The 142,756-nt window shown below is 41.5% G+C and overlaps 8 protein-coding genes and 1 long non-coding RNA gene across 19 annotated transcripts in view; 5 read left to right on the top strand and 4 right to left on the bottom strand.

The window, feature by feature from the left end:
- fcho2 (FCH and mu domain containing endocytic adaptor 2) overlaps positions 1-22,253 on the bottom strand; it is a 47,117-nt gene extending 24,864 nt beyond the window's left edge. For 3 of the 8 annotated variants that reach the window (XM_069168338.1, XM_069168347.1, XM_069168329.1), the window contains exons 1-7: positions 22,075-22,252; positions 12,188-12,279; positions 8,459-8,533; positions 7,776-7,917; positions 5,846-5,998; positions 5,455-5,559; positions 3,708-3,806 (exon numbers count right to left, since the gene is read on the bottom strand). In XM_069168338.1, coding sequence (XP_069024439.1) covers positions 3,708-3,806; positions 5,455-5,559; positions 5,846-5,998; positions 7,776-7,917; positions 8,459-8,533; positions 12,188-12,279; positions 22,075-22,107 — 699 coding nt within the window. In that variant the 5' untranslated portion in view covers positions 22,108-22,252. Of the gene's footprint in view, positions 1-3,707; positions 3,807-5,454; positions 5,560-5,845; positions 5,999-7,775; positions 7,918-8,458; positions 8,534-12,187; positions 12,280-22,074 lie in introns of all 8 variants that reach the window. The other 5 variants (XM_069168320.1, XM_069168355.1, XM_069168365.1 and 2 more) reach the window with 5 other exon arrangements.
- Positions 22,254-23,660: 1,407 nt separating this feature from the next.
- tnpo1 (transportin 1) lies at positions 23,661-46,851 on the bottom strand. Of its 3 annotated transcripts, XM_069168254.1 has the most exons (25): positions 46,701-46,851; positions 46,449-46,560; positions 44,668-44,743; positions 43,695-43,844; positions 42,695-42,801; positions 37,231-37,364; positions 36,623-36,704; positions 35,548-35,670; positions 34,882-35,000; positions 34,451-34,511; positions 33,995-34,163; positions 33,618-33,770; positions 33,286-33,511; positions 32,862-33,033; positions 32,661-32,747; positions 32,447-32,554; positions 31,746-31,904; positions 31,564-31,651; positions 31,384-31,482; positions 31,161-31,256; positions 29,152-29,227; positions 28,010-28,109; positions 27,802-27,876; positions 27,313-27,452; positions 23,661-27,229 (listed from the first exon to the last, which is right to left on the bottom strand). In XM_069168254.1, exons 2-24 carry the CDS (start codon positions 46,551-46,553, stop codon positions 27,345-27,347), a joined length of 2,673 nt encoding a protein of 890 aa, XP_069024355.1. In that variant the 5' UTR covers positions 46,554-46,560; positions 46,701-46,851; the 3' UTR covers positions 23,661-27,229; positions 27,313-27,344. The 3 variants fall into 3 exon arrangements, with proteins under 3 accessions (XP_069024355.1, XP_069024363.1, XP_069024371.1); XM_069168262.1 differs by lacking the exons at positions 23,661-27,229; positions 27,313-27,452; positions 27,802-27,876; positions 29,152-29,227 and having other exon boundaries at positions 28,022-28,109; XM_069168270.1 differs by lacking the exons at positions 23,661-27,229; positions 27,313-27,452; positions 27,802-27,876; ... (8 more) ...; positions 32,862-33,033; positions 33,286-33,511 and having other exon boundaries at positions 33,680-33,770; positions 34,917-35,000.
- LOC138209620 (uncharacterized) lies at positions 27,386-28,486 on the top strand. Its single transcript, XR_011179173.1, has 2 exons — positions 27,386-27,475; positions 27,809-28,486. It is a non-coding gene; the product is annotated as an uncharacterized lncRNA (long non-coding RNA).
- LOC138209601 (MOB kinase activator 1B) lies at positions 44,529-58,524 on the top strand. 2 transcript variants are annotated; one of them, XM_069168300.1, is made up of 6 exons: positions 44,529-44,654; positions 50,221-50,387; positions 52,553-52,646; positions 53,060-53,193; positions 56,059-56,222; positions 56,392-58,524. In XM_069168300.1, the coding sequence occupies exons 2-6, from the start codon at positions 50,333-50,335 to the stop codon at positions 56,467-56,469; spliced, it is 525 nt and encodes a 174-aa protein (XP_069024401.1). In that variant the 5' UTR covers positions 44,529-44,654; positions 50,221-50,332; the 3' UTR covers positions 56,470-58,524. The 2 variants fall into 2 exon arrangements, with proteins under 2 accessions (XP_069024401.1, XP_069024394.1); XM_069168293.1 differs by lacking the exon at positions 44,529-44,654 and adding an exon at positions 48,539-48,850.
- Positions 58,525-59,188: 664 nt separating this feature from the next.
- Positions 59,189-65,399, top strand: LOC138209594 (deoxycytidine kinase-like). Its single transcript, XM_069168282.1, is given in 8 exon segments — positions 59,189-60,140; positions 60,461-60,576; positions 62,609-62,635; positions 62,637-62,803; positions 63,086-63,233; positions 63,389-63,504; positions 63,843-63,942; positions 65,102-65,399. Coding segments are annotated over 8 exon segments (816 nt in total). The 5' UTR covers positions 59,189-60,025; the 3' UTR covers positions 65,129-65,399.
- Positions 65,400-66,175: 776 nt separating this feature from the next.
- Positions 66,176-99,712, top strand: LOC138209566 (electrogenic sodium bicarbonate cotransporter 1-like). Its single transcript, XM_069168242.1, has 27 exons — positions 66,176-66,479; positions 70,960-71,033; positions 71,824-72,000; positions 78,199-78,331; positions 80,491-80,651; positions 80,822-81,016; positions 81,256-81,354; positions 81,923-81,999; positions 82,825-82,982; positions 83,253-83,340; positions 84,411-84,565; positions 85,329-85,445; positions 85,780-85,954; positions 87,489-87,622; positions 89,323-89,585; positions 89,982-90,034; positions 90,183-90,368; positions 91,820-91,933; positions 92,681-92,842; positions 93,296-93,474; positions 94,440-94,512; positions 95,361-95,429; positions 95,646-95,819; positions 95,935-96,099; positions 96,241-96,334; positions 96,668-96,745; positions 97,426-99,712. The coding sequence occupies exons 1-26, from the start codon at positions 66,460-66,462 to the stop codon at positions 96,709-96,711; spliced, it is 3,339 nt and encodes a 1,112-aa protein (XP_069024343.1). The 5' UTR covers positions 66,176-66,459; the 3' UTR covers positions 96,712-96,745; positions 97,426-99,712.
- Positions 99,713-107,308: 7,596 nt separating this feature from the next.
- On the top strand, positions 107,309-108,899 carry LOC138204563 (neuropeptide FF receptor 2-like). The gene is made up of 3 exons (XM_069159870.1): positions 107,309-107,636; positions 107,769-107,868; positions 107,966-108,899. Exons 1-3 carry the CDS (start codon positions 107,309-107,311, stop codon positions 108,861-108,863), a joined length of 1,326 nt encoding a protein of 441 aa, XP_069015971.1. The 3' UTR covers positions 108,864-108,899.
- A 9,826-nt stretch (positions 108,900-118,725) lies between these two features.
- Positions 118,726-126,166, bottom strand: LOC138209562 (probable global transcription activator SNF2L2). The gene is made up of 6 exons (XM_069168229.1): positions 125,872-126,166; positions 123,580-123,809; positions 122,531-122,636; positions 122,082-122,183; positions 121,782-121,920; positions 118,726-121,593 (listed from the first exon to the last, which is right to left on the bottom strand). The coding sequence occupies exons 1-6, from the start codon at positions 125,965-125,967 to the stop codon at positions 121,460-121,462; spliced, it is 807 nt and encodes a 268-aa protein (XP_069024330.1). The 5' UTR covers positions 125,968-126,166; the 3' UTR covers positions 118,726-121,459.
- A 6,335-nt stretch (positions 126,167-132,501) lies between these two features.
- On the bottom strand, positions 132,502-141,413 carry LOC138204913 (KN motif and ankyrin repeat domain-containing protein 1-like). Its single transcript, XM_069160459.1, has 11 exons — positions 141,377-141,413; positions 137,949-140,495; positions 137,382-137,519; positions 136,701-136,809; positions 136,461-136,616; positions 136,262-136,349; positions 135,424-135,643; positions 133,727-133,869; positions 133,117-133,317; positions 132,733-132,831; positions 132,502-132,631 (listed from the first exon to the last, which is right to left on the bottom strand). The coding sequence occupies exons 1-11, from the start codon at positions 141,411-141,413 to the stop codon at positions 132,569-132,571; spliced, it is 3,801 nt and encodes a 1,266-aa protein (XP_069016560.1). The 3' UTR covers positions 132,502-132,568.
- Between the last annotated feature and the right edge of the window lie 1,343 nt (positions 141,414-142,756).

The following is a 142,756-nucleotide window of genomic DNA, read 5'->3' as shown; positions in this document are numbered from 1 at the left end:
GGAGACTCCCCCTACAACCTCAACCCTCGGGTCCAGTTCTCCTCAAGAAAACATACTGACTGCCAGTACTATCGTTTGACCGAAGTGTTTAACCAGGTGAGATGAACTGCGATCGCTCAGCTGTGGCAGCACACTCACATTCAAACTCACCAACACTTAATAAACGTTGTAGTGCGGTTTTTCATGCTGTGATCCCAACTGGATCCCAACTTTTAAAATTTTGCCACAGACTGGTATTTCTCCCTACTCAGCTGTTGAATGTTATTCCGGTGATCGCAGGTGTGTTATTTCATAAGAAATATATATAAATCAATTACAATTATTACATGCATATATTGTACCCGAGCACAACGGAAAGGTGCACCATGTGAAATCAGCTAGAGTAGACAACGCTGTGTTCAAAATGTTGCTTCTTTTTAATTTTTTAATTTTTTTTATTAAACAGTAGTGTTTTAATCTTTTACTTTATGTGTAATTTTTTTTTCAAACAGGAAAAGGTCCGTAGTGCTCAGATGTTCAAATCCTGTAATGTAAAGTCGATCTTTGAAAAGGAAACACAAAAAGTTTAAAAAAGAAAAAGGCATTCATTCTGGCAAAAAGTAAAACACCATTATTTCACGTAGAAATATTAAAATCAAGGAGCTTTTACATGTTGAAACAAAACTGGGTCTTTAATTTGACTTTTTTTGTTCACTAAAATGGAATTGTCGACATTAAACCCGTCGTTCGATGACTGATCTGACTTTACTGCTTTGAGTTATCAGAACAAGTACACACATTTCACAGAAACAGTAGTGACTGGTTGACGTGCAGGAAGAGACAGCTTGCTGCTGTTCGTTCTCTCTCTAACTTGAGCCGCGTGGGCTTCCATTGGTATTCATATCATTTGTTTGTGTTTATCTGGCATGCCGAGACAAACTGTACTTTACTGTCACTCCGCTGTGTCAGGCCTCATCATTGCTCGCCGGCACAGCTGATACCCCTTTGGGCGGTATATCGGAGGCAGGGATAGTGTTTGTTTGCTTGTTTGTTTTTTTGTGGGATGTGTGTGTGCTTGTGTGTGTGTGTGTGTGTGTGTGTGTGTGTGTGTGTGTGTGTGTGGTGGAGGGTGTAAAAGCGATGGGCATGTGGATGAAGAGAGTGGCTCTGCCATCGCAAACAAACCATTTAGATGTGCGTGATACTGTAAGCGAAAGAGTGTGCCCTGCTATCAAACAAAACACACATATACTCACACACACACACACACACACACACACACGTGCCCTTCCCCTCCCCCCCGGGCCCCTGTGGTGAGGTGGAGTGCATTAGCCTTCTGTGCCCTGGTAGGAGAGGATGTTGTGGGGTGGGGGAGGGGTGGGGGTGGTTGTGTGTGATGTGGATGAGGGGGACAGTGGAGGTTGCCACGGTGAGGAAGTATGCCTGGGTGCAGCACACGCAATCTGTCAGGTGCTGCTGCCATTACGGAGGCCACTCGTGTCATCAACCTGCCTGGCCTCGCCTGTCTGTCTCTCCTTCACACACACGCGCGCACACACACACACACACACACACACACACACACACACACACACACACGCACACACACACACGCACACGCACACACACGCACACGCAACCAAACAAAACCTCATCCCCAACCGAGACGTCCACCAGCATGCATCGCAAAGAACATGCATGTGCCTTCAAGGTATCCCCGCTCACACACACAAACGCTCACTTACAAAAACAAACACAAGCACGCACTCCACCCCTCCACCCCCCTCCACCCCCCTCACACACACCCATGAGAGTTTAAAAAAAAAAAAAAAAAAAGCTCGTCTCCACGCCGAAACAACGTTCTGCACTTTCTCGTCCCCGACTCCAGTACGAACTAAACATTTTACCTTTATACGGTATTCTTTCCCTCCTTTTACACCGCTGAGTTCTCATTCTGATCCGTTTTACGTTTCATGCCCACTGAACTGCTGCTGCCGGCTCCAACTCGCACGGCAGACATGAACACTTCTTTGTCTCTCTTTTCGGCGGAGATGTTGATTGGCCCTAATCACAGATACCCAAGTTATGTCTCTGTCTCTGTTTTTTGTTTTTACAGAACTTAATGTAGAAAAAATTGTTTGGGGTAATTCAGACATTTTTCTGTTAGTGTTTTTATTTTATTTACAGTTATCTATAATTATTCGGGGAAGTTGCCTGTTTCGATGCATTGATGTCATCGTGGGCAATAAAGTTTATCGTTATACAGTAAAATCTCCTGCTTCTATCACGTATCTCTCTCACAAGTGTTTGATAACCACATTTTGGCCGATAATCAATATCATTTTGTTTATTTCTAAATATTGATAATGCACAAATGAACCAGAAACCGTTGGGATTTAATTTAATGACCGCGAACCGCCAGCAGCTCAACACTGGACTTAAGTATCGGAGGATCTAAATATAGAACATCAAACTTGAGTTTTTTGGGGTTTTTTTTGTGTGTTATTCGTTGTTTGTTTCCTTCAGTTTTTCTTGTATAAGTATCAGTCTCCCTCGAACTCCACCGTTGACCTGAAGTTCAAGTGATGCTCCCGTTCCAGCTGTGCATGTCAGACCATGTGTGTGTGTGTGTGTGTGTGTGTGTGTGTGTGTATATGTTAAACTTATCCAGCACTTACAATAGTTTATTTTCAAGACAAGTGTATGTACATGTGCGATTCTGTCTGTGTGTTTTGATCCTCAGTGTGAGCGCCTGTGGCCTCAGTGACTAATCGCAGCGTTGCAGAGTTAAAATTGGTCTCCGCCTCCCTCCCTCCCTGCCTCCCTCCCCTTCTCCCCCCTCCCCTCATTCCTGCCTCACCCTTCAGGAGATAATGGCAGGAACCCAGCACCCTCCACAAATCTGGTCCGAAGACAATTTCTCACAGTTTCTCAAGATTTGCTCGGGACTTTCCGGGTTCGGAGAGACCGACCACCTCGTCCTCGGGCCGTGTTTTAATTTATCTCAGCAACAGGCATGCAGCACTGCCCATCCCCTGCTCAGAAGCAGGAACTGCGGGGCTGAATAACCTGTGGTAGCCTGTCGCTCCGCATTCTTTCCAACTTGCCTCACGAGCTGCAGGCTGGACCATAGACTGTATACAACAAGGGTGCCGGACTGGCGTTTTTCCTCTGGGTGGAGCTGAGTCGCCCTCTAGAGGCGAGGGGCGAACTGCAGCAGCAGATGAATTAAAACAGAGCAGCAGATTGTACTCAGACTGCAGTTATTCTGTGTGGCACTGCCTAAGTATGATTGCTGGGTAAATAAATTAAAAGAAATCTCTGGTTCGCATTAAAAACGGATTAAAAAAGCTCTGAATCATGTTTGAAAGCCTTCACAATTGGACCCGATGCCACGTTCATAAACCTAAACACACTCTTCCAGAAACAAAAGAGTTCCCGTGTGTCACTTTCAAACTCTCGCACTTTTTTTTGGCAACTGTCGGGACTCGCGGAGGTGCCTTCGATAGGCCAAGAGGCGCGTTTTGATCAGTTTTTAATTGCTGGGCATAAAAGGATGAATGGACCATTTCCTGCTTCTCAGTTAAATGATTAGCGAGATCAAAGACGACACTAATTGACATGACACACAGTGAACCCAGTGAGCGCGGCCCCCAAGTCAACGAGACACCTTCTCCACCCACAGGAATGTTTTCGGAGGACGTACGTGCGCATGCGCACGCGCTCACCTCTCCGATCAGAACGTGCGTCTCGTCCACGGACTGCGAGTACGACTGGATGATCTCCTTCATGTGCAGGATGTGGTTTTCTTCGATGTCTTGGAACTTCTGCAACACAGGGTGGGGGGGGATGATAGTTAGTGTGATGCGACAAAAATCGGCATCACGGCGACAAGAAAACAACAAAATGATCATTTAGGAAAGCAACTTTTTTCCAGGAGTTAACCCTGAACTTTTTGGGAGTTAAGACATGAATCCCATGAAGAGTAAAATTCAACTTTCATCTTCAGTTGTTTTAATGTTTTAATATGTATTATTTGATACTTATGGAGTTTGGAGTATTTAACCTCTTACAAGTTCCAGGCTAACTCTACCTTAACTGCGACATGTATGTATGACTTTGCTACTTTGAAATCTTATGGTTTTGAATCAGAGCCTCATTTTATGTACCATTACGTCTTCGTTGAAATCTTCCAAAAACTGCATGTTTTAACAAAAGCAAATATCATTTCTTCCCACTTTGATTTGATTTGGTTGTTTTATTCTTAAGAGTTACAAAAGAAATAACGAAGGCACGCTGGGAAATGCTAATACGGCAACAGCGCTGCACAGTAACCACCAGGAGAAGTGTTGAATCGTGCTCCTGAACTCCCATCAAATGAAGGCAGAAATATTACTCCGATAAAGAGCATCCCTGAACACAAATCTTAAACTCTTTCCCTCTGTTTTATTCAACTGCTTCCTTTTTTCTGCTCCCGCGACTTCCCGCGTGTCCGTTTTGGGTGGTCTACGGCCCTCGAACACACGCGCCCACAAAAGAGGTCGATCCCGCTCGTGAGATGCGCTGACGAGGACTCGTTTCTGGCTCGAAGCATCGGACGGAGCAGATCGCAAACTCAAACGCTGGTATTTACTTGCCGTTTGTGTGTCTGACTCCCAGGGTTTTTCGGGGTGAGCCGAGGAGAATGCACATAAATAATCGCAAAGTGGAAAATCCCAGTGCGGATGGAGGGGAGGATGAAACCACAAAAACGCTCAGATAAAAAGCTACTTTCTTCTGCGTCCACACTTTGTCTGCTTTTACCGCGATAACAGCTAGCATACGCTCCCACGCGCACACGCACACGCGCACACACGCACACACGCACACACACACACACACACACACAGACAGCCAGTCAGACAAAGAGGAACACACATGCAGGAGCCCCGGTGATGTCAGAGTCCACATGTGTTCGGTGTTTATAGTATACGTCCACATGTGCGGCGTTGGAGATGAGCCGTAGACTGTGATCCCGGTGGAAGCGGCGCTGCAACGCTGCTTTCTTTCAGGGCGGGGGGGGGGAGGTGTGTGTGTGTGTGTGTGTGTGTGTGTGTGTGTGTGTGTGTGTGTGTGTGGGAGTGGGGGGCTAACTGGAAGCAGCTCTGGTGGCGGAGCAGCTGCGGTACACGGGAGGATATGGAGGCCAAATTCTGTTGATCTGATTTTAATTTGGAGTTTATCTAATCAGTCCGTCAGATGGATCCAATCGGGGCTTTCCACAACGATTTCGTTACGGAGGAACAAACACAATCTGGAGATGATACGGGGCGCAAAACGTGGTACAAACACACACACGCACACACACACGGGACCGACAGATTACACAATAAAAAGCGTTGCATACCACAGAGATAAACAATAAACAGAGCTTGCGAGGACATATTTATATTATTCGAGCACGCGGGGGAAAAAATAGGGGGAAAGCAACGATACCTGCGCAGTCTCTGCCATCTTCTGTTCGAACTCCGACTTCGCCGTGGCATATTTCTCCACGTAGGATTTGTAGGTCTCTGTGGCTTTTTTGGCTTTCACTCCAGCCTTGAAAAAAGTGCAAACAAATGACCGTCATGGGTTTGTTTTTCCCGGAGACGACCACTTTCCGCTTTTGACAAATCAGCGGGGGGGAAAAAAAACCCAACTAAAAACGAGCCTCTGCTTCACATTTGAGGGCGAGAAGCTTTTTTTGAGGGGGCCGGGGGTTAAAGTTTCTGTTGAGGCACTTCATCATGCTTTATTACCATACAGTGATTATGTGTGTGTGTGTGTGTGTGTGTGTGTGTGTGTGTGTGTGTGTGTGTGTGTGTGTGTGTGTGTGACCTCCCACCTTGTCCACATCTCTCTGGGTGGCCCCCTCTTTGCGCAGGCGCTCCTGCTCCACAGTTTTGGCATTGTAGATCTCCTTGGACTTCTGCAGAGCCTGAGAGATGGTCTGGATGTTCTGGACGGCCTCCAGGGTCGACGCCACCTCTTCTTTTGTCTGACAAAACACACACACACACACACACACACACACACACACACACACACACACACACACACACACACACACTTTTTGTACAGTAACTCAGCTGACAGCAAGTGAAATAATACGTGCAAGCCTCACCCATTGCTCTCATCTCGCACTTGGCAGAATAAACACTCAACGCTTGTCCTTGTCCTTGTGCATTATGTTAAGTTTGAATAAAAAAATAATAAATACAATCTCAGTGCAGACAGACGGCCTTTATGAGTCTCATAAAATACTATTTCAGTTCCTCTGATTCACTCCCCTGCATGTGACACGGACCTTTTTTGCACAGTAACAGCAGGAAGCAATTAAAGCTATCTAGCACCACTTAAAAAAAAAAAATGTATACAACTCTGCATTTGATGTGAACACAGCATTTGTTCTGGTTTTATAGCCCTTCACTTCAACGTCAAGACTTACAAAGAGAAATATAACCAAGCGGTAATGGCTCATAATTACAGTGACCACACAGTAAGCTTTGCGTGATCATTTGTTTTACTCGTTAGCATCATCACTGAAACCCTTTGAGGTAGTTATTAGGACCCAGTTATGGTCGAATGTAAACATCACTGCAGGAGCACCTACATCAACGTGGGTGTCTGGGTTTTATTTTTTTTCTTACACACACACACACACACACACACACCGTTTAAATACAGCGTGCGTCGTATCAGCTGAGAAAGATGCAGCGGCGCGGCGCAGAGAGCTAACAAGAGAGATGCTGTGACAGCCTTTTTTTGTCGTGCTGAAAGCACCAAACACAACTCTGCTAATTCCAAGCTCCCTATTTTACTTTGTGCGCTGTGGCTTCATGCATGAGATATGAGCTCACAGCGGTAAGGAGAGGAGATAGAAGTGTTTAAAAAAAAAAAAAAAACCCGCTTCGTAGGATAATGCTGCACGTTAACTTTTTTTCTCAAAATGGAATCAACAAAACTGTTGTGATTTTTTTTTTTGGCACGCGGTCTACTTTCGACTTCTTTGACTCCAGAGATAATAAGCAGAGTGTGAAATGAGTCATGATGGAGAGAGGTAACAACGGGTCTATATTTAAACGTTTTTCTTTGGTGGTGACAAGCTCGCGGTAAAACTGGAGCAGCAAACCACTCATAATAACGAAGAAAAACAAGAGGGACCCATGTGTGCACTTCAAGCATCAAACCTCTATACTTCTGCTGGAGAATGGCCTGGTTGCACCGATAAAGCGCTGATACAGGTGAAAATATGCTCTGGCTCGTTTATATTTCTTTAAACCTACAACGATCGTCTTTGTAAAACAGTGTCAGCGGTGACTTGTTTTTGGTGGGTTTTTTGCGAGCCCGAGCATGAAAATAGCTAAATCCCTAAAAAAAAACTAAAAAAACGAGCAGGCCGGTCTTATTGTATGATCCAAATCTTTGACAAAACCTTTTTTCAGCCTGTTTGTAAGTTGTTGTTTTTTAAGTTGCAATGGGGATTTTGATAACAGTAACACAGGCATAGTGGAAGGGCAGGAGAATATCGACTGAAAGAGTTGATAACTTTCGTGGTTTATAACAACAGTCAAGTGCAAATGTCAAAAACTGTAAAATACCAAAACTTGGCATGAATGCGTCCTCAGATTTGTTCTCATCTTTTCTTTTCTTTCTTGTCCTTTGATCAGACCGTTTTTTTGTGTCCTTGTGTTTATCACATCAGCAGCAATACTTGAACAGTCAAACCTTTGATGCCACAGTTTCCCCCAGTCCTACACACCCCCCCCCCTCACCTTTTTGTGTGCTTTGGCCTGCTCTTCCACGTACTTCTGAACCTCTTTTATAAGTTCCTGTAATTTCCTCACGAGCTCCATGTGACACCCGGCCAGCTTCTCTGTTGAGCTCTTGAACACATCCCACACTGGAGCGAACGTCCTGCGATAAAAGATGGCATATTCATATAAATATGATTATTTAATTCTCAGGTTTTTTCTTTGGAAAGCTACACTGTGAATAAAAAAGGTATAAAAACGTCTTCCAAAAAAAAAGTCCAGCAGCAAAACAATTACCTTCAAATTACAGCAATAAAAATTTAGTTATTGTAAAGGAATTTCTTTTCTAAAAACAAATATATATATATATATAAATATATATATACTGTGGGCATTCTTTGTATTTTTACACTCCAAATGAAGTATAATTTAAAATTAATGTCAGAACAAATCATTACTAGAATGTTTAACAAATGTAAATAATTTGAAATATTGCAGAAATATTGTAAAATTACATAATTTATAAGTATACTCAATCAATTCACAAATATTCCCCATCAAATTTCAGATTTCTGGATGTAAAACACAAAGAAATAATGTAAATTCACATTTAAATAACCCTCTTTTAAATCTTATAAACAGAATCTCAACCAGCTTTATGAAAAAAACAAAACTTTTTTTTTTAGAGAGATGTTTGGACTCACCCAAGTTGAGAAAAGTTGCCAGCTGACTTGGCGAGTTTGGTCATTGACCGGGCATAGGCCTCTTCTATAGTACTCCTAGAGCAGGGTGGGAACACAAAAACACCAAAAATATAACACAGATTAACTATTGCATCACTATAAATGATTGAAAAGAAAAAGTAATAAGTAATTCTATGATGCCAACAATGTTAGGATAACAATTCTGCCTTAAATTAAAAAAAAAATTAAAAAAAACATACTGTAAACATATAATAACGTTTTTCCAAAGTATTTGCAACTAGGTTAAAGTCTCAAACGGAGCACGTCAGTGAGCGTCTGAAGATCCCGGCCAAAAAAACACCCACTAAGAACTCACAACATAAATGTTTGACCGCGTGCACCGTACGTGGGCAAATAAATGTGGCCTGGCTTGCGATGTGTTCATGAGCCTCACGTTTGGAAGATGACGGGCCGTGAAAGCTGGTGTTTTGAATTTCCTGCTTCTCTCAATTTCCCTTTTATTTTGTTTTGATTCCGTTATTCTGCAACAAAAGTGACAGGAGAAAAAAAAAAAAAAAAAAACCTGCAGCACAGCGAAGGCCTGAATTATGCATGTCTCATTTAGCCAGCCTCTCTCTCTCCCCCCACCACCACCACCACTACTTCCTCTCTCTCTCTCTGTAGTCGTGTCACAGGAGCGAGGTCAGCCAGGGGGAGACGGGACAAATGTACGCAGTCATAGACACACGCAGGTGCACGCAAACATGCCACGAACAAACACACTCACACACAGCGGAGGATGACTCAGATGATGCAACCAGCTACAGATGCATTATAGGCTGTTTTTTTTTTATACTTTATCACGTTGCAGAGCGCCATCAGAAGACAACTGACTTTTAACAAAACCCCTAAAGAACTTAGTGTTCGCACGTCTAAACCGGGACACGAGGAAGTAAAAGTTCACGTGCAAAACTGTGTGTCCCCGACTGTGAACACACACATTTTACAAAAAAGGTTATTTTTTTTCCTGTTCAGCTTAGTGAGATGCAGCATGTGACTTCCTATTCTGAGATTGTTGTATTACTTCTCAATGTGAACTCTGATTTGTTGAAATTTTCCTGGACCCTTGATTGTTATACAAATAATTAAGATGAATGACTTCATTGTCTTTTTCTGTTAATTTTATTCCAATAGTATAGCATAAGCCTAATTTTAATTGAATAATAATTTATTGTCATATTATGTAAATAAATATTTCATTTCATTTTGCCTTTGTAAAAGCCGCTTAAACTTTTGTTTAAACGAAAGAAAAACTGCACAGGGCAGAGATGTCAGCAATAACAACTTAAATGTACAAAACCTAAAATATATACGAAGAAGTTACTGACAATGACAGGTACTAATAATCAAAATAAGCCGTGTACTATGGAGGTGTTAATTATCCAATAATGATGCAATTAAAGGCTAGAAGAAGGGGATGCAACAATAGTCAAACCACTTGGATTGAAAGTAGAATATGTAATGAGTCACCAATGCACAGGTAGTTGTTTACATTTCAGTGCCTAAAAGAGCTTTTATGGATTTGCATGCCCCTTTTGGAGATTGCCGAGTTTGTGTTAACCTTAGTTACTGGAAATATATTACGACCATGCACTGAGCTTTTTTCTCCACCAGAGGAAGCCACAGTGCAGTTTTTGAGAGGAGAGAAACCGCGAAACGTCAGCAATCTGAGTCTCTGGAGGGAAAAGCTCAAATAACTTGGAGGCTGGTACTTCTTATAAGCAATGTGAGCACTTATGGTAAACAATAAGTAAATCACCAACTGACCTTCTGTCTCTTTCATGAATAATGCGTCCACTCTTTTCGTGGTATAGACTGTCAAGAGTGTTGATATTTAAGCAAAGTGAAACGCTCTGAGATGATTTATTACAAGAAAATTAACCTCAACCTTACAAATGGTTGAACGGCTAAACGCAAGCAGCGACAGAAACTCACTTTTGTATTTTTGTGATAAGCTTTAAAAAGTATTTTCCTTTGGAGGCACCTGCCGCCAAAGAAACGACTGCAGATGAGCTAAAGAATGAAAAATACCCTCAATAAATGACAATTTAACAACTACAGTAATGAAAATAAGATGATTTTTTTTTTTTTTTTTGTAGGATTATGCCGTAAAATAAATTTAAAATAACCTTTAAATTCTAAAATCTTTTATTATAAATAATACTTTCCAACCATCCTTCAGTAAACACAGTTCACTGAGCAGATCCCGACGTGTTGAAGTGTGGGAACGACTGAGCTCATTCCTGCCAGGAGGTAGTCCGTGGAATCCACGGCTGGATTCCAGTGGTAGAAACATCCGTCACGTGGCAGGTTATAAAAACACACCTCTCACACAGGGAAGCTAATCTTTTACGGAGGTGGGAGGGATTTTGAAAAGAAGCTATTATTATAGTGTTATCGAGCAACAGACACCGGTGGCGTGTAACATAATGCCAGGTTGCAGGTGGGCTCAGGTTTAAGCTCCCGCAAACAAAGACATTAAGTTTTGCACCGCGACAAGCGGTAGCCACGGTGCTGCGTTCACTGGCTGTTTGACTGGGGACTTTTTTTTCCCATGAATTAATAAAGCAGAACGATTGGAGAGACTTATGTTGATGTTCGAGCTAAAACGGGACAATTAGTTGGTAAATCATTTCAGTAATTTTTTTAAGTAATAATAGTTACAACTATAAGAACATTCAGAGCTCACTGCTTTGTTTTGTCATAAATCTTACTTTCGAGAATATCTTTTGAGTTTTGAAGGTGAGGTGAACATTGTCTTACATTTTTTTTTTTTGTACATTTAGTGGGCTACTATTAATCAATTAATTGTACACGTAACTGAGATTAATAGATTGTTAAATGCAGCCTTAGAACGACGAGCCAAGTATTACCAGATCCAACTTCACCGCGTCAAAATATGGGTCTTGGATTTGGGATCGTTTCCAGTTCTTGCATCCTAATAGGTGTAGATCTCGGGATCATTTTCAAAGTGTTGAAGCAGCCATTAACCAATCAGCAGTGACCACCATATGACATATGTTGTGGCCCGAACCCCACCAAACTGTAACCAACGGAGAGCCTCCCCCAGTGTGAGCAGAGGGCAACACCATGACAGTAAATGACCATTGCAGACCCCCCCCAAAAAAAAAAGTCAGGCATTGTCCGTGCGGCGACTTTAATTCCTCGATATCTCCGAGTTTTTCTACAACAGTTCCCTTCGCCTCGTCGAACTCGACCACCGCCGTCATTGTCGGAACGAGAATCATTAACAAACGCTTGACTTAAACTTCATCGCTTTGGGCCACCGCGACCGGTCGCTGAACGGTCCAACCTTCATAGTCGCTTAGCAAACCTTCCTGCGAACTGGGTTTCGTCACTATAATCCCAGCAAACATTGCAGCAGTGAGTAATAGGCGGGCGGAGCCAGGCTATAGAACAACTTCATATGGTTCGAGATGTACACCGACGGCAAACAGGCCAATTCAAAGTGGATACTGGAAGCCGTGTCAACCAGGAATTTGGGTGTTACTACAAGCACAATACAAAGAAACTGGAACTGCAGGTGCGGGAGTTCGAAATACATTTAAACACCGAGAAAAACCACACGGGCGAGCACGACGCAGCATAACCGGTTAATGTTAATGTTTGAATGTGATAGATTAACCGCGTCGTCCTCTCACTGATGTGCACCGGCCAGCCGCGTCTTACCTTTCCCTGATGAAGTCTGTCAGCTCCTTGGTGGAAATTTGGCCATGCTTCATGTTATGGTAGAGCACATCGAAGCCATTATTTTTTTCCCCCTGCGGTTCGGAGACAAAGCAACACAGTGGGAAATGAATCACAGAGAAAAAACAGCAAGTTCAGCAAGCGGCGACAGGCGCCCAGGTATTGATCGTACGTTACCGTGAAGGCTTTTTCCAACAGCAGCATTCTCACCGTCTGCATTGCTTCTAGCTGCATTTGAAGCAGCCTCCGGTCAACCATACTTATCTCGGCCATATTTAAGAGTAATAAATGAAAAAGAAAATGTGTAGAAGGGCAGAAGACGGGCCTATAACGCAAGAGAGAGACGAACAACTGCCCGTCTGTGTTGCTGTAACCCTGCCACTGGGTAACGGTGTCCAGTTGCAACTGATGCTTTAAAAATGCAAACGTATCTCTGAATAATTGATATGACCAAAAATAAATGTTGGGCTTAAGTTAAAAATAAAATGTTCTTTTAAAGATTCTTTTTTTTTTGGTCATTTTGTCTTTATTCGATAGGATCATGATATCAGGACAGGAAATGTGTTGAAGGACAGCAGAGGTCGATATGTACTGAAGGACACATGGTATGTACTGAAGGTCACATGGTATGTACTGAAGGTCACATGGTATGTACTGAAGGCTATCGGGTCAAAAAATAGGGTTTTACAGTCATAAATGCTGTATAGTTCAAATACAGTGCTGACAACAGCAATAATGATGTTCTGCTAATCTAAACACTCAACAGTGATTTACATGGTAAACAACAGGAGACACAGAAAAATAATCAAGACAAGAAACACAATTTCCATGTTACGGCAAGCATTCAGAGAACAACATCACTACTAAAACGTGCCGAGAGGAACTCCTGTATTAGAGCGAGACCAATGAATGTGCCAGGTCAATACGCTGTATATCCACATCAGCCTATTGCAGGTGTACTTTATTAGGTACACCATGCTAGCACCAGGTTGGACCCCCTTTTGCATTCAGACAACAAGGTGCTGGAAACACAGCCATTAAAGTCACTTAAATTACCTCTCTGATGCCTGTCTTGAACTGTTTCTCGACACGATTGGCTAATTAGATATTAGCTTTCACGAGCAGCTAAACAGGTGCACTAAATTAAGTAACAAGTAAGTGTACATCAGTGTCAGTGTGTACGTCTGCCAATAAATGAGAAACTAAACAACAGAAATGCCAAACTGGGGTTTGACCGTAACGTTGTTTGTCCACCAAAAAGTACAAGTGAAATTTTTTTTTCCGTTGTTAAATTTCCTGCATAAGTATGGGCGCAAATGTCAGACGTCTGCAACGAGATTGTTTCTTTATGTTTGTATTTTTAAAATTGCTCTTGGCTGAAGTTGTGTCGTCTCATTTTTTGAAATTTACAAACACGTGTCAGTCTGTGTCGGCTTGAAATATGCAGACTCATTCAGGCTACATTGAAAGATAATTGTTTTATTTTCCAGTGTGTTAGAAAACAGTAAGTTTCTACACGCGGGACCTCTGCATTTAAACCATGTGTGAGAGGTGAACAGACAGTGCTCAAACTGTGAAGAAAGTTGGCTCAGGCAGACTGTAGGCAGGCTGCAATCAATCAAGTTAACCAATCAGAGAGCTGGAAGAATCAGATTCATGGACTTTACTATCAGATAGACACGAAGTGACCTTTGCTGGAATAACTCCTGACCCGGTGCTGGGTTTGTATTTAAGGGTAACTGGTTTAGAGTCCTGACCCTGATGCAATAGCTGAACTGTCAACCTTAATTATCCTGCAGTCACTTTTGAGAAGAGAAGGAAAAGAAACACGTTAGTTCCTCATCGCCCTCCGTGAGGCTGTTTGTTCAGCGCGGGAAGAAATGTAGAAACTGTGGCCAGAAGCGAGGAAATGCTCCGCTCTTACAACAAACGAGAATTGAGGGAACAAATGGACCACAAACAGCAACATGACCCACACACTTTGCGGGTCAAATGGTAAATAATGTTAAATTCTCATTAATCAGCAGCTGGTGGACAGACACAAGAGCTTTATTTGACAAAGGTGGCAAACTTTGGCCGGAGTCCAGATGAGAACTCTTCAATGCAGTTCACCCTCATTCTTGTACAAATCTGCAGGCCAACTTTGTTTCACCTCAACCCGAGACGAGGGCAGATATTTCCTGGTTCCTGGAGCGATCCACAGTCAGCAGTTTGTTCTGCAGGCTGCAGCATCAGAGCAGCTTTAAACTCGTGCCTTTAGCCTTGTGTTTTTTTTTTTTTTTTCCCACATCGACACGGATAAAAGTTCAGGAAATTCGTGTCAAAAAGCTCAACTCTATAGCTACCAAACAAACTGTACTTACGGAGCAGATAAGACATTAAAAAGTAAAAGCGTCCTTCACTGGGCCGCAGCTCGCTGGCCTTCGTTTTACCCCAGTGAGCTGCAGTCCACAGTGCTTCCTGTTGCGAGACAAAAACATTAAAAGAAGAGCACAAGTTCAGCCCGCCGAAGGCAAGCAGCATGACATGCAAACTACACTGCACGCAATTACATGTCAGGACGGTAAAGCGACCCAGGGACCGTGACGCCTAACCTTGGGCAACGCGGGAGAAACACAAAGCGAGACGCACACTAACAATTGGCCAATTCGGTTCGACAAAACAGGGAAGTGACAAGCCGAGTGAAAACGCACGGCGACAGGAAGAAAGTCCATTCTGTGTGCAGCGACTGCGCTCACGTGGAATGTGATATCAATGAGTGTGAGGGAATAATAAAAAAAACAAACACAGGAAACAGCTGAGGGCGTTTTTGAGGTTTTCACAAGTTACAATACAGGACGTATTTAGAAAAGTAATCTTGGAGAAGAGTCAAGAGTGTTAAAAAAAAATAGGAAATGTGTGGGATTTTTTTTTTTTTTACATTAACTTCACATGTTTGCTTAATTAGGAAGGGGGAAGTGATACCAGAGCGACGCTCAGTTTCTCAATGTCCTCGTATGGAGACTCATTGATGGAGGCCCTCGAACCGAGCGTTTAATATTCCATCCACACATTGTGAAATTCAAAAGTACTCCTTATGCTTGGACGGAGATGAAGTGGGTGTTTTAACCCCGGGCGCCCCACCTCCAAAAGCAAAAAGGGGAGGACGACATGCTGGGAAGTTAGCACACGTCAATCACGGTTTGTTTGAGCAGCGGCACAGACGGCTTCCGACAAACTGGGTTCATTTAAAAGAAGAAAGGAGGAGGGAGTAAAACGGCCGTTAGCGGCGTTCAGTCTGAACATGGAGAGGCAGCGCTCGCCACCGATAGAAACGGATCCCCAAAAAAAAAAAATTAATTTGGTTCCAGGCTGTGACTCGCTGCACAGACTGCAAAACAGTGCGTCTCAAAAAAAATTACAAAAATATAGGTATTAGCCCTGCGACTAGACAGGTTACCTCAGAGCTGAATGTGCACTGTTGCTTCTGCAGGGAAGGCTGGTTTCCCTCATAAGCAGAGAAGGAGAGACCTGACAAAAAGTAACTTAATACCACAATTTAATATACAGACATAAAGTTTGATTCCAGGTTATTTTGACAGAAAGCAGCTATTAAAAAAGAAAAAAAAAGCTGTTACAACACAAATCAGGTCTTTGAACAGTGACGGAAAACTACAGAGGGTTCATGGACCTCTTCACTGAAGTCACAATTATTATGCAAACAAAAGCTTAACATTCCCGTTGACTCTTGATTCTGCGACATCTTTCCCGAACACAGTTTTAACCCTTTGATTTCTTGTGTGTTGCAAGTTACATGTGTGTGTTTTTTTTTTGGTTTTTTTTGTGATTTATGCAGCCGAAAACACTGTAATGTCCATTTGGTGCATCGATAAAGTAATTTATGTATGTATCTATCTAATAACGCCTGTTCACTGTTGTTTTCGTCTGGTTCGGGTCTGCTTTCCGTCCTCAGAGCCTAAACTAAACAAGGAGAAGCAGCTTAAGCTCCGCACGTCTGGAACAAACTTCCAGAGAACTGCACGTCCGTTGCAGCTTTCACTTCTTTTAAATTGAGGATTAAGACTTTTTTTTTTTTTTTTTGCCACTTTCGTTTGAAAAAAAAAAAAATCTAATAATTACGTCTTTCTTGCACTTTGAGGCTTACTGTTGCATTTCTTACATTTTGTCTTGATGTGTTTTATTTTTAATGTAAAAGCACTGTGAACTGCCTTGTTGTGGAAATGTGCAAAACAAATCAACTTTCTTTGCTTTGGGGACAATATTAACATGTCAAAATAGTTATTTAGCTATCAAATTTAATCTAAACTAGAAGTGGACTTTTGGTCGAACGTGATATTTTTGGACTTTTCGCAGATCAAACGACTGATTCTCAAAAATGCTCTGCTTTTAGCTTCTCATTCTTAATATTCGCTGATTTACATAGATTTTTATTATATGAATGATATGTCTTTGGGTTTTTTTGACAACTGGGACTATCGTAACTGCAGTTTGAACGCCCGACCTCAGGCACGTAGAAACTGACATTTTCCACTATTATCAGACACCTTGGAGACAAAACAATTAACCACTTTATTAAAAACATCATCTGCAGATGAATCAGGAATGAAAATGATCACTAATTGTAGCCCTGCAGTACAAACACAACACACTACTTCAAGTCTGGCATTAGAGCTGCATTCACAGGTCCATTCATCTATTAGTGGTTTGATGGAAAATGAATCAGCATCTATTTTAATAAGTGCGCAATCAATCATGAGTTATTCTCAAGGAAAAATACCAAAATCTGTCAAAATTTGCAGGTTTTCTTTGTCTAATGTTTCATTAATCCGGAATATCTTGAGGTTTAAGGTCGTTGGGCGCACAAAAGCAAGCAAGCCGAACACGTTATCTGAGACTACAGGAAACTGTACGTCGATTTTTGAACGATTTTCTGACATTTAAAGGACCAAATGAATAATCAGTTACTGAGGAAAGGGAGGAAATGAGCTGCAAGTCAATCAATGATAAAAATAAATAAAAAAAATACTCCTAATTTGCAGAGGAGGAAACTCTATCTGTTCTCTTACAGAGGTCTGTGTTAGATTACCTACCTTTCTCGTAGCCACAGAGACTCCTGAGTCAAGAAGAGATTTCAATGAGACGGGCACACAAGCGGTCGTATCGGCGAATAGAGCCATGTCTACTGCTTTTAAAACTCTACGCTGTATATTAGCACACGGCAATGTGATCGATGTAAAGAAGAAGAAAACAAAAAATCGACACGAAAACAAACGGACATCCTTAATCTGAAATGGCACCTTAAAGGACAGATAAAGTAAAAAACCACAGAGCTGCAGTTTATCTTGTAACGTCTGCCGGGCAGAAGAGGACAGGAATTCACTCTCTTTCTGTTCGACGTTCAATATCCTGTGTGTGGGGAATCGAGTGTTTATCGCCCGAACAGGCGGTAACGTAAACCATGACATGGAAAGTTATGTTAGGTAATCTCAGCATTATACTGCCAACGACAAAGGAAAACTGAAATGAACCGAAGCTATTCATGCTTCCCTTAATTTCAGACTGCTGGTATGTTGTTTTATTCATTAGATTGTCTGCTTCTTCTTCTTTTTTTTTTTTTAACTGATATTTCAGTACACAACCCTGATTTTTCTTTTGTGTGCCAGGTCAATACGTGCGCTTTTCCAGCTGCACAACAAGTTATGTGCAAAATTTGCCAAAATATGATTCAATAAAGAAGACAAATTTTCTAATTTGTGTTGGAAGCTGAGCAGCTGGGAGTAAACCTGAAAAGACCGATTACGCTTTATGATGATGACACGTTGGTATTCGGGCTGGAAAGTGGAACTGCTTTACCAACAAGGCTTTTTCTCTTTAACTGTAAGGATAACAAATCAAAAAAACGACTTCATCGTGGCTGTTGAAGTTACTGCTGTTGTTTATATAGTGGAGCTGCAACGATTGGTCTTTTGACCGATTCGTGGGCCGACAGAAAACTCACTTTTGACTCATTTTCTTATGAAAAACAATTTGAATTTCTCTGATTTCAGCCTTACAAAAGTGAATATTTTCCGGTTCATTTACTCCTCCATGATAATAAACTGAGTATGTTTTGGTTGTGGACTGTTGTGAACATTTTAGGCTGCGCTTCCTACATTGTCACCATTTTCAGACATCTTCAAAGACCAACCTGCATGTTGAATAAGGGATTGAATAGAGCGGCGATGGCTTATCTGTCCGCCCTGTCGTACTCCTACTATACCGCACGCCGCTTGTTGAAATCATTGGACCAGCAAGTCTCCAGAAAGGCTCTTAGAGCCGACCAGGTAGCTCAAACTTCAGAACAGCCTCATCCTCCAGATCGGGTCGTCAACTTCACAACCAGTGTTCAAATTTCGATTAAAAGCATATCTGTTCTCTCTGGCATTTCCCGATCAGACCCGATTTTTGATTTTAATATTAATTCAGGTGTTGTTTTGGCTTCATACTGTTTATGCTTTCTTTAATTTTTGTCATTCATTTCTGTGAATTTTGTCTATAGTGGCTTAATTTGGTTGAATTCTATCTAACGATTTTATATTCTGGCTGCAGCACTTTGGTCAAAATGTGTTTAAATCAATTACATAAATAAACTGGCCTGACAAACAGCGAAACAATAAATCGATAGAATAATGAACAGATTCGTTGATAATGAAATAATTGTTGTTTGTAGAATTCATCACATAATAGTCCAACATGTATTAAAGGCAGGAGTGGCGTGCTGAAGGATGTTTTGTTCAGATCATTTCCGACTGAGTAGACGAGGAGAAAAAAAAACGACACGAGGATTCAGAGCGTCTCCGCTGACGGGACTCTGGTCCCGGGTGAACGTTCAGGTGAAAGCAGCGGAAAGACGGATTCAGACGCATCTAAACGAGACGGGCCTCTGTCCACGCAGGCTCGACGTAAACGACGGCCCCGGTCGCAGCCTGCAGAGCACTTCAGCACACAGGAGGCAGACAGCACGATGACATCAGAGCGTCTGCCCTCGGTCACATGACCAAGAGAGGTCTGGGAGCGGTGCACCGAGCTATCACAGCTCATCAGAGCAACAGCAACAGCAACGCAGCGCGCGCACACACACACACACACACACACACACACACACACACACACACACACACACACACACACACAGGCCGGGGCTTTGTTAGTGGTAGAAACAGAAATACTGCGACTTCAAGTGCAAGGCTGCCACAACAGGTCGGTCCTATCGAATACCCACTTTACCGCCTCTAGAAACAAACTCATAGGTCTGTGTTCATGAGAGGTGGAGCAAAAAGCAGTAAACAGAAATGTGGCCGAGCACCGTGAGGCGGGATTTTATGTCACAATCAGAACCAAAAAAGTGATGTTGTTGGGATCATAATGTTGTCACTCCACTGTAACAGAGTAAAAGACTTTTCTTTTCTTTTTTTTTACTGACTCTCGTGGCTCTGCCAGAAAGAAGCCAAACCTAAAACAAATACTACCGTCCACCTTTTTTCTTCGCTCAGCCTTTTGCTGCGTCATTGCGACATTTCCTACGTCTGATCCTGAACTTGTGCAGTGACATTGTGACTGTATTACACCACACACACACGCACCCACACCCACACCCACACACACACACACACAGACTACAGACAGCAGAGAGAAGAAGGCCATCCTCAAGCTGTTTGGCACCATCAGCGTTGTTTGCTTATCACACTGCCACCTTATTTTCCCATGACCTGCCGGAGGGCTTCACATTAAACATAAAGCTCGTCATAGTTTCTCCATTACGAATCAGGCCAACTACCTGCAGTTACGCCGAGACCTTTCAGCAAATGTCACGCACACGCACACACACACACGTAAACAGGCAAATTTCACACACTGGGGAAAAAAAAATACAAATTGAAATGGGGAAATGAGACATTGCCTGCAACTAGTATGCAGCGGAAATGTTTTAGCCACTGGCCAGCGGACAAGTGCTGCAACTCTGACAGAGAAACAACACTGCATTACCATGTCTGGCTCCGTAATACCCAAAGAACTTGTTTATTCAGCTGAGGGCACATATTGTCGACATGGGAGATTTGAGCCAAGATTATAGACGCGCAAAAAAAAAAAATAAAAAGCCTGCCAAAATGTCTCGCCACACGGAGTGAGAGATCACGAGATAGTGGAGAAACTGAGAGTGAGTTTTGAGCGAAATTCAAAAATAGATGTGAAAAATGCTCAACCTGTGTGTGTGTGCGTGTGTGCATGCGTGTGTGTGTGTCTGCTTGGGGTGATGATTTGTAGTCAGGTCAAAAAGGGAAATGGATGCATCTCCTAATGCCAAGTACGTGTGCGAGTGCGCCCTGCATGTTAAACCCACAGCCGATCTCAGACCATCACTGGATCCTCTTGTGGGGCACAAAGGGCAGATTGAGGAATCACGAGTGTGTCTCAGCTCTCTTCTTTCTCCCCCTCCATTTAGTTAATGATGAAGTCCCCTTTAGAAAATAAAATAAAACTGAATGTAGTTTTTAAATAAATGCTCTTTTAATCTGTTTTTTTTGTGTGTTTTTTTTTTAGTAAGGAGGAGATCCGCTACAAGCACCTGGAGCTGTGGGGGTTAAGTGAGGTTAAAAAAACGAGGGCTTCGTTGCTTCCCACCTTGGTGAAGACAGGGATTTTATGAATGGAGGTTATTTCTAACTGGTTGACAAACACACAGAAATAACTCCACCAGCCTGGAAAACACAACGTGTGAACTTCTGTTTTCTGGAAAATTTACATTTTGGCAACATAAATAATAAAGATTCACCCAAAAATTGTAGGTCATTGAAACATAACAAACAATAACACATTTATAAGCATGTATCCACCCCCCGCCCTCCCCACTCCCTCCATATTCAGTCTGTCTCATAGTGAAAGAAGTGATCAATTAATATCTTTTCAGCATCTGCAACAGTTCACTTATGACCTTATGCATGACCACAGATTAAAAACCCACACAGTACACGGCCTTGGCTAAAAGCAGCAGTACTAATTAACGTACAGTGTGACTTGTTTTCACTTTCAACTACGCAAGTCTTTGTGGCTTTGTGGTTTTGCAAAGACAAATTAAAAAAAAAAAAAAAAAAAAAAAAAAAGTAGCAGTAAATTCAAGCTTTTGCTTTTCAACCTGCTTTAACACAGCCACGTCAAATTATTATCGGGACAGAAACGACCTTTAAGCAGCACACAGACAGGACAGTACACAGTGTAATACTAATACACGTAAGTACAGTGCTGTTTGTACAAAATATGAGCTAATGTCCAGCTCAGTTTGAGGCTGAATTCGTGTAGTTTTTTTTTTTATTATTATTTTTATTTTTTTTAAAAGCTGTTTTAAGTTACTAAACATCTGGCCTCTCACTGAAACTTTGTTACGGAAGAAAATGACGCGAACGGCGAGAGGGCTGTGACTGATAGCCGCGGCGTCCAATAGCATTCTTGGAACTGACCATAAACATTCCAAGCAATCCCGACGTAGCCAATTAGCGGCAGCAGGGGTGGATTCCACCGAGGTCTCATGTTAGATGGGTTCGCGGAGGCCCAAAACCCCGGGGTGGCAAAAAAAAAAAATAATCGCCGAGGAAAATTATCGATGGCCGCGGGGCCGCTGACCAGTATGTCTGGCGGAGCCGGACACTTTGCCGCTTCAGCGGGAAAGCGAACCCGTAAACCGGACTCTGCAACGAGAATGAATACTTGATTCCTGGCTGACATGAACATGGCAGGGAGGGAACACAGCGAGAGAATAATAAGGAATAGCACCGGTGTAAACACGGCGAATATAAATTAAAAAAAAAAAAAAAAAAAAGAAAGGCACCACCTACCCAGAAATTCTCTAGGAAGTAGGGCGTTATCATCTTGTTTTATTCCTCTTTGCCGCAAACTCTCACGTCTGTTGCTGTGCAACTTTTAAAGCGTAAATCATCCACAGTCCTCCCCCCCCGTTTCTCTTCTATGTGCCTTTCCCCGTTTTCCTCCTCTCCCCTTTCTTCTCCCTCCCCACCTTACAGACTCCACCTCCGCCCGGCTGTACTGCGGCTCTCAACCCCTCTTGTCTTCTCTTACCGTGGAAACTCTGCCGGGCGAAACAGCGCTACCACCGGCGGATAAAATGCACCAGACGCGCCGTCGCTGCGTGAAATGCTGCCTTCAAGTGCGCCGCGTAAATCCCTCTTCGCGGAAACATGCCGCAGCGGTGCTAAAACACAGAGAATTTAATGCTTAAAATGAAAGAAAAACAAACTAAATTGAAACTGGGGCTTTTATTTACGTATTTATTTACTATTTTGTCTTACGTATTTGCTTATTTACCAATTTACTTACTGCTTAAACAGTTTTGTTATTATGGCCCTTCCTCATTGTTTATAGTTTCCAGCCCACTTCCTGAGACTTCGAGTCAGTGGTAGAAGCATCAGTTTGGTTGTGATTTATATATATATAGATATATATATATATAAAACATATTGTGATAGCTCAACAAAACGTGTACTGTAACTTTCATAACCTAAGGTATGATTGTGATGTTGTGAATTTGAAAAATTGCATAAATATAAATTGAATGAATTACATAATTGATGGAAAGATTCTTTTATATGATGGAAAGATTCTTTTGTTTTTTTTCCTTTTTATGCACGTTATGTTATACTTTGTATAAACAGGAGGGATATGATGGAAAGGAAAGATTTGTCTCTTCCTCTTGTTTGCATCGTGGCTCCGGAAAGTCTCAGGCCCCGAAAAGTTTCCTTTGTTTTCTGTCTTATTTGCAAGTGATTCTTTCCACATCTAATTGACTCTTGTGACCTACAACCAACTCTGTATTACCGTACAAAAGCAGGTACAAAGGGAATGGGGGTGATGGTCTACTGTTTGTCCCACTGTATAAAAGCTGACCTACAGAGGAGGGAAGGCCCCTTCTTTGCTGGACACCTCTCTTTGAGGGTGCATGTATGTGTTCCTTCTTTCAAGAATAAATGTCCGATGTGTTTGATTTTGAACCAAGCCTCTTGAGTAATTTTTCTAACAATAATATATTTAATTGTTGGTGCAGTGGTGGGAATAAGTTATTTCCAGTAGGAAGTAGGAGTCCTACTGGTAATTCTTATAGAGATGAAAGAATATTTTTTTTAAAGAATTTTATTGGTCCAAAATATAAATATATTTTTCCAATAAAACTGAAAATTCAAATCAATAATTTCCAAAAGGAATGTGAAAACATTTTCATTTGTGAATATACACAATAATGTTGCATTACTGTATATGCTGCAACAATTGGGAGAAAGCACAGACAAAAACTGCTGCTTGTCATTTAAAAAAATCTTTATGCTTATGTTTCTTTGCATGTTAATTTAGTGCAACTGCAACAGGAAAGAAATGCTCCACAAAGTGGGAGAAAATACAAGACAACGGCCCATAATAATGTAAACAATTTATTGGTACAATGTACAGATTCAAGCAATGGTAACCAGTCACACCCACTATATCATCTTACAAATATTACAAAATTACTACAGTACAATATAGAGTCTTTGCATGATCCAAAATATTTGGTGGCCCCAAAAGTATTACTTTTTTAAAATTCAGCAGCTTATTAAAAAAAAAAAGGAAAAAAAAAAAAAAATCAAACCATGTCTATCAAAATGATGTTTTCGCTTTTATTAGCAAAAAAGATGAAGGCAGATTATCTAATCAAGTTTAAAGGCTAATTGAATTATAGAATACAGGAGCTCTTTGACTAGACATTCCTTAATATTGGTGGGTGCTTTATAAAATACAAATTTTCCATAAAGCTTCATAGAAAGTCAAACGTATATTTGCAAACATTATGTTTATAACATTGCTTTATAAGTTGTCAACCCAACTTCTTCGCTTTTATAGTAGGTGGTACCGGTTTATTTAGATACTGTATATCTATTGCAAAAAAAAAAAAAACTTAAAAGTATTTGCTCTCAAGGCGTTGTGTAGAGGTTACACTATTTACCGTAGTATGATAACAATCACTTTCGACAAAAAGTACATAAAGTATGTGCACGTTACCATTTCTGAATTGTTCTTACCCCTGCTGCTTTGCAACTGTAATCACATTTGACAGCTAGCGGTGTTGCACGCGTTTAAAACTAACGTCAATTGACACCCACGGTTATCCCGTTTTCTAATATGAAGGGCAAGCTCTTTACTAATCTGTAGTTGTTTGAGGAGATGCATAAAGGCGTACACGTTAAGGGGGGAAGGGGGGGAGGGGATGATGATTAAAAAAAAACAACTAAAAAAACAAATAACACTGGACTCAAACGACCTGAGGTTAACACATAGAAAACACATATTCAAGTGGTGAAACACAACTACAATGTATAGCAGCAGTCGAGTCAGAAATACAGCACAGTTACAACGTGTTTTATAGACCTACACTCTTTCAATGAAAGAATAACAGGACTGCGTACGTACACACACACACACACACACACACACACACACACACACACACACACACACACACACACACACGCACACACCATCAAGCTGTGATGACTCCATATTTTTTTTTGCATGCCAAACAGCTGGAATGTGACAAGACAAAAACTAAAAAAAATTAAAAAAAAAAAAAAATCACTTCAAAAACACGACAATGATGTGACGCATACATACGAGTATTCGCCTCTGTATTCCATGATGCGCTAAATCCTGTATTTACCTTATTGAATCCAACAGAGCACTTGCGCATTTCTTATTGTGACAGGATGAAACTACATCTACAATCTTAATAATCCAATTGCATCGAGATGCTTATTGTATTAGGTAAATACATTTTCAGCAGCAATAGTTTATCAATAATCTGTGTTAACCCCGAGGTCATAGTCTCAAGGGTTTCGGCGACATCGTTCATTTTCAAGCACTTGCTATTTAAAGTTGTAAGTGCATGTCGCCTGCATCGCAAAAAGGTTTAAAATACTGCAGTTATTACTCTGGCCAGCAGAGGGAACATGACTGGCTGGGTGTCTTTAAAAAAACAACAAAAAAACAACAATTATAAAAATCTTCCTATCTCTCAAACCCATCATGGAATACATTCAGGCTAGCTGTAACTTAAACACTTAGACACTTAAAAAAAAAATAAAAAAAAAATAAAATATATATATATATATATATATATATATATATATAACAGCACAAAACAAGCAGAGACAATAACATTCTTGTACTTTCACAGTATTTAAGAACTATACATCCAGCTATGGGGTAAAAAGTTTAGGGAGAACACTCCAGCAAGATTCACGTGAAGTCATAAAAAGTCCCAGTGTAGCGATACATAAATGATTACTATGTACTTTTTATTTTTTTTATTTTTTTTTTTAACTTTTAATTGAAGCTCCCCTAATTCCCTCCCTTCCCACCCACAATCCCCTTACCATTATAATGTCAGGGAGGGAGGGGCGGGGGTGAGGGGCCACCAACATGCAAAAGATGAAAGCATCCAAGTACCCCACAGTGACGACCACCCGAAACGTTACACAGTCATCCTGGAGATCATGCTTTTAGCAAAAGAAGCCCAATAACGAAACTTCGGTACATTAAGAAATAAAACATATCCAACATTGATTTGGTGGGTTTGTATGGTTCTGACAGTAAAAAAAAAAAAAAAAAAAAATTTAAAAAAAAAATCACAGAAAGAGGATTTGTGTCATTGTGGTAGAAGTCCAAAAAGGAAAACGATAAAATAATGAGCGACACAGAGGATGCGACCCCCGCATCCTCCTCCGTGTTTCCTCCACGTGGCCCGGACAAAAACATTTTATTTATTTATTTTTTTGTTTTTAAAAGGACTGTAAATCTAAAGCTCTGATATGCTTGCCGATGAACGTCCGCGTCACATTCATGCCACGAGACCGGAAACCCCCCCGCCCTCCCCCGTCCCCCCCTGAAAAAAACCACAGCTCCACTCCGACGTCACATCACAGCCAAGATTTGACACGTTTTTTTTTTTGTTTTGTTTTTTGTTTTGTTTGTTTTTTTTCCTAAAAGTTCGGTGTGTAAACCCTGTCATGCTACATTACAGCTGATGGCCGTAATTCTCTGGCAGAAGAAAAAACAAAAGGGAATACAAATCACAAGAAGAAACCTTATCGAAAGGGCCGATGACAGCTGTCGAACGCAAAACACAAAACGGCACTAAAGTTCAACAGCTTTTCCACGATGATATACGCATGCTACCTATTCCCAGAAAAGCTGCTCTTAAAAAGGTAAATCTTGTGCTTCTCTGGTGACGTAATTAACAGCCCCGCGCCCCGCTGAAGAATAGGAACTCTGAAATAACTCATTCTCGGTGATATGCAGCATTGTTAAAAAAAAAAAAAAAATTAAAAATAATAATAATAATCTAGTTTTCAGGGCCAGATGCAATAAAATGCATCCTTCGGCTACAACTTAGCTTTAAGCTAACCTTCACTCCATTATATTTCTTCTTATTAAAGAACAGTCTTCTTATAAATGCATATCTGCCCCTTCAAAACCACTTTTTTTTTTTTTCCGCATTAAGGTTTCCCCCTCATCTGACTAATAATTGAAGAGCAAATACTTTACAGGGTTTTGCAAAGATCTTCATTTTATGTTTACATTTCTTTCTAGTGGTTAAAAAAAAAAAAAAAAAAAAAGATATTTTGGGGGAAAAGAAATGGAGAGAAAGAAAAAAAAAGATCAGGGGATAATTTCAATTATTTCTGATCGAGGTATGATTAACATGAATTTAACCTCCCATGATAAGGTTGCTCTGCCAGCACCCCCCACCCCCTCCCCTCCCCTATAGCCTGTGCACAGGGGGCACTGAGGAACTGCAGCTACCACCTCCCTCCCACCCCGTCCACCCGGTTCGGGGAGGAGGTCGGCACCCCCTTCCCTTTCCCCGTCAGCAGGCAGACCCTTCCCCCCGAGTAAAGGGTAACATGTTCCCTGGGACGGTTCCCTATATTGTCTCCCGTAGTGAATGACCTGCGCGGAGAAAGAGAGAGAGGCCTCGTTAGACTGCGGGACAACTTCGACATGGTGAAATGATCCGAGAGCGGAGGACTGACCCCAGAGATGAGGCACAGCGCTGTGGAAACGGTTACACCCCGTAAAAGCTTGCCAGCCGTTCCTTCAGCGGCATCGGGAACTGATCGGAGAAGCGCCTCCAGTTCTCCTCGCCCACCTGGTTCTTAAACCCGTGAAGGATCTGAAATCGAACACCGGGAAAAGGTTAGACCGCGTTTACAACGGAGGCGCTGCCTTTTCAAAAATAGATCTTCTGCGCGACGGGATTATTATCAGCGTCAGCTGGAGACGCTGCCGTTCCTGCTTTTGGCCACTAGGGCAGAGGGGGGGGGAATAGGGGTGGGGGATGGGGGGCAGACATGTTAACCAGTGAAACAAGTGAATTAAGAAACCATGATGGCTCCATGTCTCAAATTAAACAATTTGCTGAAATCTTACATAATTAGTTGTCTGTTTTTTTTTTTAATCATTATTATTATTGTAATTTAATCTCCGTAATTTGTGTCTAAACATTCATCTTCAACGTTTACCTTGCAGAACATGTCTCTGAGATCCTCATTTGGATTTACCCAGGAGGCCACTGCATCACAGAAGAATATAAAATCCTGTTCCAGAGAAGAGAGGCGAGGCAACATTTCAACTTCCCGGGACTGTTAACAACAACAACAACAACAACAACAACAACAACAACAACAACAACATAACCACCGCTACCATCGTCTTACCGCTGGATCTCACCTGCACTACACCTCCCGGATTTACACTGATCATAGTGCAGATTCCTCTGAATGCAGAGTCTTTCTCCTCGTTGTCTCTTATGTTTCGTAGAGACGTGCACCTGACAACAGGGAGGGGTCACATTTAACACCACACCGAAAGAATCCTCAAAGTAACAACTTCAGAAACTTGTCTACGAAAAACTGCCTCTAGAAACGACTCGTACAAATATCTATAGCAATAACTAACATACATGTTTATAAGAAATAACATTATTTGAGAGATAAAAAAAATAAATATATATAGCCTCTCTCGATACAAATGTGGTTTCTTATCATCAATACATTTTCTTTCTTAACTGTACAAACACATTAGACTCTATGTACACATCCATGTGAGTAATGTCTATCATGACCTGAGATTACCACAACACATAAAACATGCACACAAAAGAGATTAAAATTAAAAAATTAAAAAATTTGACATTAAACACAGCTACTTTGATCTCTGAGAACTTCACTTATTCTTTTTTTTTTTTTTTTTCCGTCTATGAGCAGTGTGTTCAGCAAAAACCTCAATCTATATAGCACCTTGAATATAAACATTACTTTTGGAAAAGGTTTTGGGGTCATTTTTTTGGGGACGGGCACATGCAGCTGGGGTGAACTACTGAATGAGAAAGGGATTTAGGGAGGAAAGAAAAAAAATGCTCTTTGGCATTAAAAGGTCTGCATCCTTTCTCTGTTGCTGAACCAGCAGGCACGTGACAAAAAAATAAATAATCTGATCCCATGCATCTTCTAAAAGGTTGTTAGCGACAGTTAACAAATGACAAAAAGCTAGAAATTAAACAAATTAAGGTATAGAAATACATGAAGGTGCTACCGAGGCAAAAAACAAAAACAAATCACGGGTAGGACCTAAAAGAGGACAGGGTTAGTCACACGGTTGGCAATGATTACAAACTGAGAAGAAAAAACAACTGAAAAGACGTCTTTTCGAGAAGGAGAAGGAGAGTGAGGAGAAAGGAGGAGGAGGAGGAGGAGAGCAACAAGGTGGGGGCGGGGGGGAGGGGAGGGGAGGGGGGGACAGGCGACAGACGAGGAGAGAGAAGAAGAAAGCAGAGAGGAGATGAATTAAATAAAAGATTGAATAATACACACCAGGGTCTTATAAACTGCTGTAGCATGGGTGCCACCTCTTGAGGACAAACGTAACCAAGACGACCAATTGTTATTGCTAAGGTAACGCAATCACGGTTACACACCACCAAACGCCAACCAAGACATGAGCAATGAGGAGGGGGGAGGAGAAAAAAATAAAGAAAAAACAAACAACTCAGAGACATAAATCAACAGAATCTGTGTATGATAATAAACAGAAGATTTCACTAGCGTTGATTATTACTGCCCCTTTCAAGTCACGGGGGGAGGAATGTAAAAATATGACACTCTAAAAAAAGACATACGACAACGTTTAAGGGAGAACACATTGACAACTTTGACAGGACATTCATAGAAAAAAGGCAAACAATGGCATCTGCTTTCAGAAAATCATATGGATCAAAATAGCTAGTCAAATATAGGATTAAAAAAAAAAATGCATTAACTTGATTTTAAAATGTACGTCACAGGCTAGCGAAAGGTGTAGCATGTGCAAGTGACCGGCCTCAACAGGAGCAGTTCACTTTGGATTGACAGAGATTTCTCCCTTAAACTCACAAAATGTTAATTTCCATAAGAAAACAGAAATGTTTTTTTTTTGTTTTTTTTTGTTTTGTTTTTGAAAAGAAATGACACATTACTCCAAGCCAACTACATGGAGGGAGACTAGTATCCAGCACAGCAGGTTCTTATGAGGCAGAGAGGAGGGAGGACCTAAGTTTAAGAGACACAAAACTATGCAACATTCTCATTAACAAACAGGCATTTATGAACAGTCCAATGACACATGCAGAAAGCAGATGGTATGCTCATTAGAGTAGAGTTCAGTGCAGGATCAGCTGATCGGGGTGGGCGGAAGAGGGGGCGGGGGGGGATACGAAGAAGCCACGCCCACTTTTAACAGGGGTATTACAGCGGCCGTTCGTTTTAAATTTTGCTCCAGCGATGAGCTGGTTCTCTTGGAAAAGATATATCTGAAGATGGCTTAAACATCTGAATTTGTACATTAATTTTGGATGTTTTGGTTCACCGTGGCGTTTTCAAATTTAAATATTGAAAACACTCGACAAACAGTGAAGACGTGGTCAGATGTGTCAGGAAACTCTTACGGCTGTTCGTGACGGAGTTAAAAAAAAAAAATCACGTATCCTGCATCAAACATCGGCCGTTCTTAACAACATTTAACATCTATTGGCAGATATGCATCCACATTTAAAGAACAGTAAAGAAAAGCAACAAATAAACTGACAGCAAACAAACAGGAACACATCTACAGAGTCCCTAGTTTTTCCTCTTTCGTTTTTGAAAGCAGGTCACACTTCACCCTTGCATGTATATTTTTTCATTATGATGGTCTCTTTGACTCATCGAAATTATAAAAGACCGAATTTAAATTGGGGGGAAAAAACAAAAAAAAACAAGAGCAGAGTGCAACCTCTTGGAGAATTTGAAGGCTTTTCCATGCTAAGTGATCTACATTTAGTCAGCTCTCAATCAATCAGTGTTGTTTAGGTGTTCAGTAAATATAAGTGACTATGTGAAAGCTATGAAGTCATCTATCTGTCTCAAACACTGCCTGTGATTTCACACTTTGTTCTATCATAATAGTGTACTTCCCCACACACAGTGCACATGAGTTAGTTCCAAGACTGGGCTCTTACACGGTTTGTGCAATTTGAGAGTTTTAAGAATTTCACACCAGGGCTTTCCCATGGTTTCTTTTTTGTCTTTTTATCTCACTGTGCCAGATGAAAATCAATACCTGAAATATTTTACATACTTTGGTAAAAAACCAGCAAAACCTGTAAGGCTCATTCCTTGGGAAAGGTTGTTTTGATAGAGATTAAAGAGGGGGCAGGATGAGCACCCAAGTCAATGTGGTGAATTCTGAGTGTGCAAGGACCTCCCTGTGTGTGTGTGTGTGTGTGTGTGCGTGTGTGTGTGTGTGTGTGTGTGTGTGTGTGTGTGGCACCCTGGCTGGCTGGCTCAGCACTACCACCAAGTGGTACCTGTGTTCTCCAGGAGAGTCTTTGGGGTGTTGGGCCTGTTAATGATCTCCACCAGCTGGTGCAGCACCATGGCAATGTATGGCTGCATTTCAGGCCCTGAGGGTGGAGTGATAAGAAATGTTATTCAGATTTTAAAAACACAAAATATTATTTAAATGGTGATATTTTGGGAAAATGTGTTAGGAAAAAAAGAAAGAAAAAAAATAAAATAAAACACACTCACCCATTTGTATAGATATCTCCCCGATTGCCCATGTTGCATTGTTGCACACTGATATTAACTCTGGGTTTAAATTAGTACCCAGTATGGGCATAAAATCAGCTGTAAGAAGGAAAGTGAACAACTTAGCGACTGACTGCTTATTGCCAAACGGTGCTTCAGATTCAACTGCACAGAACGTACCGATGCACGGTTTGACATGCTGGAAACAGGCCTTGGTCAGATCCCCTAGTAGAGCAAAAGAACTCTGACGCACTTCTGGCATTTTGTCCTGAGCGGTTAGAGAGAACAGCACACGGTGAACAACGAACAAGCCGGTGTACCGGTTTGCCACGTTAAGACAACTCTGACGGCTCTTAATTCACCTGCATGCACTGGTACATGAGGTTGAGGATGTTGCTACGAGCAACCAGCTGCTCAATGGTGCCACCCAAGCCCTCGGCCAGTCCGCTGAGCAGGTCCAAAGCCACGATCATGAAGTCTTTGTCGGGGGACTCGTACTGGTCCGGCTGTGACTGATGAAGCTGGAGAGTGAAGGACAGGTAGAAAAGAAAGTTTGAATTCATGAAACATGAATAAAAACCTGAGTTATGATGTATATTTTTTTGTTTGTTTATGAAGCTTCCAACCCACTATGCTGGGATTAAATCTGTAATCAAAATTGTATAGTACACATGCACATTAAACCTGCATGAATTCACTGTTTCACCATTTGAGGGCAGTGCAGCAATTTATGAAATTTAAGAAAAAAAGATCTTACAAAAAGCTCTGAGGATTTGATTGGACCCGTAGGGAACTTCTGTGGAGGGATTTATCACGACAAGCGACTCATTTCACATCCATTCATGAAACTGTTGTAAAAGGTATTTTTGCATTGACTCTATGTTACTAAACATGAGCAGCTCTCGGACACTTTCAATTTTAAATTTGTCACTGTAGAGGAAAGAAGGTTGGAGATCCCTCGATATAGAGAGTGTGTGTGTGTGTGTGTGTGTGTGTGTGTGTGTGTGTGTGTGTGTGTGTGTGTGTGTGTGTGTGCGCACATTTCTGGATCCTACACACTCACCATGGCCTGAGCGAGGGTCTTCTGGACCAGGTTGACACAGCGCTGGTACACGGGCTCGCAGTAGGGCAGGAAGCCACTCTGCAGGGCGGTGGCTACAGAAGACAGACACTGAGGGAGGCAGGCGGCGGTTAGATATGGTCTGCGGCATATCCAGACGTTGGATGATGAAATTACACATCATACGCGAGCTGTAATTGTACATTAAGAAACTCACTTCTAATAAAGGGAAGAGATCTTTGTCTTCGTCTTTCAGCTGGTTCCATTTCTGGATCAACGGTGGCATCAACATCTGGATGTACTCCTAAAAAATTACCACAGAAAATAACAATTTTATTGCAGTGATTGATGCATTCAAACGAGGAAGCAGTAAATAGTATGTTGTGACGTTACGTTCACGTGTTTCCGTTCTGCATACCGGTTTATTGAGATGGTGCCCGACTGAATCTGCGAGCGTCCCTATGGCGTCGTACAGAATGAGCAGGTTTTTGTGCTGGTACTTGCTGAACGCGAACACCAGCGTGTCCAGGATGAACGCCAGGTAGGGCACCAGCTCTGTACAAGCCTCCTCCTCCAAAGTGGCAAAGGCACTGGGGGGGGGTGGTGGAGAAAAGGAGAGGAAAAAATGAATAAATAAATATATATCTAAAAATAACTTTCAGCACTACGTGACATGGAAAGCTCTCGACAACATTAAAGAAATCTGGATGCATCTGCAAAAAAACGAAAAACCCCTGGCGGGGAAAAAATAAATAAAATGTGTGGGAGCGGCCGAACCGAATGCGGCGCCAGTGCTCCGACTGTGCTGTTAAAAAAAAACTTCGTCGGGACTTCTCGCCTACCTGCAAGCGGCCTCCTGCACACGCTTGTTGCTGTCCAGAATACGTTTGAGCAGCTCCGTCATTAAAGGCTTCAGGTAGGTGTCTGGGGGCTGGCTGACGACCCAGTGCGCGTAGCGGCTCAGCGTCCAGCAGGTGATGGATCGCACCAGGGCCTTCTTGTCGGACAGACACTGGACGAGGTGGGGGATGAGCTCGGGCAGGTACGGGATCATGCCCTGCATACAGCCTGGAGACAGGGATAAGAGAGTGTAATCTCATCCGAGAGGGACCTCACTCCCATGACAGTTTCTTCCTCATCCCTCATCCCCCCCCCCCCCCCCCTTTCTTCTTACCTTCAGCTATCGCCCCCAGCACGAGGATGCCAGACTCTTTAACCACCCACTCCGGGTGGAAGAGCAGCTCTTTGAGAAGGGGCAGGATTGGCAGCAAGAGGTCATCCCTGAACACGTTGGCCAACACGTCCAACGCTGCCGCTGAACACTTTCCTAAGGTGGAAAAAAAAAAAAAGTATAGACGTACACAGAAACATAGAAGTGTGCAGACAGACGTAACGGGTACGGCACACACAAAGAGCAGAGAAATCATCAATACGCTGTTTGGTTCCTTTTGTAGCTCTCAGTAAAAAGGATGGGGAGGAAACGAAAAAGGATGCTTTATAAATGAGAAAGAGAGAGCCAGACAGCTCCGTTCACACAGGCGCCCAACTCACGCAGGTTCCAATCAGAGATGGTGTCATCGTCGTCCAATTCGTCGTCATCGTCCTCGTCGTCCTCGATCCCGTCGCCCTCGTGCTGCTGGGCGACGGTGCGGGAGCGGTGGAAGCGCGGCCGGATGTCTTGCTCGTTGTCTGGGATGGCCTCGTCCTCCTCGATGTCCCCCTGATGGCAAAAAATACATATACGGCGTGAAAGACACTCGTGGTGACTGGACTGCGCGGGAGAAATAAAACTGCAATCGACATGAAAACTAAACCCGATTTCAAATCTGAATTATCTACAAATGTTTGTGGTTAAAAAAAAACAACAACACACACACACATACACAACACATAATTCAAATATATTTGTCCATCACAGGCATCTTAGCTGGCCCGCCTGACATCCTGAGTCATGGGCCAGTTCATCACGACACCTACAGGTATACATATCAAGCTATATAAACTGACCTTGAGCAGGATGATGTCGATCTCGGAGTACTTCATCCCGTTGACGAGCACCGGAGTGAGCCTGCAGCAGGAGCCGGAGGGGAATGATCAGAACAAAGGGCAAGGATAGGTCGGAGCCCCACAGGCAATCACTCACATCTGACTTCCTGCTGCGGGAGAACACTTTATTGTGACAGTCCTGTGACAGATGTTACAACTGAGGTCAAAAGGCAGCGGGGGGGGAGGGGTTTCTTCATCAGCCATCGTAAGGGTGAGGAAGAAGAATATCCTTTCTGGTACAAGGTCTGCACCAGCTTACTGCCAAGGTTGCTATGAATCAACTGCTTTCAAAATTAGCGCTGGGGTCTGTGTGCTATATGCGTTTTATATATATATATATGTGTGTGTGTGTGTGTGTGTGTGTGTGTATGTGTGTGTAAGTGTGTTCTTACTGTGAGAGGTGACCACACAGCACTTCTTTACACACCGGCTGCTCAGCCAGTGTGAGCCAGAACTCGCAGGCCTCCAAGGCCACATTCTCATCGGGGTCCTGAGTCCTCTGGAGCATGTACTGAGGTGGGAAAAAAAACATCAGGAGACATTTCATTTTACATACTTCACAAACATCTTATAAAAAAAAATTAAAAAAAATAAGAGCGGTAAAACTATATTCTTGTTATTGTCAAACCATCCTGATTTGTGCATTTCTCCACTTTTGAGCTCCATTTAGGGCACTTAGCTTCAAGCCCATATGCTCCTTAATGGACACATAAATCTTGATCATGAGTGTAGACGAAATAATTTCCTGTACTGGGCAAAGTACATTTAGTCGTATTGCTTGTTTTCGCACAACAAATTTATGAGTGCACGATAGCACTTATGTCCACCGGATATTGTGTGTGGGTTTGACTCTAAAATCCCCTACAGTGCCTGTGTTCATTACAGTGAAGGAACGCAACCCCCCCCCCCCCACCCCCAAAAGTGCAACCGTGTGGCTTACTGATATTAATAGAAGTTTATGGCCCAGAGGAATAAAGACTGTAGACTCTGTAAAGCATCACAGCAGTATTTCGTGTGGCTCGGTTTCTCAGCCTGTAACCTCCACCAAACCCGCTCACCTCTATGATGTTATGCATGTGAGGGAGGAGACGGTCCAGGCGGACCTCCAGGAGCATGACGAGAGCCCTGCAGACGTTCTTCCTCACTTCTGGCTCCTCATCTGTCGCCAGTGCAAAGAGGTTCTGCAGAAGACAGAAAGACAGCTTAAAGTTACGACGACTAATAACAGCTCAACATAGGCATTTTCTGTGACTAACATAAATGGGATAAAGTCAATACAATGTAATATATCATATTATGTAAAGGTTTGTGAATATACATGCATTTTGTTTTATGTTTTCTCGTCATTTGCAGATGTTTTTCTGTTGAATATTAATCCAAGTTGCCACGCAGCATCTTATCTATGCAAATCCAATCTATCTATGCTTTCCTTATTTTGCACTTCAACCTCTTGCCATTTTATGACTGCTTTGATATTTTCATGATTTACAGGTAGCCACTGAAAGCGGCGAGAACGTTATGCATCTTCTTCTGATGTTTCAAGGCTGGTTTCTTTTATTTTGACATTTTTAGCAAATCTTGCTGTTACTATTTGTTTAATAAATGTATCTTAATACCAAGTGTATTATTTGCAATGCAAAATAAAAGACTACCATTGTCAGTTATCTCTTCCTCCAAGCTCTAAATATAAACAGCACATTCAGCCATAACAAGAAACTACTAAGTAAAAATTGAACTAAAAACGCGTTAAACTCAAAACTTAAAAGGAAAAAGAGGAAATAAACAAATCATTCCTTGAGCCTTTTTACACAGGTGTTTACAAGCAACATTTTGAGAAGGGATTTAAAAGGATCCACACAAGCTGCCTGCAAGAATTTACATGAGGCTTGATACGGTGATTTATTGGCCTTAAAAAAACCTTAAACTGAGAGTTAAACCACAGACAAACTGTCAGCGCAGCAGCTAGTATTTACTTCAGTGAGACAGGGTGAGCGCACCAGTTAGAATAACCTCCCTCATTCTCACTTGACTTCGAGACAACACGCGCTTCATTTTGGGTCTGTATAAACACGTGCGCACACACGAAAGGATAAAAAAAATAGCAACCAAATACGCATTCGCAGTCCGACTCGCCTCGATGAAAGGGTCGATGTGCAGCATGAGAGCCTGAGTCCTGCTGATGATGAACTGATTGACGCAGGCGATGGCGTGAGACCTGCAAAACAAAACAAAAAAACACCACGTCAGAGTTGCACCAACATGTTTCCCCTCGCATGCAGCACTCTATGAATGCAGCCCCCGTATCATTCTCTGCTCTAATTCGACCACCAAATATGAGGAGCCCTTTTCTCTTGTCGACGGGCATGTCGCAGTGTGACAGACGGAGAGTTTGAAGGTGCAATTTGTCTCCAGAAAAGAGTCGAAAACGCGCAGTATTCGATTTAGGACTTAATGTGTTAAGATTTGCAGCAAATACAAGAAGCTATTGAACCATTCGTACTTCATATCATTGGAAATAATCTGTCTGGAAAGTCCGCATGCGTAAACTGATAACTATGCACCATAAATATGCAGGTTTAATGAACAGGATTCATGAGCAATATCAGATTTACTCACTAAAAAAAACAAAACGATTAAACCTTCATTGAAAGGCGGTAAATTCAATGGGATTCAGAAGTTGACTTTTCAGTTGATAAAAAAAAAATTACAAAAACTGGAAAATACAAGAAGATTTATGTTACCTAATTTTAGGACTGCTGTGCTTAAAGAACTGTAAGAATTTGGGGATCATGATGTTGAGAGGACGATCCAGCATGTCGCTGTCCAGGATCTCCGCAGAGTCTTCACAGATTTTCTGCAGGGCTCCGAACGCTCCCTGAGAACACGGGAAAGGCAAAAGGGAAAAAAAAAAAAAACAGCATGGTGAGTGATGAGAAGTCCTCAAAGAAGACCCTGGGTAAGATTTAATAACTGTGCAATAACACCAGGGTGCTAGGGAGGTTATACCTTTAAAATATCGAGATACTGCAGCAAATAATATTAAATGTTCGGAATTTGTCTTTTTGTTCGCCCCCAACGCCAAAGGCAGTTTTGGCCGGCGCCATCTTGGGTTGTTTGTGGAGTCAGAAGTGATCATAATTAGATGAGCTGGGGAGGAGTGAGGGGTGGATCTGATTGAGAAACCAAGGGCGCTAAACCCGCCCACCTACACTGGAAACTTGACTGCACACCAGGCATGTCAATCAAACCAGGCACTCCCCCAAACATGCCTCTTTTTGAGGCCTAATATCTAATAAATTACGGAATAATTTTCGAAGGGACCACCAGGACACTGATCAGGAGGGTATTTAGCTAAATGACACCATAATGACTTGTGGGAAAAACGTACACACTGTGTATTTCATAAGAGAAGTTGATGCTTTTTGAATGGGAGTCTATTGGAGCCCAGCCACTAGTGGCCCTCAGTGGAACTGCATTTCTCTCTTGGCTTTACTTTTTAGAGAATTGAGATTATGTCCATTTTTATAACGAGTGTATGCCCCACACCTAACATTGAGATAGCCAAGACTGCGGCTATAGACGTTGTTGGGCTAGTGAGGTGGAATGGGTTGTAGTTTAATGTTTTGGATTTTACTGTATTTTGCGATAACAATTCAACGTATTGTTCATATGCAGTACGCCCATATTTCATTTTCTCTGTAGTAAACAAAGGCAATATTATATACATAATCCATAAAGGCCATGGAGGATCCAGTTCCAATTTTTGCCCCAATGGAAGCGCTTCAAAATGTGGTCAACAGCCTCTTGTACGATCTTCAATAGGATTCATCCACTTCTGCTCTAATAACCGTCAAACAGTTGGCAAGCATTGATACTGTACAAATACACAAATACACACACACACACACACACACACACACACACACACACACACACACACACACACACACACACACACACACATCTCATCCTTAATGTAGCTGCTGGACAGATGGTTAGTATGCATGCTCACGATATGCTGCAGACTTCAGTGTCTCTCTCTCGAACACAAAAAAAAAAAAAAAAAAAAATGCAGTCTGCGAAGCAAATACAAGAAACAGCACAGCACCGACACTGACGCGGTCTGAAATGTGTTTCCATGGAAACCGCTCCCATGTCGGCATTTCTTTCAGATGACAGATACAGAGCTCTCTCTCTCAAAAAAAAAAGAATATGTGGAGGAGCCGAAGCTATGAAATGAAGACGAGGAGAGCAAGGCTGAGACGGTGTCAAGGTCACACAAGGGAGGAGGCAACGTGCAATTACGGAGAATAGAGTCAGTTCCCCTCATTAGAAAGCTGATTACGCACCGGCAGAAAATGTCATTATGGAATTTGAGGATAACTTGAAATCGGACAAAAACAGACACCTGGGAGTGGATGAAACTGGCTGGTGGGGAGGTTTTGATATGCATGAAGCATATGATTTAGAATATTCAAATAAATATTTGCCAGATTTAGCTGAATTAAATACTGCTGTTGAAAGAGTGTGGTTAAAAAAAAAAAAAACTTTCATATTTGTGGAAGATAAGCTGTAATTTGAACAAATGTGAAGAATATATGATGTTGTGATTTGCTGCTTTACATCAGACTCGATATCTTTGGGGTTTAAAGTGTTGTTTGAACAAACCAAAAAATACATGACATTTAATATGTTAAAATCACAAATCGGTATCAATCGAGAAAAATCTGCATATTCATTTATAATAAGAATATTTCTTGGCTGAGTCCCTGTATGGAAGTAAATGGTTTAAGTCAAAGCCTAACAGTGCATTTTCCAAACGATCCAAAAATTAAACTAGTCTTTTTTATGAACCAGATTTCGTTAATATACTGGTTGTTTCATTTTTCATGCTTTTCTCCCCGACCATTATAACACTTATACGAGTTTTTTTTTCTGAACACTTCAGCCACTATAGCTTCACCATTAGCTTTGTTTTACCCACGTTTGGCGATTATTATTTTTTATGGTAGACATTTTTCCAATACATATTTGAATGATAATAGTCCCAAATTACATGAAAGCACATGGTTTTTGAAGCAATTCGGCATCAACTTCTGGCTCCGGAAACATTATACGCTTAAATTCTGCTCCGTCAGGACGAAGGGGCGAAAAAAAAAAACACGAGAGGAATCCCGGCGACGTCAGAACGCGACGTCGCCATCCATGTCCCCCCCCCCCCTCCCCCCCTCAAACCCCCCCGCGTGTCGACGGAGAGACGCGGGAGTGGTCTTCGAGCACTCCGGTGACGCTCAAGTGTCTGAAGTGTAAATCCTCCTTTCAAGTGCTGCTGCTGCTGCTGCTGCTGCTGCTGCTGAAGGTCATTCAGCGCGGGGAATGGAAGTCGTGCAGAATGACTGCGAGTCGGGGCGACGAGAGAGACAGAGAGCGACAGAAAGAAGTCAATCGGTCGACTAACCGGCTCGAGCAGCGGACGTTTGAATAATCTCACGCCACGCATGAGCATGGAGGTGACAGAGCGCCATCGTACGGGATCGTTTGCCCCCCTGGTGTGACATCGACTTGACGCGCGCGCGCACGCGCACGCACACACACGCACACGCGCACACACACACACACACACACACACACACCACTATTGCAACCACTTGCCAACTGCCATTAATCAAAACGGTAAAACTGCTCTCAGGCGAAACCTATATAAAGCCATCCACCGACGTTACACTTGGCATCCGACACACCTGCTTGTTTCTTTTTATAGCGCCTGCAGAGGAGGGTACAGCGTGGTGGTACGGGAGGGGCGGGAGGGGGAGTGGGAGGGGGGGGGGGGGGACCTCCAGCAGCAAGCACTCATCTTCAACCTCAAACTGCAGCTACCGCTCCTCGTGTTACCGTCTCATCTCTACATTACATTATGTGTATTCCATGTTCAAGGAGGCGGCGACATCACGGGACGACACCAGCCGCCATTTCGCCGCCGCCCCTCTCTTTTCCGCCCCAACATCAGCAGACACCGCGGCTCGGTGTGAGACTGCTGAAAGCTTTTTGAGTGAGGATGATGATGATGATGACGACGACGATGATGATTCACTAATGAGAGCGATGGGGACCGTCTCGCGTAGATATGCAGTAAACGCACAACACAGAGGACCTATTTTGTCTCCCGATCGAATGGCCCCGACGCGCATTTATGCGCTTCTTGTTGCTGAGATTACCGAGCGCCTGCAGCTCAGAAACTGTACACTGGGCAGTCATCAAATATTCCTCCCCAAAAATAGAAATCAAAGTCCTGGTGGCAGCGACAGCGTGGATTATTGAAGGGGTCTCGGTAGCGGCAGTCAACGCCGTCCAAAGGAAATAAATATCAGGTTGGCACAACACAAATATTTGCTGTCTCTCGCTGCTGTGGGACTGACAGCATTCATCCTGCACACCGGCATTCGTTGTAACCTTTATGAATGCAATATGTATAAGCAAAGCGAACAAGCTCTAATTTTACGAATGCTTTCCTCCACGACAAACAATACAGCTAATTGGAAATACCGTCTCTTTAAGAGTTATAAATCCATATTATTATTCCCTTTAACTTGGTGGGAAACAGGGCCACACTCATTTAAACCTGACTGAGTCTCACTGGTGGCTCTGCCAGGCTATGAAAGTATTAAAAAAAAACACTGAAAACTTATTGCTGTCCCATCTCAGTGACACTCCAGATTAAAAAAAATAAATTAAAAAAAAAACTGTGAAAATGTATCATGAATAAGAACCTTTTAAATGTTTTTTTGTTTTGTCCCATTAAACACAAAATTCAAAGACACTTTGTTCATCCAGCATCAACTTAACCATCTTCAGCATCAGACTTTAAGAAGCTTTCCATGCCCCAAGCTGCTTTTGAAAAACATAGCAAGTCTCATGAGGAGTTTCTACATTTGGTCACTGTTCAGCATTAAGCCTTGAACGCACGCACGCGCGCGCGCGCGCGCGCACACACACTTCAAGATCCTCTGCAGTAAATAGCTGACCTAAATCTCGGCTTCTGAATGAGCTTTATAAGTGAGGCCGGCAGTGGTGCTACAAGGAGATCCATTTATTTATTTTTTTCTTGTCACACCTCTTCCTTAAATTTCCGATAATGCGGCTCACTTAAAATCGTACGGGCATTCCTGCACTGAGTGGAGACGAGTAATCCGGCACGGATACACTGCATTTGCCCTTCGATATGGCCGAGTTTAGCGTGACAGTTCAACGCGCCGGATAATTTGTGTCCTCTAATGTGATGAATCCAACTTCGCTTAAAGTGGCCACCGTCACGGTTGGTCGCACGCAGTTGACAGCATATCAACGATCGGGGTGTTTAATCTGAGCCAGATACACGTGAGATGATCCAACAGGCAACAAACTACTGTATTGTCGTTTTAGTGGCCGCAGCAATGTGGCATTCAGCCACTGTAAAAGTGCTGAACTTTGTCTTGATGTAATCAAGCATGGATGATAACTATTGCACTGCAGAGCAATCAGAGGAGGTAAAAATGTTTTTGGATAATGATCGGTAATAAGAGAGAAAAAAACACAACTTGCATTGCTTTAGCTTACATGCACGTAATAAAAGCGGGACAAGCGTGACGATGTGTGACACGTCAGGAAACGGGGTCATACGGTTTTCTGGTTTAAAAAAAAAAAAAAAAAAAAGACAGAAAAGGATAGAAATAGAATATGACTGTTGAATAATCTGCGGTCTGTGGCTGCTGCTGCTGCTGCTGCTCCAGCTGTGAGACCGCCTTTAGCTCATCTGGCCAGCAGGATGCGATCCAGATGCTGCTTTATAGCTGACCCAGCACTTCCCTTTCCACAATAAATAAATAAATAAATAAACAGACAAGCACGCCGCGTGCCCAGACAGACTTTTAATGTGTTTAATCTCTGCCTTTCCCTTTCTCTGCCATGCAGCTCTGGCAAAAATAAAAAAAATAAAATCACACTTTGTCCAACTACTGATGAGCTGAACAAACACAGTAAATCAAAACAAGGAACCCGGAAGCTCTAAAAGATTTGGTAGCAACAGGGTGTTAACACTGGACTTTTGTGGGAAACTTCTTCTTTTTTTTTTTCCCAGCAATTTAATTACTGGTACGTGCAAGGTCTAAAAGATAACGCTATCAGGCCCCGACTTAAATGCAAGCCACTATCTGAACTGTTTGTCCTCACCTCACATGTGTTGTAGTCCTCAGAGTCCAGCAGCAGGCAGAGTTTAGGCAGAAGCTCCGGCCAGTTTTGGAGCTCTCCCTTGGAGGCAATTGTGGTGATGAGGATACCTGTAATAGAGAGATGTACTGTTATTTCCTCTGGTCTGACTAAAATACTAAGAGTGCACAGATGCTGATCAGTGACTGCTTGTAGTTATGCAAATGTTGCTTATAGCAGGGGTTTTTTTGTGTGCATAATTAAGGTTGAATTTTGCAGTAATAACAGGCAGTGGTTCGGAGAACAAACCAGAGTTCTCTGGAGTTGATTAATCTAACTCTGGCTTTTACCATGCTGATGTGGTCTTGGTGTTCTGTGCTAACAAAGTTTATATATTTGTGTTCACCTCGCTGCTCTAATGAGGGCAGATTCAAATAATGGAAAAAGTTAAGATTCCAGTCCTGCGAAAAGGAAGATAACCACATCCACATATATTAATATGGTATAATCAATATTCAATGTGCAGATCAGTTGTAACCTATCTCACTGGTTAAGTCACTTTTTGTCTGGAACTAATGACAATTTTGGACATTTCTCAAACACCTGAAGTGGCAGCTCTTGTATTTAGCCGCAGGTGACAACACGCTGAGTCAGCAAATCTACAGATTACGTGTTTCCATGTGGTTGTTTATGTTTCTTTGTGCAAAGTAAATTCCCCCCTTGGGGCAAAAAAAAAAAAAAAAAAAAAAAAAAAAAAAAAGGTTTCATTCATTCAAAAACCACTGCACGCGACAAACCATGCAAGATAAATCCCAAAAACTGCTTTTAACTACTCAATGTTGTCGTACTATGGTGGATATTTGTTCCTTCTGTACGTATGAAAACGTATGCAGCAAGCAATCTGAATTACAGGCATGTAGACAAAAAATAAATAAATAAATCAAATAAAAAACAATCAACCATAAGTGATCCTTTCCTGTCGCATCTTAAAAAGCAAGACGTCAATAAAGTGGACACAACTCACCCACAGTTGCCCGAATGAGGGGGGAGGAGTCTCCGATGTTCTGGAGGCACTCGCTCTTAATGAAATCAGACACACCATTGGGGAAGTTCTGATAGTGAGCTTTCACATTGTTCTTGAGTATCAGCCCGCTCAGAGACCGAGTGGGTTCATCTTAGGACGAGATGAGAAAAGGAACGAAATGTTTAAAAAAAAACCAAAAAAATAATAACAACAACAACAACAACAACAACAACAAAAACATCACATTCAAGCAGCGAGCCAAAAACACTGGCTTCAATTCAAGATGAAGGTTACTGTGAACTGAAGGTTGGTGACTCAGTGGTTAATCGCTCGCTGGATCTCACTGCCATCACATTCCTTTTCATTCAACTCAGCACGACGCATAAAAGCGGCAGAACATTAACGAAGTCGTGCTTCAACTGGGGGAAAAGGAAAGAGCCAAACCAGATGCTAAAACGATGGCTGGAAACAATAACTATTTTGTATCAAATACTAAATATTTACATGACGTATCCTGCTTATAAATTAGTAACTAACATCTGGACTTCAACTAATTTCTAAATATTTGCAGCTCGCTGCAGCCGAGATAACAGCAGTGATGCAACAGCTTAAAACGTCTTAACGGCACTTAATATTTGGGTCATCTCCTGTGCAGACAGTGAAGCCAAAAGTTGAGTGGTGCCAGGAATCAGGTTTAAAATTAGAGTGACCCATATTCTGAGTGCCACATCATGTGTGGCAAAGTTACCATCGGGTCAGCCGAGTCGTGGGCAGACGGACGTGTCACTGAGCGATTACATAGAGAAAAAAAAGAAAAGGAAAAAAGAAAAAAAACAAAACACAGGTCTGATGCCGATACTGAGTGATGATCTAGTAACGCAATGACACGCCGCCTCAACAACAACAACAACAACAACAACAACAACAACAACAGAACATGGACACGGACAGATGAGCAAGGCAGGCGGCTTACCTTCTGATTTTAACTTTGTCAAAACAAATATCAAATAGTTATTGAAGTCTGGATACTGGTTCAGCTGCTCGAGTCTCTGGGAAAAAAATGGTTGAGGATGACAACTGTACAAGCGGCATCTTAAACGGCTTTGAGCACATTTTGGAGTTAGTAGCATAGAAAAAGTAGATTCTTTCTTTATCTGAAAAGAGGGTACAAAAGAAAGGAGCAGTGAATGTGTTTTATCACAAACAGCATAATGGTGTGTGTGTGTGTGTGTGTGTGTGTGTGTGTGTGTGTGTGTGTGTGTGTGTGAGGGGAAATCGGGTGTATGTTGGTCATGAAGATGTCACTTCGGCGTGACTGAATACTGTACGTAGCCAGCCAGATGGCGTCTTTAGGGCTATAACGGCGGCTCGTCTATGAGTTAATGATGCAGTACATAGGAAGGGTTACATAAGCAACTCATTCAAGGATCAGCATGCCGCCGGACAAAAAAACATAGGTGGGGGGGCGGCAGCACCGAGCGGCACATCATAATTGGTCTGTAATGTAGAAGTACGGCTGTGACTCCCTTGTGCAAAAACACTGTAGCATATCTGCCTCGGACAACAGCAGCGCACCAGCTCCATGACGGATGTAGCAAGCAGCTATATTTCAGCCAACATTTACGCCTCTTTCTGCGCTGTATTTTACTTCATGTCCTGGTCTAATGCTTGCCATTTAATCTGGCTTTGAGGGGGGGGGGGGGGGGAGTTGTCATCATAGTAGTGTGTCATACGCTTTTGGCTTTCTTAACGAGTCGAATGCCGACAATTCATGACATCCCTTTGAAAAGTGAGATGGAGTAAATGTCACCGTGAAAGCTTGAATAACGGCAGCAGAATCGCAAGGCTTTTTTTTTCTTTTTCTTTTCTTCCCTTCATGATTATCCAAGTTAGTTTTGTCTGATTGACATATTTTATTCCGATTTTTCTCGTAATATATTTCCAGTGATTTCTACCAAAGACTTACACGCACATCCTTACTCTAATTTTCATTGTCCTGTCACGAGAGGGTTATAAATCACAGATATCATGCTGTTTGCATACAATCTTATTGGATGTAATTTAGGTGCAATACCTTAAAGGGATTGTTGTTTTGTCTTAAAATGTTAAACGATGGATGTATGGCATTATCAGTTGTACAGTGACTCCTTTGTGATCTTGAATACAATCATCTTTACATCATTATAACAGTACAACTGTCCTGTTGGCTTTGGGGAACGTGAATGTCACGTCATGCTTTGTAAAAAAAATCATTCCCACAGATTAAATAGAAAACCGAAAAACCCCGTGTTGTTTGAGGATTGGGTTGTAGATAATAAAACGGAACGATCTGGCTTTTAATTTGGGAAATTAAGCTTTTTTTTGTTTGTTTGTTTTTGTTTTTCCTGCTGGAGTGAAGGTGTATAATACGAGGGCGATTAACAGCTGGATCGAGCCTGCATGATTTGAACCTGCCCGTAATCACACAGTTATTATTATTATTATAAATGGTCAGAGGTGAGCAACCTCGCTCACTATACGACCTGCTTTGCATTTTTTGCAGCGCGTTGAGCTCATTAGAGACACAAACAAAAAAAACAACAAAAAAAAAAACACACCAACCGGTAACGGTAACCACCCCGGCTACAGTGTTAGCTGTCGCTAGCCTGTTGAGTCTATCTGGGTATTACCGAGCGCTAACAGATGCTAACAGGGTCCGTTATCGTCCACGTCCGGGAGATGAGGGAGGAGAAGGGGGGGGGGGGGAAAGGATACTTGCTGGACGGATCTCTGTGTGGACGTATCTGGCGACTGAGACTCCTTCAGCAGCTGTAAAATTTGTTGAAGTCCTTGCTCGTCTGGCTTCCACTCACACTCCATCTTGCTGCTGCGGATAAAGAAATAACACGCAGAGAGCACTTGTCATCAAATGACTCACTTAATAAATGCGTACCTTCCAGGGCCGGGCTTTTTTTTTTTTAGGGGTGCAGAGAGGGGGCTTTTTTTTTTTTTTTTTTTTTTTTTTACCTGCTCCGGCTCGGCCGACGTGCCCCGTGTGTGCGGCTGACTTTCTGTCGAAATGTGACCGTCAGTCTGGGTTTTCAGACATGGGCCTGTTACACCGAGTACATCCGTTTTCGCAACAAGCTGAAAAAGCTTCGGGCCATACAGTCGTACGGTCTCGCGTCGCATATAACTGGCAGCCTCGTCAGCTGACAAACGCGGCTGCGGGGTCCTAGTGCTCGACGGGTATCGGTCAAACGTAGGAGTAGTCGTTGAAAAGCCCTTTGTTGTTGTGGTTTTTTTTTTTTTTTTTTTTTTTTGAAAATACAAAAAGATTAGGAGTGCAAGTACAGATTGGTGCAATGGGAGGGTGGTGGTGGTGGGGGGGGGGGGGGTTGCATAATATTATATAGAAAAATACATAAAATAGAATACAATTTAAAATAAATAAGTAGATATAGAGTTGGGATAATGTGGTAGGGTAAAATTGCTTTTAAAACCAGTGGTGGAAGACATATTTAGGCCCATATATCTCTATGAAAGCAACGACATTTATATCTGATCTCTGTCTCTATCTATATACAAATCAGATTGATTTTTTTTTTTAATTTATTTTACTTTTATTGTTTATCTCTTACACCCCCCAAAATGTGGTTGAGTATCTTTCGGATATGGTATGACAGTCAGAGTGAAGAGAAAAGGTGAGAGATATGGAAGGTTTGGAAATTGCCCAAAAAGGATCATATTTACGAGGGTGGTTGAAGGCATCACGGCTCGCCTGTAGGCCTTTGTCGCTGTTGCGTTCAAAGATATTGGTTTATAATTTTGAAAAACAGCGCCATCTTGTGGCTTTTTGTTTTTTTAATCCAACAAATGCAATTATACAGGATTTACATGAAAACAAGGAATTCATGTTCAAAACAATGGTTAATTTTAAGGTGCTATGAATATTTTTTTAAATCAACTATGTAGGCCTAATACAAAACTTATAAACACATGACTAAAAAAGCTACCAAACAGACCTGAAGGTTGAAATTAGAGAAGGACATCAGCAAAATCGAAAGTATTTGTAAATACAACATAATTACATGATTACATTATGATACACTGATGCATTATTACAGACATATGTCTGTCATCTCCTTTGACAAATGACCAGGCGTCTCGTCTTCTATTTTATTGCAAAAATTCTGGCTAATTATAAATTGCTTTGTTACTCAAACAAACATAAATCAAGCTTTAATAAACAAGGGACCACTGATGCACCATGTTGTTTACGCAGACAAAGGAATCCACTGTCCACACAAAACCACTACATTTTTTTTTGATGCATTCATCATATAGGAAACAAGCAAGCAGAAGAACAAAGGAATCATGCTTCCCTGCCTCTAATGCTCTGGGAAAAAACAAAACAACATAGGACCACCCCCAAGTGCATGGTGGTACCTACCAAAACAACCTCAGGTACCAATGGTCCTACCCAATTTTCCCTCCAAAAAAGAAAAAAGAAAAGTAAAGAAAAAAATGTATTAGTGAACAAAATACTACCAGAATAAACAAATAAATAATAAAACTAAACAAATAACCAGAAAAGGAAAATTCTATCAAAATCTATCTTATATAAAGAAAATAAATACAGTTAACCAGATTTAGAGAAATTTAAAAAAAATATTACGAGTAAATAGCTCCTACTATTAAATAAAAAGCTCTTCATATATATATATATATATATATATATATATATATATAAAATAAATACATTGATATGACCTGCACTGACAGTTTCCGTCCACTGGGTGGCAGCACGCGGCAGAACTGCGTCTGATCTGCTCTGAACGGCAGATGAAGAAGTCAGCGTTACATTCAGTACGCTGCTGCCTCTCAGCGTACAGAGCAGCAGATAGTGGACTTGGTCTGCGTGTGAAACAAACCCGTGTTTTTTATTTTCTTACTGGCGTGGAGTTGTTTCGGTTACAGTCATATTTATTCCCGATATTCCACTGACGAAGCTCGAGAGAGAAAGAGAGGAACCAGAGGACGTCAGAGACTCCAGAGTTTGGACAAACAATCCCCCTTTTTTTTTTTTTTTTTTTTTTTGGGTCCACTCTTTTGCTTGCGAGCTCCTCGCCAAGAGACACATTTTCTGCTCTCCGAGGAAACATGAGCTTCCTTTTGTGAGTTTTTGCGTTCGCGATGAATGCCTGTGATGCTTATTTACGATTGAGCTTTTATTATGTGGAAAATGTCAGTGTCGCTTTACACAAGCCAGCTAGCGGTAGCATAGCATTTGGCTGAGACTACTTCCTGGACTCTCCTCCGAGGTGCTTGATGCGATTCGCGTTTCTCCGTGTTTATTTGCCATTTAAATGGAAATTCAGCATGAGCTGTAAATGAGCTGTAACTTAAGAGCACCTGCTATTGTTTACCACGTTGTAACTTTTATCTATTTAGTGCCGATTGTGGGTCCAGAGTGACTTGACAGGGGCGGAGGGGAGGGGGGGGTAGGGGGGGCTAACAAGTCTGGCCTGGATATTTGCTGAACACTTTGGATGCCACCGGGCTAATCCAACCTCGATGTGATATAAAAAAAAAATTAAAAACCCCGCACCGGTCAGTCTCTGACCCCACATTTGATAAAAGTAACACGACTGTGTGTGTCGTCGGTGTTTAGCCAGCTACATAGAAAATGATGTCTGTGAATGAAATCATAAGAGGGTGGAGGAGAAACATGACATGGTCACTCTGGTGAGGATGGTGAGGTCTTGTGGGTAAAATGGAAGAAGAGCCAAAAATCTACTGGTCATCTCCCTTTTTATTATTTTTTTTTTTTTTACTCAAGTTCATTTATTGATAACGAAACTAATATCTGTCATTTTCTCTCTTGAACAGAATCATTGTCATTACAAAGGCCTGTTTTCTTTTTTTTTTTTTTTTGGTTTGTTTCTATGTTACCCATCGTTTCCATCAGACAGGAGGGTGCAGAGACACATTTCATCATCTCCAGCTGATTCTTTTATGGTTTCATGATATTTCAAACATACAGTCACCTTCAATGAGAGGACGCGCTCCTCTTAACAGTACCACACCATTTGTTTTGCCAGGTTAAAGATGATAAAAAATAAAAAAATAGGATGTAGGGTGTTTAGATTTTGATGGAGATCGGTTTAGCAGATGCACTAATTAATCGTAGAGCTGTTTTTGTGTCTAACCTACCGTGCTGTGATGACTCAAAAATTCTTGTTTAATGGGGCAGTGAGAGGGACTGAATACAGTAGCTCTCCAAATGGCCTCATTATGCACACAGAGTCACACTGTTCTGATCCTCCCCCCCCTCACTCGGATTTTGCCGAGCCGAAGGCCGACCACAGCTGGTTTATCTGTTTTATGAAAACATCTTGATGTTTTTTTTTTTTATTATTAGTTTTTTTTTGTTGTTGTTGAAAAAGTCCCTCAACTCATGATGTCTCACCACGTCTGTTGTCTTAGCTCCTCATTTATTATCGCACCGTTTTTGTCTTTCCTCTTTTGAAATCGTGACTCACAGTGGAAACCGTTCGTCCAAAACGTTCAAGCCCAAGAAGAACATCCCGGAGGGTTCTCACCAGTACGAGCTGTTGAAACATGCCGAGGCCACGCTTGGAAGTGGAAACCTGCGCATGGCAGTCATGCTGCCCGAGGGGGAAGATTTAAACGAGTGGGTCGCAGTCAACAGTAAGCACTACCTGTTTCTCCCCTTCCCTTTGATACACCCCCCCCCCCCTCCTTTGTGGTTTAGACTCCCTGGAAGAACGACTTTACCTCAACACTCCTTTTTATTATCTTTTTTTGGGTTGTTTTTTTTGTTACACATTTGCATATCTCTCATTAGTCTTCCTGAAATCTCAATCAATCCACAGCAGGAATCAGGCGAACTATCCGCATGCGAGATCTTGGCATTTGCTCTTGAAGACCATGTGCGCTCATGCTGGACAAACCACTGTGAATGTTAAATAGACTGTATTGTCTGAGCTGCGAGAGCCGTGTTTACTTTCCTCCGAATTGAGACAAACGGCTGGTCAGTGGAAGCTTGATTTCCCTCTCGCATCAGAGTGCCTTAAGGGTTCGGGGAATGTGTAACACGGGGTTATTTTCGCCGCTATTTTTACACACAGTTAAAACAGAATTGTTTTTTTTTTTTTAAAGTTTATACATTTTCTAGTTTTGTTGTGTGCTTCAGAACGGCCTTTTTAATCATTCAATAGGTCAGTGGGATTGAATGGAGTTTTGGTCAGCGTTACACAAGCTGGTTTAACTTGCACAACAAAAAGGAAGTCAGAATAAAAAAAAAAGTGCTGTGAGCAACAACTTCTCCCACCAGCAAGTATAAATGACTTTTCACATGATCTCTATTCACAAGAAGCAGTTCGCTTTTTTCCTTCCTTGAAGGGATAGAGACAGTAGCAGAGACGGTTACAACATGCAACAAAGGTTCCCAGTCAGAATTAACCCCTTTGAACAACACACAGTTTCTATGGAGACGGTGCAATCCTGCTTCCAGAGAGACCTCAAACGTGTCTTTTGTGCAGTATAACACAGTTATAATGTCATAAATTATAAATGAAAACACAAACTTTCTCTTCTGAACTCCAGCCTGCAGTTCAGTTAAAAATGTGCCAAATTTTTTGTAATGTGACTGTTGGTCTCCGTCGAGTCACCCAAGCCTTTGTAGTAGGGCTGAGTAGTATTTATTTATTTATTTATTTCTGATTCTGAATTGTGCAAATGCTTTATCTTTGGTGAATTAAAAAAAAAAAATTTGTTTTAATAGGACTTGATGAAATAAAACTATTTAAATGAAATATCACCATCGTAAACTTAGATTTGGCTCGTTTTCGAAATAGAAGCGGTTGCCGCATGTCAAGAGTTCAAGGCTCGTTGGAAATTTGAATGTCTTATCCACACTTTATTTTGACTGAACAAGAACATCAATGTATTCTACACCCCCTGACAATCTTTAATGTTGTGGAGCTCTGCCTGTGCCTAAGAAGTCATGGTGACAATGACGGTGACACCTGTCATGGCAAAGTTATCATACTGACTAGTTGAGAACACGACAGACCTTTTTTTTTTAGTGTTTTTTTTTTTTAGTAAGTAACTATGTTTTCTTCCCCCCATTGTCCTAACCGCAGGTTGCGTTTCATTTAAATGAACCAACAAAGGTGTTTCTCAGTGACTCGGCCGAAAAATCAAACACGAAAGAGGTTAATTTGATACATTAGCAGGATATTGCCTTGAAATAAGCACTTTGGAGTGTATTTCTTATTCTGCTGTTTTTGCCGGCAACCGTCATCAAGCTTCATATCTTATTTCAGGCTGTAATAATTACATCGCCGACTTTGGTGACGTGACAGTTGTGTGGCCCTCCCACCTTTTGGCCTGCAGCATAGGAAGGACACAAACATTTACTTTGTCCGTTATGTGTTTGTGCATCGGGACGCGAGTACAAAACATTTTGGACAAATGTTTTCCAAAGAGAGTAAACAGACTTTGAAGGCAGCTGGCAGCTGGCGGAAACAGAACATCACACGACACATGTTGTATCAGCTGTTCGGTATTTATAAAAAAAAATAATAAAAAAAAAAAAAAAAAAAAATTGCGAGAGAGTGAGATCAGCAAAGGGAGCACCGACTGTTAATTCTGCCCGTGTTTAAAGTGGACCTCCCCAACTGATTGAAAGCCAACGTTGGCTTCGCGCCTCCGAGAATGAGAACGAAATGTGGTGCCAAATAACTGCAGCGTGTGCTGCCGGTCTCCAGTTGGGACAGCGAAGAAGGGCGGCGAGGAAACCCGGGAGCAACCACGCTGTGTTTGAATGAATTCTTTTTTTTCTTTTTCAGCTGTGGATTTCTTCAACCAGATCAACATGCTGTACGGCACCATCACGGACTTTTGTACGGAGGAGAGCTGTCCGGTCATGTCTGCTGGTCCGAAGTAAGTGTGCCATCGCAGCGCTGCGAAATAAAACGAGCCCGCGGTCCTTTATTTATTTATTTATTTATTTATTCATTCTTCGTGGTCTGACGAGGTCCTGAGCGGGGTTGGCGTTGGGCTCAGAGTTAAGTTGTTATAATGCAGCGCACTTGTTGCCATCATAATCCCTCCGTGACATAGATATCACAGTCTGTCCTCCTGCTGTCACACTCAGCAGATTTTCAGCTTCAGGTTTTTTACTTGACGATGAAAACTGAGATCGCTTTCCGTGCGGTTGAACGTTTCTGCGCGAGATTGACGTGTTTGGTGACTTTAAATCTTTCAGAAATACAATTTTATCATACAAGTAATGACTGAAACCTTGATGATAGCCATAAATATATTCTAAATGTGTCCGTCTGTATCGCCTTTAGGTACGAGTACCACTGGGCTGATGGAACCAACATCAAGAAGCCCATCAAATGCTCGGCCCCCAAGTACATTGATTACCTCATGACCTGGGTGCAGGACCAGCTCGATGACGAGACACTTTTCCCTTCAAAGATCGGTAAGATTCGATGTCTGGTTTCTACTCGTGCTGCAAAAACGAGCAAATTTCATACACCTGCTGTCTGTTTTTACTCCGCATCTGTCTAATGTTTGGAAAAAAAAAAAACAGGGTCTCTGCAAGGTACAGGATTGTCACCGCTACAGAAGCAGGGATGGGTCATGTTTTGTCGTCTTGTATTAAACAAATATTCGGCATTTTCCCTTATTTTTTTACCGGCACCCGGTTGCAGCGCGTTACTACCGCCAGAAGGTGGCTGTAATGCACCTAAAAGCTTTTTAAGGACTGTGATTAAACCATAAAAAGAAGAAGAAGAAGAATCGGTTGCTACCAGGCACCCATTAAATGTGTGTGGCTCTGTGAGATTAGATGCTGTGGTACAAAAATGCAAAAAAAAACCAACCATGCAGACTTCCAAAAGTTCTTTGTTGAACTCTTATTAAAAAAAATTAAAATAAATAAAAGATGTATTGCAAACTCTGCTCGGTAAAGCCAGCAGGTTATTAGCCCACCACAGCTTTGGACAGTCACATGAATTGCTGGCATTTGTTGAGCCCACGTTGTCATTTTTTGCCTACAGGACCCATATCTAATAGCCATTAAACGCATGAGGAAGTTTTCTCTTCCCTGTGAAATTCAACTGTCATGCAAAAGGAACAGATGTATTAGATAATATGCAAATTCTCCATTTATAACTCGGCAGCAATATGACCAGTCTTGCTGGTTTGTCATTTGCACGTCACAAAGTTAATTAGTATAAATTCAGAGGGCTTAACCAACTTTGCTTAAATTTCAATACGAATGTTATCTCTATTTAAATTGTCTTCAGGAAAAGTTTTCATGAGTCAAATATTGATAAACGCTTTTTAGGGGAAATCATCAGATTTCTGAGCTTATTTACATCTATTTGCCAACAGTTTGGCCGAGCAGTCTAACCACGAGCTCCGTTCTGTTATTCAAGAGCTTTCGGTTATATCACACAGTCCTCCTTCAATCTCATGTAATAAAAAAAAAAGAAAAAAAAAAAGCACACTTCACAAATAACATTTCCAGAAATATAACAATGTGCAGAATCGTTGACAAGCCAACACAGTTCCCTACCTCCCGACTAGCCGAGGCTTGTTGCCGTCTCGGGTGGAGCCGTATTTTCCTCTGGGTGGCAGCCAGCATAAATAAACGTCTGATGGGCTAACTCGGTGGAAGGACCAAAATCTGCTCCCCTGCAGGGACACAATTTGCTTCACTGCCTGTGATCGGTGGTTCTGTTATTCACCGTGGCAACAAGTACCTCGAAGCTTCCCGCCACCTACTAGGTCGGAGCATCCTGTCGTGATGGAATGAGCCCAGAACCGGTAGCATTCGTTAAAACCGTAGACTGTATACAAAAGTGGACGTAGCTTTCGGGTCTGAAAATTGAGGCCCGTGCAGAAGTGCCTTAAGCTGCGATACCACCGAGTGCCACCAGAGGGTCGGCTCCAGAAAAGCCTCCGTAGACTCCCATTCAACTTGTCTCGTAAAATTCCCAGTCAATGCAAATTTCGCCACGAGTTATCTCGGCGTCGTTGGCGAAAGTCGCTCCTTCTTATTAGTTTTCTGGACGTTCATCTGAAAACGATCCCGTCATTAATTCGAAAATAAGCTTCAAAAAGCCGTGTTTTTGGGGAGGGGGTGTCCGTGTCTGTTTGATTGACAGGCCTGTGGTGCAGTCAGGTTACGGCTACCGGTGGGCGGGGCGTAGTATCGCCGGGTATCCAATCAGATCGAGCCAGATCCCCCCCACCTCCCCAGCTCGCCCAAATATGGTCACGACCGGTTCCAAACTGCTCCGAACCAGCAAAGATGGGGTTTTTTGGGGGGTTTTTTTTGCACATCGGGAGCTTCTATTCTATAAAAGTGTATTACTCGTGGAACAGTCGGGTTGGTGTGAAAAGGAAGCAGTTACGTGGTCGTAGTAGTAGTAGTAGTAGTAGTAGTACTGTTGGGGATATCAAGCCGTGGCTTTAATCTAGATCTCCTCGGCCTCCAGCTTCCTGTGAATAATTGATGTTGAGTTGTACAGTAGGTGGCTGTCTGCACGCCCTGGGAGAGCTCTCCGCCCGGGCCGCTGTACTCGCACAGCTGCTCAGTGAATCATCGCTGGAGTGTGCAGAGGAGCAGCAAGAATGTTCCTTCCTCCTCACGAAATACTGGCATTGTTACCGTGGGGTGGTTCTGCGTTGCCGTCGTGACTGTTTTGCACTCACCTTCAAAACGTGCCGAGGCCTGTCCGCGAAACACGTCTGCGAGCGAGGAGAAGATTGTTGTTTTTATTTTAGCGAACCGGTGGCAAAAAAATAAATTTTAAAAAAAAGTAGAGAGAATAATAAAACAGCTGGGTTTATTGAGTGAAATTGTTTATTCGGGGCTGGACAGTGGGGGGGGGGGGGGGGGGGGGGGTTATGACCTAACGTGTCGGCCGAATACAAGTCGGCTGTGACGCCGACCCGCCAGCAGAATAGCCCAAAATATCCGGTTGTTTAATATTAACTGTGTTTTTATTTTTTAATCTACATGCAAACACGTACCATTTCCTGGAGCTCCTTCAAAATAAAAGCCTCCCGCTGGAAGGCCTTTAATATAAAACAGCAGACCAATACGTCTGGTTAGCATTGGGGCGAATGCGTGATTTTTCACGGCGTGTAGGAGTGCATAAATGTGTTGCTTTTATTCCACGCACGCGCACACACACACTATAAATATCTGTGATAAAATGTTTAACAAACTCTGTTTAACAAACTTTGGGTATTTTGGAATCGTCTGCAACTTGTCGCTTTTTCTTATTGACCTGAATGATCTGACGAGCCTTTCCTTTCGTTCTTTTCCCAGGCGTCCCCTTTAAGCGAAACTTTATGTCCGTGGCGAAGACCATCCTGAAGCGCCTGTTCAGGGTCTACGCTCACATCTACCACCAGCACTTTGACTCCGTCATGCAGCTGCAGGAGGAGGCCCACCTCAACACGTCGTTCAAACACTTCATCTTTTTTGTCCAGGTAACGAATCTCGTGACGTCTGAATGTTGACTTTAATGTTTTTTTGTTTGTTTTGTTTGTTTGTTTGTTTGTTTCTTTCAACATACATTAACAATAAAAGTTGGAAAAACTCAAGTGTTTTCTTTTTTTTCTTCTTTTTTTTTTTTTTCTTTCTTTTTTTTTTTTAAAGGAGTTCAACCTCATCGACAGGAAAGAGCTGGTCCCACTACAGGAGCTGATCGAAAAACTGACAACCAAGGACAGATAAACAGCATTGTATCCCTTTATTTTATTGTTCTAGTTTTTTGCACAGATACCCACCCCCACCCTGGCTGTATGTATGCAGTATATATATATATACGATATTTCCATTTGGGGAAATGTTTTTAATAAGGCCAGGAAGAAAGGAAGGGTCTTGATAGGTTTGAGGCACCGGGACTAACGCTATCAGGGATTTACACACTTTGATTTGAACAAACCACAGATTAACATTTTAGCTGTATGGATTAAAAAAAAAAAAAAAAAAAAAAAAAAAAAAAACCAGAATCCCCCAGTATTCAGTGATGGCTTACAATTTAGTATAATATAGACAATATGTTCATTAGTTTTCTATTGAACTGCACAGATATGTTTTGTTTTTTTTCCACTGGGATTTACGGCAGCACGCGGTTTCCAGCTCACTTTCGGGGGAGCAGGTGTGCAACGTCGCCGTATCGCGGGGGGTGTCGTTGGTGAATTTAAGACAGCTTTTTAAGCCAATTCAACAGTAATAGCTACTTCTTTTATTCACCGATCTACACGGAAAGGATCCGCCGACACCTGTCAATACGGGAAAGGAAAAAAAAGAAGAATCCTAAGTGCCTCGCATGGCTCATAATTGCCCTATATCAACACACGGAGAACTTTAAGAATAGATAAAGGCCATAATATAACGTTTAATTCTCCACCGCACCCTCCCTTTAAGTTCACGCGCTTTCAAAATTTGCCTTTTTTTTTTTTTTTTTTTTTTTTTTTTTTTCCTTTTTCCTATTTGTACTGTAACTTGGTTTCAAAATGATTTCCTCCGTAACACTCACCCGCTTTTATCTTTATTTAGTTAGGAAGCCTCTTTGCCGAGTGCTCTGTGCAGGTTTATGATAAATGAATGTGTTGAAGGACATCATAGAAGAATCGAGGCTAGCGATTTTGTCATGTCGTAGCGGGGGACTGAAAAATCTACTTTATTAGAATCGTTTTAGTGACATGTTCCTGTGTACTAGTTTTGTTTTTTTTTCTCCCACAAAAAAAAAAAAAAAAAAAAATTAAAATATAGACGCTAATTTTAGGATAAGTCTGCAAGGGATCTAAAACTTTAAAATTGTATATAAATAGAGACGTGTGTTTAAACTCCACCGCTTTAAACGGAAACAAAAAACAAGTACAAGCATTTTGGAATCGGATGACGCTGCTTCCCTTGTTATCTCACTTCGCCGTAAAGCACTTTGAACGATTTTTTTTCCAGACCTCTCTCGCCTGAATGTTTCTTCTGCGTAGACTCTTTTGTGAGAAGCCGTGACCGATCTTTAGGTTGTTTCCTCCCTCGTACCCCTCCCCTTCCCCCCTCCGCCCTCAAAACGAATGTTTGAATGACTTTCAACTTTCTGAAATCAGCTCGAAAAAGGCACAAGTGAGATTTCTTAAACGCTTTCTTTTTTTTTAAATGGTCTGAGGTTGTTGTTGTTTTTTTTTGTTGTTGTTTTTTTTTTTGTCACTGCGCTTCGGACGGCCGACGCATGTAATCTCAAAGTGTAGTTTACTATGCAATGATTGACACTAAAAAAAAAAAAAAAAAAAAAAAAAAAAAAAAGGTTGCCGGTTGGCTCGTTCGTTCTTTTTAGCCAATATTATCTTTGTAGTGCTTGAAATCGGGTGTGTGACGATGAACTGGCTTCTCTGTCTGCTTTAGTGACACGAACGTTTTATATGTCGGAGGGGCCGTAACACTTCCAACGCACACGTGTAAATACTGAGGGTCTGTTTCCGAGAGCGTTTTCAGCCGGCACGGAGCGATGAAACCCAACGCGTCGTCTTTTTACCCCCTCAGCCTCCTTCGCGAACTATTATGAATGTTACTGCTCGCCGGATAATCTGCAAATGTAATAGAGAATCGGTCATCTCATGCCCACAACTCAGCCTGTCGCCTGCAGTTTGTTTTTTTTTCCCTTCTCTCCTCGACTGTAAGAAGTGATGAATTGTTTGTAAATAATGGCTTGGTAGGGGTCTTCAATGCTACTGAATTTGATTTATGCTGTTTACAAGGCAAATAAAGTTGGTCTTGACTCTTTGAATGGAATCGTACCTTCGCTGCGTCCGGCGACGCTCCGGGCAGCCGGTGGGGAAAGGAAACGTGCATCTCCTCTCTACGCTGCCATCGTATTATATTTTAGAAGGAAATAATGCGCTTTTTACTTCACTCCGTTTACTTCGGCGGCTGTCGTTGACTTTGATATAAAGATTTTACACCCAAAAATATAAAAAATATGATGCGTTTTTGTAAATATATCTGGTCTTTAAGGAGTTACAATTTCATAACTCTTACTTGAATGCTCATTGGTCGACAATAACGGCAAAGATATGAAATAATATCTGACATTCTGTCATGAGTCTTTTTTAATTTGGATGTTTTTACATTGTGTGGTCATTTCTTTTTTTTTTTTCTTTTTTCCAATGTAGGACTTTTATTTTTAGTGGAGAATTTCCCTTTTTTTGGGGGGAGGATTGTTGCTTTTACTTTAATACGGGAGAGTTTTGAGGTGCTTTTACTTAAGTATTTCCGGTTTATGCTACTATATACTGCAATACCAACATATTTTGAGTGAAATATTTGATTTAACCTAAAATACATGTAGTTTTCAGATTAACTTTTACATGCAAAACACAATGAAATAGATTGTGAGACATGCTGCAGCTATCATATATTATTGAAGAGCATCTAAAAATAGTTCCACTTTAGCCAACTGCATCATTTGTGATTACATGTGGCTGAATCAATAATTATGATGTACTTAAGTGGCAATATGCGGTGCTTGTACTTTACTCGTGAGTATTTCCATTTGACGCTATATTTATACTTTCACTCCACTACATTTCAGAGGGGGGATATCATCCTTTCTACTCCACTACGATTATATATCTAAACTTGTCACATGGTTTCATATTAATGTGTCCAAATGATCCAATATCTCTGTAAAAAAAAAAAAGATTGGAGAACTTTTTTTTTCTTTTTTTTTAAATCTTTCCCAGGAACCATCTGACAACCCTGCGGATTTATCTGCCATCCCTGGATATAAAACTGAATATAAAATAGTTTAAACGCGCTCCACCCGCAGCGGTTACACACCGGCTCTTCAGTATTATCATTCTTATGATGTCTTTATAATAATATATCAGTCAGGGGGACCAAACCAGTACTTTAACAACATTTTGCTGCAAATACTTATTGAAGCAGGACTTTTATTTTTCCATTGCTATATTGACAGTTACTCAACGAATCTGAATTCTTCTTCCGTCACGGGTTGTGTTGACATGTCGATGACTGCCAGTACTTTTCCTCTTGATACTTTGAAAACATGTTTTTTTGTTTTTGGTGAGAGTTTTTACGTCCTGACACGTGCGGACCTGCAGCTGCTTCCGGGGGCGGAGACGCAGCTGTGCAAACCGCCTCCTTTCTCTTCCTCTTCCTTGACGTTGGTTACCGCCGAATTTGAAACAACAAGGAAGAGTTTCCTTTCTCTCCCGCGTTACGTGCTTGCACTTTAAAAAAAGACGTACCTTATCCTCTGAAGATGTCGCTCACTCCGAAGAGACCCTGCCTCGAACCCGTGAACGACTCCGTGAACGACTCCATGAACGACTCCGTGGAGAAGAGGATCAAGCGGATTTCCATCGAGGGAAACATCGGTGAGTGCAACTCGATGTAAAAATAAATAAATAAAAAAATAAAAAAGCGACATTTCATAATTTAAAGACAAAAAAAAACCCCAGCTCGAAACCCTCCATCTGCTGAAGTACACGGCAGGTGGACTGTGCGTGACGCCGGATGGCCTCACGCGGGTGATTTACTCCTAATCGATCCATTTTTGCCGCTAATTTCCAGCCCACTACGATCTGTAGAGGATAGTATGTAAATGTAACTGCGCATTATGCACGTTTTAAATAAAATAAAACAAAAATACGAGATGACAGAACTTGTAATTTCTGCCTCCTTTGTGTGCGCCCAGCGGCGGGCAAGTCTACCTTTGTGCGCCTTTTGGAGCAGGAGAGCGCGGAGTGGGAGGTGGTACCGGAACCGATCGCCAGGTGGTGCAATGTCCAAACAAAAGGCAGCGACTTTGAGGTAGTTTTTGTGTGTTTTTTCTGAAATTGTTTTTACTGGGGGGGGAGAAAAAAAAAAAAAAAAAAGGTACTTCAGTAGTTCAACTTTTCTGACAACACCATATTAGAATAATGGAGATATAGTTTTTATTTCCAGTAGCTGGAGTGGGAATATTTACACTATGGATATAAAATATGGATGTTAAATGTGGACATATTAGTAAATATGATGAAACTGAACAGGATTTATGATTCCTGATTTTCTGTTATACCGTATTCTGATCAGAAACTTTGAGGTAGTAATACAGTGGGGGGTTTTTTTGTTTTGTTTTTTAATGCAAAGTAATGCAAACACCTCATGCAGAGAGTTGTGAAGTTGCTTTACATTAGCCAAAATACAATCTTGGTTGTTTTTTGTTGTTGTTGTTTTTTTTTTTTTTTTTACCAATTTGAGGCTAAGTTTCAAGACTGCAGTATAAAAAGGAGAATGGATTGTCTTTATGATCCTTCGGAGGGGGACATGACCACCGCTCAAAGCCACTGGTTGAGCATGCAGACGGGAAGGGGATAACTGGGAGAGTCTTCATCTGTATTTAGTGTGCAGCTGCCATCTGTCCACATATCTTCGCTGGTTCGCTGTTAGACGACCACGCGCACACATACACGCAAAGATGCAGGGGAACAGATGGTCCCGCCGGACAGATGAACATGTCATCATCAGGACATCTCGAACCTCCCACACGACTGCCGGCCTGCAGCCTCACCCTCGGTGTCATTTTTTTGTGGTTCTGCATGCCAGCGTAGGTCTGCCAGTGAGCTGCATATTCAGGTGGTTGTGTGTTATAATAATTATAATGATTTCTGAAGCATCGTCTGCCCCGTGACAGCCAGGAAAACTTAAATAAATGATTTAATCTGAGGAAAAAAAAATCTGATTTTATTGAAAGAATTGGCTCTATATTAAGGCTGAGTGGTTGTTTTCACAGCATTCATTATTTTATTAAAGGAATATGTCCGTGCAAGACAAAGAAATTCAAGATTTCCTGAACTCATTCAGCTCAGTTTGACCCCGTTTGAAGATTATTTATTTGAATAATGATAAGCTATAAATAAAGTCATCCCATCTGTGATAATACAGAGGCTTTATCAGTATGTGGCTCAAGATTCCTCTAACAAGCCTCCTGTTACAGTAGTTTGGTCAGGCGCCCTCTGCTGGTCACTGGACAAAGTGTTTTGTTGAACCCTGTGGAGGTGAAGAATGAATTGAATAATTTGTCCTGCTATAAGGAACCCAGATAAATTGGACTGAAGGGGTTTTGGAAAAAGTTATTTCAGCTTTTGGTCTTGGATCTTATTGTAAGCAAAAGATATATAATATAATACAAGTCGTAGTTAAACCTATACAGAACAACTAGGTGTCCATTGGGGTTAAAAAAAAAAAAAAAGAATTTAGTTCCCTTTAAAAAAAAAAAAAAAAAAACACCTTAAAAAGTCTCAAATTAAAAAGCTCTTCTTTGAAGTTTCTAGACATGAGTTTTCTTTTGTTTACCATAGCTCTTAAAGAAGTAAGACGGGTTAGACAGTGGATTATGAATGTAGGAGTTGTGGTAAAACACAATATTAAAGCCACACTAGCTCATAGACTGAGCAAGAAGAGTCAGTTTGAGCAAAAATGTCAATTAATCAAATTTGGTGAACAGTGAAAAAAACAAAAACGTCGGCAAGAAATAACAGCCGAACAACAACTTGACATGTCTGATATGATTTGTACAGTGTTAGAAAAAGTGAAGCTTTGTATAGAAATATCAAGCAGCCACTATAAACAGTTATAAAATACCATGTTTACAAGTACATTATTTATAGGTCATTTACTGAAGAGTGAACTTTGACGTGTTACAACTTAAAACATGAATCTAAACTGCTGTGTTTGTTCACATAACTCACTTGAACTTTATGTATTCGTTGAGCCTGTTTACACGGCTGTATAATATTTTCATATTTACTCGTCTCTCAGCGGAAAGTGTGGAGATTGAACTTTGTCTCGACCGTCCCAGGAGCTGACCACGTCCCAGAGGAGCGGCGGGGAACGTCCTGCAGATGATGTACGAGAAGCCCGAGAGGTGGGCCTACACCTTCCAGAGCTACGCCTGCATCAGCCGCGTGCGGGCCCAGATCCGATCGGCCAATGGGAAGCTCCGAGAGGCCGCGAACCCGGTGCAGTTCTTCGAGCGGTCCATCTACAGCGACAGGTACCGGCGACGAAACGGAAAGACGTCCGAATCTGAAGAAAAGAATAAAATGTTTGGTGAATTTGTACATTTACAACCGTCGACTGCGAAAGACATTAAGATATTTAAAAAAAAAAAAAAAAATCACATTAAACTTGCTCGTAAAGGGTAAACATCCACGGTGAGCATAGTTAGAGAAAACGGTTTTAAAACTGAAAATAAATACTTCAAAAGTTTGTCGCGATTTTATTATTTATGTCATTTATCGAACAAAAAAAGTCTGTTTTCTTCTCTGGTCTTTAGGTACATTTTTGCAGCCAACCTGTACGAGAGTGAATGTCTGAATGAGACGGAGTGGTCGGTGTACCAGGACTGGCACGGCTGGCTGCACAACCAGTTTGGCAAGCACATCGAGCTGGATGGCATCATCTACCTGAGAGCCACTCCGGAGGTACTGTCCCTGTCGCGTCCCTCCTCCCTCCCCGTCGCCTGTCGCTTCCCTCCCACGCTGTTATTCAACAACATCTCAATGGAGGGATTTTTGTTATGTCAAACAATTTTAAGAGAATTTTAATTTCCATCTTCTTTTTTTTTTGCCCTGCACAGAGATGTTTAGAGCGACTGCACCTGCGAGGCCGAGAGGAAGAGCAGGACATCCCGCTGGAGTACTTGCAGAAGCTCCACTTCAAGCACGAGAGCTGGCTGCAGCACAAGACCATGACGTAAGCGAAAGAAAACAGATGTGTTTGTGTTACAGAGGCGGAGGGTCTGCAGACTTTTATTGAGTTATCCGACTGCTGATGGGCTTCAGAGAAAAGATCCCATTCACGCAACAACCTGCAGGCCAACTGAGACTTGGAGCAGTTTGATGCACGTGATCTTTCACCCACCGCATTAATGTCTTTAGGAGATGGATCGGGTCAGAGATGTTTCTTCGGCCCGCCGTGTGCACAACATTTCCCCAACAAAGTTGAATGCCTTCATGTCTTTTTAAAGAAATATTCCGTTTCCGGCGTATGAATCGTTGAACATCACTAACTTCGCGCACCTCCTCCCGCAGCATGGAGTTCGAGTATCTCGACGACGTGCCGGTCCTGACCATCGACGTGAACGAAGACTTTAAAGGAAGCGATATGAAGAGAGCCGACATGATCGAGAAGGTGAGCGACGGGTTATAAATACCGAGATTTAAAATGGTGAAATCGTGCTTTCGTATTTCCATTCGGGACTTTTAAGCTGCAATTCAACAGGAGTCCGAAAATCCTGTCGACCTTCTGCGTAAAAACTTAAAAATCTATAAATCCCAGTTCGTTTCAGTATATGATGACACCCCACCTGCGTTAACCTAAATTCACAGGAGTGTTTCCAATTCAGGGTACTTTATACTTCTTAAGTTTTCAGAGGAATTCGTACTTTTTTTTTTTTAATGTTTGACAGCAGTCGTTTTGAGTTTATTGCATTAATACTTTATATAAAAATGAAGTAATATAAATATGACGTACTGTAAAAACAGTGGTTAAAATTGGCTCCAAATCAGCTGTAAAATTGAAATGCTGTTTACATGTTAAAGCATCAGTAAAACCTAGTTAACATTGTATAGAATACAACATCAATATATAATGTATTTAGAATGACAAAATTTCATATTAAATGATTCTAATGGGCTTTTTATTAAGATAAATGGAGTATAGAAGTGTAAAAATAAGTTTAAAAGACAAATCGTTTGTTTCGAGAAATACTTTGAAGACGCAGTTTGACAAAATGCTGCATAACAATCAACAAACGTGACTTAAATTTCACAAAATTCTACAAACCAGTTTCAGGTGTTTTTTTTTTTTTATTTTAATCTTTTTGAGAAACCTGATAAAATGGGGATTTTTACATTGAAGGATACTTCTGATACATTAAATGCATTTTGCTGATAATCCTACGACTAAAAATGTTTTTCTTTTTTACAAAACGCTATCATTACTTTTATTCGTGTAAAGACTCGTTGAGGACGTTTCCATGGTTACCACTGGCAGAAATATCCAATCTCATCTGTTGCAGCTGATGTTTTTTTTTTTTTTTGCACAAACTGACTTTCGAACCTTTTCAAAGAAGCAAGTTAAAAATCAAGCTCCGTGCTCCGCACCGAGTTTGATCTTTCTAAAGCTGAGACACGCATTCACACCCCGGCGTTTCACATATGCAAAATCCGGCCCGGAGAGCTGCTTACGTAGCAGTTTTAATGTTGATGGTAAACACGGGTGGCACCGAGGTGCTCGTTCTGTGTTTTGATTCACCGCTAACTGCTCGTCTGCTGAACTTCATTTTCAGGTGAAAGAGTTCTTGAGCACGTTGTGACCGGAGAATTACAAAAAGGAGGAAGATTGGATGGAGTATTATTGTTGTTAAAAAACCATGACAGTGAAGTATTGTTTTGTTTTTGTTTTTTATAAAAAAAAATTAAAAATAAGCGCTGTTTAAAAAAAAGAAAGAAAAAAAACTGTTTTGCTGCCTTGTATTATATGTTGTGTATTTATCAATGGTAATGTATATGAGAATGAACTGTATGTCCGCGTGTTAACAAAGACAATAAACTCGAAATACTTCCAAATAATTTTTAGGGTTTTGATGTTTTAATGCCTCAAATTATTGAATTTTTTTTTTGGATTGTTTTCTACAAATCAATGCCCTACTTTTTTGTTGTTGTCTTTCCAACTCTTCCAGAAGATGTCGCTAGTTCCCACAGCGGCAGTCCGATCAGCTATTTTTGACTGCTGAGCTGCATTTACCTGGTAGTTCCAATAGGATTTGGGTAAAATCCAAACCTGAAATATCTGCTTTCATGTGCACTTTTAATGCCTCATAATCACACGGATGAAAATACTTGACAGGGTGAAATCTGAAGACTTTATGGTGCACTGAAGGGATAAATTGTCATGCATAAAATCAACACTTATTGTAGTTAAAAGTTACTATTTAATACTTTGTTTTGTGTGAGAAATATATCCCCCCCAAAAAAAAAAAATTAAAAAAAATAAATCCGAAATATATGTTCATCTACAAGAACTACAGACGCAAAAATACTTGTAAAAATGACAATATAAGTTGAATTTGTTTTATATTAAATTAACATAATACAAAATTTTTGAAAAGTGCTTTTTTTATATGATATGGTAAGTTTCTGGTGTCATTGTATTTCCAGAGTGAAGGATAGAGAGGTCACTTGCGAAGTTGGAATTGTTTGTTGCGCCACCCAGCAGCAACTTTATGCCACCCCCACCCCCACCCCACCCCACCCCTCTGGTGGCGTCACTCAGGAGGAGGGATGGCACTTTAAATATGGAAAAAGACACGCTGCGCTCAGAGTCCTTTCCACACGCTTCCAGCGAGACGCAAAACGAGCCTCCTCTCCCAAGATGTCACCGCGGCACCACCTGAAGAAGTCCTGCTAAGATTATGGGGATTGCGTGTTCCGCGTTCGGTTTCGTTTGCAGAGTCGAATAAATTATCCCGGCGAGATAGCAGAAGCGTCTCGACTTCTCTCCTTACTTCTTATCCACTTGAACAGCGCGACATCTTTCAGAGTAGAGGTGCGGATTTTTTTTCCCCAGACGCCACGCACAGCTGGGACGAAAGACGGCTTCGGGACAGCAGACTGATCACCTTTTAAGAGGGGAAAGTTTGTCACCATGAGCTCCGAGAAGAACAAGTAAGTTCACGGTCGCTCCTTTTTTTTTTTTTTTCTTTCTTTTTTTTCTTTTTTTTTTCCTTTGTCAAACTACAAACCGGTCGTGTTGGAAAAAAAAACAACAAAAAAAAACCGTTTACCTTGTGGCCTGCAATCCGCGGGTTGAGGCTCTATTTCTTGGCCAGGTGAAACCAGGTTCATGTCAGTCACGAACTAATATGAAATCGGTCACATTCCAAGTAACGTGTCATTATCTGGCTTTTTGTGCGTAAACTCGGCTCTTTCGGTGGCTGCTCCGGGTTCACTTTGGCCACTGGTGTTAAACCACATGTATTGTGTTTATTGGGCTACTAAATCACGTCAGGATACATTTTCATTCATTCGTGTTGTCACTGGCTGGATAAGCCGGGGTTGCCGCACCGCTGCGGCTATGAACGGACTCTAATCTATTTTCCAAGAACCTGCCACTTCCAATTAGAAAGAGAGAGAGAGAGTTAGAGACGGGGAGAGCGCAGGCCGACCCAATAGAGATACAGTCTCCAGTGCATCTGCAGGAATCACGCTGTGTGCGAGTGCGTGCGCGCCTCACGGGCCATGTGGTGAGGCGGCACCCCCCCCCAAAAAAAAAAAAAATCCACATCCAGAGTGAGACGGAGTGTGCGTCCTCGTTGCGCAATGACGCGGATGCCGGAACCGCAATAAAGCTGACTTTTATGGTTACTATCAAACACGGAAACTAATTTCTGAGTTGTCATGCACAGTTGGTTTTTTTTTTTTTTTTTTTTTTTTTTTATCAGCACATGGAAATAATTTTCAGTTTGGTAATTCCACTCTGCAGGAAGTTCACGTTAGTTACAAGTTATAGATGTTTGGGTTTATATTTTCAGCCAGATCCCATTGGAATGGGTGGGATTGATACTTTCTCTTAGGGAGTGAGACCAGCAGTTTCACCAGAAGTGACCTCAGCTGCGTGGGTGCGCTGCCCTCCCTTGGCAGCAGAAAACTGTAAATACCCAAACTGATTCCTCATTCTTCTGTCTTTTGTATTGATTGTGACATCTGCTTTGCAACAAGGAAATGTTTCTCTTTTTTTTCTTTTTGTTCCATTCATTTTCCTTGCATGACTCCTTACTCTGGGTTTGTAAACTGGAGTCTGAAATTATCTTTTGTGTGCACCGCTGAGTGATGTCAATTAAACAGTCTGATTTGATGAAATTCCAAAAGTCATTGCAGAGCCGACAGGCAGTGAGTATATCGATTATTGCATAAAGAGAGTGTCAGAAGACTAAAGATGTTTTAAGGCCACTTTTCAAACCCTCGGGTTTCCCGGAGGATCAGTTTCTCAGTGTAAAAATCCCATGAAGGCTCATAAATCATCAGAGAACGGCTTGTTGTTCTCACCGCACTGGAGGGCACCCACCTGGTAAAAACCTGGCCGGTGGGATTGGGTGCGTCACTCTCTGTAAAAAGATGGGGATGATCCCTGATCCCGAACCGGTTTAGCCCGGGTTTAACTCGGCCTCGCGAGGTCACCAGGAGCCGAGGCGACGTGAAAAGTTCACCAAGTGCGAGACGGATGCATCTGCTTGTTCTGACATCCACTCGGCTGCAGATTATTATTATTTTTTTTCTTTTTCAAATTAATGAGGCAGAGTATGCCATGGCAGGAAATGAAAAAAAAGATCAAGAAGATTTCCTGCATTTACAGCGACGTGAATGAAGAGAGACAGGATCTTATCTGGCCTGCGATTTCAGACGCACGCTATGCGCTTGATTTTGTTATTGTTGTTTGTTTTGCTTTCAGCTACCCGATTTCAACTCCAGGAAACCATTTGGACATCGCCAAAGAGCAGATTTAACGTTCCTTATCATCTCTGTAGCTGCTTTTCTATTCCGACGCACCGGTCATATTCTTTCATTTAGCCCCTCCACCCCCGTTTTGAAACGGGAATGCCGAACTCTTGTGCGCATCCCCCTGCGTGTCTGTGTACCTCATCGTCAGGGTCTCCCTGTCTGCGGCCCCGGCGTGGACTGATTAAACATGGCTCCGTGGACAGCAGTAAACCTGAAACATGAGCTCGCTCCGCTCTCCTGTGTGGCCGACAGCTTTCTGAAGGCCCTCTCGGTGTGTTACACGACCTGCCTCCATGCACACACAAACACACACAGCATCACCAGCACTCTGGTGTACCTGCTGCGGATGTAACTGCGACAAGACTGAGCGGCGTTCCTGGAAAGATCCTGAAGCACATCTCCCATATTTCATTCAATTTGATTTGTATAGCGCCAAATCACAACACAGGTTATTTCAAGGCACTTAAACACTGACAACTTTACAACGTTATACAGAAGAACTCAACAGTTCTACAATTCCCACGTAAGCCGCGAGGGGGAAAAAAAAAAAACTCCGCTTTGAGGGAGAAAAATTTCCCTTTTAACTGGAGGAAACCTCCGAAAGAGGGAAGGGGGAAAAAAAACTCCCTTTTAACATTAAGAAACCTCCGACAGAACCAGGCTCAGAGGCCCACCTGCCTCGACTGGTTGGGGTGAGGGTGGTTAAGGACAATAATTGTGCGAGAATGAATTTAAAAAAAAAAAGGCCCCACTAATTTGTTTTCATAGGTTTCTGTGTGTCTCTTCTGATCCCTGGCTTCAGTAGTACAAGATCTTCACAAAAGAAAACGGCGTGACAATCAAGCAAGCTCTTTTGAAGCTGGTCGTGTACGCTCTGTCCTGGAGGGGAAGACACAGCACAAACAGATCGCGGAAAAGAGAAGCTGAACGATAGCGCTGACCCTGCCTACGTGGTGCCGTGTGGGAACTCTACTTCTCTTGCAGAATAATGGGCAACAAGACACTCGGAGGCTAATCGCGTTTATTAGCAACGCCTTGCAAACTTGGCGTCAAACCCGGCCGCTTCTCTTCATCGCTCGTTCGCTCAGCTATCAGTGTAATATTTTATAACTACCGCTCTCAAGGTCCAGCTATCGTATCCACTGGGGAGATTCAGACGAGCTCGCAGCGCAATCAGAGGAACAAGTTGTATCCTTCCTGACTTTGTTTGTTTACAGATTTTTTTTTTTTTTTGTACACTGCTCCCATCCCCTCATCTCTTGAGCTGCGTTATCCGCAATCGGTGGCAAACTCTTCGTGTGTTTATTGATATGCATCCTAAATCAAATATTTATTTGTGGAACAAAACTATTCTGATTAGATTAAAAAAAAAAATTAAAAAAAAATTGGTCAGGGAGGGCGGGATGGGTCGTCGCGTTACTTGCCGGAGGTCCAGGTTGGAATGGTAGTTTGATAGCATTAGCATCGTTATCACTTTCAGTACATACAGGTCGGGTGTGTTTAATAAAATACTGATACTCTGGTCTAATTATCAGCAGTTGGAGGTCAGGGTTTGTCCATTGACAGCTTAATTTTAGGCTTTTATTGCACTTTTTTTCTTTTTATACAGTCTCATAAAGAATGTAGGCACGTTGTCATTAACTCAAGTCATGTTGGTGGGGCGGTCCGCCCTGCCAAGACTAGTAATTTGAAAGTGACATGCATTTGTAGCCCAGTGAAATAGGTACAGGCTTAAATCTACTTTAACAGTAGATTTGAATGGTAGCCTCATTTCTTTGGACAGTTTATTTTTATTTATTTTTTTAGGCCTAAAACCAGCTTTCAGAGCCTGGATTAGTCCACACTTTGCAGGACTGGGGGAGTCTCATTCCTCCCAACCTTTTAAGGAAGATTTGGGCTGAATGATCAAAAGAAACTCTCGATCATGAAGCTGAAGAAGAAGTGTCTAAAATCTTCGGTGTGCGCTGCGTGTTCTGTTACGACTGTCATTGAGAAAGAAAGAAAAAAAAAACGGCTTTTTATGCAGGTCTATCTTACTCTGATCAAAGTTTATACATGCACTACCTCTTTTTAAAACATGAAGGTGACATTTTGGTCGTATGTGGGTGATTCCTCAGGATCAGAAATTTTGATGCCCTTGAAAGGCAAGATGAAGTAATAAACCACATTTTAAATCATTCTACTTTAAAAAAAAAATTATTTATTTTATTTTTTTTACAAAATGTCACATTCAGGTCTGAGTGTGATGATGGAAGTCAAAAATAGACCCATCTTGATATTATTCTACTTTAAAAAGGGAGTCAATCCTGTTTCTATTTTTCTATTGTTGTCCATGAAGTTGGTAAACAGGAATCATTATCAGGATTGGGTTTTATTGTGACGAATTTGGCTCTATTTGGCATAAACGTTGGATCATTAGAATAAAACACTGCATTGGTTTGGCAGCCCGAGTTTGAATCGAGCAGAAGATTTAGTTGTGTCATTTGTTAATTTGAAGTATATTTTAGTGCTTCAGTGCTCTGCGGATGATGTTTGTGGGAAATGGCAAACAAACGGACTTCAAGTAGGACCCACAATTGTTGCAAGCACACAACACACTGTCCTATTCAGTATTCCTTATTTAATACTTTCGTCTTTTGTCTTGCAGAATGGAGGATGAGGCCGTCTTGGACAGAGGAGCGGCCTTTGTCAAACACATCTGCGATGAAGAGGAAGTGGAAGGTGAGATTACTGATTAATTTGGAGCTACTACTTTACAGACAGACACATCGTGAGCTTTAACGTGTCCCATCGGCTGGCGTTTCTGTACAGGAAAAGCGTTTCTTCTATCCATTGCTGGCTGTCAACTAAAACCCACAAATTTATTTTGGAGACACCCACATGAATTTTTCTGAGCCGTTAGCATATTTCACAAACCGCCACTTAAGCTTGCACACAAAGGGAAACCACGTCAGCACTCGGTGAATTATGTCAATCTGTATTTGTGTGTATGCAGCGGCTGAAAGATCCTTTTTGCGTGTCTCCACGGGGAGTCAGGTGGAAGTTTGTTGTTTTGCGTCCGCCTCAGGTGCACTTTGGTTTTTCTAGACTGACCACCGAGAAGGGTGAAAAGATATCTTTTAAAAGACATGTTTATGGGTGAATGAAGAAGTGTAGTTTTCTCTCACCCTCTCCTTCTGTCTAATGACTTCCTGGAGACACATAGTCATCATTTCCTCTATGAGCTGCTGCTCAGGAAGTAGTTGTCATTCATTTAATTTGTCTTCCTGAGGCAGCAAACAACAACCACAAATTACCAACTTAACAGTTTCAACTCCAGCACAAACCTACAAAAGTGTGTTAAAGCAGCCTTAAGATAAAGCAAACATTTCATCCATCACACGACCCCGTCCTCCTCTTGTGTGGAAGATTACCAGCGTTCAGGATTAATGTGATTTCCCGTTTTTTTTTTAAGCTGTGAATGTAACATCTGATCAATACATTTCCTCCCTGTTGTGTCGTGCCGCAACAGGTCACCACACCGTGTACATCGGCGTGCACGTTCCCAAGAGCTACCAGCGGAGGCGACGCCACAGACGCAAGTCCAGCCACAAAGAGAAGCGGGAGCGGCCCGAGCAGAGCGCCGAGGGGTGCAAGTTGGACGGGGAGAACGTGGACGAGTCCACCGCCAACATCCTCAAACCGCTCAGTGAGTCTCTGCCGAAAAACAACAGAAACTGAGAGATTTGGTGACGATATCTTGGGACATTTCACGAGTGGATAAATCAGCCTTGAGCTTGTTCGTAAAGTCCAGCAGCTCTCTTACAAATCACAGCCCACGACAGGATATCAGCGCTTCTGTAGTTGAGGAGGAGGAGGAGCCAGGTGGGGTTAGGGTGGGCTGGGGTTGGGGTGGCTGCCAAGAAAGCGAAACAAAAAAAAGTCCTCCAAGCAGAAACCTACACTTAACAGAATTAATGGAGCAAGGAGAACGGGAACATGCCGAGTACTAATCCGAAAATGACACTGGATTGGCTTAAAGTGTGTAAAGTAACCACAGATAGGGGTATTATCTGTCAGTTTGACGATTAACGCAGCACTCAGGGGGGTACGGATTTGTTGAGGAAGGATTCTCAGACGCTAACAAGCAGGGAGGAAGAGGTGGGAAACACAGAAATTAAGATTTTACACAGGATAGATGAAGTGGTGTAAAACGATCTCCGAGCTGAGAAGAGCAATGAAAGAACATTTAACCCCGTAGAACCCAAAATTGCCACCCCTTCTTCTCGGCGCCGTGGGTCTTCGTCATAGAGACATGCAACACATATCCTATGAAACCGCACAAATTGAGCTTTCCAATAATGTCTGCTTCGCCTGTGTGACGAAGCGTCCCAGAGATAATCAACTTTAAAGTTGCATCGAAATGAAATCGTCGTCACACTCTGCATGAAGCGCTGCGTCCATCTCCACACCCGCTACTTTTGATTGAATATTTTCCGAAGTCACGATTCCTTCATAACCTGCTGCATATCAAAATAAACAGCAGAACTCACCCTTTCTGGTGATGCTGTTTTGAAGTCACAGCTGACCTCTGCATTGTCTCCAATGCAAGGCTGACATTACATCCCACGTTTTATGAAAAAAAAAAAACAATAACAAAAACAACATATTTGTAGGCCTAAACTACAGCTGAGTTTTATATTACAGGGTGAGTGTGAGCAACTGGTTTGGCCACCCGGAGTCATTCATGACATTTATTTTCCAATCAAACACTAAGCTCATATTATTTCAAGTTGCTGAGTCATCGAGTGTCCCACAAACATGGTTCAGATATTGCCAAATTCAAGACAATCTCCTCTACATGACTATACAAAGCAATCTCTACTGACAATATTCAATGGTGAGGCTACATGTAAAAACATAATTTCATGAGACTATTTTTTTTTATTTCCTTGATATGAAGGCTAATATAAAAAAAGTTCTATCTATTATCAATTTTATTGATGAAAGATTTGAATAACCTAAACCGTCCTGAAAAAAACAAGATACAGCATGAATGGTTAGCCACAAGATATGAGCTTAAAAGTGAAGGGAGTGAAATTACACTGAAAAAAAAAAAACGAGGAGTCAACGGGCTCAACGGGTTCAACGGGTTCAAGATCAAATGTGTGAAATTATCCGTCAGGTAATGGCATCCTGAATGGCTATCATCTAACATCACAAAATAAACATTTGTGGTCGGAGATGCAAAATGCACATTAAGAGGCACATCAAGATTGTTGTGATCACAGGAATCTTACTCCCGCTGCAGGGAAAGCACACCAGATGTCTTTCCCGAGAAGCTTAGAAAAGGGGCATGCTAGAACCATTAATCCCCCGATTGTTTCCGAGAGCAACTCGAAGAGGCTCTGTAAGTGGAGATGCGTGTATATTGGACAACAAGAGAAATTTTTTTTCAATGTGGAAACACAGGTGGGAAAGAATTAAACCTACAGCCTTTTAGGGGGCACGTCATGATTTAGCATCTGTATACAGGAAAATAGGCAATAGAAAGTGTACGGAGGCTCCGCACAAACCTCGTGGGTGGGTACGTTTTCTTAAGATCCCCAAACATTAACTTTGGTATTTGCAAGATGTGCAATTATCATTTAGAGTGCTGGAATTCACCTTTTTTTTTTTTTTTAAATGGTCCTGGTTGGAAACTGGCTTAATGGGAGGGTGGTGCTACTGGTGGGAGGTAACAGTTAGAGAAGAACAGAAAAGAAGCTCGTCATGGCGTGTGTGGACAATGACAGCAGCACCGCATACTGCAGGCTGCTGCAGGGATCCAGGCAAACTGGTATTTCAACTAATATGTGAAGTTCAGAGGCAGCCTGAGTGATTCTTCTAATGACATGAAGTGCTAAAGGAAAAAGAATAACGGCAACCTTTGCAAATGTAGAGTTAAAAAAAAAAAAAAGAGTAGCTTTCCTTGGCCTGCAAGCACACATGAGACTAAAAGGCACTTTTTCATGGTTGCACATCAGAGAATGGTGAATGCAGTGGGAGTACATTTTTTTGAGCAACACCCTTAGATAACATAAACCGGTGGAGCAGATACTCCGGGAAACTGCAAAAAATAGTTTGTGAGGCAAGACACCACAAATAAAAGCTCTTATTTAAAAAAAAAATACGACCTGAATTTGGGATAAGTCGTGGCAGGATAAGCCTGTGATTTGTCGCCGTCCTAAAACCACAATCAGTGGCCTGAGGTGACAGGCTCAGATGACTATTTCTGATCGTGGGGAAACTTAACTCGTGCCTGACAGAAGGGTTGATAAACCTTGCTGCATTACTAATTGCGTCATAATAGAAAGAATTAGGCGAAACTAGATGCGTCGGTGCATTGGAAATATTGGAATTTGCGATCACAAGTTAGACACTCAGTATGGGAGAGAAAGTCTGCAGGAATTTACACCTGTTTTATCAGCTGTTTACAGCCTAACGCTACGACAAGGAACTCTATATAGTAGATTCCTTCGGCATTAGTCGGATAATGGCTTTGAAATGTTCGCAATAAGACAGATTTAGTCAGGTTTTTAATATAGCGGAGCATAAAGGTGACAATAACTAATGAATGAAGTATATTTAGGTCAAAAATAAGGAAGAGTTTCCTCCTCCAACACCTCGGGATTTGTATTCATGCCAGGGTCGCAGTAGGCTGTCGTTTCACAGACAGACAAGCGGTCGAGTAATCCGCTGTCCTCTGACGCTTTAATCCCCTGTTACACCTCATGCTCGGGCGTAAACCGGCCCGTGTGCTTCGTCATCCCCAGGTGCCATGAAATGACGAAGGCTCTGCTCACCATTAATCCACGTGTCATAGGGCCTCGTCTGTATGCTGAAGGAGTCATGTAGAGTTTTGGTTACGTTGGCGCAGACTGTTGGTAAACAATGTAAAGGAGAATACTTTTTTACGCAATGCAATCAGTTGCAAAACATTTTTTTTCCAACACTTGGACACCGTTTTACACAATAGACGGGAAAATTGATTTATTAAAAGGGACATCTGCATGCTGATATTAGGTCATAGTCTGAGCGCCACTTACCGGCAACAGGAAACGACATGTTTTAAATTCTATCATGCGTCTCCGAGCTGGTTGGTCACATCAACATCAAATCAGGTCAGAAGAGCCTTCAGACCTTGATGATGATATATTGAGAAGCCCGCATGTTTTTTCGTCGCTACGGCGATGTGGCAAAGTTTGATGGTTCGCCGCGACGAGGGAAGTTGACGTTTTAAGATCAAGGGATGCCCGAAACCTCACGAAACGTGGCAACATGCATCGGGCGTGGTAACCATCCGCGGCCACGCCCACCCTCGACCCGCTGGCTCCCCGACGGGCGCAGGTGCCGGGGCCCGCATATCACCGCTTGCAATTTTTTAATTGGGTTTAAGTATTTGCTGAAGAGCTTTACAACCATTCAACGATACATAAATCAATGAAAATTAGGAAAACGGATGCATTTGTATTGAAAATTGAAATATTTATTGAAATTGCCATGCAACATGGTCCCAAAGCACTTTACAATAACACACAGCAGGGAAACAACAAAAGACGCATTAAATACATCGATGTTAAGTCACGATTTAAACTCGCCGACTTTTATGTAAAAACCAAAAGTGTTGCTGGTTGTTCGTCCATTGACTTTCTATCAGACTGTAAATCAGCGGGTGGCAGGACAGAAGTGGAACCAAAATCAAACACACAGAAGCAGGTTTTAAACATTAAACGCTCCCTCTAACACACACAAACAGACAGAGACTCCTACGTTCTCATCCTACTGTATCTCTGCAGAGGATCTCAAACTGTAAACAGTCGTGTGAGGTTGAATGAGAGGGCAGTCCCGACTGTCCGACCAGCCGCTGTTGGGATAAACATTCAGGCTGTAAACCACATGCAAAGATATTTCATGTTGGAGTTTTGCCCTTTTTTTTTTTTTTTTATTGAAGCGGCTCGTGAGACATGTTGCCTCTTCCTGACATGCCTTACTTCCCTTTTTACCATCTGTGTTAAATCTTAAACTCGCATGGAAAACTTAAAGGGTTTCGAGTTCCCTAAAAAGCAGCAAAGCCGTGTGAAAATGTCACAGCGGTGGGTCGACCGTTTACATAAACATGTGGCGCAAGAATGACGGTGACAGGATTTTTGATATGTGGGTAGTGTGGCAGACGACCAATAAAAGCCCCGACTCAAAACACACAGCCCGGTCGACAGTGCACACAACAGAGCCTCCACTTGTTGGATTTTCCGCTGTTTTGCCCTCCATCTAAATCCCCGTAATCCTGTTGATTCTGGCAAACCCTGTGGAGCTGTCCACTTCAGAGTTGTGTGCAACCACAACAAAGGCCTGGTTTTCATTCATAACACCGGTCGTGAGACCCGGGGAGGGCGAATGGCGGCAGGCGCGCCACGTGGCGTCAAGAAGTCTTGTGTTTTCCGTCGGTGCCGGCAGAAAGGTCCCCGCGGCCGCGAGGGCCAAACTCTCTTTTTGTTTTTGTTTTGCGTGAACGCACCGACGCACAAGACGGGATCCCAAAGCCATTTTCACCGGCCTTGACCTTCAACGCTGCTGCCTTATATTAGCTTTGTAGAAACGGCACCGAGTGTACTATTTTAAAAACAACCGTCCTAAAGTAAGCTCAGTGTGCTGATTCAAGGATTAAAAGGTTACAGGCACCGTTACGTTGTCAAGGTATCAACCTGTGGGATCCCGACTGGTACTGTGACTCAAGAAAGCCTCGTAAATAGCCTCCAGTGTCTCGCTACTTAACCTCCGCTTCACAGTTGCACAACTTTCTTAGAAGCGTTAGCAAGAGTTACCCTTTACACACAGGATAATAAATCTGGGAACTCAGCTCGCTGATGTGTAGCTGTGATATTTTTTTTCTCGTCAAGGATCTGGACAAACTTGACATGAACGTGACCCCGTTCTCTGATGCACGCCTTTCTAAGAAGGAAGAAAAAGTTATCTGCGACGGAAAAGTTCTTTCTCGTCAGGGTGTGTTGTCGAAGTACTTCCTTCCAGCTTTAAATACCGCTGCTCTTTTCATGGTCTGAATGTAATAGAGGAGCGGTTTTTACCTTCCTCGCAGATCATAAATGTCCAAAAACAAACACAAATGTAAAGACTTCTGCATCAGTGTTCGTCTAAAACTCACACTTCTGATTTGCGGCTTCTTCAAGCAGCCTGCAGTTTTATGATTCAGTGTAACGTCTCTTGAATTCTGTTGTTGTTGTTTTGTTTTTGTTTTTTGGTGTTGATTGTAGCATTCTTGAAATTATAAGATTCATATTTTGAAGAGGAAAAGAGTCTTCTATGCACGCAACTACACAACCTCATCTTTTGAGCTCAATTTGGGAAATTAGCATGTGTTTAATAATGATGATGATGATAATAATAATAAACTTTATTTGTGGAGCACCTTTCATGCAAGAAATGCAGCTAAAAGTGCAAGAAAATTATATGCAGTGTTCCTCATAAAACAGATATAAAAGGAACATAAAAACATGTTAATATGTCATCTAAAAAAATATAACAAAAGAAATAAAATGCATGAGAACAGATCAAATTTAACAAAAGACATTAATAAAATGGAAAAGAATTAAAACGTTAGATTTCGGCGAAAATTAAAGGTTTTGATTGATTCTGAGAGATGTGGGTCACAGCAATCAGGGAAAGTGTTGAACTGTATGTCAATTTTCTGCCGCTGCAACCTCTGACCTCAGCTTGATTAAGTAGCACCAGGATTGTTTTATCATTTTTAACAGTGACTTGACCTTCATATAAAAATCAGATGCCATCTCAAGTAAAGAGATTTTTGTTGAGATTTGTTGGTCCCTGACTCGCCTCTTCCTCCCAGCAGTATCTCCGGCCGAGAGGATCCGGTTCATCCTGGGAGAGGAAGACGACGGCCCGCCGCCTCCTCAGCTCTTCACCGAGCTGGACGAGCTGCTGTCCGTCGACGGGCAGGAGATGGAGTGGAAGGAGACGGCCAGGTGAGCTGAAACGCCCTGCGAAGCCTCGCACGAGTTCTCTCGGCCTCCGCGCCCTTTTTTTTGCACTTAAAAAAATATCCGCTGGCAGTGAGTGTAGTTAGAAATTTCCTGCTTCACAATCCCGTAAGTGGAACACAATCCCTTTCTGACTTTGTGTCTACTAAAACAAGCTGTACCTTCAGTGAACTCCCAGTCTGCTCTTATCTGACTCCGATCTGTAGTACCTGTTCTGTGAGTGCAGGAAAAGGCACATAATGAGAACAAGACGTCATGTTACCAGAAGAGAGCTGATGAACTCAGGAACTTTTTGACTGAAGCGTGTGAACCTTTCAACGAAGTAAAAATAGTCTTTTACACAGTGTTGAAAGTCCACGTGTTACGTGGTTAACATTTCTGTGTTGACTCTGACAGGAAAAGTAGAAAATCAAACTGAGATAGTTTTAGCATTGGAGATGAAAAGGGTAACGTGTCCGCACTTACGTTAACCTTTTTATCCTAGCAGTCTGCAAAGCACTTTGAAATATTTGCCACACACACACACACACACACACACACACACACACACACACTAATAACAACAGAGCTGACAGAAAAAGTAGAAAATCAAACTGAGATAGTTTTAGCATTGGAGATGAAAAGGGTAACGTGTCCGCACTTACGTTAACCTTTTTATCCTAGCAGTCTGCAAAGCACTTTGAAATGTTTGCCCCACACACACACACACACACACACACACACACACACACACACACACACACACACACACACACACACACACTAATAACAACAGAGCTACCATGCGAGGTGCACACCTGCCAGCGGGAGCAAATTGGGGTTTCAATGTTTCACTTTGCCAAGTTTGTGGGCGGAGCCAGGGATTGAACTTTCACCCTTGCGAATAGTGGACAACCTGCTTCACCATTTGAGCCACAGCAGTGCCGGTGAAACAGTTTGATAGACGCACGGTAAAGATAGCAAACAGGGCAAAAACCCAGTAGCAATATTTTGACGGGTAAAAAAAAAGGAGACATTATCAATTGTTAGCACTTTAACTATTAAGGTTTTATGCCTTAATAAATGAATCCAATCCAACAATTGAAAATATTTCAAATTTTCCTGGAATGGCTTCAATAAAATCGATCTCTTCCGATTTTCCCAACAAAGTCACAGAAGCACCCCGAGGTTGTTTTAAGCCTTTTGTGGCTCCAGAAGAAGCATGAAGTCTGATGTTGTTATATAAAGTCTAGCGCATGTTATGGTTATAAATGTAAGTACAACCAAGCATTACAAAGAGGTATCAAAGTGACTAAAACTGTCTCCCGATCACATATCCTATTATTCTTTTTGCACCTTTTTATGGTGTGAAAAGAGTGTTCTTTTTGCTGTATATGGACATTTTCATGATAAGAAATTTGCAAACTATTGATAAGCGTAAGTCTTTGTCCTGTCTTTTTTTTTTTTTTTTTTTTGGGAGGAGAAAGTCTAAGTTGCTTAAAAGCGAATATGAATGAACTCCTTAAGGTAAAGCGCATCTCCGCGGCCGAGCTCGTCTCCCAGCAAGACGACCGGTCACAGGCGTGTGGACCACAGCCAGAGGGGGTTACTCTATCCCCAGAGGAAACTCCATCCTCGTGGCCTCAGGAGAATGGCTCTTTTGTCACGGTGACATCTGAGGCATTATTATTAAAAAGATTCCTTGTCCTCAGTCTTACCTTCGAGGTAAAGCTTATCCGCGGAAATAACAAAGTCTTGTCTCTCCGACCGAGCCTCGTATGGTCTGAAAGTCTCGGACGACTGTCGCCGTTCCAGTGTCTCGTGAAGTCTAATGGTTTATGGTTTTATGTCTCTGGTGTCCTGCATCGCCTGTTCGTACCCTGAGAGCTGTGACCAATTCAAAACACCGTGAGGATGTTGTGTAAAGAAAAGAGAAACGATCTTGTCGCCGTTTGTTCGAAGTCTTTTGTTTTGTCATAAACTTATAAAGCCACTGTTCTGTGCTTTTATTTATGTTCGTGTTTTGACCTTTAACTTTCAGGAACCCGTGATTACACACATGCACACGCACACACACACACACACACACACACACACACACAGACAGTCCAGACTGGTAAATACATGTCTCCCGTCTCCTGTGTCTCGTATCCTCCTCCGTCCAGATGGATCAAGTTCGAGGAGAAGGTGGAGAAGGGCGGCGAGCGCTGGAGCAAGCCTCACGTGGCCACGTTGTCCTTACACAGCCTGATGGAACTCAAAATGTGCATCGAGAAGGGAACCATCATGCTTGACCTGGAGGCCACCACGCTGCCGCAGGTCGTCGGTAAGTGGGGTCGACCACGGACCAAGAACTCCAACATTGTCGTAGGTTCCTCAAATGTTTCTCAAAAGTCTCTCGAAGGTTTCTTGTAGGTTTCTTGAAGAAGGGTTTCTCGAAGGCTTCTCGAAGGGTTTCTCGAATGTTTCTTGATCTCCAATGTGTCCCTCTAACAGAAACGATCACCGACAACCAGATCGAGACGGGCCAGCTGAAGGCGGACCTGAAGGAGAAGGTCATGTACACGCTGCTACGGAAGCATCGTCACCAGACCAAGAAGTCCAACTTGCGCTCTCTCGCAGATATCGGCAAGAGTGTTTCCAGCGCGAGTCGACTCTTTTCTAGTCAGGAAAATGGTAATTCAACTTTTCGTTATCCTTCTCGCCTCCGAAGACTTTACTCTCATCATCTTCTGATTTCTTACATCTGTCCCAACACTAACTACTACAGTGGACTTTTCTTCTTCTAATACAACCTTTCTTCTTTCCCAACTTCCTTTCCCATTTTTTTTTTTTTTTTTTTTTACTTTCTTTCTCTCCCTGTTTCCCTTTTTGTCTTTTTTCCTCTTGGGGCTCTTTGCCGTCTCTGACTTCCTGCGTCTCGGGTGCAGCAGCGCGCACTCCCCTCGAGCACCCTGTGCCTTCTTTAAACCCGCAAGACCCAGAGGAACCATGTGAGGTCATGAGGAGCTCCAGCATGGGATACCTCTGTGAGTGAGGTCACAGCTCTCGCAAACTGAAAGCAGCAATTGTTGAGACGTAGCCCCGTGGGAAACTAGCGTGTGTGGAGATACAGAAACTGCAACTCTTATTTTGTCTGTTTAAAAAGCTGCAGGTGTGTTTGTCCAGCACTACGACAAGCAGAAATTAGCGTGGAAGCACAACTTGGTTAAATATTTATTGGGCAACAGACTTTGTAGACTCTGCTCCCTTGTCACGGTGGACGAGTAAATGGCCTGCATCTGCAAACTGAGTTTACGTTCTCACTCCTTTTGCCAGTAGTTTCCATGTTTCAGCTGACGTGTCCATGCAGTGAACCTAAGCGGGGTCGTGTATCCCTACTCTCCTCTCCCTGGAGTGCCTGAATGAACGACCATCTGGCAGTAGTCCTAAAGCTTTAAGCCTTCCCACATTTCGCTTGGCCCTGATGTTTCTGCCTCTCTCCGTGTTCTCTCCTCGTACCTTTTTTTTATTTGTTTTTCTTTCCTCCGATTCCTCTTTAGCCCAAAATAAAGCTCTGGGTCTCCCTGATCCTCACAGTGTCTCACATCTCTGCAGGTAGCCCAACGACTACCCACCGAAACCTGACCTCCAACAGCCTGAGCGACTTCTCCGACAAACCAGAGAAGGATCAGGTAATGCGTTTGTGTGTCTTTTTTTTTTTTTTGCCCATATCATTGCATGAAATTACAGACATTAAAAAGGCTTTTTGTGCCGGCATAAAAGATGATACTTCAGGTCTCCATTCACAAAGCGGCACTATGCAGAGTCACCTGCTTGGCCTGCGTGCACGCCGGAGCTTGTGAGCCTCACGCAGTGACAGAAAAACTTCACGCCACAAAGACGGCTTTTGTTGCCTCCCAGCAGAGCGAAGCTCTTTATCTGTCATCCACTGTCCGTGTGCAGTTTTCTCTCGCCTGTCAGGACTCATGATGGAGCGGCTAACGCGTGGTGGTGGTGCAGATAGGCTACACATTACAGCAGATAAAAAGATCACAGGAAGCGGTTAAACTGTAACAAGACTGTTAAAGAAACTGTCGATTTACCAAAGTGGCCGGTTGTTTGTAGACACTAAGGTCTTAGTTAATCATCTCCCTGCGAGGGAGATGTGTGCATATTTTTCTTACTAAATCCAAATAAGCACGGTGCAGACTTTGGATATACACTCTCGTGAATTATTTGGGTCAGATGGCAGAAAGTCAAGCTGCTGTTCAGGACATAATTGTAGGAAAGGGCAGGCACTACCTGTTCCCACATGCTTATAGCGACAGTACAAACGCACCCACGTATTAATCACCACGTCTTAAATTAAATGTGACGACCCCTATCGATTATATGGTACTTGATGGGGAAAGATTGTGTCATAAAATGTGTGTTTATTGTTACATTTGCTGCCTGATTTTTTTTTTGTTTTTTTTGTTTTTTTTTTCTCTCTGACTTGCTTCCCTCCCTCCTCCCAGCTGAAGAATAAGTTCATGAAGAAGTTGCCCCGCGATGCTGAGGCGTCCAACGTGCTGGTCGGGGAAGTCGATTTCCTGGAAACTCCCTTCGTGGCGTTTGTTCGTCTGCAGCAGGCCGTCATGCTGGGGGCTCTCACCGAGGTCCCCGTGCCCACGAGGTACACATCACATCATCGTCATTAGCATCATCAACAACTGTAAAACAACTCCCAACAAAAGCAGTCCAATTTAGAATAATACATACAATGAATATATCTGCTAATTGCAGAATTTTTTAAAATTATTATTGCAATATATATTACGTTTGTATTTTATATGATATGAGAAAATCCCAATAGAAAAATAAAGAACAAAACCGTGTCAGCCAGGTTGAAGTTGAACCATCAGATTCGGACTTTATAACGTCTCATTTCCTTCTTCTTACTCAGATTTCTCTTCGTCCTGTTGGGCCCCAAAGGCAAAGCGAAGTCCTATCATGAGATTGGAAGAGCCATCGCCACCCTGATGTCAGATGAGGTACATTTTTACTGTGCAAGTTTCACTTTTGTCGGTATTCTTCCTCCACTTGGAGTGTGTTTGGCCTGGTTTCACCTGAAATCTTTACAAGTTACAGGAGCTCTTCAAGCCCAAAAATGTTTCACAACAATTGATAAGATCTATTTGTTCTGAACTAGTTTTATCAGACTGACAGAGCACCAGAGTGATTTCCACTGTCCTAAAGGAGTAGACCTCATCCTCTTTGAGCTGTAATTGGACTAATCAAAGCTCTTGTGAACTTAAGATAATGGACATTTTAAGACCTTATTCGGAATTTGGGACTAATCCTCTGGACGGTGGAATAACGTGTTAAAAAGTTTTGGCCGTTTCCAGTTACGTTAATTCAAAGAATTGTCCACCTTAAGCCCTCCTCCTTTACTATCGCTGCCAAATCAGCGCAGCAGTTGGTCTGTTCTGTTGGCAGCGACCAATTTATAGCTTAGTTGTTAAGCTGTGAGGTCAAGTTGTGGGAGACTCATTTATTATACAGTGGAATAAGGAGAAAAAAAACCACACTCCCTTTCACTCTCTTCGTCGGCTTTTTGCACCCTCCCGTGCCCTTCGACCATGTCTGCTTAGTGTCTCTCTGCCGTGTTTGTCTTCTCTTCTCCCGGCTTTAACCTCTCGGCGTTTGTCAGGAATGTTAATGGAGAGCTCTTAGTAAGCAGTCTGAATCCTGAGAGCACCTGGGCCTGTTATTTCCCACAGGGCCTCTGAAACTCTCCTACCGCCAGCGTATATCTCGCGTGTCAACAAGGCAGAGTAGGAAGTGTTTTTCCAGGATTTCCTTGAGTTAAACTTTACCCTCTCAGTGCCCAGACATGACCGTCGTTGCGTCACAGGCTTATCAGATGTTTGTGGTTTTGAGTCACACCGCCTCACGCGCTGCTTTTGTAAACACTCTACCTGTGATCCTGGGAAACGCAGATGTTGGCTCAGACGATTTCTTGGTTGTTGTAGTGATCACATTTCGTGCCTCTGAAATGAATCATTTAAGGACACGTTACATTATTAATGAGTTGGTTATGAACGGTTGCGGTTATGTCCAGGTATTCCACGATATCGCCTACAAAGCGAAGGACAGGCAGGACCTGCTGGCCGGTATCGAGGAGTTCCTGGACGAGGTCATCGTCCTGCCGCCCGGCGAGTGGGACCCCGACATCAGGATAGAGCCGCCCAAGTCTCTGCCCTCCTCCGACAAGAGGTCCGCTCTAATCCATGACACCTAATCCGCATGAATGTAGTCACCGCACATGAATCTTGTTAAATCCCACGAGTGTCACGTGAACACGCGCACGGTATTAGAGACATGAAAACATATTTCCTGAATCACCTCGGGCCCTTTTTATCATCCAATTATTGGAAGAGAAATGCTAAATTGCTAAACTATTGTAGCACAAGTGCAGAGGAGTCTCAAAGTCAACAAACTGACTCAGATGTCTGTTTGTTAACACAAACTGCAGCTCATAGGAGACTAAACAAGGCCCAGAGGCTGCTGACTCAAACCACCGTGTGTTTCACTGCTTCTGAATTTCACTTTCTTTTGGAAGCAGAAAATTTGTTAATTCCTAAATACGGAATAAAATGTCGACTGAGCACAATTTATTATGGGAATTATGAAGTGTGTCTGCAGGATGAAGCACATTTCACACTAAAACTGATCTGTGCCTGCAGCACGATTAGAAATAGCTGAACTCTCTTTGAAAGATTTCGTTGTTTTCAATTTTCCACTGCATATTCTTTTGACTTGATTACGTGTCATGGAATCTCAAGATGCACATAGTTTTTTTTCCCATCATAAATTGTATTAATTGTTCACAGTATTTGCAAAGATGATTTGAAGCCACAGATTTTTATGTCAATGGATCAAAAAAAGCCAAAAATTATACACAAGTTTCTCTAAATGCTTTCATGAGTTTATTGAAGTTGGGTTGTGTGTGTTTTTCTGATTTTTTTTTTTTTTAAAGGAAGAACATGTATGCTGGTTTAGAGGCACCTCAGATGAACGGTGACACTCCCCATGACCCGGGACACGGAGGGGGAGGAGGGCACGAAGTCGGAGAGGAGCTTCAACGCACAAGAAAGTAATTCAAATTCAAATTCTCTTGAAATGAAATACACATTTCTATATTAAAATATGAAGATGTTATCATGTTTATAATCCTGATGGTGTCTGATGGCTGTCAGTGAAGATATCTATTGTTACAAATAAGTAAAATATTTTGTCTTCCAGTAAGTTTCCAAACCAGGAAATGTTCTGCACAGATTTAAAGAACAATGAAAGCAGTTTTACCTTTTGAATAACCTTTTGTTTTCCTTTGCATAGACAAAAATGTTACACATCATGAGTCATCGTAGATCTGCAGTTAAAGTTATGACATCAATCGCTTGCTAACTGGAACGGCTCTGTTCTTTAAGGTTCTGCGGAGGTCTTGTCCTGGACATCAAGCGGAAACTGCCGTTCTTTGCCAGCGACTTCTACGACGCTCTCCATATCCAGTCCCTGTCAGCCATCTTGTTCATCTATCTGGGCACAGTCACCAATGCGATCACGTTCGGAGGCTTACTCGGAGACGCTACAGAGAACATGCAGGTAACCCCCCGTCCCCCTTTTTTTTTTATTGTTGTATTTAACTGATCTGCAGTAAGAAGGGCGATCAGCTCCCAACAAGCCAAATGTGGGACAAAGAGGACATGTTATCAATGCTGACAGATATATGTCTTCCCAAACGTAGAAAATATACAATGCAGATTAGCATGTGAAATGACTAAACAAATAGCATTGGGGGGGTTTGGAAAGTTTCATTCAAATCAAATCTAAGTAAATAAAGAAAGTATATTAAAAAAAAAAAAAAGCAAAAAAAAAGCTGAGGTTTCAAAATATATGCGGTTTCAGCTTTCTACCACAGTCTGCTGACCTGTGGGATTGCATTCCTCACTTTCTTCACAACCTTTGGACAAAAGCCACATTTTGGAGTAGAGCAGTCCTACATAAAGTGGGACACCTGGTCGCCCTTGTGGCTCGTCAATTTTTTTTATCTGTGGAAATGTTGTTGCACAATCAAAGGGAAAACTCAATGAGTCATAGGTTAACTTCGAACCACCTGAAGCAGGTAGGTGTGACCTACATTTGACTCCGGAAAACCAGACCTGATCTAGCTTAAGTTAATTTAACACAGACTATTACATGAGGTTGCTCTGACCTAAACACGGCACTTCATTTTGCATACAAAATAAGACACAAGTTATCATTTACAAACAGATTTTAAGGCTGAAATTGTGATTTTGAGTCTTTTTTGTTTTTTTAATTATTATTATTATTCCTCTTATCTGTACGGCATGTTTTGCTTTCTCCATTGTAACCAAACTAAGATACGTTTCCTACGAGCTGAGCCTCAATATGCTCCCCATGTAAAGTCAATGACGTGACTCAATTACTTTTCAAGATGTTTGTTGTTTTCACCTCCGTCACAGCTCCTCATTTTAGGTCACAAACTAATACGGTCCCTTCAGCTGATAAGCTACACACACATCCATCTGCTGGACCTGCTGTTGGCGGCATTGTAATACTGCTGTGGTATGATAGCTGCTCGCTCCACCCACGTCGAGTCTTTGCCCGGCGCTGTAAATAAACCACAGATCCAGATTACGCAGCGGCTGCAACCTCATCGTGGCTGTGTTTCCACTGACCGTCCCCGCTCCCACCAACCGGTGCTCCTTAATCCTCTATACTCACCCCCGCCCCCCCTCTTTTTTCTTTTTTTTTCCCACTCGGGGAATCCCTTGCCTCCACCGAATGTTTTTTTTTTTTTTTTCTGAGTGCGTGATGAAAGAGCTCTCATAGCATCCAATTTGTAAACTTGACGGGCCAGAGCTGTATGTGTGTGATGTGTGTGTGTGTGTGTGTGTCGTTAAACAATATTTCCACCTGAACAAGCAGAAATATGTCATGAGAGTTGTGGAGGGAAAAAAAGTTACAAAAATATGCATAAAACCGATGACAAAATTCCTGACCAAGATGGTTGACATGGAGTCATGCGCATATTACAGAATTTGCTTTCTCAATTCTTTTTTTTTTACTTGTATGTGCTCCATGTGAATTTTTTTTTGGTCTTTCTGTGTTGCAGGGGGTGTTGGAGAGTTTCCTGGGCACGGCAGTGACGGGAGCCTTGTTCTGCCTGCTGGCCGGTCAGCCGCTGACTATCCTCAGCAGCACAGGCCCCGTGTTAGTCTTCGAAAGACTCCTCTTCAGTTTCAGCAAGTGAGTCGACGCCCGCTTTTAAAATGAGTAAATATAAGCGAGGGGTGAAACATAGTTCACAAGCGGGGGTCAATAGCCTGCGAGATATTTATAGATTGTAGTCTTTCCCCCCCAAAGGACAGAGGCTGTTTGTGTGTTTACAGAAACACTATCCTTGTGCTCCTTTTTAATTTTTTTTTTATTTTTTATTTAAGTAGAAATATAAGCATAATACGGAATAGATGATTCACATTGTCAACTTTGCATCAGAGGCCGTTAACTTAAGTGATATCTCACTGGAACTTTTTGTGCCTGACTCTAAATCTCTTGGCAGCCACAGATTGTTCGGGGCACCGTTGCCAACTTATTGTTAATTTCCCATGTGTTTTGTGCCGTCGACTTCCTGCCCTGATCGACATGGGGATAAAAGCAGCGCACACACGCACACATGCTTGTGCACAACCAGTGGAAACAGAGACTATAATGTGTTCAACTTACAGACATTAGGTGCTGTAATTATACTCTATGGAAAAAAAAAAAAAAGGAAAATGTATTTGTCCTGAATGAAAGTGTAATATAAAACCGAGATGACACTTATTGTGCATTTCAACGTGTGATTTATAATGCTGACTTCTCCTCCCGCTGAACTCCCTCCCCTCAGCCGAACAAAGACTTCTAGCATTACCAAACACTAGGCTGATTATGTTCCATTATTAATAATTCACTCTCATTTAATTTTACACTGGGAGTGAAGAATGTTGTGGCGTTTGCGTCCTCCCCATGTTTTCCATGCCTCGGGTCAACTGTTGCCGAGTCAGTGGCAGCTGCTTGGCTCTCACAGCTGTTGAATATATACAGTATATATACTGTGTATATCAGGAGTCTCTAACCAGTATCTAAGTAGCTTGGTATATTTGGCGATCTATTTCAGCATTTTACTTTTTTTAAAAAAATCTTTTTAACGTGTCTGAGAGAACGACGCTATCAAAGTGGTCGATTAAGGAGTGGACAATCTCCTCTCGCTTGCACCGTGCCAGTGTAACAGGGGCAGGAGGCAGGGTTGAGCGCCTCCCTTCATGAAACACACAGAGATCAGAGGACAAAAACGCAGCAGAGATTCTCACTGAACTGGAACAAAAACAGGTGCTCATGAATTAGGTAAATAACAGAAATACGATATTTTTTGCTGGACCGCAATAGCGGGGCGGAGCTATAAAGAGTCTGTCACTGAAAGAGTGAGAGATCGAAGTTACACCGCAGGTCGGCTGAATGCCGAGACTTTTCAAATTCAAAGAAACAAAAACACTGAATGCGTGACGTGTGCATTTAAACTACAGATGTGGGGAATTTAAAGGGAAGTTATGGGACACAGTGATATGTGGACAGACAGAAACATAGGTGAAGTAGAGTAAGTGATGAACATTGTTTTGTTTACTGTAACAGATGTGATCAGTGTCAGCTTTATCGATTTAAAAACAAAGAAATTCATACAGGGAAAAAAACAACTGCGCATGCTGTTAAGCTGTGATACGAAAGTGGTGTATGAATTTGTTATTGTTCACATAAAAGAAGCTGATTCAGCAACTAATATTTGCAGACTTTTAAACACAAATTCAGGTTCGACAGCACTCGCTGAAAGCCCACTGAAGTGTAATTGTTTGGGGATAAAATGTAGCGTTGTAGGAAGAATACGCTTGTTCACTCGTTACCGTCTTCCTCAGAGACAACGACTTCAACTACCTGGAGTTCCGGCTGTGGATCGGCCTGTGGTCGGGGTTCCTCTGTCTGGTGCTGGTCGCCACGGACGCCAGCTTCCTGGTGCAGTACTTCACGCGCTTCACCGAGGAGGGCTTCTCGGCGCTCATCAGCTTCATCTTCATCTACGACGCGTTCAAAAAGATGATCAAGCTGTCCCACCACAACCCCATCAACTCCGAGTTCGACCTAGACCTCGTCACTCGCTACGACTGCCGCTGCACGCCTGGTACGTAGATATCGAGAAATCGCTCACCGGATCACAGGAAGAGTTTCTCCCCCGACGACGCTGGGCAGAGTCAGACAACACCTTCCTTTCCCTGATTGTTTTGAGCCACCATGAGAAGTTCTGTTATCGTGAACATTTTGTATTTGGTGTCGTCGGATTTTGCCGGTGACGTTACTTTTTCTACTATAAAGCTTCTGCTGTGTTTGCAGTGGAAATAACAAATGATACTTGGAGATATCACTGTTTACTTTCTCGGCAGCCCTATCAGACTGTGTGTGTTGAGTGGGACTTGGCAGTGTTGTTTCGGAGAGATGTTGACACGGATTTAAAATGACAAGCGTGACACTAGAATTGTTCTCATTGCGGAGATTAGATATTATTGTTTCTCTTCACCAGGCAACTCCTCAGAACTCTTCGATATCACCGCCTGGACAAACAGTACTGATCTGGTATGTAGTGACCTTGTTTTTTTTTTTTGGTTTGTTTTTTTACATTTAGTGGCAAAGATCCAGAATTCATTGCTTGAAAGCTACTCTTCCTCCAGATATTGTTGCGTATTTGTTATGACCGATGACGTCTATCCTTGTGTCTCTCCAGCCGGTGAACGCGACCTGGGCGTCCCTGACCAGGAAGCAGTGTCTGAACTACGGAGGGCAGCTCGTGGGAGAGGCTTGTGGCTACGTGCCTGACATCACCCTGATATCCTTCATCTTGTTCTTCGGGACCTACACCTGCTCCATGGGCCTGAAGCAGTTCAAGACGAGCCGCTTCTTCCCCACCACGGTGAGTGATCACTGCTTACGACACATGCGGAGGTTTTTTTTTTCTACATCTGGCTTTGTGCGGACGGAGTGAACAGTGATTGAGAACATTAAGCTGCAGACGGTTGCGAGAAAAGGTAACGTGAAAAGCACAGATTTTGTATCAATTTTAACAGTGCTGTTTGGGCAAAGAAGTCATGAGTCGAGATGTCAGGTTAATAAATAAACTGCAACTTTATTTAAAAAAAACTGTTTTTAATTTGTTTATTGGTTTTACATTTTACAGATAAATACAATACAAATGTAATACATATCATGTATTTTTGTTTTAACATCAAGCCAAAAACTAAAATAATGCCAAAAAACTAAAATAAAGCCCAAAACCCCAAAAATAAAGCCAAAAACTAAAATAAAGCCCGAAAACAAAATAAAGCTGAAAAAATATGAAGTTGTTCAAGGCTTAAGTATAATAAGATGAATTGATGCGGTGTGTCCGGAGAAAATGACTAACCGTAGGTCTGAAGTTACATAAGAGGAGATTTAAAGCTTAGAGTCAGCATATGACAGGAAGGGATGCCACATTTTCTCAAATTCAATAGAAGAGTCACGGGGTATAAATCTCGAGTCTCTCTAGTTTGTATCTGTATGACATCTCCTAACCAACTTCATTTACATTTTATTACAGAGGTTTAGTGACGTGTGTATGCAGGCGGTCCCACTTCTGTATACTTATTTCAAAATTACAAATATTTGTCAATGCATATTTTGCCAACTAAGGCAGTGAAATTTTACACTTTGTCAACAAGAAAAAAAAACACCTGCGACTAAATACTTACACTGAGGATTTTTTTTTTTTTACTAGAAGGATTCAAGGAGACGATGCAATGGACATAATGTTGGAATAAGATATTACACTGGAGGACATAGGAGTGTGTGTTGGTAACTGGTGGAGGAAATTCAAATTTTAAAAAATTCAAATTCAGGAAAGGAAACACTGCGATACAAGTGTATTGAAATTTTTACATGATGATGGTGGTGCGAGATGAAAAGCAAATGGTTCCTCAAAGTTATTCAAATTCATCCTGAAATAAATACAAATTCCATTCACCTGTCGAACAGCTGAGTGGAGAAAATTCAGTTTGCTTCAGTCCAAAGTAGAAAATGGTCTGCAATTATGTAAAGTCTTTTTACCATAGCGGTCTCAAAGCGCTTCACAAATTTGTGCTTCCCATTCAGACACCAGTGGCCTTAGAGCTGCCATGCAACGAATGTTGAGATCAAATACCAACATTTCATATTCTCATGATCATCCAGTGACTCTTTTGCTGTGTTCCAAATGTACTTGCTTGTTTATCTACAAACACGGTGTTTAAGGCGGCGTCGTTCTTTGTCAAACACACGACGAAAACATTTCACCAGAAGCAAAAAAAAAAAAAAAAAAAAAAAATGTTCCTCCTTGTTTTTTTTTTTTAGGTGAGGAAGCTGATCAGCGACTTCGCGATCATCTTGACCATTCTCCTCTTCTGCTGCGTGGACGCCTTCGTCGGTGTGGACACTCCGAAACTCATAGTGCCAAGTGAATTCAAGGTACGTATTAAAACACGCAAGGCAAAAAAATAAAAATGACGCACAAAGAAAGTCGTCGTCGTTTCATTTGGCGCCTGAAATCTTTGCACCAAATAGTTTTGTTTTTTTTAGCGGGGGTGACGACGGCAGTTTCCCTCCGAGTACACTGATAACGATCCATGTTTCTGATAGAAAGCCTCTGTAATTCTTTTAAATCCCGGCATAATGCTCCTCTTTGTAGCTTCCCCCAGTAAAGATATATATTACCTGAAAGTAAGACCACGGCCAATCTTGGAGATCGCTGGAGATCGAATGTTCCTCAGCTGGCATCTAACACACACACACAGGCGCGCGCACGTACACACACACACACACACACACACACACACACACACACACACACACACACACACACACACACACACACACACATACCCCTCGGTGGAGGAGCGGGCACGGCTTGATTATAGGTGATGTGAGAACACAGGTGGGCTGCGAGCACAGAGCCACCTTTGTTCGACCACAGAGTCTGAATTCACGGCCTTTTTTCTGTCATTTCAAACTCTGTTCGGTACTTGAGACTCACCTAGTGCACTGAAGTAACCGCTTCAAGTTAGATTTGTGTTTCTGTTTTGTTGTGAGGTTTTTAAGATGTTATCCGTGTCCTGTAATCTGGAAATGATTTGGCACCAGTCGGCGGTCCAGAGGCGCGTATACATGCGATGGTGTATTTTAATCATCTCTGTTCTCCCTGCTGGTTTCGTGTAGCCCACGAGTCCGCTGAGGGGCTGGTTTGTTCCTCCTTTTGGAGCAAACCCTTGGTGGGTGTACATGGCTGCTGCCCTCCCCGCCCTGCTGGTCACTATCCTGATCTTCATGGACCAACAGATCACCGCTGTGATCGTCAACAGGAAAGAGCACAAGCTCAAGGTCGGTGCACCACCTCGAGGTTTCCGAGGGATGAAATACATGTTTAATTTCAAGGGTGAAAATAAAGGCTCGTGGACAGGATTTAAAGAAAATCAAGAGTCCAAAATTATCAATCTTTGGAAGAGTTACCAGAAGAAAAGTGTTGAAATTTGTCTTTATTTTTGGGGGTTTTAAAAATGATGCTTCCTCACAATGCCAGGAAGGACAGGTGGAGAAATAACGTTTCTGGCCTGAAACAGTCAAACTTTATATTTTAAACAACACTATATTTGTGTCATTGTGAAAGTATTCTCATTAAAACTTGTTGGTTTTATTAGTTTTATCTATTAGTTCACTTCTACAGCACCACGAGCTCTTAAGATCATTTTGAAATCATCGTTGGCCAGCTGCCCCTTTCTTCATGCCTCTCATCCTCCTGCTCCTCTTCATCGCTTTCCTCCCGTCTCCTCGCAGAAAGGGGCGGGATATCACTTGGACTTGTTCTGGGTGGCCATCCTGATGATCATCTGCTCCTTCATGGGCCTGCCGTGGTACGTGGCCGCCACCGTCATCTCCATCGCCCACATCGACTCTCTGAAAATGGAGACCCAGACGTCGGCCCCCGGGGAGCAGCCCAAGTTCCTGGGTGTCAGGTGAGCTGCTGGGCACGGTGTCACCGTCATTTTAAAATCATTTGTTTCTAACTTGTTGGTCCGGGACGGAGGTTTCTATGTCTTTCTATGTTTTCATAGAGGGCATCTAGTATTGGATTGTGACAGGTCAATTAATTTTGTATTCTCAGGTGTAAATAAATCTACAAACGGGTAAAGCAGAATAACAGTTTTTAACTTCAGGAACCATAATTTGTGTGTAGAGTCCGTACGAAATGTTTATTTCGACACATGAAGACAGAATTGCATGCGGTAAAAAAAAAATATATATATATATATATGTTCATAGAAATAGACTTGCATGCAGTTTTGTATTTTATAAATCCCAAATTGAAAATGTGGGGAAGTGGACAAACCCAAGTCCCCTCCCATCACTGATCATAAACAAAGCAGAGCCATGTTTTCTTTTTCAAGAATATCGTGCACAAAGACACGATTATTAACCAGCAACAAGTGACAGGAAAAACAGAAATAGACCATTTTACTTTAATGAATCAGAAAGGAAAGAAACGGAAGAACATAAAAAAGGAGAGAAAGAAGTCTTAAAATATGAGAGAAAAGGGTAAAAAAAAAGTCTTTCCAAATCTCAGTGTACTGTATGTAAAGATATAAATATACTTGCAGTTGTTCTTTTACAGAGAATGGCTGCGCTAAAAAAAAAAAAGTCCATTTAAAAGGAAACAAATTTGTTAATGAGATAGAAGTCGGTAAAAATCTTATTTCTTTTACAAAGTCTGTAAATATTGCGCATCATGGTATCGTGGATTTGTACGTGATTATGAGGATAAGGATTTCCTTGCGTGTTGATGTGATTCATTCAAAAACATACATGTCTTGTGCATATACAACCATTAGAAATTCAGCTCCAGGACTCGCTGAACCTTTGCTGCATCTACATCGATTCAGATCTGCCGACTAATTTTGTTCTTATCCCCCCTCCAATCCAGGGAACAAAGAGTCACTGGGATCTTTGTGTTCCTCCTGACAGGACTTTCCGTGTTCATGGCCCCTATCCTCAAGGTAGCGCTCCAACTTCTTTAATTCTTCCGTGGAAACGCGGATTACTGTCCGCCTGTTTTAGGACAAACTCCTGTCACACCTCTCAAATTTGAAATAATTTCAGATCTTTTATTCATCCGATTAGGAGGTCCCGTAGCTGAAGTAATACGATGTGAAATAAGCATGTTCATCAGGGTTTAAGCTCCAATTGCAGCAGAGTGCCTTCTCGAGTTTCCATTCCCTCATTAAACTGCCAAACAAAAAATGTGAGGGCTACATGGAGATGGATGGAGCTGGTGCTCCCCCTTGTGGGCATGTTGCATACCGTGCTTCAAATCCTGGGAATTTATCTTCCTCTCCACGCTCGTCTGGTTATGTAGTCTTGCATGACATGCAAAATGATTATTGATGCTGCGTCAAATGTCTTTTTATATTTCACACTTTGTCATCTTCTGCCGCATATATTTCCCTTTTTATTTATAATGCAGATTTCTGCTCTACCTTGCAAGATTCTAGTGTTTTTAGTTGGTTTTTTTTTTCCCACTGCTGCTTTTAAGTTGATGCAGGACTCTGTTGCTGATACGGAACAACTGCTTCTCAAAGCTGCACCAGTAGCAGCCGAGTGACTGTTCCCACTGATGTGTGCACGAAAAGGAAGATTCTTTAGAAAAGCAGCTTGCGGGCTATTTTTAACTAAGCAGTGGTGCCAAAAAAAAACAAAAAAACAACTCTTGTTTCTTGCGAGGGCTCTACCACATCAACGTATCTTTTAACATTTTCCTTTTCTTTGTTTCTTAACTTACCCGATGCTGCTACAACCAGTCAAACATGCGATTAATACCGTTTCCGTTGTGCTCCGTGTCCCTCAGTTCATTCCCATGCCCGTTCTCTATGGTGTGTTCCTCTACATGGGCGTCGCGTCACTCAACGGTGTCCAGGTGAGTCCGTCCGACCCAGTTCATCGCCAGCGAAAGCAGCGCTGGACGAGCGACTTGGAAAAATGTGGCGCATTTCTCATCACACGTTACTCATTGAAAAAGTTAGCTGGGTGGCATATCGTTCGTGTTTAACGCTTGCAGAAATAATTAAAAAAAAAAAAAGCGTACATTTATGAAGTACACAGCTGAGCGTTTTGGCCTGTTTACTTCTCTCAGTTCATGGATCGCCTGCAGCTGCTCCTCATGCCCGCCAAGCACCAGCCGGACCTGATCTACCTGCGGCACGTCCCCCAGAGACGCATCCACCTCTTCACCTTCATCCAGGGCCTGTGTCTGGCCCTCCTCTGGATCCTCAAGTCGACCGTGGCCGCCATCGTTTTCCCCGTCATGGTTAGAGGCGGCTAACGTCACGGCAAAAAAAAAAAAAAAAAAAAAAAAAAAAAAAAAAAGTTAAGCTCGATCGTTTGGCCGCGAAGGATCGTCAAAACTCTCTCTCCTTTTTTAGATTCTGGCGCTGGTCGCCGTCCGAAAGGCCATGGACTACGTGTTCTCCCAGCACGACCTCAGCTACCTGGACGACGTCATCCCGGAGAAGGACAAGAAGAAGAAAGAGGACGAGAAGAAAAAGAAAAACAAGAAGAAGGGAAGCATCGACAGTGAAATGGAATTCGTAAGTCAAGACGTAACGTTTCAATGTGCAAACTGCCTTTCTGTGTGTCCGTTGTTCTCGTGACATCCTCCAGTAGGTCCTCACCTTAAAAAAAGAAAAACTACCCATGAGTGTTAATGTTCTCCCTCCGTGCTCCCACAGTCTGACTACCCATACCATCCAAATGTCCCCAGTATAAAAATCTCTATGGATATGATGGAGCAGGAGCCCATGTTGGCGGATAAATCTTTGGATAGTGAGTACCAGCCAGGGTTCGCTTTGCTGTAGCTCCGAGAGCTGCTCCAACTTTTACTTCTAAATGCCTGCTACTCACATTTCTCCTGGCAATGCCGGCCCTCTTGCATGCTCTTTTACAAAAATGTTAATATCTTAAAGGTTCGCTAAGGTTTTTTCTGTTTGTTTTTGTTTTTTAAATTTTATGCCGCACAAACCTGCCAGTTTGAACTCTATCGTATAACCCTAGAAAGCAGCTTTGCATCGCTCTCTTTGTTTTTTTCTTTTGCTGATTTTGGAAATTGATGAATGTTTACAGTGTGTTTTAACGCTTTTGTTTCTCCTTTCCCTTTAGGAGATAAGACGTCGGTTTTCCTTAATACCCATTCACCGTGCTGAGCACTACTTGCGGTCTTCCAGTGTGGCTGAGTAAGTGAGTACCAACTTGGATTTGCATTTCACAATCGTCCATATTGTGTGATTTAGAAGTTCATTAGAAAAGCCCAGTCAAGTCAGTTTGCTTACAAAGCACATTTTGTAGCCAACGTCAGTTGACTTAAATGTTGCGCAACATCAGAAGCCGCATTTCCATTGGCGGTACCGGCTCCACTCGACTCTTCTTGCCAGCACTCTTCTGAGTAGTGTGTGCTTTCCTGGATTTCGTTTTTCCACTTTGGAAACTGCTGTGACTTCATTTTCAACATCAACAACAACAACAACAACGAAATTGCCTTTCAGCTCTACAATAGAACATCCCGCAGGCAAAATTTGCTCAGAAAGTTAAGTTTGGGTTTCATGGCTTATCTTTGAACCTCACTTGTGAGAACACGATGCCTCAAGGGCAAGCCTGTGTGAATGAATGCCTGCCCACTTCATTTGTGTTCAGGTGATACCAAAAATATACCAATTACCAGATACCATTTACGGATAATATAAAACCCCGAGTCGAGCTGAGCCGCACGGGTACCGTCTTTGGAAAAGGGCCTTGAAAGAATTGAATCGCATAGACTTGAAACGATTTATGCCCATTAAAACGAATCAAGCAGTAAAAACTAAATCAAAAGAAATTCAAAACATCACATTCATTGTATTCCGTGTCTCTTCCTCTTTCAGTCTCGAGAAATGTTCTTCCGTAAAAGGTTTTCCTCAGTTTCTAATGCACCGGGGCTCTGAGGATTACAGTTTCTTTGGGAGGAAAGGCTCTGAAACTGATCTGTGAAAAGATCGTCCATGGATACGAACACAGCTTGGCAAACGGAGCCGTCCTCTTTTGTTTCGTAGTACCGCTTCCTCGCGGTGTTTTTGTAAATATTCGTCAGGCGAGGACTTAAATCCGAATGGCTGGAAGTTCTTTGTCTTAAACGTTAAAATTACTTTGGTGGTACTGAATTTTTAATTGAGGACCGACACGAGATCCGGTTGACCGTTCGTCTTCTGCACGATTTCTTGCCGAAAACAAAAGGGCTACTCAAGGTCATCCGCATGCAGTTTTTATGGGACATCAAAATCTTAGAACTGTGTGTGCTAATAATTTATCAAGCATCAAGATAAAGATAGGTAATCATTGATAAGGTTTGTAGAACAAATCCGTCTTCCAAACAAACCTTTTATTTGATTGTGTACAGATCAGGAGGACTTCTCCACCGTTTTTAAGATATATATATATATATTTTTTTTTTTAACAAATTAAACCAAAAATAACCAACCTCTCTTCTGATAGTACTGTTTTTAGTAGTTAAAGATTTTAAGTCCTAACTACTGGAATGTTGGAGGTACCGCATTTTCAGAGGCGACCACAGGGGTTTCCTCCTTTAGTTGTTTTTTTTTAACAAAAGGGCTACAAAAGGTCGTCCGCGGAGAGTGACGTGGCGGACCTTGATGTTGTATTTATGGGCATATTCTCATCCAAGGCTGCATATTCATAAACACATTTTTTTTTTTTCTTCTTCTTCTTTATTTATTGTATTTCAACTCAGCAGAAAATAACTTCTTGGTTGAATTTTAAGTACGGCTTTACCATTTAACATCACCATTTGTGGAAATTTGAAGATATGTTTTTCTGTGGTCTGTCTCCACTCCGCTGTCTTTTCCCTGTTTTAGGGAGTTTTAGATGTATTTTAGCTGTATGTAGCTCGACCTACTTTTTCTGTAGGTGCCAGGCATGATATATTAAGCACATCTGTTGTGCAATGATTTGTGATCAAACACTGATTCTATTTTATTTAATTTTTTTTAACCTGGCACTGCATAGGATCTCTGAATCTTAACTTTAAGTTTTCTTGTGCTCCGTGACACTTAAGATTTTTTTTTTATTTTCAATGTCAATATGAACTAATTCAAGTATGAATTGCAATATTTTAAACCCATACAAAAGCGATAATTTTAAAGTGATTCGAACCACCTTATGTAAGCATTTTAGTAATTACAAAAAAAAATCATAAAAACATCTTTTTTCTTGATGTTTCAAATGCTGACGTTGGGTGGAAAAGTATTTTAAACCTATCTCATGGGTTAGTTTTTCTCATACTTGACCATAGACTCAATCCTAAAAGTCTATTTGAGTTGTATTTTTCTTTCAAATGTGATCATATTCCACATTTAATGTGATAATTTTCAATCTGAAATCTTCTTTAGTTTTTTTTTTTTTAAATAATGCATTTTTTTTTATTAAAAAAAATAAAATGCAAATGAACACACAATCACTGTGAGAGATAAAATGCTGTGACTCCCAATCAGGGAGGCGCTTCTGCTTTTTAGTGTGTAGGGTAAAAATGTTGTGCAGTATCAGTATAAAATGCATTATTTATGTTCCATGTAGTGACGGTTTAATTTGTCGTGAAATGCATCAATCTGTAATTTTTTTCTGACATCAAACGACTTGATTATGCTTAGTTTTTTTGATTGAAGTATACTCTGATAACTTAAGGTGATTCAGTTGATCTAAACATATTAATGCATATCTGAGTGTAATACATCTCAATCATTTAAAATATATTGACTTGCACAGTCAGCATTGTGCGTGGGCTTTGAATCACGCTTTGAATCACGCTTTCACAATCACATCGATGAGCTGTCAAAAAAAAAATGTGAAACACTAAAGACTGTTGAAGCTGCTTTGACCCAAAAAAGCCACGTTGTCTTCCACTTTATTCTGTGATCTGTATATCTTGACCTTCTTTTTTTTTTTTTTTTTTTTTTTTTTTTTGGACTTTCTGGTTCTGATTCCACAATTAATGTAATATTTTTGATGTTCAAAACTCTGAAACCAATTTTATACAAGCATCTTACGTGCTCAAATGACCGTAGGTTACTCGGAAGGAAGGAAAATGTCAGTGTTTTTTTTATGAAGTAGTGTTTTAAAATGAGAGCAATAAAACAGTCCAAATGATTCTTAAATACATTGTTGTGTGTGTGGTGTTTTTTTTAATCGTTATAAGAGTTTTCAGTTGCCAAAGGTGTGATTTTCAAATGAATGACGTTTGCATCTAGATTTTGCAGCTATTTACTTCCATCTAAAACAAATGAAAATGTAATCTTTTTATCTAATGCTGTTTTTTTCCTCCACTTCAGATATGTCTTAAGAGGTTAATTTCAACTTCATCTGTCCTCAAAAGGGACTCTGACTTATTCAGCCGTTGCTTTGCAGATAATGAGTGTTACCACGAGGTTTGAAGAGTCTGGGAGTTTATTAGACTCCGTCACCAGCTGACAGTCCTGATGACAGTTCTCGAGCAGCCTTACGAGTCCCAGTGAGTCACTTAAGGTCTGACGAGTTAATGAACTTCTGAGACTTGTCAAACTTTTGCTCATGGCACAAATATCAGTATTTTTATTTCTATTAATTGTGAATTAATATTTAAAGTAACGCCAGATTCCTACTGACTGACTGCTGCGGGGTTCAGATTTTGTTCTTTTAAATTTGAACATCAACTGAATATGTAATTTTCCCTAAATTGTGCCAACACCTGCACAAACAAAGGATTTGTTTTTCTTTGGAATAAACACATTCAAGCATAAAAACCCGGGTTTATTCTGAAATTCGTCAAGAAAAGATAAGTGTAAAGAGTTCAACTAGCTGTATTTAGGAGATGCAGATACCCAGGCCCAGTTGTTCAAAAAAAGGTCATCTCTAACAGACAGATCCACATTTGTAAATTCCATGTTTTGTTATCCAGGCTCAGTGTAATCTATTTTAACTTATGTGCCAGTGTATTTTTTTAAGGCAACATGATTGGATCATCCTGATCCAGACACACACTTCTCGAGGTGAATAAACTTAATAAAACACCGGGTTTCTAAATGGGACTCCAGATGCACGCTACTGGCCTACATTGTAAATAAGAACAGGTCGTATAGCCAGGTTGTGAACTTTTAAGTGTTAAAACAATACAAACATCCTTTAATACCCGTTTCATCCTGTACAGGGTCACTAGACAGGTCCATTTCCGTTAATCTGACGCACAACTAATAAAAAAAAAAAACCATAAATTTTTCACTTATGCATTATGGATACTTTAAATGTTTTAAATCTTAAAGAAGCTCAAATATCATTAGATGTAAAGTCTGGCTTTGGTTTGCTGTTCGTGAAGAACATTTGTGACGATTAAACAAATCAAGTGCAAACTATATGAATGCTATAACATTACATTTTCTTTATTACTTTTACCAATTTTAAGGTTTTATAACATTAGTTCCTGAAACCCAGATTTTTTTTAATTTTTTAATTTTTTTTAATTTTTGGATCAAATGGTATCCCAAAACTTCCAAGAAGTCCCAAACCAAGACTCTTACTGTATTTAATCCAGTTTAAAACACCCTACTTTCCTTTGAACAACCAATTTTCAAGATTTCATTCAATCTGCTCGCCAACATCCGATCAGGTTACCTCTGAACAACCGGGGGCCCCGCAGTGTTTTTAAAGAGATGGATTGGACTGAGTTTAAGCTCGGAGCGAAACTGTAGACACCAATCTCACATCCTGCTGTTTGTGCTCAGCTGAGATAAGAAAGGAGGGCTGCATAGTTTCCATGATCATCAGGCCTGAGTCGGTGATACAAATTGGCTCATTACTGAGTCAGTTTTCTTTTCATTGCATTCCTCCTCGGGTGCAGGAGAGAACGTCGGTGTTTTTTTCCCTTCACATTTTCTCAGATTAATGTAACTGCATGTTACAGATATAGTCCGAATAACTGAATATGAGTGATGCTTTGTCAAAGCTCATAAAGTGTCCTTAAAAACATCCTGAACATCTACATACTTGTTCTCACATCTGTTCTAAATTGTAAATCTATCACACATGTTGTAGTTTATCATATTTATAGTATGGTTTTATAACAGCGTTCTGAATATTGATTGAATGTACATGACAACATTTTACTTAACAGAGGAATATCAAATACGTGTAAATACAGACTGTATGGCGTTAAATCAGGATAGCATTGTGTCTCAAGGGGGCAGCAGTGACTCTTTTCAAAAAGACACATGCACATCCAGCAGTGTTTTACAGATAATAAACACAAACCAAAACAGAAAAACCCAAATGAAGACCAACTCGACACGGAGATTAAGGAGAGATTGTAGGTTCTCAACAAAAAATGGCAGATAAGAAATAAATCTTTGTGTGCAGGAGCATGGGCAACATTTGCATGTCACGACGATTCAAAAACTCCCTCTGCTGCTTTGTTAATGGTTTTTTAAAGACATTAAAGACTTTTCAGGTCACACGTCATTGAAATGGGTTCCCAGGTATTGCGAAATCATTTCTGGCAGGAGTTCTTTGTTTACTAATAAAGGAGTTTTAAATGTTGAAGAAAACGAAAGAGTATTAATAAATACCAATTGCTTTCTCACTTTCTATTAATGGATTAAAATCTAAAGTTCCAAGTTATTCATAAAGAGTTTTTAATCGAACATGCGTGCAGTTGTAAATGTGAATTAAAAGTGCAAGCAGCGAGGAGTTCGTTGAAATACAACATGTGCGAATCGCCAAAAATGGCGACTAAATTCAAAATGGCGAACTTCCTGTTGAGTAGACGTAATGGTGCAGTGGAACTTTTTTGTACATCTGGGTGTGATACACGTCCACCGAATCTCGTGCATGTAGGTAAATGTATCTTTCGGTACTCTGGCCCTAATAACTTGCTAATAAGAGGATCTTAAATTCAGGTAAGAGGGGTCAGCGATTATGCACAATCTGACAACCCAAAGGTTATTCTTGTTAATGACTCATATTCATCTACTGAGTATTAGAAAATGATACTTAAACATTTAATGAAGACTTTTTTTTCTGCACAACGTACACACTCTGTGTAAACGGTACCCTATGAAACGGGCACCGGGAGGTTTTCTCTACCGACAGGAACAAAGGTGTTAAAACAGACATTTTAACACTTGCATGTGGTGTGAAGTCATGTTGGCACGACTCTTATCACATTAAAGGGCACCGTAACAAAAGAAAAAACAAAAAAAGTCAATTCTAAATGCCTGAATAGAAAATGTGAAAATTATACATTTTAGAAAAGAGACCTTTTTGCTTCTCTAACAGCCTTCAAGGCTCTTAATAAAGTGACAGTGCTCTCGACACACACTGTACATCCCTCCCATGAGACGGTCTCCGAGGTTTATAACATCGTCCTGTGATTGTGTGTCCAGACTCTTCTCTCTCTGTCGCTCCTCACTCCAGAGGATCCATTAGTGTGTCCTTCCTCTGGGCATTACAGGCAGTTCAACAAGTAACCGCCCCCGCGCCCCCTTTTTTTTTTTTCTAATTAAATGTCTTTTACTTTGCCGGCCTCTGCAGTCACGAACTCCTTATTAGCAGTGTCACTCCTAATAATCCAATCTATATTTGCTTTATGATTTAATTTGGTTGTCTGCACCTTATTCTCCACTTCATGGTGTGTGTGTGTGTGTGTGTGTGTGTGTCAGCTCATTAATATTCCTTTGTTTTAACACTTGTGTAAGGAACATGGTGTTAAAACAGAATGCACTTGGTAAGGCACCATGAATACTGATCCGTAGCACAAAGTGTGCAGGTTAAGTTCAGGGGCATGACACTAGTCACGCAACAAGAGTGCTGTGTAATTATATGATCATTGCAACGTGTAAAGGACGACAAATGCATCGCTGAGAGAAGCAGAGTGCAAAAAATAACGCGTGGTACAATTAGTTCTCAGGGTGAGGGGACCCCTGGTAGACGACTTAATAATACTTTAAACAGAGCAGAAAATCCTGCAGCTGAAAATTTTCTTTTTGACTCATGAAGCCTGTAATCATTGTTATATTTAAATTATGAATGGCGTCTGTTATGTGGTTACCCCATATTTTGGCAGTAATTTTCACCTTTGGTCTTTTTTTCTTGACGACAAAGCGAGGTCATTATTTTGTTTTCTCTGACTTCGGATGATAAACTGAAGGTTTATATTTTACATTCAAATGCTGTTGTGGAAATGATTAAGTGTATTTACTCAGGTTGTTTACAAGTTCTTTTACCTTTTTCGGTATTCCCATTTAACGCTCCTTTACACATTTATTGCTGCACATTTCAAAGATAAATGTTGTTTTCACTCTCTTAAAAGTTCAGTTAGAGTTACGCCATAAACATTTAGTCAATAACAGCTGATAAACTGTGCGGCCAACCCCAACCATGTTGTTTTTCCTAACCCCAAACGTTTACTTCTTTATAGTAACCCCAACCAGGTGTTTTGGTTGATAGTTTCATCTCCCTGTAAATCACATGGCTCTACGCATGACGTAGGTTTCATTTTCATCCACTACGGGAAAACGTGTAACTTTCACGCAGGATTTTATTTAAAACACAACACACACTTCAAAAAGTAGTGGTGTGTTGTGTTTTTATAAAAAGATACGGCTTTGTTCGAATCAAGCGGTAACCAGTAGTGATGTCACCGGCTAGTTTGTGATCAGCTGTTGTGAAGCCTCGAGTTCGGAATTTGTCCGGCGCCATCTTGCCGGTCCCGAGCGGTTTGGAGCCGGAAGCTACCACATTTGGGCGATATGAGGGGGGAGCGAGCAGAGGATCTGACTCGATCTGATTGAAAACCTGGCAATACTACGTCCCGCCCACCGATAGCCATAACCTGATTGCACCAAAGGCTTGTCAATCAAACAGACATTCCTGCTTCTGTATTTCATACGGGACATCAGCTTTTTTGTTTTTGTTTTTTGTTAAACTGAAGGTACAGTTATTAGAGTACATGAAACAGAAAGGTAGCCAAGAAGGGACGAATGAAGGCAACCGTTAAAGAAAAATAAGCACAGTTAGACAAAAATTGTATTGGCCAGTAGCCTTGGGCAAGAAACGGAGCAATTAAGTTATTGAATCATTCAATGAATAGTTTGATTTATTTTATTTTATATATATATATTCAAATCATTTTAGATCATGCACGGAGCTTTAATTTCAAATAATACTGATGGTACTAGAGCAATTTATCACTGCAAATCAGTGGTCAACAATCCAAACAGCACTGATAATCACTACTTAACTGCTGTGCATCTATTAGCACAAATTGATGTAAAATAAATGGAAAAGCCAGTTAGATGTGCCAGTTAAGCAACAGTCTGCCATCACAACAAGCTGTCAGCTGCCTTAACACCTGTCCACATCAGTCTGGTTTTTTTTTTTTTTTTTTTTTTTTAAATAAACCATATGTTTTCTTTTGAAGGAGAATATGTCTACAGTTTTGACAGGATTTGATTTTTTTTAAATGCATCTATTGAGCATTCTGAAGCAAAACTATAGCCTGAAATGCTTTCTCGGTGACAGTAATGAAGAATTTCGTATGGCGAGCGCATCCTTGAAGCTTTCCTCCCTTCTATCTTTATCTCTCCTTATAAATTGAGATTCAGCACTAAGCGGCATCGACCCTCCTCTTCCTCCTCCTCCTCCTCAGCTGGCTGCACAATGGTCACAATAAGTCCTCACCTCTTCGTCTCACCTCGTGCTCCCTGCATCAATCCCACCCTGACCTCTTTTAAATCACTCCCTACCGCTTTTCATCCCTTTCAGCCTGTTACCTTTCTCAGGAAAAGTTTCCTGTAATCATGAAGTTCTGCTTGCGGCATTGTTGGGTGTTATTGCCGGGCCTCTTCCTTTCAGTTGATGCTGGTAATGAACACAGTTGAGGTCACTTTTAAATGCTGCACTGTAATGAACTGTGACCCAGCTGTGGAGAATTCATGTGCACCAATTAGACTTTTGTATTTTCTCTAGTGTGAAGGGATGGGGGGGGAGGCGAAAGGTGAGATCAGTGCAGGGGGGAGCGCTGAGGAAGAGGAGGAGGACTGATTATTTGAAAGGGTGATCCAAGACATGCTTGCCCAACCTCTGTGTACAGAGGTTTATTATATACCGATTGTATATTATTCAGTTCACACAAAGCCCTCAAACATGTTACTCGCAGCCCCTCTGCACCGCCCAGCACATCTCTCCCAAGTGAATCTTGTCTCCTCTCTGTCATCTATAAGTGTTACAGCAGTCTGAATCTGGCAGGCGCGCTGCGCGGACGCACGGGGTGCTCACGTAGGGATGAGAGCGTGCAGCTTTCTGCTCTGAATGAGGTGAAATTTGTGTCGAATGGATATATACCATCTGTGAGGGACAGAAGAAAGAAGGAGAACTCACTGCAACCCTGCAAGGTAAGAAAACCAGTTTCTAATGCTGAATTTTTTTTTTTGAAAAACTTTCCTTAGATAGTTTTTGTCTTGCAGAAATGATCACTTAAACACCTGGAATAATTCATTATGCATCAATTGTGTAAATGATTTTTAAACAGAAAACAGAGGTACTAAGCCTGTATGAGGCAAAATTGAGTAATGCAAAAAAAAAAGAAAAATACTTTTTATTAGTTGAAATAAACTGTCCTTCACCTATCAGTGAAGTATTGTAACAATACTTCACAACAAACAAGGATAACAGTGACTACATTTCTTGAACCACAGAAAGATAAATCTGGCTGTCTCCTTTGTATTTTCTGGTAATATTGATGCTCAGTTCAGCTATATGGAGCAGCAGGAATTGATTTTTTTTTTATCGTATTTCTTTGCAATTTATAGGATTTTGGAAATGGGCTTTAACATCCACTCAGTCATCCATGTTCGGGTTATTGTCACAAATACAATTGAGTAAAGATTTTGAAGGCTGATGATCTGTCATTTCCTCCAGAGAAGATGACGGGAAGGTTTCAGAGTGAATCTGAACAGTGGGTTTTTCACAGAAAATGCACCGAATATCTTACTTTGAATTTAATGCAAATTTTAGTTTAAGTTACTAAAAATGTTGAAAATATGCAATTAACTGTAAAAATATTTTTTTAAAATAGCTAGATTTCATGATTTGATATATTACTTTTTAAAATACTAATTTATTGCATTGCATTGATGAATTATTCATCACTAAGTAAACCTGGTCCACTACCATCTGTTTATATACTGAAAACAATCATCAGATTGCTTTTTTAAATCGACAGTTCATTGTAAACAGTTGCACAGACCTGCAGGACAATACATGAAATATAATATTTTTGATAGACTTGAGTTCCTGTCAGCTCCTGCAGACGGCATGATCTTAACCTTACAGGGAAAAATAAGTCAGAAAGTTTTGAGGAAAACGTGGGGATTTTGATGATTTTTAACGCATCGGTGAGCCAGCGAGCACACTCCACTGCTCCCTGAACAGATTGTTCATTTTTGGGACAGCTCATTGTTGTGAGTGTGAGAGAGCATCCAATGGAACGAATCAACCAACCGAGATGGTGTCAAAAGACACAAAAATTGGATTATCGATTTGCGGGGAGGTTTTATTGTTTTATGAAATTACCCATCAATTTGTTCTTCTGGTCTGCAGAATTGAACTCCTGCTTGGGTGACGTTGATTTTTTTATTTTTATTTTTTTTTTTATGAAAGGTATTGGTTATTTAACCCAGAAAACATGCACTGATATGTCTTCGTCTCTCTTCCACCCAGGTTATCACCATGACCCACGACCTGCTCCTCAACACCACCTGGGAGGGCCTGAACCTTTCCAACTCCTCGGGCTTGCAGGACAACCCGCTGACCCACCAGAACATCACGTACGTCGACTTCTATCTGCACAAGCCCTCCGTGGCCGCCGTCTTCACTGTCTCCTACCTGCTCATCTTCCTGGTGTGCATGGTGGGCAACGGCGTGGTGTGCTTCATCGTGTTGCGCAGCAAGAACATGCGCACCGTCACCAACGTGTTCATCCTGAACCTGGCTATCAGCGACTTGCTGGTCGGGATCTTCTGCATGCCGACCACGCTGGTGGACAACATCATAACAGGTATGAAATGTCACCTTTTCCGAAGCCGTAAAAGGAGCAATTACCTCGTTGATTCATAATTTATCTACTTATCTACTTATCTACTGCAATTTGAAAATGGTGACATATTCAGCTTGTTAATCTTCTGTGCAGGATGGCCGTTCGGTAGTGTAGTGTGTAAGCTAAGCGGGATGGTTCAAGGGATATCCGTGTCGGCGTCTGTCTTCACTCTCGTTGCTATAGCTGTTGACAGGTAAAAGTTTTTACGACACTACCGGTTATTTTTTACTTGTGTAGGTGTGTCTTGTCCCCTAAAAGACGTCATTTCCTTCCCTTCACCTCCGTGTCAGGTTTCGCTGCATCGTCTACCCGTTCAAGCAGAAGCTGACCATCGCCACTTCGAAGCTAATCATCGTCATCATCTGGGTCCTGGCCGTGTCTATCATGTGTCCCTCGGGGGTCATGCTCCAGGTCACAAAGGAGCAGACGGTGCGAATCGTGCTCGGTCGCGACAACAAAACCCGTCCCTTCTTCTGGTGCCGGGAGAACTGGCCCAACCAGGAGATGCGGAAAATCTACACCACCGTCCTCTTCGCGAACATCTACCTCGCCCCGCTCAGCCTGATCGTCATCATGTACGCCCGCATCGGCGTCACCCTCTACAAGACCGCCATACCTCCGGCGAGAGGCAGCAGGATCGTGTCGGAAGAGGGCAGCGGCAGCAACAAGCTGAGCATGGAAGGTCGCCACACAATCTCGAGGAAGAAGAAGCGGGTGATAATGATGCTGCTGATCGTGGCCCTTCTCTTCATCGTGTCCTGGCTGCCCCTGTGGACGCTCATGATGCTGAGCGACTACGCCAGCCTCACGGAGCACCAGTACCGCGTCATCAACATCTACGTGTACCCCTTTGCTCACTGGCTGGCCTTCTTCAACAGCAGCGTCAACCCCATCATCTACGGCTTCTTCAACGAGAACTTCCGCCGGGGCTTCCAGGCGGCTTTCAAGTTCCAGCTGTGCTCGGCCGACATCGCGCGCCAGAAGACCTTCTCCCACCGGATCAGGGGGAACGCCGTGCTCCCGGTGCAGCCCGCCGTCAGATCCGGCTCGCGGGTCGGATCGGTGTTGGTGGGAAACGGGAAGTGCTCGTATCAGGAAGGGCAGTGCTTGTCGAGGAGAAATGAATCAAAGACCGTCAAAGAACAGGACCTGATCATAGAGAACTTGGAAAAGGTGTCCCAGATTTAAAACCGACTGAGACTGTGCAAGCTTCTAGACGCATTCACCGGCACAAAGTTTTCAGAGAGTCATATCGTGCATTCAAAGGACAATGACGAATATGCCTCAGAAATATGTGCTTAAACTCTTGTGTATAATTGTTGCAAGCGAATGTACTTTGAAGCTCTGTCACATTTGCCATCATGAATCATTTTGAATTTGCTTGTGAATGTTTTTTTATGGTGTATATAGGAACGAATGGTATAAATGGAGAGATTTAAAAAGCCCGCGAAAACCTAGTTTTAAATGTTCAGTATTTCTCTATAATATTAAGTATTTGTGAAAAAAATAAATGACAACAAACATCGCTGGTACTTTTATTATTAATATTGTAGCCCTTACAAATCACAGCAGTTGATTGGATGACATCTGTAGTAACCATGGTAACAGTAGACACTCAGAGAGCAGTTCATTTGCCAGAAAATACCAAAAGGAGAGCAAATGGTGCACTTGAGTGCAGTAGAGTCAAACTCATGTCTGATCTGATTTCACACAACACATGGCGCCAACATTGGTTTTCCATACAATATGGGGATGTTAGTAACACTATTAAGGAGTTGTAACTCGCTCTTGTTCTAGCACTTCTCTGCAAAAAATGAGAAATCCTTGTGTGTGTGGTGGACTCTAATTACTGAGAGTTCAGGTGTTGAGTAACTGAAAAAAATGCCAAACATATAAAGTATTAAAGTGGGTTTTGAGTCCATGAAAATCACAAGAATTGCTACTTTAAAATCAGATCATCTGCTCGGGTGCGTTTTGATTACACTTAATTGTGTCATTGTAGCTCTGATATCGTCGGATGGACAGCGTGAAATGATCCCCACCCCCCTCAGAAATCATTCATGTGAAATGGCTCCAGCCTTGTCCGAAAATTGTGTCGCCTGAATGAGAATAAAAACCTTTATGGAGCCTTTAAAGTAGAAAAAAAGATCTTTTGAATGTTCCTTTTTTATATATTAAAAAATTAGTCGTATTACATTGGATTTTTGTGTTGAAGCTTCAAATGTGTTCTTGTTCGCATACACGGTGAACTTAATCTACTGTTTTAATTCCTATTACAGATTCTCTTTGCGGTGATGTAATACCTGAGATTCAGTGAATGGCACAGTGCTACCAGGCTTTTACACAGCAGTGCACTGAACATTACACTCACTTTTTTTTTTTATTGTTTCTGGTAGAACATACCTTTAGCAATTGCAGATATTTATATAAAGACATCATGTCTGTCGAGGTTGAAGTGCAGGGCAGCGTGATGGGAATTTGTCAGCTTCCTCCAGTCGGAGTTCATGCTCCGGTGGCCTGAGGCAATTGGCGCAGGGCTGACATCCGTGACACACGGTGGCTGGGGAAAAGGATCGCAGACTCATTTGGGAAAGCAGCCGTGTGCCCTCCTGTTCTCTTCCTCTCACTGAGCGCTATGAGATTTGAACTCTTGAAACACTGTCGGTGGAGAAGTTATATTTTATTATCAGTGAAGGGATTTGGCAGGAGAAAAAAATGTGTGTGTGTGTGTGTGTGTGTGTGTGTGTTTGTGTACTAGTAGTAGTAGTAATATTAGCAGAGCCTCTTCTGGAAATGGTTACTGTTACTGTGGTGACGGTTACCGTGCTGAGTGAGTGAACATATGCATAATGTGGTACTTAAAGGTACATAAAGAGGCCACACTGAACGGGCGGGGGCACATTTATCATCCCCTGAAAATTAAATCCAATATAGAAACGTACTAATATATAATGCTCAAAAGCTGTTTCTGGTCTATAGAACTTATGATCTTTTTTCCATTTAGAACCAGTTGAACATGACTGCTGTACTTCACTAAGTGTGTAAAACCTTCACTCTCAAGAATAAACAATATGCTTGGCTATAAAGGGAAAACATAACTTAAATGTGGCGAGTGGGCTCGGCTTTCTTACATTGTTACCACAACAGTAATGGCAGTGTCAAGAATGTACAGCGTTGATATAAAATGTAAATTATTTTCTCTTCATAGGTTGGATAGATATTCATGGACTTAATGGAAAACCTTTTGTTTTTGTGTAATATTATTTGTTTGCTGTTTTTTTAACAACTAAAATAACCGTGAGCTACATTATGTTATGTGTTTGTGTCAAAATTTTAAAGCTACCCTGTTGAGTTTTTGACCACTAGTAGTGCAAACATTTACAAAAGTAGACTGATTTTTTTTTTGTTTGTATCACTTAGAAGGGCTGATTCTTAATTCGCGTTCTTCTGTTAGTAAACTTACATTTGGTACACTCAATGTTAGTACGCTTGCTTGTGCAGACCGTTATTTTCGACAGTGTACTGTTGTCTTGAATTGCACGTGGCCGTTACGCATTTACTGGAAATCAAAACTGCATTTGAATGCAGCAAAAATATCGTCTGGCTTTTTTCTGCTTATTTTACTTAAAAATGAATGTGTTTTCTGATGGCTTCTATCTGTCAACAACATAGCCGTACATAGATAAACTGTATTGCAGACATGTAATTGGTAGTCTCCTTTCTGTACGCTGCCGTGGTGCTTTCTCTGATTGGTGTACGCCCCTCTTCAAATAACACATTCTGTGTGATGGTTACGAAAGTGCTCTCGAGAGCGGCAAAATAACCAGCCTCAGGGATTGAAGAAGAATACCTCACTGATAGAGCCATGAAGTTTTTGAAATGTTAACAGCGTATACTTGATTTATTTTTTCTGATTATTTTCATGCAGCTGGCAGTATTTTAATTTTTGGTTTTTAGTTTGTCTGCACTGTTGAAATTTCACAACTTTGTTTCTCGGTCATCACAAGCGGGATGTAATGAATGATGAAAAATGTTCCTCAGAAGATTAAAAAGTCTGAAGCTATAACCACTTTCTAACATTTCTATGAACCTATCAATCATCATACACATAACATGTTGTGTATATTCCAACCAGCTATTTCTCGCCTGTTTGTATTTGTAAAATGATGTTGTATTGCCAATGTTCTTTGCTGCCTGATAGCAAAATGCGAAGAAGAGCTTTTCTGTTTGTAATTGAAAAATAAAGATGAGCATTTCCAAGACTGAAAGTCAGTTTTTGTTACATTACAGCTGCAGCACAGAGAGCAGGGGAAAGTTTTGTAAGAGAAAAGCTCCTCGAAATTTCCAGTAAAATATTTCATTATTCAAGTCTATTTGCAAGACAAAGGCTAACCGCACTAATTATTATGTAGTCATTTTTGAGACGTCGTGTGCCTATTTGGCATGCAAGAGACAAGAACAAAGCCTAAGAAAAAATATTTCCTCTTCTGGACTCTAGAACAACAAGCAAACTGTTTCCTCGGCATCATTTGGACCTGGACCAAAATTGACATTTACACAATTACCTTAACGCTGTGCAGATAATGGGCACGGTGAGCCTGAAAATAGATGAGAGATGGTGGTTTAGACACTCTGATTATGACTCTTCATTTGTGCTTGACATTATGCTGAAAGCTCTAAGGTACGGTGCCACCACATGTCATGCAAAATTCACCTGGGGCTGTTGATGAAGGCTTCAAAGACATTGCATTTAACACATGTGCCGCAGTTGCCTACACAACAAACTAATTTTCAGTTGCACCTCAACAAGCCTGTTCGCTTGCAAAAGGGAGCTGGATTCACGACATCCCAGTTCTGCAGCATAGACCATCTGGTAAGTCAGGTTAAAAAGAACTACCCTCCCCCAACCTTCTCCCCCCCTGCGAAAAAAGGCTGATTGTATGATAGCTATAATGAGCTTCCCATTATACATGGAGGTGGTTGAAGATTCTTTGTATTGATTCCGCGAGCAAAGACGATAACTGAGAGGCGATTTAAAAGAAAATCTTTAACACAATCAGGTGCTATTGACTAGAAACCAATGATCTTAACTACATAGTTATTTATTGCTTAATGTATAGACTATAATTAGCGCTCAGACTTTAATTACTGTGGACCATGTCGGCATTTATGAGTTTCATAAAATTTATGCAAACCAATTTCAAACAAGTATCTGTTTTGGTGTTTTTTCTTTGTACCAGAAATATCTTCCTTAAGGCCCCAAAAATAAGAATGATCTTCTTACTATTTGCAACATGGTTAAACATTAACAGATGTTCTGCCAAAGCTGGAACAGTTGTCCCCAGTGTCCCCGGTCTAGACGGTCTAGTGTCCCCCACTAGACCGTCTTCATCGCTGAAGAACACCCAGCAGCAGAGAGACTGAAGCAGGAAACAGAGTCCAGCACTACCGTCGTACGGAGGAGGAGGTGGAAGCAGACGGATGTTTGTTCTGACGAGGATTTGGTTTCATTTACAGTCGCAGGTAGAAAAACGTCAAACAGGCGGTTTTCTGCAGGAACAGGTGAATCACACCTGACTTGCAAGGGCAGCCTCAGGGGCAACTGTTAATTAAGTTAGCTCAACAGGAAAAGAGTCAGGATTGACAGTTCAAATCACACCTTGCACTGAACAGTGACAACTTGTGACCGACAAGACGAGACAAGAAAAATTCATTTGAACCTACGAGGGAAACGATTTGATGATTCTGTTTTATAGCAGAAACAAAACTGACGTGATGAAGCTCTAAAGCCGCTGCTCTCCGCTCCAACAGTTTATACTGAGGCCAATTCCTGTCAAACCCAAATGAAAAGAGTCTTCTGAAGGGCCACTGTGTCTGTCGTTCATTATATAGAGATAACATTCAGCTAGCATGACAACAGGTAACATAAGTGGGCGACTGGAACAACACGTGGAGAAACACATACATGGACAAGGACATCGGATTCCTAATTGATGGACTGCCATTGTAACAGCAAGTGTATGCATTATACATGTAGCCGCCAGCTGAGACCAGCTGCGCCCACCTTTCACTCAGCCTTCACTGTGATTATGGTGTGAAAACCCTGCTCGCATGAAGGGTCACTCAGCTATGTTGAAGGGGCATACCAGTCAGTGGGGGAGGGGGGGAGGGGGCTAAGTGCAACGATGTTCATGTCAAACGTTTGTTTGGAAGTGTGGTTCTCGCAATGGCTTAGATAGACGGATCACGTCGAAAATAACATGTAATTGAAGTCGAAGCAGGAACATTGCTAAGTCATGCCAGACGCTTTATGAAAATTGCAGGCAAAGTCAGAGATACTTGCAGATATTAACAGCAGGAGAAAGAAGCACGACGAGACTGAGGAATACCAGAGTTTGGAGAGCCGACTGCAATCGAAGGAATTGTTGAAGCTCACAGGAGGTTTAAGGGGCTGCGACCTCAAGAGGCACAGAAAAGAGAAGAGAGCAGTCCTGGGAGCATCGAAAACACTGCGCACAACCCTTAAACTCTGCTTGAAAGCAAGACGGAAAGCAAAACTCACAGGATTTGATTAGCAGACCTTTATTTATGTTTACGCAGCCACAGTGGCATGGAAGTTGAAACTGAGAATTATTAGGATAGACAGCTCTGCAGCTGGGCTGATACGACCTGAATGAGTAACCAAGGATTGGCCGAGGACTTGCCTGCAAAAGTCGAATCAAGAACCAGCCATTGTTCTCCGTGATCCTTCTGGAACAAATGTACATCATGAGAAGAGATGGCACATTGCTTTGAAACGAGCATGATGAATACCACTGGTAATACAAAGCCAATCTGCTTGTTTAATAACGGACAAGGTCTTTCAGAAGGTATGTGACATCATTGTCGTGTTAGGGGATATGTAAATATGGGTTCTGTGGTTACATGCCAGGGATGAGCTTATATATATAATATATATATATATATAAATCTCATATGATTCCTTTTTAACCAAACATTAATAAAATAATTAATGTATTGTCAGAATCAATCATGGGGTCTGTTGACTCCACTTTTAAAAGAGAAATTTAAAAAGCATTATTGAAATGTTCTTTGGACAAATGAAACAAAATTTGTTTCATTTGAGTTTTATTGGAGGTTGTTGTTTTAGTAAGTCAGCTTTCTTGTACGGTAAGTTAGATAGAAAAAAATTAAGTTCTCAAAGAAAAAAATCCTCAATGTGAAATGTGAACCAGTTTTAGTTGTGTTACGGGGTTGCTTTGCTGCATCTGGTACAACGTGCCTTGAATCTGTGAAAGGCACAATAATGTCAGAAGATTACCAAGGCATTCCTGGAAAACACCTTGTCTAAGAGACAGAGAGATCGATCTCAGTCAGAGATCAGGACTCCTCCAAGGAGAACAATGCAAAACAGCCATCTAAAAGCACCCAAGAATCGAAGAGAAGAAATTATTGAACGACTTTGAAATGGCCGGCTAAGAGTCCTTATCTTCCATCCTGTCCAATTGGAAATGGCTCAGATTGGCAGCGGGAAGAGGCAGCCATCAAACCGGTGGGAACTGGAGTGGAAAGAATAGGGACCCTTAGCTTTTGTAGCCTACCGTTATAGTGTTGGGGGACGTCTCGTGCTTAATATAACCCCAATGCGTCAAAAAGCCATGATTTCAGACCCACCCAAAAATGTTTTTAATTGTTTTCAAATTCAAAAATCTGAAAAATGATTGAAAACATTTTAACGCAAAATTTCTGGACTATATGGTTAATAGTTTTTCAGCAAAACTATTTTATGTGTTTCGAAACATCAACTATTTACGCAAATTATAATTTGGCTTAAAAAAAAATATACCATGACTTTCCTGCCCTCAGTGAAAGGGAAGTTGGCGTATTCACCAAAATACCATAATTGTCACCAAAAATATTTCTCTGTACTGCCACAGCAATGTAAAGTCAAGTTGTGTCTGAGATCATGAACTTAAAGTTACACAATTTGTACTCAGTGAAGCGGACAACAGCAACCCAGGCAAAGAGGAAAACAGTAATTGAGTTATTGACATTTACATTCAGGTCATTCATCCTCGAGCGGCTGTCTCCATTAATGTCGACCCTTTTCTTTGAGCCAGCAGTCCTGTCACAGATTCTATATGTACTCAAATGTACTGTGACAGAAGTCAGAAAATGTTTTTTAATATTGTATGTCTATGTCGGTTTTCTGTTCTCTTGTCTTTCCTTAGTTTGACTTTTGTCATTTCCTGGTCTCTTTCCCTTTCCACTCTCTCCTCCCCCTCTTTCTCCCAGTAGCCACGCCCACCTCACCTGTTCCCAGTTCCTCAATCGGCTCACCTGCAGCCAGTCTGCCAATCAGCTCTGCCGGTATATATGTACTCCCAGTCTACCAATACTAGGTTTCCAATCAAATCAGGCCTCTGTTTTTCTAGTCTAGTCTACTAGGTTGCCAATTTGGAGTTGTTTTCCTTTGGGGGTTTGTTTGATTCCCCTTTAGCTTTGATCCTGTTTTTACTTTGGACTCATTCTCAGCTTGCTCTTTGTGTTTCATTTGCCCATTAACTGGGTTTTAGACTTTTATCTACTGGGTTTTTATTTAGCTTTTTCCCTGTTATTTTGGGTGAAAGTGTAACATTATCAAAGACACAAATATGCAACCAACTCTGTGACCGCTTCCCAGAAAAAAAAACATCAGTGACTTCGTGGGAATGGACTACAGTTGTTTAGCAAATGGATGGCACAGAAGCAAAAAAATGCGAAATTTACAGAGCATGATCGTCCCAAAGTATTACATTGCAGCCTGTTTTTGCGACTGCTGGCTGAAGTGCTTCCGCTCAATACAGGACCAATTTCAAAAATGGTTGTACCCATTAGGCACTTAGAACCAAATTGATGGCATAATAGGATCCAGGTTGAAAAATAACAAAAGTTTCCTTTTAACATGTAAAAGATGAGAATTGAAAAATTTACAAACTTATTTTGGCAAATAAAGCTTTAAAAAAAAAGTAAAATGTTGACAATTTCCTACCAACACTGGCAGTGATATGAAATGTAATCAACTTTTATTACAGGTGATTAGTGAATGCCGTGATAAATGCAGGCCACACTGACTATTTATTAAATCTGCGTCCTATGGGTAAAGAGAAAATGGATTGTTTCCTCAACAGATTAAAGTCACCTTCTGGACCCACTAATCTCCAAAAGCCATTAGTGCGTCTACCTGCAGCAATATCTCTGCCCATTGCCTCTTCCATTAGGTTTACGTGTCATTTTATGTGAGGTTTTCATCAAGGCGACATACGTGCCGCTCTGTTTCCCAGAGCTATTTACTGTAAGAGCCCACGCCTTTTAGCTGCTCCACACTAAGGACATTGTTAATCTCCAAACATCTGTGAGAAGCTTCTTTTTTTTTTCACTTCTGACACTTTGCAATTCATCAAATGTGAAGAAACACACATATCTCAGTGCTGTAAATTGATTTATTTAGTTTTCATTATCTTAATCTACCCAGAAAACACTTCGGATTTGACTGAACAAGATGATAGACACTTTCATATTGCCTCGAGCTTTCAGGTGATTTGATTTGCGATTTCAATATAGTAGATTTAACATGCAGAATTTTTGTGGACGTTTGCATCGCTTAACACCTTGCACGATTTAGACTTTACAACTTGTAGATTTTGTCCTTTTTTAGGCCGTTGTTGAGTTCGGTTCAATTCAAGGAGCTTTAAAAATCCAATCACATAGTTTCACTGTTGCGAGCAGACAGTTGGGCGGGGATACAGTGGAGGTTTCTCTGACTATCAGACTTGTGAGTTTGGCTGTCAGACAGCAATGTAACAATGAGCTATGTTGTCAGAAAACATTTATAAAGGCGAGAATCAAAAAAACCCAGCAAACTGGTGTTTTTTGTGTCACCGTAGCCAAGGCTGCACCGCCCGTGTCTGTGGAGCTCGGTGACAAAGGAGGACATGGAAGGTACATAATAGAGGGTACTTTATTTCTGAACCTGAAAAGCAAATAAGTAAGGACACATCTCCATTAACTTGTAGATAGCAAAAAAAAAAAAAATCTCAAATAGACTGAATACAGTGCAGAGAGGATGGGCACGGGCGCATTGGATTTTTCTTTTCTTTGGAAGACACTTTGCTTGTGGAGTTTGACTGAAATGAGAGCACTTGATACCACTTGACTTTGAATTTAAGCTACTCTTAAAGCTAAATGGACACCTTGGTTGGCGTCTGCAAGAACTAAACTTAAGCCGACAGTTGTAGCCAGGACTTTACATGATACATCCCCCTCATAAATCAAAGTAGTTGAAATGGCATGACACTGAATTATAATGCAAACGCACTCATCATCAGCCTTCCACTGCTGCATCCCCTTCTTATCTCTGCATATTAATTTCTCGACTGCACTGTGTTCAGATTTGTCTTAAACTCATTTTCTAGTCTAACAAAAGCTGTCTGAAGCTCCGATAAGTGATCTTTTTTATTTGAACACTGACTCATATCTCACTCAAAGAGCTCAGATGAGAACAGTTTTCACACGACTGAAATCCCACAGAGAGAATCAGCTTAGGGTGCAGCTCTGTGCAGCTTTCTGCCTTTTTTTTTTGTATAGCCCACAGAGATAAATCCCACTGACTCTCTCTCTCTCTCCCTCTTATATAAAACTATGGAAAGCCTCTGTGATTGGCCAGTATGGTACCGCTATGGTGCAAATTGTTGATTGGTTGGGTCGTTGATGAAGTGACTTATTAGATTATGATATTTCTATAAGGGGATTGCTGACCAAACCACGCCTGAAACACTCAATATATTAGATTCAACAGGAGGACAGAAACATGACTCAATGCAACATTCATGTGTGTCCGTGTCCCTTAGTAGGACACTTATTAGTTTTTTTGTGACAAATACAGAACATGACTAGCTGAAGGACAAGTGCTTTGTTTTGGAGCCTTTCTGCCCCCTCGTGATCAAAAAACTGCTTAAAGCTACTTTAAAGGAACAGTTCAATGTTTTGGAAAAACTCTTTATTTGCTCTTCTACTGAGGATTAGATGAAAAAAAAAAAATACCATACATATCTTTCTTTTAAGCATGAACTTAGAGACAAGACAGGATTTACTTAGTTTGTACACATGGGCATAAAGATTGTTCCAGGATGCAACTCCACACATAAAAACTACAACTTTTTATTTATAGAGTAAGCAAATGACATTTCGCGTGTCAATTAAAAAGCTTTAAAGATGCTGACAAGCGTTTTACTTTTGAACCTTTGGAAGGGCCAAACCTCTGCTTTTACGGCTAAGCTAAGCTTAGCTTTTGCTGTATATTCAACAGCGGACATGAAAGTGGATGCTTTAACTGTTACACTCAGCATCAGAGCTACTGAGTGTATTTCCCAAAATGTTGGACTATTCCTTTAAAAATGTCAGTGTTTACATCATAAATTGTTTATTATTAAATTTATATTGACTTGCACTGGCAGTACCTTAAAAATGAAATCTGTACGTTTCACAGTAAAAAAAATTTAAAACGCAGCTCTATGTTGGTGTTTGTAGTTAATACAGCCGTTCATCTTTGTTATATTGACTTACGATCGATTATCTCATAAAGTTGTGTTTTTGGGGGGGAAATGTGGGCAGAGAATCTTGGGATTTCTTTTGCTGCGTTTAAAGTCGTCATCAGACCATCCATAACATACTGCAAAACTGAACTTGCACTGCAGAGTGGTTTTACACTCAAATTTACACCACGTAAACCGGTGTTGGCTTCCATATGTATTCCAGTATTGGCTACATACATCGCTCACGATGGATTGGTGCCATTTAGTCTCCTTGCCGCAAATTGAAAGCTGTCAAAGGACAGGTGGCTGGGTGGGCACAGATTGATTGTGACGCTGCCACAGATCGGGCCCTGTGATATATGACATGAAATGTAGACATCTCTAAGCATGGGAGCGAGATGATCATTGAAATTCATACATCAAATACCATTTGGGTGCAGGAACATACATGGCAAAGGTTCTGGCAGCTCGTGCAATTCGTCTTCAATAAACTCTCATGTTGACATCGAGGTCTAAAAAGAACTCTTCCTCATAAAGGGCCGTGTTGTTCTCTTCACTGTTATACTTACACATACTATGAGTGCTGTAGCACAAACTATGGTAACATATCAGTGGTGATAATTATAGATACTGTAAGTAGCAAAAACTTTGGTCATATATTAGTTGTAATTAGCTGCATAAATTCAACAGGGAGACAACTGTGGATTAGACTGTCCCTTATTTGTCTCTTTGGACAAATAGGTCAAATGAACACGTGAATGTAAACGAAGCACATGTGTATTGCTTGATCATTACTGCTTGGTGAAGTGTCACCTCTTGCATTTTGTGTATCATTTTCTGAAACAGTGGCTGCCATTTGTTGTTACCATTCATCAGATGCTGTACAAATTTTTTTATATTTTCACAATTTAATGGATTAAATACAAATTGAGAAAAAAAAAAAAAAAAAGGTGTAGAGGGTTGAGAAGTAAATGAAAGCTGTTACGGTTATTTACAGTAACACTTAAAGCAACCAGACTTAACCAAACAGCTCTGTTCCACCACCTACTGGTAGACTCTCAAAAATACAGTTCATATACATTATAATTTATCACTTAAAGGGAATAATGGTGACTGATAGAACATTCTGCCTTAATTTAAAGGTATGTAACTGAATAATATATTATATATCATATTTATATTTACTATTTCATTATATATATTATATTTCAAATTTGTGAGATATGTGATTTTTGTTTATCCTTTGTCTTTATGCATCCTACAACTATTCACTATTCATATTAATAATAATAATCATCATCATTAACCGGTGGAACTTTTTGGTAAAATTTATTTTGCAAGAGTTTAAGTGGTACATGTCCAGAGGGATTGTCTTAACAACAACGTATTTCATCCTCCCCAACAACCGGGAGAGTGATTGAAAAGAAATGTAATCTTTAGTTACTTTTCACACAAACTGTACAATATGTGAATATACTGTAGCACAAGGGATACATATGTTCAACTGGAGTACCCTTGGCTATAGACCAAAACTTATTCCATCAAGTATCAGAAACAGACAAAAGGCATACTATCAGTACTAGTATTTGTCAAGTGTCTTTGACTTCAAACTTCCACTGTTTTTTTTTTCTTTTCTTATCAAAGATGTATTATCTCTAAAATCACATTCAGAGATTTGAAACAAATTTAGTGTTCATTTTTTTCTCGATTTCTTTAAAAAGTCCTTCCCGTGTGCTTCAATTCTCGAGCCCTGAACACAACAACTTCAGCAGGCGCTCCTCTGGAGGAGCCGCAGCTTCGAGAGAGAGAGATACATATCATGCTCCAAAGACATACGAAGGCATTTCATACAATCAAATATATTGATTTAAAAACAGTCAGTAAAACTGGTGTTTTTCATAATATCTGCAGAAACAATCACAGGTACTTAAAGCAGATAAGATGTAAATTATGACGTATTTTTAAAAGACCAGCTAAATGAAAACAACAGCACGATGCACTGTGCAGCAAGATGAGTTGGAGTGAGTTGATCTAAAGGAAAAAGCATTGTTCTTTAACTGGCTCTTTCAGTGGACCTTCCCCTTATATTTTCAAGACCTTTTCTTTTGATTAGAAAATAAAACAGAACCAATGAAAAGGGACGTGGTGGAGAATAGACATGAACAAGAATACAAAAAATAAAAAACAAAAAAATAAGCAGGGCCCTTCGGTTCAACCCTCGTCTTTTGTGGTGTTATCTTCTACATCCTCATCACTGTCTAAATCACTGTGAAGGCTCTTGGCCAAGGTATTTCTGCTTCTCTGCTCCTTAGCTCTCTTCTTTATCCGAACTGGTAATGGTTTCACTGGTTACAAAAAGAGAAAACAGAATGAGACTAATGCAAAAAAAAAACCATTGAATTTGCAATTTTTCAGGATGTTACTGGAAGAAAAACCAGCAAACAAGAATTTTAAAGATTTGAAACTAGCGTCACGCTCGTCCTCATCTTGTTTTTTGCTTTAATTTGGTCACTTGTAAAAACACAGGCCTCACCTGCTGATGGCACAAACTGGTCTTCAGCTCCACCGCCATTATTGCTGTGACTGGCTGTCTGTTTCTGTTCCTCGTCTGTGACGATTCTCTGTCTCGCGCTCTCAAAAACCGACTTAATGACAATCGAATCCTCGTAGATCTGCAGAGGTTAACATACAAACACACGTATAGATAATCAGAGCATTTGTTGTTGGTCAGGACATCAAGATCCAAACCCATTTACAACTATAACAATACAAAGGAGACTGTGAAAATGAATTTTGCTGCTTGAAATTGAAAAATAAATTTCTCTGGCTTCACCTGAGATCCTTCCAGGTTGTAAGTCTGTGCATTGTGACACAGGAGGAAAATATCCTTCTCCAAATCCCCCACACTTCTGTACTTGTGATTACGCACACGTTCCTGGGAAGCAGTGAGTAATCACACATAATTAACGGTTTTAACTAAGTATTTAATACATAGTAGACCAAGGAAGGGAAATTTGATGAAGAACAACAAAATAAAACAAAGATACAATCCCAAAATGCAAAATAACAACATAACATAGAAAAAAAAACAAAAAAAAAACAACTATATCCAGGCACCATTTCAATCATCCTTTATATCAGTATTTACTTAAAAAACAAAAGTGAAATAGTCACTACAGACACCCATTCAACATTGGATGTATTGCGTATTGACGTTTCACCTGCCTTACATGATAACCATGACGTCTGTATTTGAGTTTCTGAGGGTGTTCGGCGACATACCCTGATCCTTCTGAAGTCCACGGGCTTCCGGATCAGCTCGTAGTACTCGGGTACCTCCTTCTTAGAGGGAAGCTGCACAAAACCTTTGCTGATCTGTCGTCCCAACCTGGAAGCACAAAGTTAAGTTTCGCGTAATCTCATTTTATCAAGACCCAAAAGGACAGCTTTCATTGCGGTTGTATGCCTCTTCCAAGTTACAGTTCACACCCGTGACTGTCTCGACTCGTGTAATATACTGTAATTAGTGAATAATTTGAGGGAATCCTTAAGTGTTCACATGCTTAGCCCAAAAAAAGCTGATTGATAGTAGACAAGGCTTCAATATATCGATAACGCTGTAAAGAAGCGCTAAATGCTAAAGCGTGCAGGCTTCAAATATCATACTTATATACATACGTATCGTGGTCACAATCTCCCCTTCTGGTTCTGAGTTATGGTGTTGAATAATAGCCAGAAAAATGTTTTGGCAGAACATTGCGGTGTAAGTATGAAGTTGACCTTTGACATTTTTGACCTTACAATTTTATCCTGTCGAGCGTTTGCGTGAAATTTGATCATAATTAGCATACGAATGATTGAGTTGTGGCCACCGACGGGTTTTGTGTGGTCACAGTGACCTTTTGACCTTTGACCACCGAAATCTCAGCAGTTAATTTTTGTGTCCACGTAAAGGTTTGTGCCAGTTCCCTCAAGACACTTCTGAGAAATGGCATTCACGAGAAAAGGGACAGATTGGATGGGACGAGGAGAAGAGGTCACAGTGACCTTGACTTTTGACCTTTGAACACCAAAATCGAATGACTTCATCCTCGGGTCCAAGCGACTGATTGTGCCAAATTAAAAAAAAATTCTCTCGGGACTGTCTGGAGATATTGCGTTCACCAGAATGGGACGACGTGAGGTCACAGTGACTTGACCTTTGACTCCGAAAAACGAATCGGTCCATCTTTTGGCATTAAATCAACATTTAAAAAAAACTCAAATAAGCCATGCATTTAGTTTAGCATTCATTTCTGCACCACAGTGTTCTATTATTTGACAGCCCTCACCCGTCCTTGTAGTTGATGACCATATCCACCAGCGTGTTCAGCATTCTGGTGAGCTCGGGTGGATTCGGAGGCAGCTTCTCGGCCGGCGGGCGTCCTCGCTTCCTCTTGACCTTTTCGGCCGTTTCCTGCCCGGCCTGCAGCTCTTTCTCTCCATGATGATCGCCTTTACGCTTCTTCAGACCGATGTCCTCCTCCATGTCCTCCAGGGAACCGTTCTCTCCTGGCTCGGGCTGTGGGGGACGAGAGAACAATGGGGTGGGGGGTGGGGTGGGGGAAATCTAACAACACTCAAACAACACTAATAAGGTGGATGAAACACTGTATGATAAAATCAAAAAGACTGTACGGACACAAAAGCCTGCGACATTCTGCTGTTATTGTTTAGTTCATACTTCGGCTCTACGAAGGATAATAACAGCTGCTGAATGGGAGGGAAGAGGACGAGTGGCGACTGAGTTCCATTCAAAAACTCTTCCCTTTCTATTCATCCTTTGACTTTCATGTGGCAGCTCTCTTACGTGGCTATAGCCAGCGTATGTTTTCAAAGAAAACCTGGAGCCCTTCAGAAGGCGATGCTATAGATGTCAAATCTAAAAACCCTAAATTAAAGCCCCCCCGCCACCGTTTCCATCTATGTGGCAGTGGTGGCTGGAGTTCAAGCACGGAGAATGACAAGAGTATGAGTTTTTGTATTCAAATGAAGCAGCATTTATTCATTTATAACAATAGCATCTGAATTTACGTGGACTGGAGCGATCTATTTGCTGTGCTGTCTCTGCAAATTTAGGACAGATTATTTTATCTGGAGGCTTTGATGTCAGATGATTATCAGGGGTGGGGGGGGGGGGAGGCGCTGATTTTTTTAATGCACAATGAATGCGAATAAATTTAAAGAAGCCATGTTCTCTCACAGTCTGAAATGCCACAATGCATATTTATTCTTATTTTCCTGGTTTGCAGTCGGCTTCGTGCACAAAAAAATGAGACGGCGGGGGGGGGGGGGGGAGGAAACATGATTTTTTTTTTCTCTTAGGTGTGTGGCGTTTTACAAACGTGCCTGCTTTCCCCCCCCCCACCCCACACTCAGTTATTTTCAACCATTTCATCGCTCCTTTTTTTTTTTTTTTTTTTTTCTCAAATGTCTGCAGCAACCACTGTGTTTTCCACAAAGGCAATTAGAGGCCAGAAACACGAGTAAGCATGCAGCAGGAGCAGCTCTTGCAGCAGCAGCGGCGGCGGCGGCGGCGGCGGCAACCCGGCTGAGGAGAGAGAGAGGAGGGTGGAAATAGAGAAGGCATGCTTGTCCAATACGAAACACAATATTATTGGATCAATCAGGATCATTACGGTGGACACATCAGCTCTCACATCCCATAATAGAGCATGCACTTGTGGAAAAATCTATTTCTCAAGGACAGAGATGGAAGCAAGGATGAGATGTTCGGCTATATTCTTTGCAGAAACAGTGGCAACACCATGCAGAATTATTACAACAACAAGCAACATTAATACGAGACTGATGGTGAAGAGGCTGTACGCGTGCCTGCACTTCAAAAACCAAGAGACACGTCAGAGAAATGAGTTACAGGAGACAACAACACGGGAGAGAGGCAACAATAGGAATCCTGCTCATCATCGCTCGGCTCAGATGTGGGCTTTGAAAGCCCCGCTGCTCTCTCTCTAAAGGGGCTGCAGTCGTTCCAGCGGAATACTGGAGGGATAGAGGGTAATCCTCAAAGATGTATAACACAGCTGAGAGCTGCCTGATTGACTGTGCATGTGTGTGTAAGTGTGTGTGTGTGTGTGTGTGTGTGTGTGTGTGTGTGTGTGTGTGTGTGTGTGTGAGAGAGAGAGAGAGAGAGAGAGAGAGGAAGGGTGTCAATGTGTGTGTGATTGTGTGCGCATGTGATGCTCTCCATGCCTGTGCTATATCTCCTTAACAAGCCTGCCTCTTTCCCTGACTAATCTGGAAAAGATTCCCTCTCATCTGTTACAACACACACCTACACAGTACTCCCTCTCTTCCTGCTCTTACTCACACACAGACGCGCACGCACGCACGCACGCACACACACACACACACACACACACACACACAGACAGACAGGAATTACACTCACAGACACTCGCTCTCCTTTCCCTGGCGCACACACACACATAGACACACACACACACATTTTATCCATCTCTTCTTCTCTTCCCATGCGATGTAACCCCTGGCTGAATCCCGAGCACCGAGAAGAAGAAGAAGAAGAAAAAAAAAAAAAGAGAACATGGAGGAAGGATATTTACCTGACTGCAATCTGCAGGCTGGCTATCGGGATCGGCTGCAGCTGTGGGGGAGAGAATTAGCAAGCCAGCATAGCGGCGAGCTGCTAGTCTCTTCATCAGCTGATCACTCAGAAGCAGAGCCCAGAAGGGGGGAGAATAAAAGCGCTATGTTTTCATATACAAATCAATGGGCTGGGGGGAAATACAAATGCCGTACCCATCTCCTGTCTGCAGCTCTCCGAAGTCTTTTTCCTGACTCTGGAAGGCCCCGAGCTTGTCTCCCTCTGCATGTTTTTAATATCGACTGTTGCCAGACGGGGTTTTTTTTTTTTTTTTTTTTTTTTTTTTTTTTTTCCCCTCTCCTCTTCCTACCCCGCTGTTAAAGTTATCAGGTCCATTTTTTTTTTTATTTCTTTGAAATTTTTGCATCGCGTTTTGAAAGGGAAGGTGCACATTTTATATTACATATTGCAAATATGTTTAAAAAATATATAAAAATAATAATAATAATAATAATATGTGCTCAGTCTGCAGCAACACGGTCATTCATGGTTCACATTGAGTTTGCATGTGCAGCCCCCTGAATTCCAGCAGGGTGATTAATGCATAAATATTGACTCAGATTACATTTAATTCCCCTGCACAGGCAGCAAAGGGGGGGATATCTCCGCAACGCTGAGCTGCTCAGCTAAAACAATTGCAGTAAAACAGAGGAGTTTTTTGTTTTTTTTCTAGTTTTGAAGCTGATATTCAAACACATCTGTTTTCTGTGAAGCCATTAAGTTTTCCAACATTGTCATGCAAAATGCTGCTGGAAAACAACAGATGGAGGGGAAAAAACAGATAGAAGTAAAAAATTATCTGTTGCACGTTATTCAAAATAAAGACCAATCTCATAATGACAGAGCGCCATCCTTTTGTGTGATGTAGAAACTTGGCAACTGCAGGACCTGAGCTGCTGCGAATGGAATTTCAATGGAAACAGAGAGAAAATCAGGACACACATGAGTTCAACAGACAATCCAACAGTGCTTTCATGTTTTCATTCCTACGGCTGTGTGTTTCTTAAAGCCTAATTATTTCTAGCTGGACTGTGCGCTGCTTAAGAAAACTGTTCAAATTAAATACACTGAAATTTTTATAACAACGACATTCAATAGTTAGGACTGAATATTTAACAATCAAAAGTAAGTTTGAGGACAAATTGTCGCTTAGACTTTTTTTTTTTTAGTTCAACACAAACAAAAATATCCTTAATCTCAAACTAATCTGCTTCAGATTTATGGTTTAATTGACAGGGATATCACAAGGAGCCCACAACTGTCATAATAAAATTAAAACTTTCAAAAACTATTTGTTGAGAAGATGTTACTTTAATTAGTCACTTTGTGTTATCATATTGTCACATTCATTTAGTAGTGGAATGTAACTAAGTAGGCAACATTTACTCGAGTACTTTATTTAAACAGTAGGCATTTGTACTTTACATGAGTTTCTATTTCCACTTTGTGCAGCTTCAGTGAGGCCTACTTCTTACTTTTAAGATAATTTTTTTCATATCCTTCCTGTCCCATGAAATATCCAAATTTCGTAAATTTGAAATGAACTTTTTCTAATAAATTAAAGGATTAGATGTTCTTTCACCTGCTGACAAATTCTCCAACTTTTAAAGCGAAATAAACTGTTTTAATAACCCTCTTGGATTCTCTTGAAAATGCATTGTTTTTCTGAGCGTGTTGACTTTTTAGAGATACGTGGTTCTTAAAAAACAACATAGAATCTTTATGGAATAATGATGCATTACTCTAGATTAAACTAACCAACGGTAGGCCCACACAAAGAAGTTAAAAATACCCACAACCTTGAATAACCTATAGCACTAAAATACAGATTTATTCAATATCGATCCAAAAACATTGTATATAAAAGTAAAACACTGACATGGTGTACTTTTAAATATGTGACATCACATTTTTCCTACCAAGCCCCGCCCACTTCAAAACAGAGAGCTGAACATGAACAAAAACACAAACGATGACCCTGCTCCTTAAAGTAAGAAAAATGAAGTCAGGACCTTTAAATGACTATATACTTTAAATGTGCGGACAAAATGAAATACAGCTCATGGAGCCACGTTTGAAGCTCAACTGTTGAAATGTCTTTTCAGAGAAACTTATCAGTTTTATTGATTTTTGTTTTTATGGGACTAACATCCAGTAAACTATAAATCAAAGCAACACAAAAAAAATTTAATATGAAGATTATTACACCAACATCTGGTTTGTTGCATAATATTGGATGCATTTGCAAAGTCTGTTAGTTCCAGTTTTATGAAACATGCAATACAAATATTTCTGGTAAGACCTCCTGTCACCACTGCACCAATTTTTTTTTTTTGTGTGTGTGTGCTTATTCTGTATTTTATTACTCGTATTGTATGTATGTCTATGTTTGCAAGACTCTGTAAGTGTAATGACGTCACCCCTTTTACGGCGCTCGCCTCGTGCGCGCTGGTCGGACGACAAATGGCCGCAGGTGTTTGTAGCTGCGTCCGAGTTAGCTGCCCACTCTCTTCACCCGCTCACATGCTGCGCTCCTGTCAGGTCAGCATTCGTATTTAAGGTGTGTTACGTTGTCCGGCTTGTCTTAAAAAGTTTTTGACGGTCAAATTCATGTTTATTAGTGAGAAGTTAAATCAGTGTTTGAAATGTAAACTCACGCAGTTCAGCTAAATGCTGAAGGACTGCGGGGGTTTAGATGGCTTTACTTTAGGAAATACGGTGTCTCTTGCATTTTTATATATAGTTTCCAGCGAGCTATGGTCTTTATAAAGTGTGTTAAACGTAGAGCCCAGTCCTGCTCTGTTTGTACTCGTACTGTAAACTAGAGAGTTGGTAATACTGAGGTCGGAGGCAGCAACGCAGGCTCTGCACTCCCAAGTTTTTGTGGTCAGATTAAATGGATCAGTGCTGCATTAAAGCCAAATAACGGTCCCTGGCATCCTTGCTGAGTTTTTCCCTCTATGGTATTCTTTTAGTTTGCGTGTACACTTTGAAAAGAAAATCTCTCTGGGGACTCAAAAAGTATAAATATGGTCCACATCGTATGTTGGGTTGTGGAAATCATATTATTTATTTTTTAAGAGTTTGGATTTGACTCGGTTATAATTACAGGTTGACTGATCGGTTCCTGTGCTGTGCTTTGCTTTGCAGGTGGTAATGGATGTGCGTTTGCAAAATTGGACCCATGCAGGAATCTGTGAAGAAGGACTGCTTGTGCCCACCGGAGAGGAACTGACGGCTGCTGCTACACCACCTCCTGGATAACCTTTGGTATGTTATTTCTCTACAGAAGACAACTTAAGGAACCCGACAGATTTAAACTTAAAGAGGCCATTATTTATTTATTTTAAGTTTAAGGCTAACACAGTCTAGGTTTAACTTATAATTGTGGATGTCGATAAGCCAACTATTTGAATATAATGATTTGTTTTTGATTGATCTGACTGAGTATCCGAGGACGCTACGATTACCCAACCATACGGGAAACCTGACTGCACATCAAGTAAACCGGACATGCCCCCAAACACAGCTCTCTTTGAGTTGTAATATTTTAATTAAATATGGAGTGAATGGGGAATGACGTCATAATGATTTATAGGGGGGAAAAAAAAAGTTATCGTGGCCATCACTGGTACTGCACTTTAAGACACTTCTGCATAGGGTTCACTTTTTAGTTTTACAGTCTGTTTTTTTCTGGGTGTTGGGGCTTCCTCCCTCAGTCTAAAGACTTACAGTAAAGTTAAAGGGGAACATTAATACAAACATTGACCCTTGCTCCTTAAAGTAAGGAAAATAAAATCCAATCCTCCAGGTTTTTAAATGTGTGGTTCACATTTGAATTTAAAGCCCAACTATTTTGGTTGAAATGTCTTTCCAGAGGAACTTATCAGTTTCTTTCATCTTTGTTTTTATGGGATCATCAACATCCAGCAAACCATAAATCAAACCAAAACAACATTTTAATGTAACGATTATTTCACCAACATCTGATTTGTTGCAGTATATAGATATTAGTTTTATGAAACATGCAATCAAAATATTTCTGGTAAGATCTCCTGTCACCACTGAACCAATACCTGCTTAATCTGTGTTTTATTACTCAATATGTATTCTGATTTAATAGCATCTTAATTGGGAAATATGAGGATTTATTGAAGCAGCTATTGTGGAGTACAGATAAGTATTGAACTGCTGGAACAAAGACGTGCTGCACCACTGGCAGACTTGAAATATTAAATCATGAGCCACCAAATTAATCATAATACAGTAGATGTCAACATGCGACATATTGTGCTAGATTCAGATGCAATGCGCACGCTGATACGGCACTTTTTGATGGAATGTCTGGACTCACTGAGAGGGATTAACTGGCAGGAAATATGACAATAAATGGCATTTAAGGCAGAATTCAAGGAAAATGTCCTTGAATTCTGCCTTGTATGTCATTTATTGTTGTTTAAAAAAACAAACAACAGAATGATGTTATTTTGAAATCGACATATATTCTAATAAAGTGGAGACATTTCTACTCAAATCAAAGGAAATAGGGATATCATTTCCCGAGCGCCCCTTGCTCTAAACTGCTGACTGTTACCATGGCAACAGCAAATTTTGATGGTGGACCTTGTATATCGTTGTATTTTATTGCCGTTGCTGGGAAATGACTCAGAGTGCTCTCAGTCACACATGCACAGGCTCTTGGGAATGGGACACAGTAAGCGAGAGTGCGGCGGCAGGCCGTGGTGTGAAATGACAACATCATTTTATAGCCTGTGTTTTTTCTTCGAAGCTTTCTGTCCGCCTTTTAAATGCCACCGAGATAGGCACAATGTGAATCGCCTTGGTAGATGTGGGGAACAAAGGCAAAAGGACACAGAAACAAGACATTGTTTCTCTGATGAAATTATCATAAAAAAATTCTTCAGATTTTTGCAAATTCTAAAAGATATATATATAAGATATATTTTCTCGCTTCCAAAAATGAGCTACATCTTCTGCGGTCTTGTTATTCAAAGGTCGTCTCACAGTTCTCTCATGTTGAATTGAACAATGATAGTCTATAGGTTGCAGGATTGAATTATTTCATTCGAACAGCCCGAACTGTCGAGCACAGGTTAGTCCGAATGTTTCATAAATCATGTACGGTTAATTCAAAGCTTTAATTGTGAAGTAGGGTAAACAAGGACACAGGCAAGAGTGCTTTGATCAGCTGCCCAGTCTTTGATTTGCGGTGTCAGGTGACATCACAAAGCCAACTAATATACCAAGGATTTTTATTTCAGTGTTCTGAAAAGGTGTTTACAATTTAAAAGCACTTTGCTGGACTTTCCTCATGAAATAGTGAAAGCTCTCTGAAAGAGGTGATCCGTCAAACAAGTGCAAGCAGAAACAAACTCAATTAAAAAAAAAACTGAGGTACCCTAATCAAGCAAAGAACAATTCAAGAGCTCGTGTTTTTCATAAGTTTATTTCAATTCCAGCCTTGAAATGCATATGATGAATGAGTAACAAATAAGATTGGATTGTTAAACAGCCAATACCTACATGACCTTGCAAATAATGATGAAGAGTCTCTTTAGTCACAGAAGAGAAAAACGTTCAGGTGCCCATTCTTCATTTCAGTCAACGTTTCCGAGAATAGGCTTATTTGGTTTCTTGCTGTGAGAAGATGAGAAAAACTGACCACTGTGCCCGTAACCTTCTGTTAAAAGGAAAAGTCAGCATTTTTTCAACCTGGACCATATTTTACCATCATTATGGATTTAAGTGACTAATGGGAGCAACACTTTTTTTTAAGTCCAGTATTGAATGGTAGCGCTTCAGCCAGCATCCGAAAAATGAGCTGCAAAGCGATACTTTGGGGCAATTGTGCCTCAGCAATGTACGTCCACTAAAGTGCTCATTTTTGCCACTGACAGTGTAATATAATTGTCTGACAACATTATGAATAGGATCCCTGACCTGAAACTACTAGCTCTAGCTTTATATTTAACAGAATCGGAATTGTATCCGCTTCTCATCTCACTCTCAGCAAAAAAAGTGATAAGAGTATGAATCTTGGCAACAGAAGCATAATAGTTTTTAATGTTTAATTCCATGAACTTGTAGTTTTGGTTGATAAAACGACAAAATGGAACATTTATCTTTGTGATTTTTTTTTTTTTATATTGAACCTGTACAGATTAAAAGAGTAAAAGAATCAATTTATAAACACAAACAAATCCTTTTTTTATACATCACAATACAAATATAGATATGCAAAGCTCACCCAGTTTTAAAATTGTACCCTTTTTTCCCCAGAATGAGTAACAAAATAATAAGAAATAAAAAAAATTAAAGGAAACAGTATTTAGTGGCCGCAGGATACATTATCGATCAATTATAAATATGAAACGTAATCTACTCTGATGTGAATTTATAATCCCGCTGCAGTATAATACATGCTGTATTAATAATTCTGTCAAGTTGTCAAATAATAATTGTGACGAACTTGGTAAAATTGACAAATGACACTGTTATTACACTCTCCCCCAACCTCTCCCCCCCCCCCCCCCCCCACCACCGATCCCCCCATATTCATTAAGGGCTTTGACATTGAATCACCTCAGAAATAAGATGCATGAAGCCTCCATCCATCCAGGCGTTCAGGCATCTCCTCATTCAAACACGTTTCTTCCACCAGAGGAAGAGGAAGACTTGCCACCGTAACGAGCAGCTGCCTGTTAAAGACACAAAAAGATGTTTTCGAAAAACGTATAAATAAATATGTCTGGTTATATAACTAGTTTGAGTTTTAATGTGAAATTGTTGCCCAACATACCCCTGTCTGTCCTTTGGAGAAATTGGCATGAGCATAAAGGAGCACCGCGATGTCATTATGGCCTGCCTCTAATGCAATGGACAGGGCTGTGCTTTCATCCTGTTCACACACACACACACACACACACACACACACACACACACACACACACACACACACACACACACACACACACACACACACACACACACACAATCGTTTACATTATGACAGGTTGAACTGTTTATTTTTCATTCTCAGATGGTAAAAGCGTTCAGAAAACATGTAATTATGTACAACTCCCCTGACACATTTATTGGAAATTTCTTCCACGGATGTTTTGTAATACAACACGTAAGACAAAAGTTTTGAATTGCTCTACTTCAGAGGTAGCGACTCACATACACTGTCAGTCAGCGTGGCGTCACACTCGGGCTGCGCCAGCAGCAGTGTGACGATGTCGGCGTGGCCGTGCTCGCTCGCACACATTAGTGCCGTGGAGCCCTCGTCGTCCTGGATGTTGACCTCCGCCCCCTGTGCCAGGAGAGCCCGAACCATGTCCACTCTGCCGTGGCTCACCGCCAGCATCAGAGCTGTCTGACCCGCCTGCGCAGAAGAGGGCAGGGGGTCAAACACGGGCAATAGCGTTAATGATCCTGAGTCTACATTTACAGTACACAGATAAAGAGATGCAGCGATATATTTATCTGTTGTTTATGGAATCAGTCCACACCTTTTCCGTATATTTTACTTTTGTTCACACTGAATTTTCATGTCCCGTCAATTGCGTAACACGATCTACTTCAGGGGTCACTGAACTTTTTAGAGTTTCTGCATATACTCGTAAAGAAATAAAACTTCAGATGTCAACTGCGAGCACCCCAATTATTAGAAAAGCCGCATCCGTTAGAGGGATGATAAAAAACAAAAAAAATCATCAACAAGCTCTTTTACTAAAAGTCACAGCAGCAAATCGACACAATTTACAGCAAGAAAGTCTGCCTGACAAACTGACCTGGCTGGCTTTGGCATTGACATCTCCTTTTGCAAAGAGCTGCTCCACCACCTTCATGTTGTCTGGATTTTCCACGGCAGCGAGTGCAGCCAGCATGACGGGCGTGTAACCTGCCGCGTTCTGTTGGTTTACGTTACACACCTCTGTAGCGATGGTAGTAAATTGGCGGAATTGGGAGAAAGAAAAGAACAGCATGTCATTATTTATTGCTAACATTTGCAACCTCTTCTGAACTCTAGTGACTGTACCAAGTTTTATTGTAAGAAATATCTGCCTTTGTTTTTAGCAAGCAAAAATGTCAAATAAAATTGGCCTACACCAAAGATTGCTCATTCACACAGGCGTAGTCACAGAAAAAAAAAAAAAATCAGCTCTTGCATAAGCCAAAACTCAATTTGCATAGCAGCAATGACAAACATATTTTGCCTTGTTAAAGTGCACTCGAATATCTGCCACTGAAAGGCCATTAACAGCTCTCAAAAACAAGAATTTTGAGGGTGCTGAACTTCAACAATGAGTTGCTCAAACAGCCACTTGCTGCAAAATCTGAAACATCACACCATCTTGACATGCTCTCTCAAATAGGGTTTTATTTTTCTAATTCTTCACAGAAGTTTTGGGCGGGGTAAAGGTTGGCTTTCAGGGTCGGGTAATAAAGTATTACACGACTCAGGCATCAATGAAAAACTTTTTGCAAAAGAAACACTGAAAATAAACGACAGCTTTTTGTTGATTATTAATTTCACTATAACCTGCCCTCTGATCAGACATATTCAGGTCCAACCTCTTTTGAAAGCTGTAGCAGAGATTTTAGATAAAAGTACTACATCTCCTTTATTAGGATCGTATTTCTGTTTGCCTGTTCCAATAAATATTGACGAAAGTCTCTGAATATACTGGACCTGAATATGTTCGACCGTTCCAACTTTTATAAACCCAGTGAGCTGGAGAGAGGGTTATTTTGTTATGCTCAGTTTGATTTCTAAAACTAGATATCTCAAGTACATTTTCAATTCTACTTAAAAAAAATATTTTAAAAAAAGTTTGAAAAACTTAATGTGCACTCTTGATGATCAATACAGTATTTTAACAACTAATTTCACAAGCTTGAATACGTGCATGAATTTTTCTAGCGCGGTATAGTTATTTTCTGATCATTTTCTGAACATCTTTGACAGTTAAAAAAAAAACTAATTTGGTGGCTATGCTATGCAGCAGTCAGAAAAATGTAGTCTACTCACCCTGTTGCTTTAAGAAGCCAGGGTTTCATTTGTAATTTCATCATGTACTGTATTGTAACTCATTAAATGCAGAGTCGCTCACTGGGTTTGTCTGCCCCCTAGTGTCTATTGAAAAAGCATGTTAATGTGCACATTCGAGACACAGAACTGGAGGATTCACCGGCCTTGGTGCAGCACTGCTTCACTCTACAAGAGGCTTCGCAACAATAAAAGTGTGCCCTTTTTTTCCTTTGTCTCCTACTCAACTACTGCGGAGTTCAACTGAAAAGCACAACTATTGTGGTATTTTTGGTATTGTACAGGGTTAAAGTACTCTAGCAAGATAATATCGTCTGTAACCTTGGTTGTTTTTTTTTTATGTTAAACTGCAAGTAAATTAATAAAATTGTTCTCAGAGAGGATGAAAGAAGCCACAATACACAATGACCTGTACTCGCCCTCGGAGCGTTAATGTACCTGCATTGAGCAATTTTTGGACAATGCCAAAGTCGGAGTGAGAAACACTATAGTGTAGAGCTGTGTTTCCGTTGCCGTCGGCCATATTAACTATGTGCCGCAATACCGAGGGTGAAATGACCCGAAACGTAGATAAGTAGTCTTCTACGGCGTCTGGAGTCGCTGACTTGTGGCTGGACACGGAGAACCACTCTTGCTGGAGTGTGTGTAGACAGTCCTGCTGCAAGGGGGGGAAAAGAAAACAATATTTGATGGTGGGTTTTTTTTAATTTATTTTTTTATGCCACTCCATAAATGCCTTGTAAGTTGCCGTAATTGAGCGTGCAGAGCAATTTCAACTTTGAACAGATAGGAACATGTAAATTCGTGACTGAAACGGCACAATAAAGTAGCAACTCACCTATAAAAAAAAATCCCCAAAATCACAACAACATAAAGGAAGAAAAATACGCCATTACTTGAAACACAAAAAAGCACGTTGAGTATTCTTATTATTTCAATTTTCATTATGAAATCTTGTTTTGGTTTCCCTTTCGATTAATTTACCTAATTGTTGTTAGGAGTCTTTTTCACTGAGAAAAGTCATTGTTCTGAAGTTGAACAAAAATCAACATTCAAGCTGTTCATTCCTGCAATTTCTTAACCCATTTCTTTTCAAATGACATATTTCCAACGCACCCTTCCCCGGCATACCTCCACACCCATCCAGGGACATGCTATTAAATGTGTATGTGTACACACACACACACACACACACACACACACACACACACACACACACACACACACACACTGACCTTCAATGGCTCGCACATTGAATTTAGTTAACAAAACATACCGCTTCCCTGCTGGATAAAGCCGTATCCTCACTCAGGTGCATCTTCAAGGCTTGACAAGCAGATAACATCCTTTCACTCAACTTGCACCTGAAAAGAATTAGAGGCCAGTGTGACCTTTTTAATGCAGCAATCTTCTACAACTTTTTTTTTTTTTAACACAACTAATATTTTAATTAGCTTATTACACTTCCTCTTTACCTCTGTTGTGTATATAATTTTGTAGACACTTTCAATCCTTTGTTGGGGCCATCTTTTCCCTTTCTTGCTTGAATTCCATCTTGCGAAGCTTCCTTTAAAATTTGATTTCCTCTTCTTTCTACTTCTTCGTGCTCGTGGGATGACATGGGGTCCAATCTAAGGACAAAACACAATTTAGTATACGGTAAAAACATCCAGGAGTCTAGCTATAAAATATTAGTTGAGACAATAGATACATACCCAGTAGTCACCTTCATAAACTTCATGCTCTTCCTGTTGCTACTACAGCTCTGGTCACCATTCTGTTTCTTCATTACGGACCAAGGCTTTCTGGCATTAGTTGACCCGTCTAGAAACAATGATACAGCACTCGCCTCTGAATCTTAACATAAACCACCAAATTAATGTAGCATTGTGTCATCTTTAGCATATTTTTTAAAAGACATGTTAAAAGAGTAGGCATAAACCAACTTGGTCATTCTTGGCAAGACTTGAGGTTGTACATTGTACACAGTACGATACTTCATATAATATACTTTCACATCTGAATGGCTCATTTGAAAAAAAATTGAGAAGGCATTCTCTGACACCAATTCCTCCTACGAAGCTGTTCAAATTTAGACCCCGAGCCACAAAGTATGTGGTACGAGACGCCTTCCCAAACCAAATATCATTCCTGACATTGCAAGTGTATCCCTCAGAAAGTCAACTTGCCCAGCCAAAGGCAACCACTTCCTCTGAGCCTAGTGCAAGTTTAAACTGGGCCCAGGGAGTGGTTTCAAAGTAAAATATTTTGAAACTAAAAATATATTATGGCTACTTTCTAAAAGACGGTGTTTCTTACTGAATTTCGAAAGATGTACTCGGTACACAACTGTTCGGGATTATAAGACAATTATCAACACAAACATGCATGATTACCTTGCGTAGCGGAGGACGCCTGCTGTTCTAACATTTTAATCATTCTTTTCACGTCTGATTCATTACCACCCTGTTGACAGATTCCTGGATTTGCTTTGTCGACTGAAAGTTGAGATGAGGACTGAAAGTCTCTGTTGGCTGCAGGGAAATAAGAAGATACGTTTTTGAATAGTATCAACATGACACTGCGGATATAAAATACATACTGTATATTAATCAGTACATTAAAGAAACCTAGTGGAGTTTTTGACCCCTACTGACACTCTGGCCCAATGTTTTGATGAGTGGGTTTGTTTTCCACGGCACCGGCGGTGTGGTACACATGTCTGCTTCTTGCCGTGAGCCAAAAAAACACAAATGTTTCGTGGATGGAAGCTCTTTTGTGTACCTTGGTCTCTAGCTATTTATAATTAGAAATTTTGGGGATAAAATAGCACTGTATCAGCAAAAGGAAGGGAAAAAGTAAACACTAATATTTTTGAAACATCAGCGTTGCGCATTTTCTTTTTTGAAGCAACACATTTGCAAACCCTCAAAGGATAGACATAATCCCTTTACGAGCGTTACCTGTCGGTTGATGGATTTCTGTCCCTCCTTGTGCCACGGCTTTGTTATTGTAGAACAGCACGGAGCCGGCACTTCCTCGTCTGCCGTAATGGTCAGTGCCGTCCTCTGCGAGCAGCTCGCCCTGCTCCCTGAGGAGCCAGTGCATCTTCTCGATGTAATGGTTCAGCTCGTGGTCCCACTGGAACTGGGTGGATTGCTGCGATTTCTGTCCAGGACTGCTGGATGAAACGGACAAATCCCGTATCCTCCCTTCCCCTACCCCGATGCTCTTTGTCTTGACAGGGTCGGGTAGATGGGACGGTCCGGATGCCATATTTCGAGTTTTCAGTCCGACCAGGTAATTCTCATTAACGTTTGTGAGCCCAACGCCGGTGTCTCGAGTTCCCTTGATCACTGTCTCTGGTGTTCGCTTTGAAATACTTTCTACTAGATTTGCTGTGCCCACACCAATCGTACGTGTCGCCGTGGTGCACTGGATGTCTCTGACCCTGTTGCCTACAGACACTGTCCGGGTGGAAGTGTGACTGGTGTTGGTGTGCTTGTCTTGGGTACTGAGGAGCGTATTCGTGCTGGAGTCGGCACTGAAGGCGTGACTGGTGTTGGTGAAGCGAGACACCGAACTGGATACGGTGTTGGTGCGCTGCGAAGCTGTCTGAGGTGATGCCATGATTCCCAGATCTACTCTTCTGACTGGATCTGTGGTCACACCTTGAGAAACAACTTCCTTTGCCTCGCAAACGAGCACATCGACAGAACAATCTCCACAAGCCGTCGAATGATACTTTATCTTTTCTTTCTCAGGTCCCAGATTCTCCACAGGCACCTCTGTGTTGCTTTCCGCATCGCACACCTCTATCTCTGTTCCGACTCCTTTTGAGCTTGTGACCACCTGGATCCCCACGGCCTTTTCCCTGGTTTCCACTCGCTCCCTGGCCTCCCAGTGGCTCGTGTCTACATCTGGTCCCGTGCAAACAGTTTTCATCTTCGGCTCACAAGATACTCCCACATTTTTTGCCTCGGTTGTCTCTCCTGCGCTGGCATCTCGGAGCTCGGTGTGATTACCCACTCCCCGGCTTTTGGTGTGAGGCTTCGCCTCAGTGCCTGTGCTTGCGGTGGCCGGCCTCGCAAAGCAGGCCTTGTCAACTCGGTTCCTAGCTCCTGCAGCCTGAAGCTCCAGTTTCAGACGGGTCAACTCTGTCTGGAGAGCTGATTCTTTTAACTCCGCTTCTAATTGGCAAATTCTGTCCTTCAGGGCACCATTTATTAGCTGTTGGGCATCAAGCTCAGCCTCCTGCTCTGTGTAAATTCCAAGATTAATTTCAGACACTTCTGTCGCAATGGACCTTGTCTCTACCTGATCGGTGGATACATATTTGTTTTCTTTTGAGGGTTTTGACAAGGTAATACCCATATCTTTGTCAGGTCCAACTGCGACTGACTTGATGGGCTTGTCATAGAGAGGGCTGCGACCTTTTCCATGCCATGCTCGCAACGGTCCGCCTTTGATGGCTCTTTCCAATGCCCGCATCTCTTCAGTCAGCTGCCTGAACTCCTTGAAGTCGGTGCATTCACTTTTTTCTTCAAGTTCTCCTTCAGTATTTACCTTGTTCTCAATGTCCGACCCTTCTACGCTGCAAGATCTTTTCCAGATCTCATCATTTATGTCCTCGTTGTCACTCTGGTTCCTCAGCTGAGAGACCAGTTGCCTCTTTTCTTCCTTAAGGACGGAGATTTTGACCTGGAGGATTGGGATGATTTTGACCTGCTCCTCCAGCTCTTTCAGCCTTTGCAGGGCTACCACCATCTGGTCACGGACATGCTGCAGGTGCGTGGGCCCAAGACTTGAAACTGGAGTGTTTCTCCCAGAGCTCTGCGGGCTCAGCCTCAGGCAGCCTGTGCTGCCTCTGCTGCCGAGGGCTGAGCTGAGATGCATATTGGCTCCTGCGCCAGTAGGATTGTTCCCATTGTTATTCTGATTGTACGCACCCAGGCCGGTGAAGGGTGAGAGTGACCCAGGGGAGCTTACACCTCCAAAGCTGGCCAGTCGTCGACGGGGAAAGGGCTGAGGTGGAGACTGGCTCGTCACCTGCGGATTCAATTGTTTTATGGTCTCCACCATGGTTTTTTCCATCACAGGGCTTTGTCTTTGTAAAGCGAGAGATCTTGCCGCTGGCTGAGGCTTTGACTCGGTAAGTATCTGAGAGGTCGCTTGACCTTCATTCCTGCTGGGTTTGTTATCCAGCGAGGAACCATGCGGCGGAGGAAGAGGAGGTCGACCTCTAGCTGCGGAGGACATGCCCAGTAGCCTTGTATCATCACCGCCTGCTGATGATGACAGGGACTCTGCAGAATACCACTGGGTGGATGAAATGCCACTCTGTGTTTTCTCCGCATTATTGACGGCCACTCTGGGCCTCCTCTTCAGGCTTAGCCGCTTAATGGTGGTGCCGTTATGGAAAGTGTCCACACACTTGAGGCAGTCCACGTCCGAGTGATAACTGCAGGCAATCCCAAGGAAGTTAGGAACACACTCTTCAGCGGTTTGACCTGTCGGAGCGACAGTGGGTTAGCCTCTGTTACTCTTGCATAAAAAGAGGTAGTAAAAGTACAAAAAGAAGAGAAGTAAAAAAAAAACCTGACCAAACACAAGGGTGAAAGTTGGGAAATCTAAAACACAACTACATTGGATAAAAAAACATAAGTTAAGGAACTCAACTAACTATAAAACTAGACATTAAATTGACCAAAAAAACATGCATATTGAAAGTTATTAACAAAAATATCAGAAAAAAACATGACATGCTATTAGGAACACAATCTCTGAGGCTTTCTACTGCTTTATACTATATACCTTTAATCTTTTCTAGTTTTTTTTTCTTTCCTTACCTCAGTGTGACGCATTCATCAGTGACCATTGCTATTCGGGTCTAGAGGCTTCCTTCACCTCAAAGTGTTTTTGACTATTGACTATGAGCCTGTCCCACAGGAGGAGGAGGAGGGATAGAGGAGGACTTACCAATCGCGTAGACACTGTTTTCTGTAGTCACTTCCCTCCAAATGGTATGTCTCTCTACATAGACTGAACCCACTCTATAATTAGTCTGCAACTCTCCCTCTAAATGCCCGACCATTCTCTTGGCAGCTTTTCTCAACCACAGACATCTTGCAAGTATTTCAGCCAGTGCATAAACAAAAGAGGAAAGCAAATACTTAAAACAATGCAACTGTAATTCATTATATCTGTATTTGAAAGGTAAATGTTACTCCCTTCTCTGCAAGGTTAGGTTTAAATTCCATCATGTAACTCTTATTAACAACAATGCCGTGGACATTTTCTGCGTTACAGGAAGAAACATGTATAAACCACATACAAATGTTTTAAAACTATGGCAATTCAGTTTTTAGCATTAAATATTAACAATAGTTACCTGACACATTTCTCAGGATGTAACTGCCTTGGGACATGGATACGTGCGTTTCAGGAGGTATCAATAATGGAGCAATCCCTTTACATCCAGTAGGAAACGTTGAATAAAGGCTGCAAAAAAAAAAAAAGGAAAAACATAATAAATGAAAAGGTCGCTTCACATCTTAATTATTAGCTTTTCCATGTAAGGTCTTGCTTCCTCCCTTGTACAATGTCTTTGTCTCTCCCAGCCCAGGGGTCCAGCAGTCGATAACAAGCTACCGTTACATGCTTGCATAAAGGAAATGCAATACGGGGGCCATGACACATTATAGTTAATGCTGCACAACTAGAGTGGGCAAAAGGCTAAGCGTCAAGTGCACGGCAATGACTCTCTGCGACGCCGTATCACTTTCACACCGGTGAGCACCTTCTGTACTCAGCATGCAGAGGCTTCCTCTCTCATTTTGCTGGCGTCTCGTTTATCACTTGTACAGGATGACTTTCTCTCCCTTCGAAGGTAATGTTAGTTATAATGAGTTAAAGAGGAAAACCGTGTTTTAAGTATCAATTGAGAAAACATGACGCAGATAAGGAGCACAGAAGAATCAGGATTCACCAAATAAATAAAGAAATTCATTAATATATGCACGCAGGGAAAATATATGGACACACAGAGATATAGTTGCAAAAACTTTATATCTTTTGGTTTGTGATTGACCGGAATCAGGCATGAGAAGACTTCACCTTTTGCTCTGGAAAGTTTTTTTTTTTTTTTTTTTTTTTTTTCACATATTTTTCAATGCTTCAAAAATGAATAAAAACATAATTAGCACATCAGCAGATGTGAGTAAATATTTGTGCGTATAAAAGAAACCATCCAACCTCAACGCTGACGGTCTAAAAAATGCTTTATTTTTCGTATGAAGCCTGTGTGAGTGAGCAGACGTGACATCAAACCTCAGGAAATAAATCCAATAAGTTTCGAAGTTCTCTTTAGACTTAGCCACAGTGACCCAAAGTACTATTTCTGCTGCTCTCAGATGAATGTTACAGGGTGATTTGGGAAAACTCAGTTTAGCAAAACAGTCAAATTTGCAGTTAAGATGGAAAGAAAAAAAAAAAAAAAGCACAAAAAACAAAATCTGGGACAAACAAACTTAAACTATAAACGGATTACAGACACAAAGTAGAATATTTTAACTTATCTATGTTTTATGCATTCTCCATTCAGTATCCAAGCGCTGTAATTTTTTTCATTAAACATATTCTAGATACAGAGAACCTTATTTTTTCCCAAAGCAACTCAAATATCCTCATTCATTCCTTCATCGAATTTCTCGTACTACAGACTGACCTCCAGTGGCAATCTGAGACCTTTCTGTTTATGTGTGACTCTGTT

The sequence above is a fragment of the Embiotoca jacksoni genome, unplaced genomic scaffold (assembly GCF_022577435.1).
Source record: "Embiotoca jacksoni isolate LCO1_2020_lvr unplaced genomic scaffold, fEmbJac1.0.p SCAF_10, whole genome shotgun sequence".
Classification (NCBI taxonomy): Eukaryota; Metazoa; Chordata; class Actinopteri; family Embiotocidae; genus Embiotoca; species Embiotoca jacksoni.
The sequence above is the reverse complement of the archived record's forward strand: the minus strand, read 5'-3'. Positions and strand labels throughout refer to the sequence as shown.

Excerpts from the sequence above, each read along its gene's own strand:
- LOC138209562 (XM_069168229.1), bottom strand. The coding sequence starts at position 125,967 with ATGAAGAGACTAGCAGCTCGCCGCTATGCTGGCTTGCTAATTCTCTCC. Across the intron at positions 123,810-125,871 it reads AGCCTGCAGATTGCAGTCAG|CCCGAGCCAGGAGAGAACGG; the intron begins GTAAATATCCTT and ends CGTCCCCCACAG. Across the intron at positions 122,184-122,530 it reads TGGACTTCAGAAGGATCAGG|GAACGTGTGCGTAATCACAA; the intron begins GTATGTCGCCGA and ends ACTGCTTCCCAG.
- LOC138204563 (XM_069159870.1), top strand. The coding sequence starts at position 107,309 with ATGACCCACGACCTGCTCCTCAACACCACCTGGGAGGGCCTGAACCTT. Across the intron at positions 107,637-107,768 it reads GGTGGACAACATCATAACAG|GATGGCCGTTCGGTAGTGTA; the intron begins GTATGAAATGTC and ends TCTTCTGTGCAG. Across the intron at positions 107,869-107,965 it reads GTTGCTATAGCTGTTGACAG|GTTTCGCTGCATCGTCTACC; the intron begins GTAAAAGTTTTT and ends CCTCCGTGTCAG.
- LOC138209601 (XM_069168293.1), top strand. Across the intron at positions 53,194-56,058 it reads ACTTTTCCCTTCAAAGATCG|GCGTCCCCTTTAAGCGAAAC; the intron begins GTAAGATTCGAT and ends TTCTTTTCCCAG. Across the intron at positions 56,223-56,391 it reads ACTTCATCTTTTTTGTCCAG|GAGTTCAACCTCATCGACAG; the intron begins GTAACGAATCTC and ends TTTTTTTTAAAG.
- tnpo1 (XM_069168254.1), bottom strand. The coding sequence starts at position 46,553 with ATGGAGTGTGAGTGGAAGCCAGACGAGCAAGGACTTCAACAAATTTTA. Across the intron at positions 35,671-36,622 it reads ACATCGACCCTTTCATCGAG|AACCTCTTTGCACTGGCGAC; the intron begins GCGAGTCGGACT and ends TGTCTTCTGCAG. Across the intron at positions 31,652-31,745 it reads TCATGTACCAGTGCATGCAG|GACAAAATGCCAGAAGTGCG; the intron begins GTGAATTAAGAG and ends CTAACCGCTCAG.
- LOC138209566 (XM_069168242.1), top strand. The coding sequence starts at position 66,460 with ATGAGCTCCGAGAAGAACAA. Across the intron at positions 85,446-85,779 it reads GAGCTTCAACGCACAAGAAA|GTTCTGCGGAGGTCTTGTCC; the intron begins GTAATTCAAATT and ends CTGTTCTTTAAG. Across the intron at positions 87,623-89,322 it reads CTCCTCTTCAGTTTCAGCAA|AGACAACGACTTCAACTACC; the intron begins GTGAGTCGACGC and ends CGTCTTCCTCAG.
- LOC138204913 (XM_069160459.1), bottom strand. The coding sequence starts at position 141,413 with ATGTCCCAAGGCAGTTACATCCTGAGAAATGTGTCAG. Across the intron at positions 136,350-136,460 it reads AAATTATATACACAACAGAG|GTGCAAGTTGAGTGAAAGGA; the intron begins GTAAAGAGGAAG and ends AATTCTTTTCAG. Across the intron at positions 132,832-133,116 it reads ACGCCACGCTGACTGACAGT|GATGAAAGCACAGCCCTGTC; the intron begins GTATGTGAGTCG and ends GTGTGTGAACAG.